This window comes from Balaenoptera physalus (assembly GCF_965194825.1).
Source record: "Balaenoptera physalus genome assembly, contig: HAP1_SCAFFOLD_1339, whole genome shotgun sequence".
Classification (NCBI taxonomy): domain Eukaryota; kingdom Metazoa; phylum Chordata; class Mammalia; order Artiodactyla; family Balaenopteridae; genus Balaenoptera; species Balaenoptera physalus.
Window position 1 is genome coordinate 1 of NW_028125457.1, and position 143,503 is coordinate 143,503.

Sequence of the window (143,503 nt, forward strand, 5' to 3'; positions counted from 1 at the left end):
CCAATTCTGTGTGCAACCTTTTTACTATGTTGATGGTGTTTTGTTTTTTGGTGCACACAAGTTTTAAATTTTAATCAAGTCAAATTTATTTTTTATGAAAACTTCTTTAACCTATCTGATCACCAAGTCATGAATAAAATGACACCTCTTTAGTCAAAAAGACAAGAAACACAATTGTTTTTTCTTTTCATGCCTTTCATTCCAAAATTAACTTTTGGCATTTTTTTTTCCACCTTGTAACTAAATTTGCTGTTTAGATGAGTGTTGTGTCAAACTGACTTCAAAGTTCACCACTGATCACTTTCAGCATTGCTTCATTTCTCTGTAATGACTTCTTCATTTTGATTCATCTCTTCAGCTGGGTGAGTCTTCAAGTGAATTTTTCAAGAAGGTACAGAGGTTGAATATACTTTCTAGCTGCTGTGTACTTGTGAAAATGTCTTTTCATTGTCATAGTGCTTAATGAAAATGCACTGGGTCCATAAATCCTTGAATTATATAATTTTCCCAATAAATACAGATTTGGTTCCATTATTTTTACATTTAGTATTTTAAATAAGCCTGATATCAGACTAAATTTTCTTCTCTTAACTTTTTTTTTTTAATTGTATATTTATGGGATTTTCTTCTATTTATTTTAACTCAAAAATCTTTTTCTGATATGTGTCTCAGTCTCTGATTTTTCCCTGGATTTTTATGGCAACTTTCAATCTGCATACAGTGTTCCCCTTTTCAGGAGGAGGATGTTTTATTCAATTAAGTGTTTGAATATTACTTTCTTCCTCAGCTACAGATATAATTCTTGGTTTGGTTTACTTAGCTATGTTTCTTATGTCTCTCATCATCTTTCACAGCATTTTCATTTTCTTCTTCTTTTTCCTCTGTAATTTTGCAGACTCTCAGATTTGTCCTCATCACTAATTTAACTTCCTTCATGTTAATTCCACCCTTTTTGCCTGCAAAATGTATTTTAAATCTGTTACCAAATCTTTACAGTTTTAGGCAGTCTTTTCCTTCATATGTTCATTCCTGCCCACACCCCCCCCAACACACACACTTTTTTTTCTAAATTGAGACAAAACATGAAATTCACCAATTAAGGGTTCCGCCGCGGAGACACGTGAAGGTCGGTGAGTTGGTGCGGAGTTTGTCTCGGCACGCGTGGCCGCGCTGGGATGGCGTCCTCCTCGTCTTCCTCCGCAGCGGGTTTGGGCTCGGTCGACCCGCAGCTGCAGCATTTCATCGAGGTAGAGACTCAGAAGAAGTGCTTCCAGCAGCTGGTGCACCAGATGACGGAACTTTGTTGGGAAATGTGCATGGACAAGCCTGGGCCAAAGTTGGACAGTCGGGCTGAGGCCTGTTTTGTGAACTGCGTTGAGCGCTTCATTGATACAAGCCAATTCATCTTGAATCGACTGGAACAGACCCAGAAATCCAAGCCAGTCTTCTCAGAAAGCCTTTCTGACTGACCTGATTATTACCTCTCTGGAAAAGGAAGGTAGTTCAAGAAATGAAGAGCAGTTGATGGGATGGTTGAAGAAAAGGCTGTGGGGGGATCGGCTCCCACCTTTGTCACTCTTGGGACATCCTGTCATCTGAGAATGAACAAAGACCAATTTTTGTGTGTGGGGGTGGTTTGAGGGTCAAATGTGTTTGGGGTTGTGTTTTTTAATGCTAATCTTGGGAAAACAATTGACAGATGAATGGAAAACTCTACTAGGTGTATGTTACTGTATGTGGGACGATGCTTTCCTCATAGTCCCATTAACTGCTTCCTATAATTTTAATAGTGGAACTGCTCTATAATTTGATATGTGGGACCACATAGGTAATAATCTGTTATTTGTGTGGATTCCTTTCAGATTTCTGGAGAGATCGATATACATCTTTGTGTCTCTCAGAAAGGGCAGCAGTGGGGGAAAGAGTAATTTGGTACTTGACTGTAGGCCTCCTTATCTAGTGTTTGATTATCTGTGCTAGAAAAAAAATGTATGGAGTATTCATACAGTACATTTCACCTTTCTAGATTATCTCCCTCCCTTATACTGTGATTCACTTAAATATCTATATATAAAGTACAGTCTTGAGCTAGTACAGGTAGCCTGAGAGTCTAGAGGCCTTTAGTTAAAGGAATCTAGCCAGCGAACATAATTCTCATACTAAACTGCCACAAGGAAGAAGTTAACTTACCCTGTATGTCAGGGTCCAAAAAAATTTAAAGATGTGCCTAAATGAAAAAATAAGTTATAAAGATTTAGGCCAGTCAAAAACTAACAGCAGGGCTTCCCTGGTGGCGCAGTGGTTGGGGGTCTGCCTGCCAGTGCGGGGGACGCGGGTTCGGGCCCTGGTCTGGGAGGATCCCACGTGCCGCGGAGCAGCTGGGCCCGTGGGCCACAGCTACTGAGTCTGCGCGTCTGGAGCCTGTGCTCCGCAGCAAGAGGGGCCGCGATGGTGAGAGGCCCGCGCACCGTGGTGAAGATTGGCCCCCGCTTGCCGCAAATGGAGAAAGCCCTCGCACAGAAACGAGGACCCAACACAGCCATAAATAAATAAATAAATAAATTTAAAAAAAGAAAAACAAAAAAAAACTAACAGCAGTTTCAGGTAGAGGTGCATGCCTAATGTAAACCAGCATACTTTCCATTTACTGCGTTCTTTTAATCACTGAAATAAAAACTTCTACAAGATTCAAAAAAAAAAAAATTCACCAATTAAAGTAAGTGTACAATTCACTAGTTCTTAGTATTTTCACCACCAATATTGTTATCTAATTCCAGAACATTTTTGTCACGCCCCCCACAAAGAAATCTTGTATATGTTAGCTGTTACTCCCTATTTTCCCCTCCCCAACATCCCCTGGCATCCACTAATCTACTTTCTGTCTATACGGATTTGCTCATTCTGGACATTTCATATACATGGAATTATACAATATATGACCTTTTGCTATTGGCTTGAAATATTTCTCCCTTTAATAGTGTCAGTTTTTCGGACTTCCCTGGTGGTACAGTGGTTAAGAATCCGCCTGCCAGTGCAGGGGACACGGGCTCGAGCCCTGGTCTGGGAAGATCCCACATGCCACGAAGCAACTAAGCCCGCGTGCCAAAACTACTGAGCCTGCGCTCTAGAGCCCAAGAGCCACAACTACTGAAGCCCATGCACTTAGAGCCCGTGCTCCTCAACAAGAGAAGCCACCGCAACGAGAAGCCCGCGCACCACAACAAAGAGTAGCCCCTGCTCGCCACAGCTAGAGAAAACCCGCGCGCAGCAACGAAGACCCAACGCAGCCAAAAATAAAAATACAAATAAATAAATAAATAAATTTATTTATTTAAAAATATAGTGTCAGGTTTTATCATTTTAATTCTGTTAGTTTTTTTTGTGTGTATTTGGGACTTGCTTATACTGCATTTGTCTTTTAAGTCATATAGGAGAAAAACTGAATTACAAACAAAAATACATTTATACTGTCTTTTGTATTTCCTTATGTAGTTACCTTTAGTACTTTTTTCATGTGGATTTAAGTTACTGTCTGGTGTTCACCATTCCATCTTGAAAAAAATCTCTTTAGTATTTTCTGTGGGTCAGTTTGCTAGCAGTGGAGTCTTTCAACTGTTGTTTATCTGAGAATGTCTTAATCTCTCCTTCATTTCTGAAGGGTAGTTTTGCTAGGTACAGAATACTTGGTAGGCAGGTTTTTTTCCTCAGCTCTTTGCATATCTCATTGCAATGCCTTCTGGCCTCTATGGTTTCTGATGAAAAATCAGCAATTAGTCTTATTGAAGATTCTTTGTACATGATAACTCCGCTCTTGCTGCTTTAACACTGTCTTTGTCATTTGATGGTTTATGATGTATGTAGATGTGGCTCTCTTTGACTGTATCATGCTTGGACTTCCTTGAGCTTTTGGGATGTGCAGATTAACAGCAGTCATCAAATTTGTGAAATTTTAGGCCATTATTTCTCCAAATACTCCTTCAGTCTCTTTTTCTGTCTCTTCATCTGGAACTCCCATTATGTGTATAATAGGATGCTTGAAGGTGTCCCATAGGACTCTGAGATTCTGTTAATTTCTCTTCGTTCTTTTTTCTTTCTGTTTCTCACACTGGATAATCTCAATTGGCCTATCTTCATGTTCACTGACTCATACTTCTGCCTGTTCAAGTCTGATACTGAGCTTTCTCCAGTCAATTTTTTATTTTAGTTATTGTACTTTTCAACTACAGATCTTCTATTTGGTTCTTTTTTGTAATTTCTCTTTATTGATATTCTCTATTTGGTAAGACACTGTTCTTATACTTCTTTCGACATGGTTTCATTTAGTTCTTTGAACATATTTTAAATAGCTATTTTAACATCTTCATTTAGTAAGTCCAATGTCTGAGATTCCTCACAGACAGTTTCTAAACTGCTATTTTTCTTTTGTATGGTCCATATATATATTTTTTTACTTTGAATTTCCATATCTTGTAACTTTTTGTTGAAAACTGGACATCTTAAAAAATATAATGTGACAACCCTGGAAATCAGAGTCTACTACCTCCCTAGGGTTTCCTGCTGTTGCTTTACGCTGTTTTTTTTTTTTAAGTAACTTTTCTGAACAAATTCTATAAAGTCTACTGAAGCTGCCACTCAACTAGCTTAGTGGTCAGCTAATGCCTAGATGGAGATATCCTTAAACATCTAGAAACAATAAATCTCCCAGTCTTTGCCGAGGGACTACGTGCACATAGCCATCAACGCTGAGGGCAGGGAGTTATCAATTCGGCCTTAGCCTTCCCTTTCTTCTTGCCCAGAGCCTCAAGGGCAGCCAAAGGTAAAGGGTAGGCCCCTCTCAGATCTTTCCTGAGCATGCACTCAGGCCTGTGCACACTTGTGGTCTTCTAGAGTCCTAGGAATATATCAGTGCTTTTCAACATATCTATGGACATCTCATCCTCAGTTTTTCCGATAAAGCTTTTGGTTAGTCTATTGTTTGTCTCAAGTGTTATCCACTGCCTCATGCATTGTGACATTAAAACAGTTGCTTGGGGACTTCCCTGGTGGTCTAGGGGGTAAGACTCCGAGCTCCCAATGCAGGGGCCCTGGGATCGATCCCTGGTCAGGGAACTAGGTCCTGCAACTAAGGAGTCCGCATGCCGCAACGAAGATCCTGAGTGGTGCAACTAAGACCCGGCACAGCCAAAATAAATAAATTAAATAAATAAATATTTAAGAAACTAAAATAAAACACTTGCCTGTAAGTGTTTTTTGACAAACACCTCACACATAGACACAGAGGCTCATACGCACTGGATAGCTCTGAGTAAGGTCGAATAAAGATAAGCCTTTTGAGTGGAGTCTTCCAGAGAGCCATCAGACAGGTCAAATACTGACAATTCTTTGGGAATGAAATTGTGAAAGAGGTCCAGCTCTGTTCTGCTCCCTCCAGTCCTGGGAATGCAGGCTGATATTTTTCAAGGTTATCAATCACTGAGCTGAGTATGGCAATGAGAATAGGGCAAGGTAAAATGCCACAAGCTTATTACTATTCTTATCAAGGTTCAGCCATTTTTCTTGAATAAATGCTTACTACAAAAGCTACAAGCCTTTGGTTAATTTCCAGAGTTTTGGAAAAGTTTTCCATAAAGTTTTGCCAAAATTCTGTTGCTTTTATCACAGGGCAAAATGTTGGAGGTCTTTACTCCACCATTTTTTTCTGCTATTAACTCCTCACTTTGTTTTAAAACTCCCAGCCAGTTCTCTCCCCATGGCTTTTTGCTCCTATTGACAGTACTAGTACATAAAGTATTTAAATGTCTTTAAATGAATATCAAAATAACATCTATATTATATATTGGTATGAGGTATAAAATGGCTTACAAAAAAAAAGGCATAGTACCTATCTTCACAGAACTTACTGTCAGATATAAATGAAATCCTGTTACTACTTCAGAGTGTTACTTGACCTAATGAGTAAATCTCTAACATCTATCTCTTTCTTTGCGAGGTTACCTTTGCCTTGTTTTTTTGTTTTTGTTTTGTTTTTAATTTATTTATTTTTATTTTTGCCTGTGTAGGGTCTTCGGTGCTGTGCACGGGCTTTCTCTAGTTGCGGCGAGCGGGGGCTACTCTTCGTTGCAGTGCGCGGGCTTCTCATTGCGGTGGCTTCTCTTGTTGCGGAGCATGGGTTCTAGGCATGCGGGCTTCAGTAGTCATGGCTCGCAGGCTCTAAAGCGCAGGCTCAGTAGTTGTGGCGCACAGGCTTAGTTGCTCTGTGGCATGTGGGATCTTCCCGGACCAGGGCTGGAACCCGTGTCCTCTGCATTGGCAGGCGGATTCTTAACCACTGCGCCACGAGGGAAGTCCCTTTGTTTTTGTCTTTAAAAGAATTTTATGAGTTCAATTGTTTACTCATTCTCAACTGAGGAGAAATTATTTGGTCCAAATATCTGCAACGGTTTATGACTTGCCCTTGGCCCCAAACTCTAGTTGGATCTTTCTAGTATCTATAGAATCACAACACACTAATAGACACTATCTATCAGAACAATTCCTAGGCTTTCAGCTAGATCAGCTCTACTGGTCTAAGAAACTATTATTTTCTTCTGTCAACTCCCTCACTCTCAGAATAGATGCAGAACATGATAAATGACAACCTCAAGTATATATAGCCAACAGATCTCTTCTTGTCTAATTGATGCATTCAGTACTTTATTTATACGGACAGTATTTCTCAGGATACAGTGTACCATCCCTGAGTAGTCATTTCCTCTTCCCACTACTGTCCAATTTTTCTCAAAGTTAATGTCTCCAAAGGGAAGAGTTAGGATGTAAATGAATAGAAGTACACAGGAGGCCTCAAAAAATACTGGAACACCTGATTACACTTCTATTGGTACATTCTGTCTTCTGAACTAGGGGGCTGAAAGTGAGACTGAGATAAAAGATTTTCCTACCTACAATCAATTAAGTAAGCTTGTTTTATGTCTCGTAGCCACTAAGTGAGTTTTTAAAATCATAGCCATGCAGGTAGTGAAAATTTCTTCCAGTTCCTGGTTATAGGCTTCATAATCAATCCTAACATATGAGCATTTTGTGGTTCTTTTTTTCAGTGGCATCACAGTGGGAAATCAGGAGCAATTATATCAGGGGCTTTAACTCAGTTACCATTAGATACTAGTTGGGTCCTCTTAAAATTAACAGAAAATCTGCATAAGACCAGGGACAACTACTTTCTTTTTAATTTCTACACCTATAAAGATGTCTATTGACAAATCATGAACAATTTATATCTACACGGAACCAAGTCAACTCCTGTGGACCAATCAATATGTTATCCCAACAATCAAAACCCCGCACCATACCAACTCCGTATCCTTATAATTTTCCACAGAAAATATTTATTCAGTTCCTCCACAGGATGCTATTCATTTTCTAAATCTGCAGTTCTATTGTGGTGATCTCACAGGGATGTTGTGGGATATTTTAAAACTCTAGAGAAACAGTGATATGTAATATCTGGTGTACAGGACAAAAACTAATAGCTAAAGATAGTTTAAAGTTTCAACATTAGATACTGCTACATTCCTTTCAATGCTGCTGTCTGTATCTCTGCAGAGTTGGATTTTTGACAGTTTCTGTAACAAAAGCAATAAATGAGGGTGGTTGTGTCCAATCTCATCTCAAGGTGTGAGAAACTGTGCCCTAATAGCCACACATATCTCGTTAGCAAGTAATTATGCATATTTCTGAACAAAGTAAAATGTTTTCTTTCAAACACAAAACCAAAAATATTTTTGCTTATTAAGCTGTAAGATCAAAACGGTAAGTATTTTTATACCCTAATAACATAATAGCTTAGTATCTGAAAAAATACTTCATGTATTTATATGCTGCTGATGATTTATATCCCCACGATGATGAGAAAAGAAATCACCCAAACACTAAGGTGACTGTGAACAGAGAAAACTTGGAAACCTTTGTCCTAGATGGAGTCCACTAACCCAAACAAGTAACTGTTCATACAATTTTCTTCAAATATTTATCAAATGTTTGAGTGTACACAATACATCTGACCAAATAACTCACCTATCTGAACCAGAGACTGTGTCATGAAAATCTCCATGTTTCACTTAAAGATTAAATAGCACTGAGCTTTCATATGTCATCCAGAATTAAACAGCCAATCCACAAATAAAATTTCAAAAAGTAAAATTTTGAATAATTTCTGCATAATACCTGAGTGTGAGCTCTCAATGGTGGTGTCTGACTTGGAATCCAGAGATGAAGGAATTTGTCTTAATTGGGGAACATAGTACATCTTTGTACTACCAGAAGGCTTATATGGCAACAGTAAAGGCTGGCCTAAGGACATAAAGATCAGAATAATTAATAAGAAAACATTTATTAATTAACTGAACAAATATTAAGTACCTTTAATGTGCCAAGCAGTGGTCAAGATTCTTGGAATGTATCAGTAAACTAGCATTCTAGAAGAGGGAGATAGACAGTAAACAATTAGCATACTAAATAAGTAAATCATCTAGTGTTTTTATAAATTATTAGTGACATAAAAAATTAGAAAATACTGGGACTTCCCTGGTGGTGCAGTGGGTTAAGAATCTGCCTGCCAATGCAGGGGACAGGGGTTCGATACCTGGTCTGGGAAGATCTCACATGCTGTGGAGCAACTAAGCCTGTGCACCACAACTACTGAGCCTGCGTGCCACAACTACCAAAGCCCGCCCGCCCTAGAGCCCGAGCGCCACAACTACTGAGCCCATGTGCCGCAACTACTGAAGCCCACGTGCTCTAGGGCCCTTGTGCTGCGAGTACTGAGCCCTCGTGCTGCAACTACTGAAACCTGTGCGCCTAGAGCCCGCACTCTGCAACAGGAGAAGCCACCACAATAAGAAACCCATGCAGCACAATGAAGAGTAGCCCCTACTCACCACAGCTAGGGAAAGCCCGTGTGCAGCAACAAAGACCCAAAACAGCCACTCCCCCCCCAAAAAAATTAGAAAATGCTGAGGAAGATTAGAAGTATTTGGGAAATTGCAGCAGGATGCAGTTTAAATAGAGTGGTAAGGGTAGGATTCATTGAGAAGACGACTTCTTAGCAATCTATTCCATATTTAGATGGCTCTAACTAAGAAACACTTTATCTTATATTGAACCCAAACCTGGTCGTTGTTAACCCCTACTACTGATCTTTGAAGATTCTCCCTCCAGAGTCATAGAAAGTAAATCTAATTCTCTTCTATGTGGCAGATTTTCAAAATAAGTTTTCCATTATAAAAGTATAAATTCTCAATATTAAAAAAATACACAGAAATAAAAAAGACAAAGTCTTACCACTCAAAGATAACTATTATTAATATTTTAATGTATTTCTACAGGTCTTTCCTCTGTATTGCTTATTTGTTTACATAGTTGTGTATAGTATGTATAATGTGGAATTCAGTTTTTCTACTTTACATTGATAATAAAATATTCATTTTATTTCCTATCTTCACATTTTTTATCATTCTACTACACATTAAGTGTTTTTAACCCTTCTCATAATGTTAAAAATTTAGGCTGGATTAAATTTTCAATAATAAAGAATTCTGTAATAAAGACTTCCTGTTCATAGCATACCCATTCTCCCCTGCTGCCCCATTTCACATAAGTTTCCTGATTTCAGAGTGAAAAATTATGTCATTTATAAAGTTTCGTTTTTTTAAATACTAACTGCTAAAATTCTTTCTAAAATGTCTGTGACATGGTAGTAATTTGATTATTATAGAAGATGAAATCTTTTTCTTCTTCTTATTTTTTTGCTTCATTGGGTCTTCATTGCTGCACGCGGGCTTTCTCTAGTTGCGGTGTGGGGGGCTACTCTTCGTTGTGGTGCGCGAGCTTCTCACTCTTCTCACTGCAGTGGCTTCTCTTGTTGTGGAGCACAGGCTCTAGGCATGCAGGCTTCAGTAGTTGTGGAGCATGGGCTCAGTAGTTGTGGCTCGCGGGCTCTAGAGCACAGGCTCAGTAGTTGTGGAGCACGGGCTTAGTTGCTCTGCGGCATGTGGGATCTTCCCGGACCAGGGCTCGAACCCGTGTCCCCTGCACTGGCAGGTGGATTCTTAACCACTGCGCCACCAGGGCAGTCCCTGAAATCTTTTTCTATACACTTGTTTTTCTTTCATGATGTGGTAGAAACTCTGTCTCTGTAACAGCATTTTGATATTTAGCTGGGTACATACTGCTCATCTGTACACTGTATTTCCCAATCTCCCTTGCAGACATGTATGGACATATGACTGAGTCTGGGCCCATAGGTCAAGGGTGAGAATAATGTCTGCAACTTCCAGGCATCCCATGAAAACACTCCACTGGCTGCTGCTAAAATTTATCCTCCCCATTACTCTTCTTTTCCAGTATTTTCTTTATTATTCTTCCTGAAAAAACTTAAGATCAATTAAACAAGTTCAAAAGAACAATTCCATTAGAATTTTGAGTAGAATTACATTAGAGTTTAAATTCATTTGGGAATAAATGACATCTTTAAATATTGAATTTTCCCATTCAGAAATATCCCATCCCTCCTTTTAGTCTACTGTCCTTTTCTATGCCTACACAAAGGATTAGTATTGCCATCACATGAGCCCTATAAAATTCTTGTTTAGGTTACTCCTCAGTATTCATGGGGTTGTACTGCTCATTCAAATAGAATTTTGTAGATAGCTACCACTTCTCCTGATTAAACACAACAGCTTCTTCAGTTTATCCTTATGGACCATGGTCTTCTCTTGCATCCTGTAATCACCTCTAGATGGACTCCTAGTTGCCCATGTCTAGTTTATAAAAATCAAAATACTCTAGACAGAGTCTGATAGTCCCAGAGTAGAATGAGATCTCCTTCATTCTGGATGCAATAACAACTTATAAACTACTTAGAATTGTGTTACCATCCTTGGCCACTCCATGATTCTGATGATTTGACATGGAATCCATATTACTAGTACCCTGCTTCCAACCAAGGAACTGACTTCATAGTGAAGGAAATGAGACAAAAGGCTGACGCCTAAAGGGAGTCACTGTTCTCCTCACAAGCCTGATCACCCACAGCTATGGTAAACTCAAGAACAAAAAAGCGAGTGAACAATTTACTGATAACTGTCATGGCACAAGCTGGGAGGCATCACTTTCTGAGGCTGGAATGCTAGCTTACTGAATACGGCATGTGCTCAGAACCACATGTGGCACTTGCCTATCCCACAGACAGAATGCATGTATTTAGGAACAAAGGCAGAAGCCTTTAAAATCTTTTGCTTTCTATCTCTGTGACTCTGCTTTGTTTGATGGAAGATCTTAGAAATAAGGGAGGGGCACTTCTACCGGGAGACAGGAGCCATCTAGTCATTTTACATTCTTTATGTCACTGAAACAATACAGGGAATAGGATGCCATAGTGTTGACTAAAACTACAATTGACCTTAACTATCAGGGAGAAATAAGGTTACCTTAAAAGAAGAAAGTCAGTAGGAGTATGGCTTACACCTAGGGGACCACTTTACCAAGCCTGGTCATAGAAATTAACAAAAAATTACCTTAAACCTATGCAGGGCTAGCAAAGCCTTAGACTACTTAGGAACACTTGTACCAACCTATCAGGCAAAACCCCAGCCAATGAGAACCTGGCTGAATTCAAGGAGAATGAAGAAATGTATAGAGGCTGGAAGAATTTAAATAACAGGAAAAATAGGTTGTAGCCTCTACTTCTCTTTGGACGTTGCTGTAGTCATTATTGTTAGGATATTGACTTAGTAGTTTTCTTCCTCCACCAGTGTATATAAAGCTTGGTGGTGATGGTTAAATTTACCATTTAGTTCAAAGTTTGCAGAAAATGGACAACAACAATTGGGCAGAATTACAATGGACCCAGAGCAAGAATGGTTACCATGTGGAGATGGAGAATTCAGAGGCAAGATAAGTGGCTTTTTGAAATTCTCAACAACTTTATGTTTGGATGCAGAAGTCTTAAAGTTACTTTGGACTGCCTATCTCTGGGGGAAGAAGCGACTATTCAGCAAATAATGGTTGTTCCTGGGAGAGAAAGAAAGGACTGGAGAAGGGTAAAGAAGAAAGTCCAACCATAAAATTTATTTCTTCAAAAAACTTGCAAATGGAACTAAATATAAACATATAGCATATTACTCTTAATTTGTTAATTCAGAGCAGTGGACACATAGTCATAAATTCAACATGCTATTCTGTATACTTTTTTTTTTTTTTAAAGCAATTCCTTTATTTTTATTATTTATTTATTTATTTTTGGCTGTGTTGGGTCTTCGTTTCTGTGCAAGGGCTTTCTCTAGTTGCGGCAAGCGGGGGCCACTCTTCATCGCGGTGCGCGGGCCTCTCGCTATCGCGGCCTCTCCTGTTGCAGAGCACAAGCTCCAGACACGCAGGCTCAGTATTTGTGGCTCACGGGCCTAGTTGCTCTGCGGCATGTGGGATCTTCCCAGACCAGGGCTCGAACCCGTGTCCCCTGCATTGGCAGGCGGATTCTCAAGCACTGCGCCACCAGGGAAGCCCTATTCTGTATACTTTTAAAATATTTTTTAAAATTTTACTTCTGAATCCACAGAGTTAAAAATATTTTATTATTAAACCAAATAATATTTCTCTTTTAAAGGAGTCCTTTCTACCAAGTACCTGTATGTAAAGGTAAGACCATGAACTGTGGGCTCTCTATAGACTGATCCATTTGATGTCAGAAGAGGTATAAAATACACTTTCACAGTTGGATTTCCTCTCCTGTGCTCTTCCACCAACATGAAAACAGCATAGCCCAGAGTAGCCTGGGTTTCAGTACAAGGCATGTGGAACAGACCCAAACCGTTTTTGCATCCTGATGCCAAACTCCAACGGACTCATAAGCCCATGAGTGAGGAAAGCAAATGTCTGTTGTTATAAAGCACTGAGATTTTCGAGGTTCTTATACAGTATCACGCTGGCAATAGGTAACTGACACATTAAAGGTGTTCTGTGTGATATTGATTAGACTATACATTTGGGGGGCATAATTTTATTTCACAATAAAAGTGTATAAGAAATATAACCATCTCGGGCTGCCCTGATAGCTCAGTGGTTAAGAATCCGCCTGCCAATGCAGGGGACACGGGTGCCAGCCCTGGTCCGGGAAGATCCCACATGCCGCGGAGCAACTAAGCCCATGTGCCACAACTACTGAGCCTGCGCTCTAGAGCCCGCGAGCCACAACTACTGAGCCCATGCACCACAACTACCGAAGCCCACGTGCCTAGAGCCCGTGCTCCACCACAAGAGAAGCCACCGCAATGAGAAGCCCGTGCACCGCAATGAAGAGTAGCCCCCGCTCGCCGCAACTAGAGAAAGGCTGCACGCAGCGATGAAGACCCGACACAGCCAAAATAAAATAAATAAAATAAAAAAAAAAGAAAAGAAATATAACCATTTCAACATATAAATGTATTTATTCAAATTAAATTCAGTGCAATTTAAATGTGGAACTAAGCAATTTTCTTTATACATTTAGGCATATTCCATTTATACCTACAGACAGATAAACTTTTTGCACAAGTAGGAACACTTAAAATCTATTTTGAATAGATTTGTACAAACTGTTGAATACTTTAAAATTAGTAATTGAAAGTTCCCACCCTCATTTGGAGGTAGAATGGGAACTTAACTTTCCAGTTACTGGTCTGAAAAAGAAAATAACTTGCTATAATTTTGAATGTTATATAGTGTAAGCACTATAAAAATATCACTGTCATGATAGCATAGGAACACTCTAAATGTTGTAGACCTTATGGTAGAAATTGCTAGCTGTTCACCAAAACTCATTTCTTTTTCATCCTGGAAAGCACAGCTAAACTATTCCTAGTCAGTGGAAAGTGATGTGGGCCACACCTAGGCCTAGACCATAAAAGCCTCCCAACATGTGCTCCTCCATGCTTTTCGTCCCTTCCAGTTGACTATGATGATGAATCCAAGGTTCCATGTTTTAAAGAAAGCAGAGTCACAGTCAACCTGGGTCCCTGCTCAACGTTTCTTGAGCAAGAAATAGACTGGTATTGTGTTTGCTATCTGTTCACTGTCTCATGCAAAACAATAGTAAAAGAAACAATGCCAAATAATTATCTACCTCCCTAAAATTGAACCTCTATAGTTTTTATGTTTTCATGAACTACTTGCATTCTTATGACAAGTATTATGAGTTGAAAATACGTCAGCCACAAGTAGCATGAGTTTCACATAGGTTGTTAACTTCACTAGAAATTGAAGTAAAAACATAATAAATTATATTCTCTTCATAGCTATGTAAATAAAAGATGTTATCATCATGTACAACCTAATGCTTAAAATTAAAATTAGGTTTTCTAACTAGAAAGACCCAATCAAGAAATTTATTGGTTAATGACACACAAAAGTTGGTAATGTGACCTAAAATTCTCTTACCATCTGTGCCATGAAGAACAGTAATCTGTTGGACTGAAGATGATGAAGCAAACTTGACAGGAACTTTGCCCAACTTCTGTGTACTGAGCTCTGGAATATCATGTCCACGATCTTCAGCATTACCAAAAATCTCAGATGAAAACATGGCTTTTCCTGGACTCTCTGTTGTTATCTGAGTGACTGCATCAGATGATAATTTTCCAGAGACGGGAGAAAACGGGGTCTTAATCTCCTTTGGTGATCTGAACAAAAAAGGGAAAGCACACAGCAGGTCATATCCTTGGCTTATCAAATACTGTAATTTCTTTCCAAATGTGGCTTCAATATTTTTTGGAGACACATCCAACTCCAATGGTTAAGTTATTTCTGCAGTACCCTTTGCTTTTTTACATACTTATTACAGGGTGATCATGCATGAGTTTACTTTTACTTATTTTAAAATCTACTTTTATTTTGGATTTAGAATGCTATTATATAAGGAAAGGGTACTTTTCAGTTGAAGTGGAAAGATATCCATTACAAAATAATTACTGGAAGTCCACTATAAATTAGGGGACTATGCTAAACGCATAGAGTGTACAAAAATAAAAAAGAAACAGAGCCTTTCCTCAAAGAGTTTATATGTCAGTGGGGGAACCAGAGGTTTTTAAGGTTGTAATTATGTATATAGATGATAAAGAATCCATATTAAAACATAATGGAGTAAATAAATGAGTGTATAAATAAATAAATAATAGGAGGGAGGGAGAAGACAAATCTTGCCAACAGAAGAATTCCATATGTAGGTAACCTCCCCCCCGCCACCCCCCCCCCCCCCCCCGCCGGCATCCATCTCCTCCCCAAGGAGGTGGAGGTGAAGCTTAATCTTCCCCTTAAGTCCAGTCCTGGGCTGGCCTTAATGATTGAATTCCAAAGAGAGTATAAAATGGGAGAAAAAGTAACTTTACAGTGGAGAAACCAAGCAAACACCATGTTATGCAAGTGATGATGTTTCACATCACCAGTGATGTCACGGAGACACTACATACTCTCTGTTATGATGTGATGAGACGGTTACTTCGCTTCTGTGGTATTCTTTGTCAAAACCTATAACTCCAGTCTAATCATGAGAAAAACATCAGCCAAACCCAGACTGAGGACAATTCTACAAAATATCAGACAAATATTCCTCAAGACTGTCAAAATCATAAAAAACAAGGAAGGAATGAGGAACTGTCATAGACCAGAGAAGACTAAGGAGACATGACAACTAACTAAGTGGAATGTGATATACTGGATTGGGTCCTAGAACAGAAAAAGGTCATTAACAGGAAAACTGGTGAAATCCAAAAAAAGTCTTAAGTTTAGTTAATAGTAATGTATAAATGTTGGCTTTTTAATTTTGAAAAATATAGTATGGTAGTATAAGATGTTAGCAATAGGAAAAACTGGGAGAGAGGTAAAGGGAACTCTGTTTGTATCTTTTCTGCAGATTTGAAACTATTTGAAAATAAAAAAGGTCATTTTTAAAAAATGGAGTAATACTGTATTGTATTATATCACAGAAGAAGAAGACCTTTTAAAAGGTCTTTTAAATCTCTACCCTCTATATACTATTCACTAATTAAAAGGACAATTATGAGAAAAGAAAATAGGCCCATCTCCTTTATGTATACAGAAGCAAAAATCATACACAAAATGTTAGACAATCAAATGTAGAGTGTGTGAGTGAGTGAATGTGTGTGTGTGTGTGTGAATTCCTACCAAGTTGTTTTACTCCAGAAATGCAAGGTGAGTTAACATTCAAATATCAATAAATGTCATGCACCACATGAATAAAATAAAGGAGAAAATGTATATGATCATATCAGTATAGTCAGATAAAGCATTTGATAAAATTCAATAATTATGTATGATTAAAAACTCATAGCAAAGGGAAACTACAAAAAACTTTAGAGCCACCATCCTATTTATAGTGAAATGTGGAGAATGTCCACTGTAAGATTAGGAACAAAATAAGAATGCCAACTCTTACCTTTTCTATTCAACCTGTTAGTAAAAGTATTAAATGGCATTAGCAGTAAGGCAGGAAAAAGAAATCAGAAATATAAGGCTAAGAAAGGAAGAAATAATACTGTCACTTTCCATATTTGATATAATTAAGGATACAGAAAATCCAAAACCATCTACAGATAACTTGTTAGAATATCAGTTAGTTTTTAGAAGAGTTGCCAGATAAGAGACCAAACATTAAAAAATTCCACTAACATTTTTCTGTGTCTGAAAAGTTATAAAATTAAAAACTAAAAAATATGCCATCTACATTATCATCAAAACATCATATACCTAATAATAAGTGTAATAAAAAATGTAAGAACCCTGAACAGAAAACTATTAATATATCATAGAGAGAAATTAAAGGTGATCTAAATAGGATTTCTACTTTGAGGCAGGATATATAGGCATACCTCACTTTATTGCACTTCACTTTATTGTACCTTGCAGATAATGCTTTTTTTTTTTTTTTTTTTTTTTTTTTTGTAACAAATTGAAGGTTTGTGGCAACCCTGTGTCAAGCAGCTCTACTGGTGGTGCCATTTTTTCCAACAGCATTTGCTCACTTCGTGTCTCTATGTCATGTTTTGGTAAGTCTCACAATATTTCAAACTTTTTCACTATTATACTTGTTACATGATCTGTGATCAGTGATCTTTGATGTTACTATTGCAAAAAGATTACAGCTTGCTGAAGGCTCAGATGATGGGTAGCATTCTTAAAGTCTGCTTTCAAATTAAGATATGTACTTTTTTTAGACATAATGCTATTGCACACTTAATAGACTACAGTATAGCATAAACATAACTTTTACATGCACTGGGAAACCAAACAACTCGTGTGACTTGCTTTCTTATGATATTCTCCTTATTGTGGTGTCTGGGACCAAAGCCATATCTCCATAATAATATGCCTGCACTAGGTAGGCACAGGCCATCACTCCTGCTGCAACGAGCAAACAAACTTGAATAAAGGATCATCGAGCTAAGGAAGCAATCAAGAAACAATATCAACTAGTATGCTAGAGAGGGACATTTAGAGATTTGGAGCAGGGGTTTGGTGTAGGGAGACATACTCCACTGGAAAAGAGAAATCACCATACCTTTTGATGAACTCATTTGCTGGCATGATGGAGTGAAATCTAGCAGAATGTCAAGCCGATTTCCCCCACAGGACATTTCCTTAGTGTCAGGGTGGTACAGGATGATGGGGGACTGAGCCAAGAAAGCAGAGTGAAATTTCCTGCACAGTCATGGCACGAACAAACCAAATCCCGCTAGATAAAGGGGCCTGTGACAATCATTAGGTCTCCTCTTCAAGACATTTGCCAGTTTTTGAACCTATAGAAAGCAGGAAGCTTAAATACCTAATGCCTGAGGGAGAGAACTTTCCAAAGTGAGGAATCAGAGACCTACCAGACTCACAGTAAAAACCCAGAAGTGCCATCCCCAAGAAGGGGGCTGAGTCAGAAAAAGTGAAATCATCTGCAATGTTTCAGTGTTTATGAGACAAATTTTCATTGAGAAAGTGTAACGGTAACAAATACATAGCTGGTCTCTCCTTACATTTGCCATACTCTGAAGCTGTGAGAACTGAGAGCCTAAAGAGCTGAATTCAAACATCTGAAAGACTGAAGTCAATAACTGACTGTATTTATTGAAGAATCAAAGACCTGTCAGGCTCACAGCAAAAATCCAGGGAGGCCACAAATCAGGAAAAATCATAGGTAGGATGAGACAAGTAAAGCTCCAACCCAGTTCTGACCTAGTAAAATTCCTGAAATGACTGAAATGATCAGCCACTCTGATTAACAGAGAAAGGGGTAAATCTTCTCTGGTTCAAAGTAATAGCATCTTCAGTCTCTATGAATTTTTTATTCACCATGTCCAGCACACAATCAAAAATTATGAAATTCCTGAAGCAGGAAAAAGTGACTAAAAATTAAGACAAAAAAAAAAAAAAACAAAACAAAACAAGAAAAATTGATTTAGAGGGAATTCAGATTCTGGAGTTAGCACAGAACTTTAAAATGACTATATTGAGAGTAAAAGATGGGGATTAATAGATTAAAATATGGAGAATCTCAACAGAAAATTGGAATCAATTTTAAAAAATCAAATACAGATAAATGAAAAATAAGAAAACTGATCCCCAGCAGACCTTAGGGAATACTAGAAGAAATTTTTTTAGGCTGAAGTAAAATGGCCCAACATAGAACAGAGCTGGCCTCTCCGTCCCATATTGAACTCGAGTTGGAAGAGGCGAGTCCGGTCTCAAAACGGAGGTAAAACCGCCGCCCGGTCGCCCCCAGCCCGACTCCGGCCGTCGCCGCCACCGCCGCCGCCGGGGGTGGGGTGGGGAGGAGGGCCATGATCCAAAGGAACCAGAACAGTTGAGAAAACTGTTTATTGGTGGTCTGAGCTTTGAAACTACAGACGATAGCTTAAGAGAACATTTTGAGGAATGGGGCACACTTACAGATTGTGTGGTGATAAGAGACCCCCAAACAAAACGTTCCAGGGGCTTTGGTTTTGTGACTTACTCTTGGGTTGAAGAGGTGGATGCAGCAATGTGTGCTCGACCACACAAGGTTGATGGGCGTGTAGTGGAACCAAAGAGAGCTGGTTCTAGAGAGGATCTGTAAAGCCTGGTGCCCATCTAACAGTGAAGAAAATTTTTGTTGGTGGTATTAAAGAAGATACAGAAGAATGTAATTTGAGAGACTACTTTGAAAAGCATGGCGAGATTGAAACCATAGAAGTTATGGAAGACAGGCAGAGTGGAAAAAAGAGAGGATTTGCTTTTGTAACTTTTGATGATCATGATACAGTTGATAAAATTGTTGTTCAGAAATACCACACTATTAATGGGCATAATTGTGAAGTGAAAAAGGCCCTTCCTAAAGAAGAAACGCAATCTGCTGGATCACAAAGAGGTCGTGGAGGTGGATCTGGCAACTTTATGGGTCGTGGAGGAAACTTTGGAGGTGGTGGAGGTAACTTTGGCCGTGGTGGAAACTTGGTGGAAGAGGAGGCTATGGTGGTGGAGGTGGTGGCAGCAGAGGTAGTTATGGAGGAGGTGATGGTGGATAGAACGGATTTGGAGGCGACGGTGGTAACTATGGCGGTGGTCCTGGTTACAGTAGTAGAGGAGGCTATGGTGGTGGTGGACCAGGATATGGAAACCAAGATGGGGGATATGGTGGCGGTGGTGGAGGATATGATGGTTACAATGAAGGAGGAAATTTTGGAGGTAACTATGGTGGTGGTGGGAGCTATAATGATTTTGGAAATTATAGTGGACAACAGCAATCAAATGATGGACCCATGAAGGGAGGCAGTTTTGGTGGAAGAAGCTCGGGAAGTCCCTATGGTGGTGGTTATGGATCTGGTGGTGGAAGTGGTGGATATGGTAGCAGAAGGTTCTCAAAACTCACAAGAAAAGGGCTACAGTTCTTGGCAGGAGAGAGAGCGAGGAGGTGTCAGGAAAGCTGCAGGTTACTTTGAGACAGTCGTCCCGAATGCATTAGAGGAACTGTAAAAATCTGCCACAGAAGGAACGATGATCCATAGTCAGAGAAGTTACTGCAGCTTAAACAGGAAACCCTTCTTGCTCAGGACTGTCCTAGCCACAGTTTGCAAAAAGTGCAGCTATTGATTAATGCAATGGAGTGTCAATTAGATGTACATTCCTGAGGTCTTTTATCTGTTGTAGCTTTGTCTTTTTCTTTTTCTTTTCATTACATCAGGTATATTGCCCTGTAAATTGTGGTAGTGGTACCAGGAATAAAAAATTAAGGAATTTTTAACTTTTCAATATTTGTGTAGTTCAGTTTTTCTACATTTTAGTACAGAAACTTTAACAAAATGCAGCTTTGAAGGTGTTTCCTTGTGAGTTAACAAGAAGATCATTGTTAATTAATATTTTGTATGAATTTTGCTGAAGTTAACTGTAAAGAAACACCTGCTGACTTGCAGTTTAAGGGGATCTATTCTCCCCATTTCCAAACCATGAAATGAATGGGCTCTGACATGTGGAGAGAATAGATATTTGTGTTTGCAATGTGTGTCTTAGATAATAGACTTGGGTATTTAAATTAGCATATTTGTGAATTTAATAGCATTAAGACTTACTTCAAATGAAAAATCTCAAAATTCAAAAAAAAAAAAAAAAAGAACAGAGCTGGGAGCTCGATTGGAGCTGCCTGTGGGGGAGGAGCGCCGCCGCCGCCGCCGAGAGCTGGGAGCTCGATTGGCGCTGCCTGCGGGGGAGGAGCGCCGCCGCGAGCTGGGAGCTCGATTGGCGCTGCCTGCGGGGGAGGAGCGTCGCCGCCGCCGCCGCCGCCGCCGCCGCCGCCGCCGCCGCCGCCGCCGCCGCCGCGAGCTGGGAGCTCAGTTGGCGCTGCCTGCTGGGGAGGAGCGCCGCCGCCGCCGCCGCCGCGAGCTGGGAGCTCGATTGGCGCTGCCTGCGGGGTGGAGCGCCGCCGCCGCGAGCTGGGAGCTCGATTGGCGCTGCCTGCGGGGGAGGAGCGCCGCCGCCGCCGCCGCCGCGAGCTGGGAGCTGGATTGGCGCTGCCTGCGGTGGAGGAGCGCCGCCCCCGCGAGCTGGGAGCTGGATTGGCGCTGCCTGCGGGTGAGGAGCGCCGCCGCCGCCGCCGCGAGCTGGGAGCTCGATTGGCGCTGCCTGCGGGGTAGGAGCGCCGCCGCCGCCGCCGCCGCGAGCTGGGAGCTCAGTTGGCGCTGCCTGCTGGGGAGGAGCGCCGCCGCCGCCGCCGCCGCGAGCTGGGAGCTCGATTGGCGCTGCCTGCGGGGTGGAGCGCCGCCGCCGCGAGCTGGGAGCTCGATTGGCGCTGCCTGCGGGGGAGGAGCGCCGCCGCCGCCGCCGCCGCGAGCTGGGAGCTCAGTTGGCGCTGCCTGCGGGGGAGGAGCGCCGCCGCCGCCGCCGCCGCGAGCTGGGAGCTCGATTGGCGCTGCCTGCGGGGGAGGAGCGCCGCCGCCGCCGCCGCCGCGAGCTGGGAGCTGGATTGGCGCTGCCTGCGGGGGAGGAGCGCCGCCGCCGCCGCCGCCGCGAGCTGGGAGCTGGATTGGCGCTGCCTGCGGGGGAGGAGCGCCGCCGCCGCCGCGAGCTGGGAGCTCAGTTGGCGCTGCCTGCTGGGGAGGAGCGCCGCCGCCGCCGCCGCCGCGAGCTGGGAGCTCGATTGGCGCTGCCTGCGGGGTGGAGCGCCGCCGCCGCGAGCTGGGAGCTCGATTGGCGCTGCCTGCGGGGGAGGAGCGCCGCCGCCGCCGCCGCCGCGAGCTGGGAGCTGGATTGGCGCTGCCTGCGGTGGAGGAGCGCTGCCCCCGCGAGCTGGGAGCTGGATTGGCGCTGCCTGCGGGTGAGGAGCGCCGCCGCCGCCGCCGCCGCCGCCGCCGTCGCCGTGAGTGAGGAAGCGCCTCGGTCAGGCCTGCTGAGGGCCCTCGCCGACGCCTGGGCTTACCCGCCGCCCCGCCAGCTCCGCTCGTTTCCCGTCCCCCGCGGCCCGGCGCGGGGCAGGCCTGCCGGGGCCATGGAGGACGAGGTGGTCCGCATTGCCCAGAAGATGGACAAGATGATGCAGAAGAACGCGGTAAGCGCGGCGGGCGGCGCGGGCCGGAGGGAGGCTGGGCGGCGGGCGGGGGTCATTCGGCCTGAGGGGTTTCCCGGCCCGCGGTGAGCGCGGAGGGTGCCGCGTGACGGCGGCGAGGCCCGCGCTCTGGGGAGGGGTTCCTGGGGAGGGGGGAGCTTCGTGTCCCGCGGCCGCGTCCCGGGCAGGGGTCCTGGGGGGCGTCCTGTCTCGCAGCCGCGTCCCGGGCAGGGGTTCTGGGGGGCGTCCTGTCCCGCAGCTGCGTCCCGGTCAGGGGTTCTGGGGGGCGTCCTGTCCCGCGGCCGCGTCCCGGGGAGGGGGTCCTGGGGGGGTCCCGGGGAGGGCGTCCGGTCCCGCGGCCACCGGCGCTGGGGCCCGCCCTGGGCGCCCGAGGCCCCTCGTGATTAGCGCAGCCCGGTAAACTCCATCGAGGCGTCCTCCTCATTATTTTAAACGTGACGGTGGTAAAGCCTCGCTGGTTTAGCTGAAGAGTGCAGAGAGCCCTCCCTGTTTGAAAGAATTCGTTGTCTTTCCCGGGCTCATTGGCCAGCAGCGAGAAAACAACATCAAACAGAGGTTTGTGATCAGTTTTAGACATGAAACTGTTCAAGCAAAACGTGAATTTCTTGGATCTTATTTTTGAGGAAGGCTGAACATTCCCTTGATTGTCTCAACTCTCCTGCATGTTTGCTTAGCAATTAAAAAAGGTGAACTATGCCAGTGTACTTGGCAAGTTGCTAAACTTTTTGGAAAAAGTGGATCTTGTTAGGCCGCGGAGTGCGGGGAGCTGTGTTTAAGGCACTGCCGCCGACGAGGCTGTGCTGCCGGCTGGATTTGGACACATGTCGTTACTGGTCCTCTCAGTGGTTTACGGTTGCTACCGGTGGCGTTTTCTGTTACTGATAACGTGTGCACGTGAACGTGTTCTCTTGTGGTTTGTATGAGGTGCTCCAGTTTTTGCATTTCTGTCCACCTGTGTGGGTCACTCTCAGTCCCTTGCTTCCGAGTCGTCTATATTTTCAGCTAAACTTCTGAAATTCCAAGTCAAACGAATGTGAAGGAGAGAAGGGCTGCTCTGATTTGCACAGCACTTTGGAGTTACAAAGCGTTTGTGCAGAATTCTTTGGCGACTCACGACAGCTGTGTTGCATTCATTTTACAGAATAAGAAACTGAGTCAGACCAAGCAGTTCACCTCCTTAAATGAAGTGTGCGTTGTGGATTAAGCCAGGACCCGAGTTTCCTGCTGGGCAGCATGCAGAAGTAATGTTAAACACCGAATTCTTAAGACTTCAGACTTGGTGTGCGCCTCTTTTCCTTTAACAGGTGCATTGCCCGGCGTGTAATTTCATACCCTGTTAATCTGTCTTTGCAATTTTGGCTTTTTAAAGTACCTCCTGTTTGTTTTCTGTTCCAGACGTTGCCTGTGCCATTTATTTTTTCTGTTGATACAGGCCTTTCATTCCTCACTGCAAGTGATGAGTTCTGTATATTTGATTGGCTGAACGTTTCTGTTATTCTGTTTAAACTGGCAAGTTTTTTTTCTTTGCCTAGAGAACCCTAGACTCCCCTAGTAGAAGCTGGCTCCTAGGGAAAAAGGCCGTTTCTTGGGTAATTTTTTTCTCGAACTCAGGCTATAAAATGTGTACCTTTTAATCATCTAGTGCACTAGGTGTTTTTGTTTGTTTCCTTTCCTTGAAATAGACGTTTCCTAGAAATGAGGAATTCCTTAGTGAGCAAGTATGGAGAAGACCAGTTTGTATTTATCTGCAGTTCTCAAATTATAAACACATAATGCGTCAGCAGGAGAATGAGGATAAGCTCCACAGATAATCCTCAAGTCTCATTTTTCTTTTCAAATCTTATATTTCTAGTAGTACAGAACTTTACCAATATAAAAACTTGCCCCCCCCCCCCCCCAAAAAAAAAGAACAGAACTGCAGGAAAGAGCAAAGAGCACTTAAAGTCTGTGTGTGTGTTTAATATATATATGTACATATACCCAGGTACATACACCTTTATATTTATATGTTGTTTTGTAAATAAATGACAATAATAATGTCTTGTGGAGATGTAGAACAGAAGTATACAACAAAAGCACAAACAGCAGGAGGGGGCAAATGGAGTTAAACTGTTAAACCTCCATGGGATGGTTCCATGGAGGAGGCAGAGAGGGGGATGGGATCCTCGAAGAGCTGCTGAAGACCTTGCATTTTTTGCAGATCTCTTTAGAATGCTACTTGTATATTATGCTCTCACTGAGTGCACCTGGCTGAGCTATGGCACATTAGCACGGTAAACATTTGTCAGATTTGCCCTAGTCAGAAAATTTTCTATACCTGCCATCCTGCTTGGCACTTAAAATAGTTTTTTTTTTTTAAGGTCTCTATGATATAGGGATGATGGGTGAAGAAGGTAGGCTGCAGGGTAATAATGTAGTATGTATGATCCCATTTTGATACAGTAAACAGAAAGTATTAAATGCATGCCTGTTTGTATGAGCAGTGAGTTTGCATGGTTATCTCAAGAGGGAGGGAATGGGACGGGTAGAGAAAGAGATTGACCACAGGCTATTGTTTTACTTGTTACAAGAGGCATGTGTTGCCTTCATTTCTGATTAAGATTTTTGTTTACAGATTATTGTAGGTTTACATGCAGTTGTAAGAAATAATAGTGAGATAGGTCCTGTGTGTCCTTTACCCAGTTTTCCCCAATGGTAACATCTTACAGAACCATAGTATACTGTCACAACCTGGGTATTGCCATTGACACAGTCAAGATACAGAACATTTCCATCCCACAGGATCTCTCCTGATGCCATTTTATAGCCACTGCTGCTCCCCCACTCCCCACCAAATCATAATGATCTGATAGTGCAGTGGATAAAGTTGCACTAAAGTTTTTGTGCAGATGATCAAGGGAAAATAGCCCCTGGGGAAGATGGCCCATCTCCCAGTCCCCCGGCCCTATCTGTCCCTGGCAACCTGTCATTTCAAGAATGTTATGTGGGACTTCCCTGGTGGCGCAGCGGTTAAGAATCTGCCTGCCATTGCAGGGGACATGGGTTTGATCCCTTGTCCGGGAAGATCCCACATGCCGCGGAGCAACTAAGCCCATGCGCCACAATGACTGAGCCTGCGCTCTAGAGCCCGGGAGCCACAACTACTGAGCCCACGTGCCACAACTACTGAAGCCCGCGTGCCTAGAGCCCGTGCTCTGCAACAAGAGAAGCCACCGCAGCGAGAAGCCCGCGCACTGCAACAAAGAGTAGCCCCCGCTCGCCGCAACTAGAGAAAGCCCACACGCAGCAACGAAGACCCAACGCAGCCAAAAATAAAATAAATTAACTAATTAATTAAAAAAAAAGAATGCTATGTGAATAAAATCATATAGTGTGTAACCTTTTTTTTTTTTCTTAATTAAAAAAAAGTTTGTTTTTGGCTGCGCTGCCGGTTATGCGATCTTAGTTCCCCGACCAAGGATTGAACCCAGCCCAGGTAGTGAAAGTGCTGAGTGCTAAACACTGGCCCGCCGGGGAATTCCCAGTATGTAACCTTTTGGATTGGCCTTTTTCAATCAATGTAATTCCCTGGAGAGTCATCCAAATTGCATGAATCAATAGTGCTCCTTTTTTTTAAAAAAAAATATATATATATATTTATTTATTTATTTATTTGGCTGTGCGGGTATTTAGTTGCAGCATGCGGGATCTAGTTCCCTGACCAGGGATGGAACCTGGGCCCCCTGCATTGAGAGTGCAAAGTCTTAACCGCTGGAACACCAGAGAGGTCCCAGTGCCGCTTTCTTTTTAATTGCTGAGTGGTATTCCATGGTTTGGCTATACTTCAGTTTGTTTAATCACTTGCCCATTGAAGAACATCTGAGTTTTTTCCCATTTCTTGACTATTACTGAGAGAGATGCTGTGGACATTTGTGTACCTTTTTTTGTGCGAACATGCGTTCTCTGGGGTAAATGCCGTATGGTATGTGTTGCTTTTTTTTTTTTTTTTTTTTGGCTACGCTGTGCCACATGTGGGATCTTGGTTCCCCAATCAGGGATCGAGCCCGTGCCCCCTGCATTGGGAGCTTGGAGTCTTAACCACTGGACTGCCAGGGAAATTCCTGTATTGCTCCCCCTGCCCCACTTGATTGATTGATTGATTGATTGGTTGATTGGCTGTATTGGGTCTTAGTTGCGGCACGCGGGACCTTCGTTAAGGCATGTGGGATCTTTTTTGTCATTGCGGCGCACGGGCTCTTCGTTGCAGCATGAGAGCTTCTCTCTAGTTGTGGCGTGCGGGTTTTCTCTCTCTAGTTGTGGCACGTGGGCTCTGTAGTTGTGGCGTGCAGGCTCCAGAGCGCGTGGGCTCTGTAGTTTGCTGCACGTGGGCTACCTCATTGAGGTGTGCGAGCTCAGTAGTTTGGCGCGAGGGCTTAGTTGCCCCGCGGCGTGTGGGATCTTAGTTCCCCGACCGGGAATCGAACCCACGTCCCCTGCATTGCAGGGCGGATTCTTTACCACTGAACCACCAGGGAAGTCCCTGTATTGCTTTTTTAAATTAAAAAAAAAAAAAAAAAAGGAAAAGCAATCAGAGGTAAAACAACTAATTATATGATTGCCTTTCAAAGTACATATTCAAACCCTACATTGTTGGTGTACATAACTTCTTTATGTTGATTTCTGGTGTTTAGCTCTAGTAACAAGACAATAATAATAACGCTGTAGTTTTCCTTGTTTCTTTCAACTGATGATCTGTGTATTTCTTACAAATAATAATTAACACTCACAAGCTACCAGGAGGCAAGTAATGGTTAGTGCTGGTGTGGTTAACTCCTTTATAGATAGGGAGGTTGAGGCATGGATATTGTGGAATTTGCCATGTTGAGGCATGGGTATTGTGGAATTTACCTAAGGTTATAACACTGTGTTCTGACTCAGATTCATTCAGATTTACTCCTTCTCTTTCTGTCTCCTGAATTAATAACTCTTTGTAATTTTGACCTAGGTGTGAGGACACGAAAAGGGTTTTTTCCTGTACCTGAGGTTTAGTGCTTGTTTTATAGAAGCAATATAGTATAGTGGTTAGAGTATGCACTTTAGCATCTGATTTTTTTTTCTTCTTAAGTCTTTAATGAATTTGTTACAATATTGCTTCTGTTTTATGTTTTGCACATGCCGGAAAGGTAATAGGCCTTGGCCCCTGGGCCTGGGCTTCGTCTCTTGTGCTGTCTCCTGTCCCTGTTGCCCCCGCGCGCTGGCCCGTCCGTGCTGTGCCAGGGGATATTGGTCGTCTCCCGGCTCAGTTCACAGTAGCTGAAAGGGACAGTGTGTAATGTTCTGATTTCTGCCCATCGTTTTCAAAGGGAGGCTCTGGCCATTGCTCCTCGGGTAAAATGCAGAGGGAGTGCTTTTTAAGATGGGACTGTCAGTGTTAGGGCCACTCCTTAATTACCAAAACGGAATCCCCTTCAGTTCCTCCAGCTGTGTTGTTTTGGCACAGAAAATGTGAGTAATAGGAATTTGGAACTAAGTTGGAGTGAAAAAACGCACCGGTCCCGCCGAATTTTCCATCGAAACAGTTGATTTGTGTTGTCTCTAGGAATTCTAAAGGGCGTACCGTTGCTTCCTAACCGGTGTCATTTGGGAGATCTACCTCTGTACGTTCAAATGATTAATTTTGAGACTTTGCTCATGTGTGCAGTAAACCCTTTAATTCCCTAAGACCTTCCTTTCCTCCATCTCATACCCCATTAAGCCCGCTTCAGTTTATCTCCTGAATTTCTTTGGAATCTGTCAGCTCTCCCTCAACATTCTAATACTGAACTTGCCTGTCTGTTGCGATTAGGTCCTAACTAGTGTCCATATATCTTGTTTCCTTCCAATCCATTCTTCACACAAGAAACCTTCAAAGCAAGTTGGAACATTGCTCATAAACATCGCTCACAAACATTGTTTTGAGAATAGAAAACACAGTGTTGGCCTTTAAGACTCTGCGTGGTCTAGAATCCTCTCTGCTTCTCTAGCCCCATCTTGTGCCACTTGTGCCCTCACTGTCTATGCTTCAGATACACTGAATTAACCTTAGTTCTCACTCATCTGACAGAAGTCAGTTGAGAAATTATTTTTCACTGTGATTCCTAGCATTAAGGAATTTGATGATCAGGTTTTGTATGAGGACTAAAACTAAACTGGGAAGTGGAAGAATTGAGTTTAAACTGTGTCAGTCAACACGCATGTATTAATGATACCTAAGTATTGAACACGGGACTAGGTTTCATGAGGGATACAGAAGTTCTGGCCATCTCTGGTTTTGGATATCCCTTATTTGTTGAGACCTTTGCGTTGTTTGGTTGCCTTTTGTCTGTTTTCCAGATGGGAAAACAGGAACAAGGGAAGTATAGGTTATTACTAAGTGGGGTTGAACAAGTGGAGCAGCAAACTGCAAAGCAGAAAGAAGAGGGACGTACTATAGAGGGATATGATTTCCATTTTCAAGGCGCCTGCGTCCTGTGCAGGGAGACAGCCTAACATAACATGTGCCTAACAAAAAATATATTGACTTCTTACTAAAATCTCCAGTTCATATAACCAAGGGGTTTATACCTTCTCCTTTAAAAGTGATATTCCTGGGGGGAGGGAGGGGCAAGATGGCAGAAGAGTAAGACGTGGAGATCACCTTCCTTCCCACAGATACAGTAGAAATACATCTACACGTGGAACTGCTCCTACAGAACACCCACTGAACGCTGGCAGAAGACGTCAGACCTCCCAAAAGCTTTATTTTATTTTATTTTATCATCTTTATATCTATATATAAAGTACAGTCTTGAGCTAGTACAGGTAGCCTGAGAGTCTTAGAGGCCTTTAGTTAAAGGAATCTAGCCAGCGAACATAATTCTCATACTAAACTGCCACAAGGAAGAAGTTAACTTACCCTGTATGTCAGGGTCCAAAAAAATTTAAAGATGTGCCTAATGCAAAAATAAGTTATAAAGATTTAGGCCAGTCAAAAACTAACAGCAGTTTCAGGTAGAGGTGCATGCCTAATGTAAACCAGCATAGTTTCCATTTACTGCGTTCTTGTAATCACTGAAATAAAAACTTCTACAAGATTAAAAAAAAAAAATTCACCGATTAAAGTAAGTGTACAATTCACTAGTTCTTAGTATTTTCACAACCAATATTGCTATCTAATTCCAGAACATTTTTGTCACGCCCCCCACAAAGAAATCTTGTATATGTTAGCTGTTACTCCCTATTTTCCCCTCCCCAACATCCCCTGGCATCCACTAATCTACTTTCTGTCTATATGGATTTGCTCATCCTGGACATTTCATAGACATGGAATTATACAATATATGACCTTTTGCTATTGGCTTGAAATATTTCTCCCTTTAATAGTGTCAGTTTTTCGGACTTCCCTGGTGGTACAGTGGTTAAGAATCCGCCTGCCAATGCAGGGGACACGGGCTCGAGCCCTGGTCTGGGAAGATCCCACATGCCGCGGAGCAACTAAGCCCGCACGCCAAAACTACTGAGCCTGCGCTCTAGAGCCCAAGAGCCACAACTACTGAAGCCCATGCACTTAGAGCCCGTGCTCCTCAACAAGAGAAGCCACCGCAACGAGAAGGCCACGCACCACAACAAAGAGTAGCCCCTGCTCGCCACAGCTAGAGAAAACCCGCGCGCAGCAACGAAGACCCAACGCAGCCAAAAATAAAAATACAAATAAATAAATAAATAAATTTATTTATTTATTTAAAAAATAGTGTCAGGCTTTATCATTTTAATTCTGTTAGTTTTTCTTTATGTATTTGGGACTTGCTTATACTGCATTTGTCTTTTAAGTCATATAGGAGAAAAACTGAATTACAAACAAAAATACATTTATACTGTCTTTTGTATTTCCTTATGTAGTGGACATACTCCACTGGAAAAGAGAAATCACCATACCTTTTGATGAACTCATTTGCTGGCATGATGGAGTGAAATCTAGCAGAATGTCAAGCCGATTTCCCCCACAGGACATTTCCTTAGTGTCAGGGTGGTACAGGATGATGGGGGACTGAGCCAAGAAAGCAGAGTGAAATTTCCTGCACAGTCATGGCACGAACAAACCAAATCCCGCTAGATAAAGGGGCCTGTGACAATCATTAGGTCTCCTCTTCAAGACATTTGCCAGTTTTTGAACCTATAGAAAGCAGGAAGCTTAAATACCTAATGCCTGAGGGAGAGAACTTTCCAAAGTGAGGAATCAGAGACCTACCAGACTCACAGTAAAAACCCAGAAGTGCCATCCCCAAGAAGGGGGCTGAGTCAGAAAAAGTGAAATCATCTGCAATGTTTCAGTGTTTATGAGACAAATTTTCATTGAGAAAGTGTAACGGTAACAAATACATAGCTGGTCTCTCCTTACATTTGCCATACTCTGAAGCTGTGAGAACTGAGAGCCTAAAGAGCTGAATTCAAACATCTGAAAGACTGAAGTCAATAACTGACTGTATTTATTGAAGAATCAAAGACCTGTCAGGCTCACAGCAAAAATCCAGGGAGGCCACAAATCAGGAAAAATCATAGGTAGCATGAGACAAGTAAAGCTCCAACCCAGTTCTGACCTAGTAAAATTCCTGAAATGACTGAAATGATCAGCCACTCTGATTAACAGAGAAAGGGGTAAATCTTCTCTGGTTCAAAGTAATAGCATCTTCAGTCTCTATGAATTTTTTATTCACCATGTCCAGCACACAATCAAAAATTATGAAATTCCTGAAGCAGGAAAAAGTGACTAAAAATTAAGACAAAAAAAAAAAAAAAAAAAACAAAACAAGAAAAATTGATTTAGAGGGAATTCAGATTCTGGAGTCAGCACAGAACTTTAAAATGACTATATTGAGAGTAAAAGATGGGGATTAATAGATTAAAATATGGAGAATCTCAACAGAAAATTGGAATCAATTTTAAAAAATCAAATACAGATAAATGAAAAATAAGAAAACTGATCCCCAGCAGACCTTAGGGAATACTAGAAGAAATTTTTTTAGGCTGAAGTAAAATGGCCCAACATAGAACAGAGCTGGCCTCTCCGTCCCATATTGAACTCGAGTTGGAAGAGGCGAGTCCGGTCTCAAAACGGAGGTAAAACCGCCGCCCGGTCGCCCCCAGCCCGACTCCGGCCGTCGCCGCCACCGCCGCCGCCGGGGGTGGGGTGGGGAGGAGGGCCATGATCCAAAGGAACCAGAACAGTTGAGAAAACTGTTTATTGGTGGTCTGAGCTTTGAAACTACAGACGATAGCTTAAGAGAACATTTTGAGGAATGGGGCACACTTACAGATTGTGTGGTGATAAGAGACCCCCAAACAAAACGTTCCAGGGGCTTTGGTTTTGTGACTTACTCTTGGGTTGAAGAGGTGGATGCAGCAATGTGTGCTCGACCACACAAGGTTGATGGGCGTGTAGTGGAACCAAAGAGAGCTGGTTCTAGAGAGGATCTGTAAAGCCTGGTGCCCATCTAACAGTGAAGAAAATTTTTGTTGGTGGTATTAAAGAAGATACAGAAGAATGTAATTTGAGAGACTACTTTGAAAAGCATGGCGAGATTGAAACCATAGAAGTTATGGAAGACAGGCAGAGTGGAAAAAAGAGAGGATTTGCTTTTGTAACTTTTGATGATCATGATACAGTTGATAAAATTGTTGTTCAGAAATACCACACTATTAATGGGCATAATTGTGAAGTGAAAAAGGCCCTTCCTAAAGAAGAAACGCAATCTGCTGGATCACAAAGAGGTCGTGGAGGTGGATCTGGCAACTTTATGGGTCGTGGAGGAAACTTTGGAGGTGGTGGAGGTAACTTTGGCCGTGGTGGAAACTTGGTGGAAGAGGAGGCTATGGTGGTGGAGGTGGTGGCAGCAGAGGTAGTTATGGAGGAGGTGATGGTGGATAGAACGGATTTGGAGGCGACGGTGGTAACTATGGCGGTGGTCCTGGTTACAGTAGTAGAGGAGGCTATGGTGGTGGTGGACCAGGATATGGAAACCAAGATGGGGGATATGGTGGCGGTGGTGGAGGATATGATGGTTACAATGAAGGAGGAAATTTTGGAGGTAACTATGGTGGTGGTGGGAGCTATAATGATTTTGGAAATTATAGTGGACAACAGCAATCAAATGATGGACCCATGAAGGGAGGCAGTTTTGGTGGAAGAAGCTCGGGAAGTCCCTATGGTGGTGGTTATGGATCTGGTGGTGGAAGTGGTGGATATGGTAGCAGAAGGTTCTCAAAACTCACAAGAAAAGGGCTACAGTTCTTGGCAGGAGAGAGAGCGAGGAGGTGTCAGGAAAGCTGCAGGTTACTTTGAGACAGTCGTCCCGAATGCATTAGAGGAACTGTAAAAATCTGCCACAGAAGGAACGATGATCCATAGTCAGAGAAGTTACTGCAGCTTAAACAGGAAACCCTTCTTGCTCAGGACTGTCCTAGCCACAGTTTGCAAAAAGTGCAGCTATTGATTAATGCAATGGAGTGTCAATTAGATGTACATTCCTGAGGTCTTTTATCTGTTGTAGCTTTGTCTTTTTCTTTTTCTTTTCATTACATCAGGTATATTGCCCTGTAAATTGTGGTAGTGGTACCAGGAATAAAAAATTAAGGAATTTTTAACTTTTCAATATTTGTGTAGTTCAGTTTTTCTACATTTTAGTACAGAAACTTTAACAAAATGCAGCTTTGAAGGTGTTTCCTTGTGAGTTAACAAGAAGATCATTGTTAATTAATATTTTGTATGAATTTTGCTGAAGTTAACTGTAAAGAAACACCTGCTGACTTGCAGTTTAAGGGGATCTATTCTCCCCATTTCCAAACCATGAAATGAATGGGCTCTGACATGTGGAGAGAATAGATATTTGTGTTTGCAATGTGTGTCTTAGATAATAGACTTGGGTATTTAAATTAGCATATTTGTGAATTTAATAGCATTAAGACTTACTTCAAATGAAAAATCTCAAAATTCAAAAAAAAAAAAAAAAAGAACAGAGCTGGGAGCTCGATTGGAGCTGCCTGTGGGGGAGGAGCGCCGCCGCCGCCGCCGAGAGCTGGGAGCTCGATTGGCGCTGCCTGCGGGGGAGGAGCGCCGCCGCGAGCTGGGAGCTCGATTGGCGCTGCCTGCGGGGGAGGAGCGTCGCCGCCGCCGCCGCCGCCGCCGCCGCCGCCGCCGCCGCCGCGAGCTGGGAGCTCAGTTGGCGCTGCCTGCTGGGGAGGAGCGCCGCCGCCGCCGCCGCCGCGAGCTGGGAGCTCGATTGGCGCTGCCTGCGGGGTGGAGCGCCGCCGCCGCGAGCTGGGAGCTCGATTGGCGCTGCCTGCGGGGGAGGAGCGCCGCCGCCGCCGCCGCCGCGAGCTGGGAGCTGGATTGGCGCTGCCTGCGGTGGAGGAGCGCCGCCCCCGCGAGCTGGGAGCTGGATTGGCGCTGCCTGCGGGTGAGGAGCGCCGCCGCCGCCGCCGCGAGCTGGGAGCTCGATTGGCGCTGCCTGCGGGGTAGGAGCGCCGCCGCCGCCGCCGCCGCGAGCTGGGAGCTCAGTTGGCGCTGCCTGCTGGGGAGGAGCGCCGCCGCCGCCGCCGCCGCGAGCTGGGAGCTCGATTGGCGCTGCCTGCGGGGGAGGAGCGCCGCCGCCGCCGCCGCGAGCTGGGAGCTCAGTTGGCGCTGCCTGCTGGGGAGGAGCGCCGCCGCCGCCGCCGCCGCGAGCTGGGAGCTCGATTGGCGCTGCCTGCGGGGTGGAGCGCCGCCGCCGCGAGCTGGGAGCTCGATTGGCGCTGCCTGCGGGGGAGGAGCGCCGCCGCCGCCGCCGCCGCGAGCTGGGAGCTCAGTTGGCGCTGCCTGCGGGGGAGGAGCGCCGCCGCCGCCGCCGCCGCGAGCTGGGAGCTCGATTGGCGCTGCCTGCGGGGGAGGAGCGCCGCCGCCGCCGCCGCCGCGAGCTGGGAGCTGGATTGGCGCTGCCTGCGGGGGAGGAGCGCCGCCGCCGCCGCCGCCGCGAGCTGGGAGCTGGATTGGCGCTGCCTGCGGGGGAGGAGCGCCGCCGCCGCCGCGAGCTGGGAGCTCAGTTGGCGCTGCCTGCTGGGGAGGAGCGCCGCCGCCGCCGCCGCCGCGAGCTGGGAGCTCGATTGGCGCTGCCTGCGGGGTGGAGCGCCGCCGCCGCGAGCTGGGAGCTCGATTGGCGCTGCCTGCGGGGGAGGAGCGCCGCCGCCGCCGCCGCCGCGAGCTGGGAGCTGGATTGGCGCTGCCTGCGGTGGAGGAGCGCCGCCCCCGCGAGCTGGGAGCTGGATTGGCGCTGCCTGCGGGTGAGGAGCGCCGCCGCCGCCGCCGCGAGCTGGGAGCTCGATTGGCGCTGCCTGCGGGGTAGGAGCGCCGCCGCCGCCGCCGCCGCGAGCTGGGAGCTCAGTTGGCGCTGCCTGCGGGGGAGGAGCGCCGCCGCCGCCGCCGCCGCGAGCTGGGAGCTCGATTGGCGCTGCCTGCGGGGGAGGAGCGCCGCCGCCGCCGCCGCGAGCTGGGAGCTCGATTGGCGCTGCCTGCGGGGGAGGAGCGCCGCCGCCGCCGCCGCGAGCTGGGAGCTGGATTGGCGCTGCCTGCGGGGGAGGAGCGCCGCCCCCGCGAGCTGTGAGCTGGATTGGCGCTGCCTGCGGGTGAGGAGCGCCGCCGCCGCCGCCGCCGCCGCCGCCGTCGCCGTCGCCGTGAGTGAGGAAGCGCCTCGGTCAGGCCTGCTGAGGGCCCTCGCCGACGCCTGGGCTTACCCGCCGCCCCGCCAGCTCCGCTCGTTTCCCGTCCCCCGCGGCCCGGCGCGGGGCAGGCCTGCCGGGGCCATGGAGGACGAGGTGGTCCGCATTGCCCAGAAGATGGACAAGATGATGCAGAAGAACGCGGTAAGCGCGGCGGGCGGCGCGGGCCGGAGGGAGGCTGGGCGGCGGGCGGGGGTCAGTCGGCCTGAGGGGTTTCCCGGCCCGCGGTGAGCGCGGAGGGTGCCGCGTGACGGCGGCGAGGCCCGCGCTCTGGGGAGGGGTTCCTGGGGAGGGGGGAGCTTCGTGTCCCGCGGCCGCGTCCCGGGCAGGGGTCCTGGGGGGCGTCCTGTCTCGCAGCCGCGTCCCGGGCAGGGGTTCTGGGGGGCGTCCTGTCCCGCAGCTGCGTCCCGGTCAGGGGTTCTGGGGGGCGTCCTGTCCCGCGGCCGCGTCCCGGGGAGGGGGTCCTGGGGGGGTCCCGGGGAGGGCGTCCGGTCCCGCGGCCACCGGCGCTGGGGCCCGCCCTGGGCGCCCGAGGCCCCTCGTGATTAGCGCAGCCCGGTAAACTCCATCGAGGCGTCCTCCTCATTATTTTAAACGTGACGGTGGTAAAGCCTCGCTGGTTTAGCTGAAGAGTGCAGAGAGCCCTCCCTGTTTGAAAGAATTCGTTGTCTTTCCCGGGCTCATTGGCCAGCAGCGAGAAAACAACATCAAACAGAGGTTTGTGATCAGTTTTAGACATGAAACTGTTCAAGCAAAACGTGAATTTCTTGGATCTTATTTTTGAGGAAGGCTGAACATTCCCTTGATTGTCTCAACTCTCCTGCATGTTTGCTTAGCAATTAAAAAAGGTGAACTATGCCAGTGTACTTGGCAAGTTGCTAAACTTTTTGGAAAAAGTGGATCTTGTTAGGCCGCGGAGTGCGGGGAGCTGTGTTTAAGGCACTGCCGCCGACGAGGCTGTGCTGCCGGCTGGATTTGGACACATGTCGTTACTGGTCCTCTCAGTGGTTTACGGTTGCTACCGGTGGCGTTTTCTGTTACTGATAACGTGTGCACGTGAACGTGTTCTCTTGTGGTTTGTATGAGGTGCTCCAGTTTTTGCATTTCTGTCCACCTGTGTGGGTCACTCTCAGTCCCTTGCTTCCGAGTCGTCTATATTTTCAGCTAAACTTCTGAAATTCCAAGTCAAACGAATGTGAAGGAGAGAAGGGCTGCTCTGATTTGCACAGCACTTTGGAGTTACAAAGCGTTTGTGCAGAATTCTTTGGCGACTCACGACAGCTGTGTTGCATTCATTTTACAGAATAAGAAACTGAGTCAGACCAAGCAGTTCACCTCCTTAAATGAAGTGTGCGTTGTGGATTAAGCCAGGACCCGAGTTTCCTGCTGGGCAGCATGCAGAAGTAATGTTAAACACCGAATTCTGAAGACTTCAGACTTGGTGTGCGCCTCTTTTCCTTTAACAGGTGCATTGCCCGGCGTGTAATTTCATACCCTGTTAATCTGTCTTTGCAATTTTGGCTTTTTAAAGTACCTCCTGTTTGTTTTCTGTTCCAGACGTTGCCTGTGCCATTTATTTTTTCTGTTGATACAGGCCTTTCATTCCTCACTGCAAGTGATGAGTTCTGTATATTTGATTGGCTGAACGTTTCTGTTATTCTGTTTAAACTGGCAAGTTTTTTTTCTTTGCCTAGAGAACCCTAGACTCCCCTAGTAGAAGCTGGCTCCTAGGGAAAAAGGCCGTTTCTTGGGTAATTTTTTTCTCGAACTCAGGCTATAAAATGTGTACCTTTTAATCATCTAGTGCACTAGGTGTTTTTGTTTGTTTCCTTTCCTTGAAATAGACGTTTCCTAGAAATGAGGAATTCCTTAGTGAGCAAGTATGGAGAAGACCAGTTTGTATTTATCTGCAGTTCTCAAATTATAAACACATAATGCGTCAGCAGGAGAATGAGGATAAGCTCCACAGATAATCCTCAAGTCTCATTTTTCTTTTCAAATCTTATATTTCTAGTAGTACAGAACTTTACCAATATAAAAACTTGCCCCCCCCCCCCAAAAAAAAAGAACAGAACTGCAGGAAAGAGCAAAGAGCACTTAAAGTCTGTGTGTGTGTTTAATATATATATGTACATATACCCAGGTACATACACCTTTATCTTTATATGTTGTTTTGTAAATAAATGACAATAATAATGTCTTGTGGAGATGTAGAACAGAAGTATACAACAAAAGCACAAACAGCAGGAGGGGGCAAATGGAGTTAAACTGTTAAACCTCCATGGGATGGTTCCATGGAGGAGGCAGAGAGGGGGATGGGATCCTCGAAGAGCTGCTGAAGACCTTGCATTTTTTGCAGATCTCTTTAGAATGCTACTTGTATATTATGCTCTCACTGAGTGCACCTGGCTGAGCTATGGCACATTAGCACGGTAAACATTTGTCAGATTTGCCCTAGTCAGAAAATTTTCTATACCTGCCATCCTGCTTGGCACTTAAAATAGTTTTTTTTTTTTAAGGTCTCTATGATATAGGGATGATGGATGAAGAAGGTAGGCTGCAGGGTAATAATGTAGTATGTATGATCCCATTTTGATACAGTAAACAGAAAGTATTAAATGCATGCCTGTTTGTATGAGCAGTGAGTTTGCATGGTTATCTCAAGAGGGAGGGAATGGGACGGGTAGAGAAAGAGATTGACCACAGGCTATTGTTTTACTTGTTACAAGAGGCATGTGTTGCCTTCATTTCTGATTAAGCTTTTTGTTTACAGATTATTGTAGGTTTACATGCAGTTGTAAGAAATAATAGTGAGATAGGTCCTGTGTGTCCTTTACCCAGTTTTCCCCAATGGTAACATCTTACAGAACCATAGTATACTGTCACAACCTGGGTATTGCCATTGACACAGTCAAGATACAGAACATTTCCATCCCACAGGATCTCTCCTGATGCCATTTTATAGCCACTGCTGCTCCCCCACTCCCCACCAAATCATAATGATCTGATAGTGCAGTGGATAAAGTTGCACTAAAGTTTTTGTGCAGATGATCAAGGGAAAATAGCCCCTGGGGAAGATGGCCCATCTCCCAGTCCCCCGGCCCTATCTGTCCCTGGCAACCTGTCATTTCAAGAATGTTATGTGGGACTTCCCTGGTGGCGCAGCGGTTAAGAATCTGCCTGCCATTGCAGGGGACATGGGTTTGATCCCTTGTCCGGGAAGATCCCACATGCCGCGGAGCAACTAAGCCCATGCGCCACAATGACTGAGCCTGCGCTCTAGAGCCCGGGAGCCACAACTACTGAGCCCACGTGCCACAACTACTGAAGCCCGCGTGCCTAGAGCCCGTGCTCTGCAACAAGAGAAGCCACCGCAGCGAGAAGCCCGCGCACTGCAACAAAGAGTAGCCCCCGCTCGCCGCAACTAGAGAAAGCCCACACGCAGCAACGAAGACCCAACGCAGCCAAAAATAAAATAAATTAACTAATTAATTAAAAAAAAAGAATGCTATGTGAATAAAATCATATAGTGTGTAACCTTTTTTTTTTTTCTTAATTAAAAAAAAGTTTGTTTTTGGCTGCGCTGCCGGTTATGCGATCTTAGTTCCCCGACCAAGGATTGAACCCAGCCCAGGTAGTGAAAGTGCTGAGTGCTAAACACTGGCCCGCCGGGGAATTCCCAGTATGTAACCTTTTGGATTGGCCTTTTTCAATCAATGTAATTCCCTGGAGAGTCATCCAAATTGCATGAATCAATAGTGCTCCTTTTTTTTAAAAAAAAATATATATATATATTTATTTATTTATTTATTTGGCTGTGCGGGTATTTAGTTGCAGCATGCGGGATCTAGTTCCCTGACCAGGGATGGAACCTGGGCCCCCTGCATTGAGAGTGCAAAGTCTTAACCGCTGGAACACCAGAGAGGTCCCAGTGCCGCTTTCTTTTTAATTGCTGAGTGGTATTCCATGGTTTGGCTATACTTCAGTTTGTTTAATCACTTGCCCATTGAAGAACATCTGAGTTTTTTCCCATTTCTTGACTATTACTGAGAGAGATGCTGTGGACATTTGTGTACCTTTTTTTGTGCGAACATGCGTTCTCTGGGGTAAATGCCGTATGGTATGTGTTGCTTTTTTTTTTTTTTTTTTTTGGCTACGCTGTGCCACATGTGGGATCTTGGTTCCCCAATCAGGGATCGAGCCCGTGCCCCCTGCATTGGGAGCTTGGAGTCTTAACCACTGGACTGCCAGGGAAATTCCTGTATTGCTCCCCCTGCCCCACTTGATTGATTGATTGATTGATTGGTTGATTGGCTGTATTGGGTCTTAGTTGCGGCACGCGGGACCTTCGTTAAGGCATGTGGGATCTTTTTTGTCATTGCGGCGCACGGGCTCTTCGTTGCAGCATGAGAGCTTCTCTCTAGTTGTGGCGTGCGGGTTTTCTCTCTCTAGTTGTGGCACGTGGGCTCTGTAGTTGTGGCGTGCAGGCTCCAGAGCGCGTGGGCTCTGTAGTTTGCTGCACGTGGGCTACCTCATTGAGGTGTGCGAGCTCAGTAGTTTGGCGCGAGGGCTTAGTTGCCCCGCGGCGTGTGGGATCTTAGTTCCCCGACCGGGAATCGAACCCACGTCCCCTGCATTGCAGGGCGGATTCTTTACCACTGAACCACCAGGGAAGTCCCTGTATTGCTTTTTTAAATTAAAAAAAAAAAAAAAAAAGGAAAAGCAATCAGAGGTAAAACAACTAATTATATGATTGCCTTTCAAAGTACATATTCAAACCCTACATTGTTGGTGTACATAACTTCTTTATGTTGATTTCTGGTGTTTAGCTCTAGTAACAAGACAATAATAATAACGCTGTAGTTTTCCTTGTTTCTTTCAACTGATGATCTGTGTATTTCTTACAAATAATAATTAACACTCACAAGCTACCAGGAGGCAAGTAATGGTTAGTGCTGGTGTGGTTAACTCCTTTATAGATAGGGAGGTTGAGGCATGGATATTGTGGAATTTGCCATGTTGAGGCATGGGTATTGTGGAATTTACCTAAGGTTATAACACTGTGTTCTGACTCAGATTCATTCAGATTTACTCCTTCTCTTTCTGTCTCCTGAATTAATAACTCTTTGTAATTTTGACCTAGGTGTGAGGACACGAAAAGGGTTTTTTCCTGTACCTGAGGTTTAGTGCTTGTTTTATAGAAGCAATATAGTATAGTGGTTAGAGTATGCACTTTAGCATCTGATTTTTTTTTCTTCTTAAGTCTTTAATGAATTTGTTACAATATTGCTTCTGTTTTATGTTTTGCACATGCCGGAAAGGTAATAGGCCTTGGCCCCTGGGCCTGGGCTTCGTCTCTTGTGCTGTCTCCTGTCCCTGTTGCCCCCGCGCGCTGGCCCGTCCGTGCTGTGCCAGGGGATATTGGTCGTCTCCCGGCTCAGTTCACAGTAGCTGAAAGGGACAGTGTGTAATGTTCTGATTTCTGCCCATCGTTTTCAAAGGGAGGCTCTGGCCATTGCTCCTCGGGTAAAATGCAGAGGGAGTGCTTTTTAAGATGGGACTGTCAGTGTTAGGGCCACTCCTTAATTACCAAAACGGAATCCCCTTCAGTTCCTCCAGCTGTGTTGTTTTGGCACAGAAAATGTGAGTAATAGGAATTTGGAACTAAGTTGGAGTGAAAAAACGCACCGGTCCCGCCGAATTTTCCATCGAAACAGTTGATTTGTGTTGTCTCTAGGAATTCTAAAGGGCGTACCGTTGCTTCCTAACCGGTGTCATTTGGGAGATCTACCTCTGTACGTTCAAATGATTAATTTTGAGACTTTGCTCATGTGTGCAGTAAACCCTTTAATTCCCTAAGACCTTCCTTTCCTCCATCTCATACCCCATTAAGCCCGCTTCAGTTTATCTCCTGAATTTCTTTGGAATCTGTCAGCTCTCCCTCAACATTCTAATACTGAACTTGCCTGTCTGTTGCGATTAGGTCCTAACTAGTGTCCATATATCTTGTTTCCTTCCAATCCATTCTTCACACAAGAAACCTTCAAAGCAAGTTGGAACATTGCTCATAAACATCGCTCACAAACATTGTTTTGAGAATAGAAAACACAGTGTTGGCCTTTAAGACTCTGCGTGGTCTAGAATCCTCTCTGCTTCTCTAGCCCCATCTTGTGCCACTTGTGCCCTCACTGTCTATGCTTCAGATACACTGAATTAACCTTAGTTCTCACTCATCTGACAGAAGTCAGTTGAGAAATTATTTTTCACTGTGATTCCTAGCATTAAGGAATTTGATGATCAGGTTTTGTATGAGGACTAAAACTAAACTGGGAAGTGGAAGAATTGAGTTTAAACTGTGTCAGTCAACACGCATGTATTAATGATACCTAAGTATTGAACACGGGACTAGGTTTCATGAGGGATACAGAAGTTCTGGCCATCTCTGGTTTTGGATATCCCTTATTTGTTGAGACCTTTGCGTTGTTTGGTTGCCTTTTGTCTGTTTTCCAGATGGGAAAACAGGAACAAGGGAAGTATAGGTTATTACTAAGTGGGGTTGAACAAGTGGAGCAGCAAACTGCAAAGCAGAAAGAAGAGGGACGTACTATAGAGGGATATGATTTCCATTTTCAAGGCGCCTGCGTCCTGTGCAGGGAGACAGCCTAACATAACATGTGCCTAACAAAAAATATATTGACTTCTTACTAAAATCTCCAGTTCATATAACCAAGGGGTTTATACCTTCTCCTTTAAAAGTGATATTCCTGGGGGGAGGGAGGGGCAAGATGGCAGAAGAGTAAGACGTGGAGATCACCTTCCTTCCCACAGATACAGTAGAAATACATCTACACGTGGAACTGCTCCTACAGAACACCCACTGAACGCTGGCAGAAGACGTCAGACCTCCCAAAAGCTTTATTTTATTTTATTTTATCATCTTTATATCTATATATAAAGTACAGTCTTGAGCTAGTACAGGTAGCCTGAGAGTCTTAGAGGCCTTTAGTTAAAGGAATCTAGCCAGCGAACATAATTCTCATACTAAACTGCCACAAGGAAGAAGTTAACTTACCCTGTATGTCAGGGTCCAAAAAAATTTAAAGATGTGCCTAATGCAAAAATAAGTTATAAAGATTTAGGCCAGTCAAAAACTAACAGCAGTTTCAGGTAGAGGTGCATGCCTAATGTAAACCAGCATAGTTTCCATTTACTGCGTTCTTGTAATCACTGAAATAAAAACTTCTACAAGATTAAAAAAAAAAAATTCACCGATTAAAGTAAGTGTACAATTCACTAGTTCTTAGTATTTTCACAACCAATATTGCTATCTAATTCCAGAACATTTTTGTCACGCCCCCCACAAAGAAATCTTGTATATGTTAGCTGTTACTCCCTATTTTCCCCTCCCCAACATCCCCTGGCATCCACTAATCTACTTTCTGTCTATATGGATTTGCTCATCCTGGACATTTCATAGACATGGAATTATACAATATATGACCTTTTGCTATTGGCTTGAAATATTTCTCCCTTTAATAGTGTCAGTTTTTCGGACTTCCCTGGTGGTACAGTGGTTAAGAATCCGCCTGCCAATGCAGGGGACACGGGCTCGAGCCCTGGTCTGGGAAGATCCCACATGCCGCGGAGCAACTAAGCCCGCACGCCAAAACTACTGAGCCTGCGCTCTAGAGCCCAAGAGCCACAACTACTGAAGCCCATGCACTTAGAGCCCGTGCTCCTCAACAAGAGAAGCCACCGCAACGAGAAGGCCACGCACCACAACAAAGAGTAGCCCCTGCTCGCCACAGCTAGAGAAAACCCGCGCGCAGCAACGAAGACCCAACGCAGCCAAAAATAAAAATACAAATAAATAAATAAATAAATTTATTTATTTATTTAAAAAATAGTGTCAGGCTTTATCATTTTAATTCTGTTAGTTTTTCTTTATGTATTTGGGACTTGCTTATACTGCATTTGTCTTTTAAGTCATATAGGAGAAAAACTGAATTACAAACAAAAATACATTTATACTGTCTTTTGTATTTCCTTATGTAGTGGACATACTCCACTGGAAAAGAGAAATCACCATACCTTTTGATGAACTCATTTGCTGGCATGATGGAGTGAAATCTAGCAGAATGTCAAGCCGATTTCCCCCACAGGACATTTCCTTAGTGTCAGGGTGGTACAGGATGATGGGGGACTGAGCCAAGAAAGCAGAGTGAAATTTCCTGCACAGTCATGGCACGAACAAACCAAATCCCGCTAGATAAAGGGGCCTGTGACAATCATTAGGTCTCCTCTTCAAGACATTTGCCAGTTTTTGAACCTATAGAAAGCAGGAAGCTTAAATACCTAATGCCTGAGGGAGAGAACTTTCCAAAGTGAGGAATCAGAGACCTACCAGACTCACAGTAAAAACCCAGAAGTGCCATCCCCAAGAAGGGGGCTGAGTCAGAAAAAGTGAAATCATCTGCAATGTTTCAGTGTTTATGAGACAAATTTTCATTGAGAAAGTGTAACGGTAACAAATACATAGCTGGTCTCTCCTTACATTTGCCATACTCTGAAGCTGTGAGAACTGAGAGCCTAAAGAGCTGAATTCAAACATCTGAAAGACTGAAGTCAATAACTGACTGTATTTATTGAAGAATCAAAGACCTGTCAGGCTCACAGCAAAAATCCAGGGAGGCCACAAATCAGGAAAAATCATAGGTAGCATGAGACAAGTAAAGCTCCAACCCAGTTCTGACCTAGTAAAATTCCTGAAATGACTGAAATGATCAGCCACTCTGATTAACAGAGAAAGGGGTAAATCTTCTCTGGTTCAAAGTAATAGCATCTTCAGTCTCTATGAATTTTTTATTCACCATGTCCAGCACACAATCAAAAATTATGAAATTCCTGAAGCAGGAAAAAGTGACTAAAAATTAAGACAAAAAAAAAAAAAAAAAAAACAAAACAAGAAAAATTGATTTAGAGGGAATTCAGATTCTGGAGTCAGCACAGAACTTTAAAATGACTATATTGAGAGTAAAAGATGGGGATTAATAGATTAAAATATGGAGAATCTCAACAGAAAATTGGAATCAATTTTAAAAAATCAAATACAGATAAATGAAAAATAAGAAAACTGATCCCCAGCAGACCTTAGGGAATACTAGAAGAAATTTTTTTAGGCTGAAGTAAAATGGCCCAACATAGAACAGAGCTGGCCTCTCCGTCCCATATTGAACTCGAGTTGGAAGAGGCGAGTCCGGTCTCAAAACGGAGGTAAAACCGCCGCCCGGTCGCCCCCAGCCCGACTCCGGCCGTCGCCGCCACCGCCGCCGCCGGGGGTGGGGTGGGGAGGAGGGCCATGATCCAAAGGAACCAGAACAGTTGAGAAAACTGTTTATTGGTGGTCTGAGCTTTGAAACTACAGACGATAGCTTAAGAGAACATTTTGAGGAATGGGGCACACTTACAGATTGTGTGGTGATAAGAGACCCCCAAACAAAACGTTCCAGGGGCTTTGGTTTTGTGACTTACTCTTGGGTTGAAGAGGTGGATGCAGCAATGTGTGCTCGACCACACAAGGTTGATGGGCGTGTAGTGGAACCAAAGAGAGCTGGTTCTAGAGAGGATCTGTAAAGCCTGGTGCCCATCTAACAGTGAAGAAAATTTTTGTTGGTGGTATTAAAGAAGATACAGAAGAATGTAATTTGAGAGACTACTTTGAAAAGCATGGCGAGATTGAAACCATAGAAGTTATGGAAGACAGGCAGAGTGGAAAAAAGAGAGGATTTGCTTTTGTAACTTTTGATGATCATGATACAGTTGATAAAATTGTTGTTCAGAAATACCACACTATTAATGGGCATAATTGTGAAGTGAAAAAGGCCCTTCCTAAAGAAGAAACGCAATCTGCTGGATCACAAAGAGGTCGTGGAGGTGGATCTGGCAACTTTATGGGTCGTGGAGGAAACTTTGGAGGTGGTGGAGGTAACTTTGGCCGTGGTGGAAACTTGGTGGAAGAGGAGGCTATGGTGGTGGAGGTGGTGGCAGCAGAGGTAGTTATGGAGGAGGTGATGGTGGATAGAACGGATTTGGAGGCGACGGTGGTAACTATGGCGGTGGTCCTGGTTACAGTAGTAGAGGAGGCTATGGTGGTGGTGGACCAGGATATGGAAACCAAGATGGGGGATATGGTGGCGGTGGTGGAGGATATGATGGTTACAATGAAGGAGGAAATTTTGGAGGTAACTATGGTGGTGGTGGGAGCTATAATGATTTTGGAAATTATAGTGGACAACAGCAATCAAATGATGGACCCATGAAGGGAGGCAGTTTTGGTGGAAGAAGCTCGGGAAGTCCCTATGGTGGTGGTTATGGATCTGGTGGTGGAAGTGGTGGATATGGTAGCAGAAGGTTCTCAAAACTCACAAGAAAAGGGCTACAGTTCTTGGCAGGAGAGAGAGCGAGGAGGTGTCAGGAAAGCTGCAGGTTACTTTGAGACAGTCGTCCCGAATGCATTAGAGGAACTGTAAAAATCTGCCACAGAAGGAACGATGATCCATAGTCAGAGAAGTTACTGCAGCTTAAACAGGAAACCCTTCTTGCTCAGGACTGTCCTAGCCACAGTTTGCAAAAAGTGCAGCTATTGATTAATGCAATGGAGTGTCAATTAGATGTACATTCCTGAGGTCTTTTATCTGTTGTAGCTTTGTCTTTTTCTTTTTCTTTTCATTACATCAGGTATATTGCCCTGTAAATTGTGGTAGTGGTACCAGGAATAAAAAATTAAGGAATTTTTAACTTTTCAATATTTGTGTAGTTCAGTTTTTCTACATTTTAGTACAGAAACTTTAACAAAATGCAGCTTTGAAGGTGTTTCCTTGTGAGTTAACAAGAAGATCATTGTTAATTAATATTTTGTATGAATTTTGCTGAAGTTAACTGTAAAGAAACACCTGCTGACTTGCAGTTTAAGGGGATCTATTCTCCCCATTTCCAAACCATGAAATGAATGGGCTCTGACATGTGGAGAGAATAGATATTTGTGTTTGCAATGTGTGTCTTAGATAATAGACTTGGGTATTTAAATTAGCATATTTGTGAATTTAATAGCATTAAGACTTACTTCAAATGAAAAATCTCAAAATTCAAAAAAAAAAAAAAAAAAGAACAGAGCTGGGAGCTCGATTGGAGTTGCCTGTGGGGGAGGAGCGCCGCCGCCGCCGCCGAGAGCTGGGAGCTCGATTGGCGCTGCCTGCGGGGGAGGAGCGCCGCCGCGAGCTGGGAGCTCGATTGGCGCTGCCTGCGGGGGAGGAGCGTCGCCGCCGCCGCCGCCGCTGCCGCCGCCGCCGCCGCCGCGAGCTGGGAGCTCGATTGGCGCTGCCTGCGGGGGAGGAGCGCCGCCGCCGCCGCCGCGAGCTGGGAGCTTGATTGGCGCTGCCTGCGGGGGAGGAGCGCCGCCGCCGCCGCCGCCGCCGCCGCCGCCGCCGCCGCCGCCGCCGCCGCGAGCTGGGAGCTGGATTTGCGCTGCCTGCGGGGGAGGAGCGCCGCCGCCGCCGCCGCCAGCTGGGAGCTTGATTGGCGCTGCCTGCGGGGGAGGAGCGCCGCCGCCGCCGCGAGCTGGGAGCTCAGTTGGCGCTGCCTGCTGGGGAGGAGCGCCGCCGCCGCCGCGAGCTGGGAGCTCGATTGGCGCTGCCTGCGGGGTGGAGCGCCGCCGCCGCGAGCTGGGAGCTGGATTGGCGCTGCCTGCGGGGGAGGAGCGCCGCCGCCGCCGCGAGCTGGGAGCTGGATTGGCGCTGCCTGCGGTGGAGGAGCGCCGCCCCCGCGAGCTGGGAGCTGGATTGGCGCTGCCTGCGGGTGAGGAGCGCCGCCGCCGCCGCCGCGAGCTGGGAGCTCGATTGGCGCTGCCTGCGGGGTAGGAGCGCCGCCGCCGCCGCGAGCTGGGAGCTCAGTTGGCGCTGCCTGCTGGGGAGGAGCGTCGCCGCCGCCGCCGCCGCGAGCTGGGAGCTCGATTGGCGCTGCCTGCGGGGGAGGAGCGCCGCCGCCGCCGCGAGCTGGGAGCTGGATTGGCGCTGCCTGCTGGGGAGGAGCACCGCCGCCGCCGCCGCCGCGAGCTGGGAGCTCGATTGGCGCTGCCTGCGGGGTGGAGCGCCGCCGCCGCGAGCTGGGAGCTGGATTGGCGCTGCCTGCGGGGGAGGAGCGCCGCCGCCGCCGCCGCCGCGAGCTGGGAGCTGGATTGGCGCTGCCTGCGGTGGAGGAGCGCCGCCCCCGCGAGCTGGGAGCTGGATTGGCGCTGCCTGCGGGTGAGGAGCGCCGCCGCCGCCGCCGCGAGCTGGGAGCTCGATTGGCGCTGCCTGCGGGGTAGGAGCGCCGCCGCCGCCGCCGCCGCGAGCTGGGAGCTCGATTGGCGCTGCCTGCGGGGGAGGAGCGCCGTCGCCGCCGCCGCGAGCTGGGAGCTCGATTGGCGCTGCCTGCGGGGGAGGAGCGCCGCCGCCGCTGCCGCCGCGAGCTGGGAGCTGGATTGGCGCTGCCTGCGGGGGAGGAGCGCCGCCCCCGCGAGCTGGGAGCTGGATTGGCGCTGCCTGCGGGTGAGGAGCGCCGCCGCCGCCGCCGCCGCCGCCGCCGCCGCCGCCGCCGCCGTCGCCGTGAGTGAGGAAGCGCCTCGGTCAGGCCTGCTGAGGGCCCTCGCCGACGCCTGGGCTTACCCGCCGCCCCGCCAGCTCCGCTCGTTTCCCGTCCCCCGCGGCCCGGCGCGGGGCAGGCCTGCCGGGGCCATGGAGGACGAGGTGGTCCGCATTGCCCAGAAGATGGACAAGATGATGCAGAAGAACGCGGTAAGCGCGGCGGGCGGCGCGGGCCGGAGGGAGGCTGGGCGGCGGGCGGGGGTCAGTCGGCCTGAGGGGTTTCCCGGCCCGCGGTGAGCGCGGAGGGTGCCGCGTGACGGCGGCGAGGCCCGCGCTCTGGGGAGGGGTTCCTGGGGAGGGGGGAGCTTCGTGTCCCGCGGCCGCGTCCCGGGCAGGGGTCCTGGGGGGCGTCCTGTCTCGCAGCCGCGTCCCGGGCAGGGGTTCTGGGGGGCGTCCTGTCCCGCAGCTGCGTCCCGGTCAGGGGTTCTGGGGGGCGTCCTGTCCCGCGGCCGCGTCCCGGGGAGGGGGTCCTGGGGGGGTCCCGGGGAGGGCGTCCGGTCCCGCGGCCACCGGCGCTGGGGCCCGCCCTGGGCGCCCGAGGCCCCTCGTGATTAGCGCAGCCCGGTAAACTCCATCGAGGCGTCCTCCTCATTATTTTAAACGTGACGGTGGTAAAGCCTCGCTGGTTTAGCTGAAGAGTGCAGAGAGCCCTCCCTGTTTGAAAGAATTCGTTGTCTTTCCCGGGCTCATTGGCCAGCAGCGAGAAAACAACATCAAACAGAGGTTTGTGATCAGTTTTAGACATGAAACTGTTCAAGCAAAACGTGAATTTCCTGGATCTTATTTTTGAGGAAGGCTGAACATTCCCTTGATTGTCTCAACTCTCCTGCATGTTTGCTTAGCAATTAAAAAAGGTGAACTATGCCAGTGTACTTGGCAAGTTGCTAAACTTTTTGGAAAAAGTGGATCTTGTTAGGCCGCGGAGTGCGGGGAGCTGTGTTTAAGGCACTGCCGCCGACGAGGCTGTGCTGCCGGCTGGATTTGGACACATGTCGTTGCTGGTCCTCTCAGTGGTTTACGGTTGCTACCGGTGGCGTTTTCTGTTACTGATAACGTGTGCACGTGAACGTGTTCTCTTGTGGTTTGTATGAGGTGCTCCAGTTTTTGCATTTCTGTCCACCTGTGTGGGTCACTCTCAGTCCCTTGCTTCCGAGTCGTCTATATTTTCAGCTAAACTTCTGAAATTCCAAGTCAAACGAATGTGAAGGAGAGAAGGGCTGCTCTGATTTGCACAGCACTTTGGAGTTACAAAGCGTTTGTGCAGAATTCTTTGGCGACTCACGACAGCTGTGTTGCATTCATTTTACAGAATAAGAAACTGAGTCAGACCAAGCAGTTCACCTCCTTAAATGAAGTGTGCGTTGTGGATTAAGCCAGGACCCGAGTTTCCTGCTGGGCAGCATGCAGAAGTAATGTTAAACACCGAATTCTTAAGACTTCAGACTTGGTGTGCGCCTCTTTTCCTTTAACAGGTGCATTGCCCGGCGTGTAATTTCATACCCTGTTAATCTGTCTTTGCAATTTTGGCTTTTTAAAGTACCTCCTGTTTGTTTTCTGTTCCAGACGTTGCCTGTGCCATTTATTTTTTCTGTTGATACAGGCCTTTCATTCCTCACTGCAAGTGATGAGTTCTGTATATTTGATTGGCTGAACGTTTCTGTTATTCTGTTTAAACTGGCAAGTTTTTTTTCTTTGCCTAGAGAACCCTAGACTCCCCTAGTAGAAGCTGGCTCCTAGGGAAAAAGGCCGTTTCTTGGGTAATTTTTTTCTCGAACTCAGGCTATAAAATGTGTACCTTTTAATCATCTAGTGCACTAGGTGTTTTTGTTTGTTTCCTTTCCTTGAAATAGACGTTTCCTAGAAATGAGGAATTCCTTAGTGAGCAAGTATGGAGAAGACCAGTTTGTATTTATCTGCAGTTCTCAAATTATAAACACATAATGCGTCAGCAGGAGAATGAGGATAAGCTCCACAGATAATCCTCAAGTCTCATTTTTCTTTTCAAATCTTATATTTCTAGTAGTACAGAACTTTACCAATATAAAAACTTGCCCCCCCCCCCCCAAAAAAAAAGAACAGAACTGCAGGAAAGAGCAAAGAGCACTTAAAGTCTGTGTGTGTGTTTAATATATATATGTACATATACCCAGGTACATACACCTTTATATTTATATGTTGTTTTGTAAATAAATGACAATAATAATGTCTTGTGGAGATGTAGAACAGAAGTATACAACAAAAGCACAAACAGCAGGAGGGGGCAAATGGAGTTAAACTGTTAAACCTCCATGGGATGGTTCCATGGAGGAGGCAGAGAGGGGGATGGGATCCTCGAAGAGCTGCTGAAGACCTTGCATTTTTTGCAGATCTCTTTAGAATGCTACTTGTATATTATGCTCTCACTGAGTGCACCTGGCTGAGCTATGGCACATTAGCACGGTAAACATTTGTCAGATTTGCCCTAGTCAGAAAATTTTCTATACCTGCCATCCTGCTTGGCACTTAAAATAGTTTTTTTTTTTTAAGGTCTCTATGATATAGGGATGATGGGTGAAGAAGGTAGGCTGCAGGGTAATAATGTAGTATGTATGATCCCATTTTGATACAGTAAACAGAAAGTATTAAATGCATGCCTGTTTGTATGGGCAGTGAGTTTGCATGGTTATCTCAAGAGGGAGGGAATGGGACGGGTAGAGAAAGAGATTGACCACAGGCTATTGTTTTACTTGTTACAAGAGGCATGTGTTGCCTTCATTTCTGATTAAGCTTTTTGTTTACAGATTATTGTAGGTTTACATGCAGTTGTAAGAAATAATAGTGAGATAGGTCCTGTGTGTCCTTTACCCAGTTTTCCCCAATGGTAACATCTTACAGAACCATAGTATACTGTCACAACCTGGGTATTGCCATTGACACAGTCAAGATACAGAACATTTCCATCCCACAGGATCTCTCCTGATGCCATTTTATAGCCACTGCTGCTCCCCCACTCCCCACCAAATCATAATGATCTGATAGTGCAGTGGATAAAGTTGCACTAAAGTTTTTGTGCAGATGATCAAGGGAAAATAGCCCCTGGGGAAGATGGCCCATCTCCCAGTCCCCCGGCCCTATCTGTCCCTGGCAACCTGTCATTTCAAGAATGTTATGTGGGACTTCCCTGGTGGCGCAGCGGTTAAGAATCTGCCTGCCATTGCAGGGGACATGGGTTTGATCCCTTGTCCGGGAAGATCCCACATGCCGCGGAGCAACTAAGCCCATGCGCCACAATGACTGAGCCTGCGCTCTAGAGCCCGGGAGCCACAACTACTGAGCCCACGTGCCACAACTACTGAAGCCCGCGTGCCTAGAGCCCGTGCTCTGCAACAAGAGAAGCCACCGCAGCGAGAAGCCCGCGCACTGCAACAAAGAGTAGCCCCCGCTCGCCGCAACTAGAGAAAGCCCACACGCAGCAACGAAGACCCAACGCAGCCAAAAATAAAATAAATTAACTAATTAATTAAAAAAAAAGAATGCTATGTGAATAAAATCATATAGTGTGTAACCTTTTTTTTTTTTCTTAATTAAAAAAAAGTTTGTTTTTGGCTGCGCTGCCGGTTATGCGATCTTAGTTCCCCGACCAAGGATTGAACCCAGCCCAGGTAGTGAAAGTGCTGAGTGCTAAACACTGGCCCGCCGGGGAATTCCCAGTATGTAACCTTTTGGATTGGCCTTTTTCAATCAATGTAATTCCCTGGAGAGTCATCCAAATTGCATGAATCAATAGTGCTCCTTTTTTTTAAAAAAAAATATATATATATATTTATTTATTTATTTATTTGGCTGTGCGGGTATTTAGTTGCAGCATGCGGGATCTAGTTCCCTGACCAGGGATGGAACCTGGGCCCCCTGCATTGAGAGTGCAAAGTCTTAACCGCTGGAACACCAGAGAGGTCCCAGTGCCGCTTTCTTTTTAATTGCTGAGTGGTATTCCATGGTTTGGCTATACTTCAGTTTGTTTAATCACTTGCCCATTGAAGAACATCTGAGTTTTTTCCCATTTCTTGACTATTACTGAGAGAGATGCTGTGGACATTTGTGTACCTTTTTTTGTGCGAACATGCGTTCTCTGGGGTAAATGCCGTATGGTATGTGTTGCTTTTTTTTTTTTTTTTTTTTGGCTACGCTGTGCCACATGTGGGATCTTGGTTCCCCAATCAGGGATCGAGCCCGTGCCCCCTGCATTGGGAGCTTGGAGTCTTAACCACTGGACTGCCAGGGAAATTCCTGTATTGCTCCCCCTGCCCCACTTGATTGATTGATTGATTGATTGGTTGATTGGCTGTATTGGGTCTTAGTTGCGGCACGCGGGACCTTCGTTAAGGCATGTGGGATCTTTTTTGTCATTGCGGCGCACGGGCTCTTCGTTGCAGCATGAGAGCTTCTCTCTAGTTGTGGCGTGCGGGTTTTCTCTCTCTAGTTGTGGCACGTGGGCTCTGTAGTTGTGGCGTGCAGGCTCCAGAGCGCGTGGGCTCTGTAGTTTGCTGCACGTGGGCTACCTCATTGAGGTGTGCGAGCTCAGTAGTTTGGCGCGAGGGCTTAGTTGCCCCGCGGCGTGTGGGATCTTAGTTCCCCGACCGGGAATCGAACCCACGTCCCCTGCATTGCAGGGCGGATTCTTTACCACTGAACCACCAGGGAAGTCCCTGTATTGCTTTTTTAAATTAAAAAAGAAAAAAAAAAAGGAAAAGCAATCAGAGGTAAAACAACTAATTATATGATTGCCTTTCAAAGTACATATTCAAACCCTACATTGTTGGTGTACATAACTTCTTTATGGTGATTTCTGGTGTTTAGCTCTAGTAACAAGACAATAATAATAACGCTGTAGTTTTCCTTGTTTCTTTCAACTGATGATCTGTGTATTTCTTACAAATAATAATTAACACTCACAAGCTACCAGGAGGCAAGTAATGGTTAGTGCTGGTGTGGTTAACTCCTTTATAGATAGGGAGGTTGAGGCATGGATATTGTGGAATTTGCCATGTTGAGGCATGGGTATTGTGGAATTTACCTAAGGTTATAACACTGTGTTCTGACTCAGATTCATTCAGATTTACTCCTTCTCTTTCTGTCTCCTGAATTAATAACTCTTTGTAATTTTGACCTAGGTGTGAGGACACGAAAAGGGTTTTTTCCTGTACCTGAGGTTTAGTGCTTGTTTTATAGAAGCAATATAGTATAGTGGTTAGAGTATGCACTTTAGCATCTGATTTTTTTTTCTTCTTAAGTCTTTAATGAATTTGTTACAATATTGCTTCTGTTTTATGTTTTGCACATGCCGGAAAGGTAATAGGCCTTGGCCCCTGGGCCTGGGCTTCGTCTCTTGTGCTGTCTCCTGTCCCTGTTGCCCCCGCGCGCTGGCCCGTCCGTGCTGTGCCAGGGGATATTGGTCGTCTCCCGGCTCAGTTCACAGTAGCTGAAAGGGACAGTGTGTAATGTTCTGATTTCTGCCCATCGTTTTCAAAGGGAGGCTCTGGCCATTGCTCCTCGGGTAAAATGCAGAGGGAGTGCTTTTTAAGATGGGACTGTCAGTGTTAGGGCCACTCCTTAATTACCAAAACGGAATCCCCTTCAGTTCCTCCAGCTGTGTTGTTTTGGCACAGAAAATGTGAGTAATAGGAATTTGGAACTAAGTTGGAGTGAAAAAACGCACCGGTCCCGCCGAATTTTCCATCGAAACAGTTGATTTGTGTTGTCTCTAGGAATTCTAAAGGGCGTACCGTTGCTTCCTAACCGGTGTCATTTGGGAGATCTACCTCTGTACGTTCAAATGATTAATTTTGAGACTTTGCTCATGTGTGCAGTAAACCCTTTAATTCCCTAAGACCTTCCTTTCCTCCATCTCATACCCCATTAAGCCCGCTTCAGTTTATCTCCTGAATTTCTTTGGAATCTGTCAGCTCTCCCTCAACATTCTAATACTGAACTTGCCTGTCTGTTGCGATTAGGTCCTAACTAGTGTCCATATATCTTGTTTCCTTCCAATCCATTCTTCACACAAGAAACCTTCAAAGCAAGTTGGAACATTGCTCATAAACATCGCTCACAAACATTGTTTTGAGAATAGAAAACACAGTGTTGGCCTTTAAGACTCTGCGTGGTCTAGAATCCTCTCTGCTTCTCTAGCCCCATCTTGTGCCACTTGTGCCCTCACTGTCTATGCTTCAGATACACTGAATTAACCTTAGTTCTCACTCATCTGACAGAAGTCAGTTGAGAAATTATTTTTCACTGTGATTCCTAGCATTAAGGAATTTGATGATCAGGTTTTGTATGAGGACTAAAACTAAACTGGGAAGTGGAAGAATTGAGTTTAAACTGTGTCAGTCAACACGCATGTATTAATGATACCTAAGTATTGAACACGGGACTAGGTTTCATGAGGGATACAGAAGTTCTGGCCATCTCTGGTTTTGGATATCCCTTATTTGTTGAGACCTTTGCGTTGTTTGGTTGCCTTTTGTCTGTTTTCCAGATGGGAAAACAGGAACAAGGGAAGTATAGGTTATTACTAAGTGGGGTTGAACAAGTGGAGCAGCAAACTGCAAAGCAGAAAGAAGAGGGACGTACTATAGAGGGATATGATTTCCATTTTCAAGGCGCCTGCGTCCTGTGCAGGGAGACAGCCTAACATAACATGTGCCTAACAAAAAATATATTGACTTCTTACTAAAATCTCCAGTTCATATAACCAAGGGGTTTATACCTTCTCCTTTAAAAGTGATATTCCTGGGGGGAGGGAGGGGCAAGATGGCAGAAGAGTAAGACGTGGAGATCACCTTCCTTCCCACAGATACAGTAGAAATACATCTACACGTGGAACTGCTCCTACAGAACACCCACTGAACGCTGGCAGAAGACGTCAGACCTCCCAAAAGCTTTATTTTATTTTATTTTATCATCTTTATATCTATATATAAAGTACAGTCTTGAGCTAGTACAGGTAGCCTGAGAGTCTTAGAGGCCTTTAGTTAAAGGAATCTAGCCAGCGAACATAATTCTCATACTAAACTGCCACAAGGAAGAAGTTAACTTACCCTGTATGTCAGGGTCCAAAAAAATTTAAAGATGTGCCTAATGCAAAAATAAGTTATAAAGATTTAGGCCAGTCAAAAACTAACAGCAGTTTCAGGTAGAGGTGCATGCCTAATGTAAACCAGCATAGTTTCCATTTACTGCGTTCTTGTAATCACTGAAATAAAAACTTCTACAAGATTAAAAAAAAAAAATTCACCGATTAAAGTAAGTGTACAATTCACTAGTTCTTAGTATTTTCACAACCAATATTGCTATCTAATTCCAGAACATTTTTGTCACGCCCCCCACAAAGAAATCTTGTATATGTTAGCTGTTACTCCCTATTTTCCCCTCCCCAACATCCCCTGGCATCCACTAATCTACTTTCTGTCTATATGGATTTGCTCATCCTGGACATTTCATAGACATGGAATTATACAATATATGACCTTTTGCTATTGGCTTGAAATATTTCTCCCTTTAATAGTGTCAGTTTTTCGGACTTCCCTGGTGGTACAGTGGTTAAGAATCCGCCTGCCAATGCAGGGGACACGGGCTCGAGCCCTGGTCTGGGAAGATCCCACATGCCGCGGAGCAACTAAGCCCGCACGCCAAAACTACTGAGCCTGCGCTCTAGAGCCCAAGAGCCACAACTACTGAAGCCCATGCACTTAGAGCCCGTGCTCCTCAACAAGAGAAGCCACCGCAACGAGAAGGCCACGCACCACAACAAAGAGTAGCCCCTGCTCGCCACAGCTAGAGAAAACCCGCGCGCAGCAACGAAGACCCAACGCAGCCAAAAATAAAAATACAAATAAATAAATAAATAAATTTATTTATTTATTTAAAAAATAGTGTCAGGCTTTATCATTTTAATTCTGTTAGTTTTTCTTTATGTATTTGGGACTTGCTTATACTGCATTTGTCTTTTAAGTCATATAGGAGAAAAACTGAATTACAAACAAAAATACATTTATACTGTCTTTTGTATTTCCTTATGTAGTGGACATACTCCACTGGAAAAGAGAAATCACCATACCTTTTGATGAACTCATTTGCTGGCATGATGGAGTGAAATCTAGCAGAATGTCAAGCCGATTTCCCCCACAGGACATTTCCTTAGTGTCAGGGTGGTACAGGATGATGGGGGACTGAGCCAAGAAAGCAGAGTGAAATTTCCTGCACAGTCATGGCACGAACAAACCAAATCCCGCTAGATAAAGGGGCCTGTGACAATCATTAGGTCTCCTCTTCAAGACATTTGCCAGTTTTTGAACCTATAGAAAGCAGGAAGCTTAAATACCTAATGCCTGAGGGAGAGAACTTTCCAAAGTGAGGAATCAGAGACCTACCAGACTCACAGTAAAAACCCAGAAGTGCCATCCCCAAGAAGGGGGCTGAGTCAGAAAAAGTGAAATCATCTGCAATGTTTCAGTGTTTATGAGACAAATTTTCATTGAGAAAGTGTAACGGTAACAAATACATAGCTGGTCTCTCCTTACATTTGCCATACTCTGAAGCTGTGAGAACTGAGAGCCTAAAGAGCTGAATTCAAACATCTGAAAGACTGAAGTCAATAACTGACTGTATTTATTGAAGAATCAAAGACCTGTCAGGCTCACAGCAAAAATCCAGGGAGGCCACAAATCAGGAAAAATCATAGGTAGCATGAGACAAGTAAAGCTCCAACCCAGTTCTGACCTAGTAAAATTCCTGAAATGACTGAAATGATCAGCCACTCTGATTAACAGAGAAAGGGGTAAATCTTCTCTGGTTCAAAGTAATAGCATCTTCAGTCTCTATGAATTTTTTATTCACCATGTCCAGCACACAATCAAAAATTATGAAATTCCTGAAGCAGGAAAAAGTGACTAAAAATTAAGACAAAAAAAAAAAAAAACAAAACAAAACAAGAAAAATTGATTTAGAGGGAATTCAGATTCTGGAGTCAGCACAGAACTTTAAAATGACTATATTGAGAGTAAAAGATGGGGATTAATAGATTAAAATATGGAGAATCTCAACAGAAAATTGGAATCAATTTTAAAAAATCAAATACAGATAAATGAAAAATAAGAAAACTGATCCCCAGCAGACCTTAGGGAATACTAGAAGAAATTTTTTTAGGCTGAAGTAAAATGGCCCAACATAGAACAGAGCTGGCCTCTCCGTCCCATATTGAACTCGAGTTGGAAGAGGCGAGTCCGGTCTCAAAACGGAGGTAAAACCGCCGCCCGGTCGCCCCCAGCCCGACTCCGGCCGTCGCCGCCACCGCCGCCGCCGGGGGTGGGGTGGGGAGGAGGGCCATGATCCAAAGGAACCAGAACAGTTGAGAAAACTGTTTATTGGTGGTCTGAGCTTTGAAACTACAGACGATAGCTTAAGAGAACATTTTGAGGAATGGGGCACACTTACAGATTGTGTGGTGATAAGAGACCCCCAAACAAAACGTTCCAGGGGCTTTGGTTTTGTGACTTACTCTTGGGTTGAAGAGGTGGATGCAGCAATGTGTGCTCGACCACACAAGGTTGATGGGCGTGTAGTGGAACCAAAGAGAGCTGGTTCTAGAGAGGATCTGTAAAGCCTGGTGCCCATCTAACAGTGAAGAAAATTTTTGTTGGTGGTATTAAAGAAGATACAGAAGAATGTAATTTGAGAGACTACTTTGAAAAGCATGGCGAGATTGAAACCATAGAAGTTATGGAAGACAGGCAGAGTGGAAAAAAGAGAGGATTTGCTTTTGTAACTTTTGATGATCATGATACAGTTGATAAAATTGTTGTTCAGAAATACCACACTATTAATGGGCATAATTGTGAAGTGAAAAAGGCCCTTCCTAAAGAAGAAACGCAATCTGCTGGATCACAAAGAGGTCGTGGAGGTGGATCTGGCAACTTTATGGGTCGTGGAGGAAACTTTGGAGGTGGTGGAGGTAACTTTGGCCGTGGTGGAAACTTGGTGGAAGAGGAGGCTATGGTGGTGGAGGTGGTGGCAGCAGAGGTAGTTATGGAGGAGGTGATGGTGGATAGAACGGATTTGGAGGCGACGGTGGTAACTATGGCGGTGGTCCTGGTTACAGTAGTAGAGGAGGCTATGGTGGTGGTGGACCAGGATATGGAAACCAAGATGGGGGATATGGTGGCGGTGGTGGAGGATATGATGGTTACAATGAAGGAGGAAATTTTGGAGGTAACTATGGTGGTGGTGGGAGCTATAATGATTTTGGAAATTATAGTGGACAACAGCAATCAAATGATGGACCCATGAAGGGAGGCAGTTTTGGTGGAAGAAGCTCGGGAAGTCCCTATGGTGGTGGTTATGGATCTGGTGGTGGAAGTGGTGGATATGGTAGCAGAAGGTTCTCAAAACTCACAAGAAAAGGGCTACAGTTCTTGGCAGGAGAGAGAGCGAGGAGGTGTCAGGAAAGCTGCAGGTTACTTTGAGACAGTCGTCCCGAATGCATTAGAGGAACTGTAAAAATCTGCCACAGAAGGAACGATGATCCATAGTCAGAGAAGTTACTGCAGCTTAAACAGGAAACCCTTCTTGCTCAGGACTGTCCTAGCCACAGTTTGCAAAAAGTGCAGCTATTGATTAATGCAATGGAGTGTCAATTAGATGTACATTCCTGAGGTCTTTTATCTGTTGTAGCTTTGTCTTTTTCTTTTTCTTTTCATTACATCAGGTATATTGCCCTGTAAATTGTGGTAGTGGTACCAGGAATAAAAAATTAAGGAATTTTTAACTTTTCAATATTTGTGTAGTTCAGTTTTTCTACATTTTAGTACAGAAACTTTAACAAAATGCAGCTTTGAAGGTGTTTCCTTGTGAGTTAACAAGAAGATCATTGTTAATTAATATTTTGTATGAATTTTGCTGAAGTTAACTGTAAAGAAACACCTGCTGACTTGCAGTTTAAGGGGATCTATTCTCCCCATTTCCAAACCATGAAATGAATGGGCTCTGACATGTGGAGAGAATAGATATTTGTGTTTGCAATGTGTGTCTTAGATAATAGACTTGGGTATTTAAATTAGCATATTTGTGAATTTAATAGCATTAAGACTTACTTCAAATGAAAAATCTCAAAATTCAAAAAAAAAAAAAAAAAGAACAGAGCTGGGAGCTCGATTGGAGCTGCCTGTGGGGGAGGAGCGCCGCCGCCGCCGCCGAGAGCTGGGAGCTCGATTGGCGCTGCCTGCGGGGGAGGAGCGCCGCCGCGAGCTGGGAGCTCGATTGGCGCTGCCTGCGGGGGAGGAGCGTCGCCGCCGCCGCCGCCGCCGCCGCCGCCGCCGCCGCGAGCTGGGAGCTCAGTTGGCGCTGCCTGCTGGGGAGGAGCGCCGCCGCCGCCGCCGCCGCGAGCTGGGAGCTCGATTGGCGCTGCCTGCGGGGTGGAGCGCCGCCGCCGCGAGCTGGGAGCTCGATTGGCGCTGCCTGCGGGGGAGGAGCGCCGCCGCCGCCGCCGCCGCGAGCTGGGAGCTGGATTGGCGCTGCCTGCGGTGGAGGAGCGCCGCCCCCGCGAGCTGGGAGCTGGATTGGCGCTGCCTGCGGGTGAGGAGCGCCGCCGCCGCCGCCGCGAGCTGGGAGCTCGATTGGCGCTGCCTGCGGGGTAGGAGCGCCGCCGCCGCCGCCGCCGCGAGCTGGGAGCTCAGTTGGCGCTGCCTGCTGGGGAGGAGCGCCGCCGCCGCCGCCGCCGCGAGCTGGGAGCTCGATTGGCGCTGCCTGCGGGGGAGGAGCGCCGCCGCCGCCGCCGCGAGCTGGGAGCTCAGTTGGCGCTGCCTGCTGGGGAGGAGCGCCGCCGCCGCCGCCGCCGCGAGCTGGGAGCTCGATTGGCGCTGCCTGCGGGGTGGAGCGCCGCCGCCGCGAGCTGGGAGCTGGATTGGCGCTGCCTGCGGGGGAGGAGCGCCGCCGCCGCCGCCGCCGCGAGCTGGGAGCTCAGTTGGCGCTGCCTGCGGGGGAGGAGCGCCGCCGCCGCCGCCGCCGCGAGCTGGGAGCTCGATTGGCGCTGCCTGCGGGGGAGGAGCGCCGCCGCCGCCGCCGCCGCGAGCTGGGAGCTGGATTGGCGCTGCCTGCGGGGGAGGAGCGCCGCCGCCGCCGCCGCCGCGAGCTGGGAGCTGGATTGGCGCTGCCTGCGGGGGAGGAGCGCCGCCGCCGCCGCGAGCTGGGAGCTCAGTTGGCGCTGCCTGCTGGGGAGGAGCGCCGCCGCCGCCGCCGCCGCGAGCTGGGAGCTCGATTGGCGCTGCCTGCGGGGTGGAGCGCCGCCGCCGCGAGCTGGGAGCTCGATTGGCGCTGCCTGCGGGGGAGGAGCGCCGCCGCCGCCGCCGCCGCGAGCTGGGAGCTGGATTGGCGCTGCCTGCGGTGGAGGAGCGCCGCCCCCGCGAGCTGGGAGCTGGATTGGCGCTGCCTGCGGGTGAGGAGCGCCGCCGCCGCCGCCGCGAGCTGGGAGCTCGATTGGCGCTGCCTGCGGGGGAGGAGCGCCGCCCCCGCGAGCTGTGAGCTGGATTGGCGCTGCCTGCGGGTGAGGAGCGCCGCCGCCGCCGCCGCCGCCGCCGCCGCCGCCGTCGCCGTGAGTGAGGAAGCGCCTCGGTCAGGCCTGCTGAGGGCCCTCGCCGACGCCTGGGCTTACCCGCCGCCCCGCCAGCTCCGCTCGTTTCCCGTCCCCCGCGGCCCGGCGCGGGGCAGGCCTGCCGGGGCCATGGAGGACGAGGTGGTCCGCATTGCCCAGAAGATGGACAAGATGATGCAGAAGAACGCGGTAAGCGCGGCGGGCGGCGCGGGCCGGAGGGAGGCTGGGCGGCGGGCGGGGGTCAGTCGGCCTGAGGGGTTTCCCGGCCCGCGGTGAGCGCGGAGGGTGCCGCGTGACGGCGGCGAGGCCCGCGCTCTGGGGAGGGGTTCCTGGGGAGGGGGGAGCTTCGTGTCCCGCGGCCGCGTCCCGGGCAGGGGTCCTGGGGGGCGTCCTGTCTCGCAGCCGCGTCCCGGGCAGGGGTTCTGGGGGGCGTCCTGTCCCGCAGCTGCGTCCCGGTCAGGGGTTCTGGGGGGCGTCCTGTCCCGCGGCCGCGTCCCGGGGAGGGGGTCCTGGGGGGGTCCCGGGGAGGGCGTCCGGTCCCGCGGCCACCGGCGCTGGGGCCCGCCCTGGGCGCCCGAGGCCCCTCGTGATTAGCGCAGCCCGGTAAACTCCATCGAGGCGTCCTCCTCATTATTTTAAACGTGACGGTGGTAAAGCCTCGCTGGTTTAGCTGAAGAGTGCAGAGAGCCCTCCCTGTTTGAAAGAATTCGTTGTCTTTCCCGGGCTCATTGGCCAGCAGCGAGAAAACAACATCAAACAGAGGTTTGTGATCAGTTTTAGACATGAAACTGTTCAAGCAAAACGTGAATTTCTTGGATCTTATTTTTGAGGAAGGCTGAACATTCCCTTGATTGTCTCAACTCTCCTGCATGTTTGCTTAGCAATTAAAAAAGGTGAACTATGCCAGTGTACTTGGCAAGTTGCTAAACTTTTTGGAAAAAGTGGATCTTGTTAGGCCGCGGAGTGCGGGGAGCTGTGTTTAAGGCACTGCCGCCGACGAGGCTGTGCTGCCGGCTGGATTTGGACACATGTCGTTGCTGGTCCTCTCAGTGGTTTACGGTTGCTACCGGTGGCGTTTTCTGTTACTGATAACGTGTGCACGTGAACGTGTTCTCTTGTGGTTTGTATGAGGTGCTCCAGTTTTTGCATTTCTGTCCACCTGTGTGGGTCACTCTCAGTCCCTTGCTTCCGAGTCGTCTATATTTTCAGCTAAACTTCTGAAATTCCAAGTCAAACGAATGTGAAGGAGAGAAGGGCTGCTCTGATTTGCACAGCACTTTGGAGTTACAAAGCGTTTGTGCAGAATTCTTTGGCGACTCACGACAGCTGTGTTGCATTCATTTTACAGAATAAGAAACTGAGTCAGACCAAGCAGTTCACCTCCTTAAATGAAGTGTGCGTTGTGGATTAAGCCAGGACCCGAGTTTCCTGCTGGGCAGCATGCAGAAGTAATGTTAAACACCGAATTCTTAAGACTTCAGACTTGGTGTGCGCCTCTTTTCCTTTAACAGGTGCATTGCCCGGCGTGTAATTTCATACCCTGTTAATCTGTCTTTGCAATTTTGGCTTTTTAAAGTACCTCCTGTTTGTTTTCTGTTCCAGACGTTGCCTGTGCCATTTATTTTTTCTGTTGATACAGGCCTTTCATTCCTCACTGCAAGTGATGAGTTCTGTATATTTGATTGGCTGAACGTTTCTGTTATTCTGTTTAAACTGGCAAGTTTTTTTTCTTTGCCTAGAGAACCCTAGACTCCCCTAGTAGAAGCTGGCTCCTAGGGAAAAAGGCCGTTTCTTGGGTAATTTTTTTCTCGAACTCAGGCTATAAAATGTGTACCTTTTAATCATCTAGTGCACTAGGTGTTTTTGTTTGTTTCCTTTCCTTGAAATAGACGTTTCCTAGAAATGAGGAATTCCTTAGTGAGCAAGTATGGAGAAGACCAGTTTGTATTTATCTGCAGTTCTCAAATTATAAACACATAATGCGTCAGCAGGAGAATGAGGATAAGCTCCACAGATAATCCTCAAGTCTCATTTTTCTTTTCAAATCTTATATTTCTAGTAGTACAGAACTTTACCAATATAAAAACTTGCCCCCCCCCCCCCCAAAAAAAAAGAACAGAACTGCAGGAAAGAGCAAAGAGCACTTAAAGTCTGTGTGTGTGTTTAATATATATATGTACATATACCCAGGTACATACACCTTTATATTTATATGTTGTTTTGTAAATAAATGACAATAATAATGTCTTGTGGAGATGTAGAACAGAAGTATACAACAAAAGCACAAACAGCAGGAGGGGGCAAATGGAGTTAAACTGTTAAACCTCCATGGGATGGTTCCATGGAGGAGGCAGAGAGGGGGATGGGATCCTCGAAGAGCTGCTGAAGACCTTGCATTTTTTGCAGATCTCTTTAGAATGCTACTTGTATATTATGCTCTCACTGAGTGCACCTGGCTGAGCTATGGCACATTAGCACGGTAAACATTTGTCAGATTTGCCCTAGTCAGAAAATTTTCTATACCTGCCATCCTGCTTGGCACTTAAAATAGTTTTTTTTTTTTAAGGTCTCTATGATATAGGGATGATGGGTGAAGAAGGTAGGCTGCAGGGTAATAATGTAGTATGTATGATCCCATTTTGATACAGTAAACAGAAAGTATTAAATGCATGCCTGTTTGTATGAGCAGTGAGTTTGCATGGTTATCTCAAGAGGGAGGGAATGGGACGGGTAGAGAAAGAGATTGACCACAGGCTATTGTTTTACTTGTTACAAGAGGCATGTGTTGCCTTCATTTCTGATTAAGCTTTTTGTTTACAGATTATTGTAGGTTTACATGCAGTTGTAAGAAATAATAGTGAGATAGGTCCTGTGTGTCCTTTACCCAGTTTTCCCCAATGGTAACATCTTACAGAACCATAGTATACTGTCACAACCTGGGTATTGCCATTGACACAGTCAAGATACAGAACATTTCCATCCCACAGGATCTCTCCTGATGCCATTTTATAGCCACTGCTGCTCCCCCACTCCCCACCAAATCATAATGATCTGATAGTGCAGTGGATAAAGTTGCACTAAAGTTTTTGTGCAGATGATCAAGGGAAAATAGCCCCTGGGGAAGATGGCCCATCTCCCAGTCCCCCGGCCCTATCTGTCCCTGGCAACCTGTCATTTCAAGAATGTTATGTGGGACTTCCCTGGTGGCGCAGCGGTTAAGAATCTGCCTGCCATTGCAGGGGACATGGGTTTGATCCCTTGTCCGGGAAGATCCCACATGCCGCGGAGCAACTAAGCCCATGCGCCACAATGACTGAGCCTGCGCTCTAGAGCCCGGGAGCCACAACTACTGAGCCCACGTGCCACAACTACTGAAGCCCGCGTGCCTAGAGCCCGTGCTCTGCAACAAGAGAAGCCACCGCAGCGAGAAGCCCGCGCACTGCAACAAAGAGTAGCCCCCGCTCGCCGCAACTAGAGAAAGCCCACACGCAGCAACGAAGACCCAACGCAGCCAAAAATAAAATAAATTAACTAATTAATTAAAAAAAAAGAATGCTATGTGAATAAAATCATATAGTGTGTAACCTTTTTTTTTTTTCTTAATTAAAAAAAAGTTTGTTTTTGGCTGCGCTGCCGGTTATGCGATCTTAGTTCCCCGACCAAGGATTGAACCCAGCCCAGGTAGTGAAAGTGCTGAGTGCTAAACACTGGCCCGCCGGGGAATTCCCAGTATGTAACCTTTTGGATTGGCCTTTTTCAATCAATGTAATTCCCTGGAGAGTCATCCAAATTGCATGAATCAATAGTGCTCCTTTTTTTTAAAAAAAAATATATATATATATTTATTTATTTATTTATTTGGCTGTGCGGGTATTTAGTTGCAGCATGCGGGATCTAGTTCCCTGACCAGGGATGGAACCTGGGCCCCCTGCATTGAGAGTGCAAAGTCTTAACCGCTGGAACACCAGAGAGGTCCCAGTGCCGCTTTCTTTTTAATTGCTGAGTAGTATTCCATGGTTTGGCTATACTTCAGTTTGTTTAATCACTTGCCCATTGAAGAACATCTGAGTTTTTTCCCATTTCTTGACTATTACTGAGAGAGATGCTGTGGACATTTGTGTACCTTTTTTTGTGCGAACATGCGTTCTCTGGGGTAAATGCCGTATGGTAAGTGTTGCTTTTTTTTTTTTTTTTTTTTTTTTGGCTACGCTGTGCCACATGTGGGATCTTGGTTCCCCAATCAGGGATCGAGCCCGTGCCCCCTGCATTGGGAGCTTGGAGTCTTAACCACTGGACTGCCAGGGAAATTCCTGTATTGCTCCCCCTGCCCCACTTGATTGATTGATTGATTGATTGGTTGATTGGCTGTATTGGGTCTTAGTTGCGGCACGCGGGACCTTCGTTAAGGCATGTGGGATCTTTTTTGTCATTGCGGCGCACGGGCTCTTCGTTGCAGCATGAGAGCTTCTCTCTAGTTGTGGCGTGCGGGTTTTCTCTCTCTAGTTGTGGCACGTGGGCTCTGTAGTTGTGGCGTGCAGGCTCCAGAGCGCGTGGGCTCTGTAGTTTGCTGCACGTGGGCTACCTCATTGAGGTGTGCGAGCTCAGTAGTTTGGCGCGAGGGCTTAGTTGCCCCGCGGCGTGTGGGATCTTAGTTCCCCGACCGGGAATCGAACCCACGTCCCCTGCATTGCAGGGCGGATTCTTTACCACTGAACCACCAGGGAAGTCCCTGTATTGCTTTTTTAAATTAAAAAAAAAAAAAAAAAAGGAAAAGCAATCAGAGGTAAAACAACTAATTATATGATTGCCTTTCAAAGTACATATTCAAACCCTACATTGTTGGTGTACATAACTTCTTTATGTTGATTTCTGGTGTTTAGCTCTAGTAACAAGACAATAATAATAACGCTGTAGTTTTCCTTGTTTCTTTCAACTGATGATCTGTGTATTTCTTACAAATAATAATTAACACTCACAAGCTACCAGGAGGCAAGTAATGGTTAGTGCTGGTGTGGTTAACTCCTTTATAGATAGGGAGGTTGAGGCATGGATATTGTGGAATTTGCCATGTTGAGGCATGGGTATTGTGGAATTTACCTAAGGTTATAACACTGTGTTCTGACTCAGATTCATTCAGATTTACTCCTTCTCTTTCTGTCTCCTGAATTAATAACTCTTTGTAATTTTGACCTAGGTGTGAGGACACGAAAAGGGTTTTTTCCTGTACCTGAGGTTTAGTGCTTGTTTTATAGAAGCAATATAGTATAGTGGTTAGAGTATGCACTTTAGCATCTGATTTTTTTTTCTTCTTAAGTCTTTAATGAATTTGTTACAATATTGCTTCTGTTTTATGTTTTGCACATGCCGGAAAGGTAATAGGCCTTGGCCCCTGGGCCTGGGCTTCGTCTCTTGTGCTGTCTCCTGTCCCTGTTGCCCCCGCGCGCTGGCCCGTCCGTGCTGTGCCAGGGGATATTGGTCGTCTCCCGGCTCAGTTCACAGTAGCTGAAAGGGACAGTGTGTAATGTTCTGATTTCTGCCCATCGTTTTCAAAGGGAGGCTCTGGCCATTGCTCCTCGGGTAAAATGCAGAGGGAGTGCTTTTTAAGATGGGACTGTCAGTGTTAGGGCCACTCCTTAATTACCAAAACGGAATCCCCTTCAGTTCCTCCAGCTGTGTTGTTTTGGCACAGAAAATGTGAGTAATAGGAATTTGGAACTAAGTTGGAGTGAAAAAACGCACCGGTCCCGCCGAATTTTCCATCGAAACAGTTGATTTGTGTTGTCTCTAGGAATTCTAAAGGGCGTACCGTTGCTTCCTAACCGGTGTCATTTGGGAGATCTACCTCTGTACGTTCAAATGATTAATTTTGAGACTTTGCTCATGTGTGCAGTAAACCCTTTAATTCCCTAAGACCTTCCTTTCCTCCATCTCATACCCCATTAAGCCCGCTTCAGTTTATCTCCTGAATTTCTTTGGAATCTGTCAGCTCTCCCTCAACATTCTAATACTGAACTTGCCTGTCTGTTGCGATTAGGTCCTAACTAGTGTCCATATATCTTGTTTCCTTCCAATCCATTCTTCACACAAGAAACCTTCAAAGCAAGTTGGAACATTGCTCATAAACATCGCTCACAAACATTGTTTTGAGAATAGAAAACACAGTGTTGGCCTTTAAGACTCTGCGTGGTCTAGAATCCTCTCTGCTTCTCTAGCCCCATCTTGTGCCACTTGTGCCCTCACTGTCTATGCTTCAGATACACTGAATTAACCTTAGTTCTCACTCATCTGACAGAAGTCAGTTGAGAAATTATTTTTCACTGTGATTCCTAGCATTAAGGAATTTGATGATCAGGTTTTGTATGAGGACTAAAACTAAACTGGGAAGTGGAAGAATTGAGTTTAAACTGTGTCAGTCAACACGCATGTATTAATGATACCTAAGTATTGAACACGGGACTAGGTTTCATGAGGGATACAGAAGTTCTGGCCATCTCTGGTTTTGGATATCCCTTATTTGTTGAGACCTTTGCGTTGTTTGGTTGCCTTTTGTCTGTTTTCCAGATGGGAAAACAGGAACAAGGGAAGTATAGGTTATTACTAAGTGGGGTTGAACAAGTGGAGCAGCAAACTGCAAAGCAGAAAGAAGAGGGACGTACTATAGAGGGATATGATTTCCATTTTCAAGGCGCCTGCGTCCTGTGCAGGGAGACAGCCTAACATAACATGTGCCTAACAAAAAATATATTGACTTCTTACTAAAATCTCCAGTTCATATAACCAAGGGGTTTATACCTTCTCCTTTAAAAGTGATATTCCTGGGGGGAGGGAGGGGCAAGATGGCAGAAGAGTAAGACGTGGAGATCACCTTCCTTCCCACAGATACAGTAGAAATACATCTACACGTGGAACTGCTCCTACAGAACACCCACTGAACGCTGGCAGAAGACGTCAGACCTCCCAAAAGCTTTATTTTATTTTATTTTATCATCTTTATATCTATATATAAAGTACAGTCTTGAGCTAGTACAGGTAGCCTGAGAGTCTTAGAGGCCTTTAGTTAAAGGAATCTAGCCAGCGAACATAATTCTCATACTAAACTGCCACAAGGAAGAAGTTAACTTACCCTGTATGTCAGGGTCCAAAAAAATTTAAAGATGTGCCTAATGCAAAAATAAGTTATAAAGATTTAGGCCAGTCAAAAACTAACAGCAGTTTCAGGTAGAGGTGCATGCCTAATGTAAACCAGCATAGTTTCCATTTACTGCGTTCTTGTAATCACTGAAATAAAAACTTCTACAAGATTAAAAAAAAAAAATTCACCGATTAAAGTAAGTGTACAATTCACTAGTTCTTAGTATTTTCACAACCAATATTGCTATCTAATTCCAGAACATTTTTGTCACGCCCCCCACAAAGAAATCTTGTATATGTTAGCTGTTACTCCCTATTTTCCCCTCCCCAACATCCCCTGGCATCCACTAATCTACTTTCTGTCTATATGGATTTGCTCATCCTGGACATTTCATAGACATGGAATTATACAATATATGACCTTTTGCTATTGGCTTGAAATATTTCTCCCTTTAATAGTGTCAGTTTTTCGGACTTCCCTGGTGGTACAGTGGTTAAGAATCCGCCTGCCAATGCAGGGGACACGGGCTCGAGCCCTGGTCTGGGAAGATCCCACATGCCGCGGAGCAACTAAGCCCGCACGCCAAAACTACTGAGCCTGCGCTCTAGAGCCCAAGAGCCACAACTACTGAAGCCCATGCACTTAGAGCCCGTGCTCCTCAACAAGAGAAGCCACCGCAACGAGAAGGCCACGCACCACAACAAAGAGTAGCCCCTGCTCGCCACAGCTAGAGAAAACCCGCGCGCAGCAACGAAGACCCAACGCAGCCAAAAATAAAAATACAAATAAATAAATAAATAAATTTATTTATTTATTTAAAAAATAGTGTCAGGCTTTATCATTTTAATTCTGTTAGTTTTTCTTTATGTATTTGGGACTTGCTTATACTGCATTTGTCTTTTAAGTCATATAGGAGAAAAACTGAATTACAAACAAAAATACATTTATACTGTCTTTTGTATTTCCTTATGTAGTGGACATACTCCACTGGAAAAGAGAAATCACCATACCTTTTGATGAACTCATTTGCTGGCATGATGGAGTGAAATCTAGCAGAATGTCAAGCCGATTTCCCCCACAGGACATTTCCTTAGTGTCAGGGTGGTACAGGATGATGGGGGACTGAGCCAAGAAAGCAGAGTGAAATTTCCTGCACAGTCATGGCACGAACAAACCAAATCCCGCTAGATAAAGGGGCCTGTGACAATCATTAGGTCTCCTCTTCAAGACATTTGCCAGTTTTTGAACCTATAGAAAGCAGGAAGCTTAAATACCTAATGCCTGAGGGAGAGAACTTTCCAAAGTGAGGAATCAGAGACCTACCAGACTCACAGTAAAAACCCAGAAGTGCCATCCCCAAGAAGGGGGCTGAGTCAGAAAAAGTGAAATCATCTGCAATGTTTCAGTGTTTATGAGACAAATTTTCATTGAGAAAGTGTAACGGTAACAAATACATAGCTGGTCTCTCCTTACATTTGCCATACTCTGAAGCTGTGAGAACTGAGAGCCTAAAGAGCTGAATTCAAACATCTGAAAGACTGAAGTCAATAACTGACTGTATTTATTGAAGAATCAAAGACCTGTCAGGCTCACAGCAAAAATCCAGGGAGGCCACAAATCAGGAAAAATCATAGGTAGCATGAGACAAGTAAAGCTCCAACCCAGTTCTGACCTAGTAAAATTCCTGAAATGACTGAAATGATCAGCCACTCTGATTAACAGAGAAAGGGGTAAATCTTCTCTGGTTCAAAGTAATAGCATCTTCAGTCTCTATGAATTTTTTATTCACCATGTCCAGCACACAATCAAAAATTATGAAATTCCTGAAGCAGGAAAAAGTGACTAAAAATTAAGACAAAAAAAAAAAAAAAAAAACAAAACAAGAAAAATTGATTTAGAGGGAATTCAGATTCTGGAGTCAGCACAGAACTTTAAAATGACTATATTGAGAGTAAAAGATGGGGATTAATAGATTAAAATATGGAGAATCTCAACAGAAAATTGGAATCAATTTTAAAAAATCAAATACAGATAAATGAAAAATAAGAAAACTGATCCCCAGCAGACCTTAGGGAATACTAGAAGAAATTTTTTTAGGCTGAAGTAAAATGGCCCAACATAGAACAGAGCTGGCCTCTCCGTCCCATATTGAACTCGAGTTGGAAGAGGCGAGTCCGGTCTCAAAACGGAGGTAAAACCGCCGCCTGGTCGCCCCCAGCCCGACTCCGGCCGTCGCCGCCACCGCCGCCGCCGGGGGTGGGGTGGGGAGGAGGGCCATGATCCAAAGGAACCAGAACAGTTGAGAAAACTGTTTATTGGTGGTCTGAGCTTTGAAACTACAGACGATAGCTTAAGAGAACATTTTGAGGAATGGGGCACACTTACAGATTGTGTGGTGATAAGAGACCCCCAAACAAAACGTTCCAGGGGCTTTGGTTTTGTGACTTACTCTTGGGTTGAAGAGGTGGATGCAGCAATGTGTGCTCGACCACACAAGGTTGATGGGCGTGTAGTGGAACCAAAGAGAGCTGGTTCTAGAGAGGATCTGTAAAGCCTGGTGCCCATCTAACAGTGAAGAAAATTTTTGTTGGTGGTATTAAAGAAGATACAGAAGAATGTAATTTGAGAGACTACTTTGAAAAGCATGGCGAGATTGAAACCATAGAAGTTATGGAAGACAGGCAGAGTGGAAAAAAGAGAGGATTTGCTTTTGTAACTTTTGATGATCATGATACAGTTGATAAAATTGTTGTTCAGAAATACCACACTATTAATGGGCATAATTGTGAAGTGAAAAAGGCCCTTCCTAAAGAAGAAACGCAATCTGCTGGATCACAAAGAGGTCGTGGAGGTGGATCTGGCAACTTTATGGGTCGTGGAGGAAACTTTGGAGGTGGTGGAGGTAACTTTGGCCGTGGTGGAAACTTGGTGGAAGAGGAGGCTATGGTGGTGGAGGTGGTGGCAGCAGAGGTAGTTATGGAGGAGGTGATGGTGGATAGAACGGATTTGGAGGCGACGGTGGTAACTATGGCGGTGGTCCTGGTTACAGTAGTAGAGGAGGCTATGGTGGTGGTGGACCAGGATATGGAAACCAAGATGGGGGATATGGTGGCGGTGGTGGAGGATATGATGGTTACAATGAAGGAGGAAATTTTGGAGGTAACTATGGTGGTGGTGGGAGCTATAATGATTTTGGAAATTATAGTGGACAACAGCAATCAAATGATGGACCCATGAAGGGAGGCAGTTTTGGTGGAAGAAGCTCGGGAAGTCCCTATGGTGGTGGTTATGGATCTGGTGGTGGAAGTGGTGGATATGGTAGCAGAAGGTTCTCAAAACTCACAAGAAAAGGGCTACAGTTCTTGGCAGGAGAGAGAGCGAGGAGGTGTCAGGAAAGCTGCAGGTTACTTTGAGACAGTCGTCCCGAATGCATTAGAGGAACTGTAAAAATCTGCCACAGAAGGAACGATGATCCATAGTCAGAGAAGTTACTGCAGCTTAAACAGGAAACCCTTCTTGCTCAGGACTGTCCTAGCCACAGTTTGCAAAAAGTGCAGCTATTGATTAATGCAATGGAGTGTCAATTAGATGTACATTCCTGAGGTCTTTTATCTGTTGTAGCTTTGTCTTTTTCTTTTTCTTTTCATTACATCAGGTATATTGCCCTGTAAATTGTGGTAGTGGTACCAGGAATAAAAAATTAAGGAATTTTTAACTTTTCAATATTTGTGTAGTTCAGTTTTTCTACATTTTAGTACAGAAACTTTAACAAAATGCAGCTTTGAAGGTGTTTCCTTGTGAGTTAACAAGAAGATCATTGTTAATTAATATTTTGTATGAATTTTGCTGAAGTTAACTGTAAAGAAACACCTGCTGACTTGCAGTTTAAGGGGATCTATTCTCCCCATTTCCAAACCATGAAATGAATGGGCTCTGACATGTGGAGAGAATAGATATTTGTGTTTGCAATGTGTGTCTTAGATAATAGACTTGGGTATTTAAATTAGCATATTTGTGAATTTAATAGCATTAAGACTTACTTCAAATGAAAAATCTCAAAATTCAAAAAAAAAAAAAAAAAAGAACAGAGCTGGGAGCTCGATTGGAGTTGCCTGTGGGGGAGGAGCGCCGCCGCCGCCGCCGAGAGCTGGGAGCTCGATTGGCGCTGCCTGCGGGGGAGGAGCGCCGCCGCGAGCTGGGAGCTCGATTGGCGCTGCCTGCGGGGGAGGAGCGTCGCCGCTGCCGCCGCCGCCGCCGCCGCGAGCTGGGAGCTCGATTGGCGCTGCCTGCGGGGGAGGAGCGCCGCCGCCGCCGCCGCCGCGAGCTGGGAGCTTGATTGGCGCTGCCTGCGGGGGAGGAGCGCCGCCGCCGCCGCCGCCGCCGCCGCCGCCGCCGCCGCCGCGAGCTGGGAGCTGGATTTGCGCTGCCTGCGGGGGAGGAGCGCCGCCGCCGCCGCCAGCTGGGAGCTTGATTGGCGCTGCCTGCGGGGGAGGAGCGCCGCCGCCGCCGCGAGCTGGGAGCTCAGTTGGCGCTGCCTGCTGGGGAGGAGCGCCGCCGCCGCCGCGAGCTGGGAGCTCGATTGGCGCTGCCTGCGGGGTGGAGCGCCGCCGCCGCGAGCTGGGAGCTGGATTGGCGCTGCCTGCGGGGGAGGAGCGCCGCCGCCGCCGCCGCCGCGAGCTGGGAGCTGGATTGGCGCCGCCTGCGGTGGAGGAGCGCCGCCCCCGCGAGCTGGGAGCTGGATTGGCGCTGCCTGCGGGTGAGGAGCGCCGCCGCCGCCGCCGCGAGCTGGGAGCTCGATTGGCGCTGCCTGCGGGGTAGGAGCGCCGCCGCCGCCGCGAGCTGGGAGCTCAGTTGGCGCTGCCTGCTGGGGAGGAGCGCCGCCGCCGCCGCCGCCGCGAGCTGGGAGCTCGATTGGCGCTGCCTGCGGGGGAGGAGCGCCGCCGCCGCCGCGAGCTGGGAGCTGGATTGGCGCTGCCTGCTGGGGAGGAGCACCGCCGCCGCCGCCGCGAGCTGGGAGCTCGATTGGCGCTGCCTGCGGGGTGGAGCGCCGCCGCCGCGAGCTGGGAGCTGGATTGGCGCTGCCTGCGGGGGAGGAGCGCCGCCGCCGCCGCCGCCGCGAGCTGGGAGCTGGATTGGCGCTGCCTGCGGTGGAGGAGCGCCGCCCCCGCGAGCTGGGAGCTGGATTGGCGCTGCCTGCGGGTGAGGAGCGCCGCCGCCGCCGCCGCGAGCTGGGAGCTCGATTGGCGCTGCCTGCGGGGTAGGAGCGCCGCCGCCGCCGCCGCCGCGAGCTGGGAGCTCGATTGGCGCTGCCTGCGGGGGAGGAGCGCCGTCGCCGCCGCCGCGAGCTGGGAGCTCGATTGGCGCTGCCTGCGGGGGAGGAGCGCCGCCGCCGCTGCCGCCGCGAGCTGGGAGCTGGATTGGCGCTGCCTGCGGGGGAGGAGCGCCGCCCCCGCGAGCTGGGAGCTGGATTGGCGCTGCCTGCGGGTGAGGAGCGCCGCCGCCGCCGCCGCCGCCGCCGCCGCCGCCGCCGCCGTCGCCGTGAGTGAGGAAGCGCCTCGGTCAGGCCTGCTGAGGGCCCTCGCCGACGCCTGGGCTTACCCGCCGCCCCGCCAGCTCCGCTCGTTTCCCGTCCCCCGCGGCCCGGCGCGGGGCAGGCCTGCCGGGGCCATGGAGGACGAGGTGGTCCGCATTGCCCAGAAGATGGACAAGATGATGCAGAAGAACGCGGTAAGCGCGGCGGGCGGCGCGGGCCGGAGGGAGGCTGGGCGGCGGGCGGGGGTCAGTCGGCCTGAGGGGTTTCCCGGCCCGCGGTGAGCGCGGAGGGTGCCGCGTGACGGCGGCGAGGCCCGCGCTCTGGGGAGGGGTTCCTGGGGAGGGGGGAGCTTCGTGTCCCGCGGCCGCGTCCCGGGCAGGGGTCCTGGGGGGCGTCCTGTCTCGCAGCCGCGTCCCGGGCAGGGGTTCTGGGGGGCGTCCTGTCCCGCAGCTGCGTCCCGGTCAGGGGTTCTGGGGGGCGTCCTGTCCCGCGGCCGCGTCCCGGGGAGGGGGTCCTGGGGGGGTCCCGGGGAGGGCGTCCGGTCCCGCGGCCACCGGCGCTGGGGCCCGCCCTGGGCGCCCGAGGCCCCTCGTGATTAGCGCAGCCCGGTAAACTCCATCGAGGCGTCCTCCTCATTATTTTAAACGTGACGGTGGTAAAGCCTCGCTGGTTTAGCTGAAGAGTGCAGAGAGCCCTCCCTGTTTGAAAGAATTCGTTGTCTTTCCCGGGCTCATTGGCCAGCAGCGAGAAAACAACATCAAACAGAGGTTTGTGATCAGTTTTAGACATGAAACTGTTCAAGCAAAACGTGAATTTCCTGGATCTTATTTTTGAGGAAGGCTGAACATTCCCTTGATTGTCTCAACTCTCCTGCATGTTTGCTTAGCAATTAAAAAAGGTGAACTATGCCAGTGTACTTGGCAAGTTGCTAAACTTTTTGGAAAAAGTGGATCTTGTTAGGCCGCGGAGTGCGGGGAGCTGTGTTTAAGGCACTGCCGCCGACGAGGCTGTGCTGCCGGCTGGATTTGGACACATGTCGTTGCTGGTCCTCTCAGTGGTTTACGGTTGCTACCGGTGGCGTTTTCTGTTACTGATAACGTGTGCACGTGAACGTGTTCTCTTGTGGTTTGTATGAGGTGCTCCAGTTTTTGCATTTCTGTCCACCTGTGTGGGTCACTCTCAGTCCCTTGCTTCCGAGTCGTCTATATTTTCAGCTAAACTTCTGAAATTCCAAGTCAAACGAATGTGAAGGAGAGAAGGGCTGCTCTGATTTGCACAGCACTTTGGAGTTACAAAGCGTTTGTGCAGAATTCTTTGGCGACTCACGACAGCTGTGTTGCATTCATTTTACAGAATAAGAAACTGAGTCAGACCAAGCAGTTCACCTCCTTAAATGAAGTGTGCGTTGTGGATTAAGCCAGGACCCGAGTTTCCTGCTGGGCAGCATGCAGAAGTAATGTTAAACACCGAATTCTTAAGACTTCAGACTTGGTGTGCACCTCTTTTCCTTTAACAGGTGCATTGCCCGGCGTGTAATTTCATACCCTGTTAATCTGTCTTTGCAATTTTGGCTTTTTAAAGTACCTCCTGTTTGTTTTCTGTTCCAGACGTTGCCTGTGCCATTTATTTTTTCTGTTGATACAGGCCTTTCATTCCTCACTGCAAGTGATGAGTTCTGTATATTTGATTGGCTGAACGTTTCTGTTATTCTGTTTAAACTGGCAAGTTTTTTTTCTTTGCCTAGAGAACCCTAGACTCCCCTAGTAGAAGCTGGCTCCTAGGGAAAAAGGCCGTTTCTTGGGTAATTTTTTTCTCGAACTCAGGCTATAAAATGTGTACCTTTTAATCATCTAGTGCACTAGGTGTTTTTGTTTGTTTCCTTTCCTTGAAATAGACGTTTCCTAGAAATGAGGAATTCCTTAGTGAGCAAGTATGGAGAAGACCAGTTTGTATTTATCTGCAGTTCTCAAATTATAAACACATAATGCGTCAGCAGGAGAATGAGGATAAGCTCCACAGATAATCCTCAAGTCTCATTTTTCTTTTCAAATCTTATATTTCTAGTAGTACAGAACTTTACCAATATAAAAACTTGCCCCCCCCCCCCCAAAAAAAAAGAACAGAACTGCAGGAAAGAGCAAAGAGCACTTAAAGTCTGTGTGTGTGTTTAATATATATATGTACATATACCCAGGTACATACACCTTTATATTTATATGTTGTTTTGTAAATAAATGACAATAATAATGTCTTGTGGAGATGTAGAACAGAAGTATACAACAAAAGCACAAACAGCAGGAGGGGGCAAATGGAGTTAAACTGTTAAACCTCCATGGGATGGTTCCATGGAGGAGGCAGAGAGGGGGATGGGATCCTCGAAGAGCTGCTGAAGACCTTGCATTTTTTGCAGATCTCTTTAGAATGCTACTTGTATATTATGCTCTCACTGAGTGCACCTGGCTGAGCTATGGCACATTAGCACGGTAAACATTTGTCAGATTTGCCCTAGTCAGAAAATTTTCTATACCTGCCATCCTGCTTGGCACTTAAAATAGTTTTTTTTTTTTAAGGTCTCTATGATATAGGGATGATGGGTGAAGAAGGTAGGCTGCAGGGTAATAATGTAGTATGTATGATCCCATTTTGATACAGTAAACAGAAAGTATTAAATGCATGCCTGTTTGTATGGGCAGTGAGTTTGCATGGTTATCTCAAGAGGGAGGGAATGGGACGGGTAGAGAAAGAGATTGACCACAGGCTATTGTTTTACTTGTTACAAGAGGCATGTGTTGCCTTCATTTCTGATTAAGCTTTTTGTTTACAGATTATTGTAGGTTTACATGCAGTTGTAAGAAATAATAGTGAGATAGGTCCTGTGTGTCCTTTACCCAGTTTTCCCCAATGGTAACATCTTACAGAACCATAGTATACTGTCACAACCTGGGTATTGCCATTGACACAGTCAAGATACAGAACATTTCCATCCCACAGGATCTCTCCTGATGCCATTTTATAGCCACTGCTGCTCCCCCACTCCCCACCAAATCATAATGATCTGATAGTGCAGTGGATAAAGTTGCACTAAAGTTTTTGTGCAGATGATCAAGGGAAAATAGCCCCTGGGGAAGATGGCCCATCTCCCAGTCCCCCGGCCCTATCTGTCCCTGGCAACCTGTCATTTCAAGAATGTTATGTGGGACTTCCCTGGTGGCGCAGCGGTTAAGAATCTGCCTGCCATTGCAGGGGACATGGGTTTGATCCCTTGTCCGGGAAGATCCCACATGCCGCGGAGCAACTAAGCCCATGCGCCACAATGACTGAGCCTGCGCTCTAGAGCCCGGGAGCCACAACTACTGAGCCCACGTGCCACAACTACTGAAGCCCGCGTGCCTAGAGCCCGTGCTCTGCAACAAGAGAAGCCACCGCAGCGAGAAGCCCGCGCACTGCAACAAAGAGTAGCCCCCGCTCGCCGCAACTAGAGAAAGCCCACACGCAGCAACGAAGACCCAACGCAGCCAAAAATAAAATAAATTAACTAATTAATTAAAAAAAAAGAATGCTATGTGAATAAAATCATATAGTGTGTAACCTTTTTTTTTTTTCTTAATTAAAAAAAAGTTTGTTTTTGGCTGCGCTGCCGGTTATGCGATCTTAGTTCCCCGACCAAGGATTGAACCCAGCCCAGGTAGTGAAAGTGCTGAGTGCTAAACACTGGCCCGCCGGGGAATTCCCAGTATGTAACCTTTTGGATTGGCCTTTTTCAATCAATGTAATTCCCTGGAGAGTCATCCAAATTGCATGAATCAATAGTGCTCCTTTTTTTTAAAAAAAAATATATATATATATTTATTTATTTATTTATTTGGCTGTGCGGGTATTTAGTTGCAGCATGCGGGATCTAGTTCCCTGACCAGGGATGGAACCTGGGCCCCCTGCATTGAGAGTGCAAAGTCTTAACCGCTGGAACACCAGAGAGGTCCCAGTGCCGCTTTCTTTTTAATTGCTGAGTGGTATTCCATGGTTTGGCTATACTTCAGTTTGTTTAATCACTTGCCCATTGAAGAACATCTGAGTTTTTTCCCATTTCTTGACTATTACTGAGAGAGATGCTGTGGACATTTGTGTACCTTTTTTTGTGCGAACATGCGTTCTCTGGGGTAAATGCCGTATGGTATGTGTTGCTTTTTTTTTTTTTTTTTTTTGGCTACGCTGTGCCACATGTGGGATCTTGGTTCCCCAATCAGGGATCGAGCCCGTGCCCCCTGCATTGGGAGCTTGGAGTCTTAACCACTGGACTGCCAGGGAAATTCCTGTATTGCTCCCCCTGCCCCACTTGATTGATTGATTGATTGATTGGTTGATTGGCTGTATTGGGTCTTAGTTGCGGCACGCGGGACCTTCGTTAAGGCATGTGGGATCTTTTTTGTCATTGCGGCGCACGGGCTCTTCGTTGCAGCATGAGAGCTTCTCTCTAGTTGTGGCGTGCGGGTTTTCTCTCTCTAGTTGTGGCACGTGGGCTCTGTAGTTGTGGCGTGCAGGCTCCAGAGCGCGTGGGCTCTGTAGTTTGCTGCACGTGGGCTACCTCATTGAGGTGTGCGAGCTCAGTAGTTTGGCGCGAGGGCTTAGTTGCCCCGCGGCGTGTGGGATCTTAGTTCCCCGACCGGGAATCGAACCCACGTCCCCTGCATTGCAGGGCGGATTCTTTACCACTGAACCACCAGGGAAGTCCCTGTATTGCTTTTTTAAATTAAAAAAGAAAAAAAAAAAGGAAAAGCAATCAGAGGTAAAACAACTAATTATATGATTGCCTTTCAAAGTACATATTCAAACCCTACATTGTTGGTGTACATAACTTCTTTATGGTGATTTCTGGTGTTTAGCTCTAGTAACAAGACAATAATAATAACGCTGTAGTTTTCCTTGTTTCTTTCAACTGATGATCTGTGTATTTCTTACAAATAATAATTAACACTCACAAGCTACCAGGAGGCAAGTAATGGTTAGTGCTGGTGTGGTTAACTCCTTTATAGATAGGGAGGTTGAGGCATGGATATTGTGGAATTTGCCATGTTGAGGCATGGGTATTGTGGAATTTACCTAAGGTTATAACACTGTGTTCTGACTCAGATTCATTCAGATTTACTCCTTCTCTTTCTGTCTCCTGAATTAATAACTCTTTGTAATTTTGACCTAGGTGTGAGGACACGAAAAGGGTTTTTTCCTGTACCTGAGGTTTAGTGCTTGTTTTATAGAAGCAATATAGTATAGTGGTTAGAGTATGCACTTTAGCATCTGATTTTTTTTTCTTCTTAAGTCTTTAATGAATTTGTTACAATATTGCTTCTGTTTTATGTTTTGCACATGCCGGAAAGGTAATAGGCCTTGGCCCCTGGGCCTGGGCTTCGTCTCTTGTGCTGTCTCCTGTCCCTGTTGCCCCCGCGCGCTGGCCCGTCCGTGCTGTGCCAGGGGATATTGGTCGTCTCCCGGCTCAGTTCACAGTAGCTGAAAGGGACAGTGTGTAATGTTCTGATTTCTGCCCATCGTTTTCAAAGGGAGGCTCTGGCCATTGCTCCTCGGGTAAAATGCAGAGGGAGTGCTTTTTAAGATGGGACTGTCAGTGTTAGGGCCACTCCTTAATTACCAAAACGGAATCCCCTTCAGTTCCTCCAGCTGTGTTGTTTTGGCACAGAAAATGTGAGTAATAGGAATTTGGAACTAAGTTGGAGTGAAAAAACGCACCGGTCCCGCCGAATTTTCCATCGAAACAGTTGATTTGTGTTGTCTCTAGGAATTCTAAAGGGCGTACCGTTGCTTCCTAACCGGTGTCATTTGGGAGATCTACCTCTGTACGTTCAAATGATTAATTTTGAGACTTTGCTCATGTGTGCAGTAAACCCTTTAATTCCCTAAGACCTTCCTTTCCTCCATCTCATACCCCATTAAGCCCGCTTCAGTTTATCTCCTGAATTTCTTTGGAATCTGTCAGCTCTCCCTCAACATTCTAATACTGAACTTGCCTGTCTGTTGCGATTAGGTCCTAACTAGTGTCCATATATCTTGTTTCCTTCCAATCCATTCTTCACACAAGAAACCTTCAAAGCAAGTTGGAACATTGCTCATAAACATCGCTCACAAACATTGTTTTGAGAATAGAAAACACAGTGTTGGCCTTTAAGACTCTGCGTGGTCTAGAATCCTCTCTGCTTCTCTAGCCCCATCTTGTGCCACTTGTGCCCTCACTGTCTATGCTTCAGATACACTGAATTAACCTTAGTTCTCACTCATCTGACAGAAGTCAGTTGAGAAATTATTTTTCACTGTGATTCCTAGCATTAAGGAATTTGATGATCAGGTTTTGTATGAGGACTAAAACTAAACTGGGAAGTGGAAGAATTGAGTTTAAACTGTGTCAGTCAACACGCATGTATTAATGATACCTAAGTATTGAACACGGGACTAGGTTTCATGAGGGATACAGAAGTTCTGGCCATCTCTGGTTTTGGATATCCCTTATTTGTTGAGACCTTTGCGTTGTTTGGTTGCCTTTTGTCTGTTTTCCAGATGGGAAAACAGGAACAAGGGAAGTATAGGTTATTACTAAGTGGGGTTGAACAAGTGGAGCAGCAAACTGCAAAGCAGAAAGAAGAGGGACGTACTATAGAGGGATATGATTTCCATTTTCAAGGCGCCTGCGTCCTGTGCAGGGAGACAGCCTAACATAACATGTGCCTAACAAAAAATATATTGACTTCTTACTAAAATCTCCAGTTCATATAACCAAGGGGTTTATACCTTCTCCTTTAAAAGTGATATTCCTGGGGGGAGGGAGGGGCAAGATGGCAGAAGAGTAAGACGTGGAGATCACCTTCCTTCCCACAGATACAGTAGAAATACATCTACACGTGGAACTGCTCCTACAGAACACCCACTGAACGCTGGCAGAAGACGTCAGACCTCCCAAAAGCTTTATTTTATTTTATTTTATCATCTTTATATCTATATATAAAGTACAGTCTTGAGCTAGTACAGGTAGCCTGAGAGTCTTAGAGGCCTTTAGTTAAAGGAATCTAGCCAGCGAACATAATTCTCATACTAAACTGCCACAAGGAAGAAGTTAACTTACCCTGTATGTCAGGGTCCAAAAAAATTTAAAGATGTGCCTAATGCAAAAATAAGTTATAAAGATTTAGGCCAGTCAAAAACTAACAGCAGTTTCAGGTAGAGGTGCATGCCTAATGTAAACCAGCATAGTTTCCATTTACTGCGTTCTTGTAATCACTGAAATAAAAACTTCTACAAGATTAAAAAAAAAAAATTCACCGATTAAAGTAAGTGTACAATTCACTAGTTCTTAGTATTTTCACAACCAATATTGCTATCTAATTCCAGAACATTTTTGTCACGCCCCCCACAAAGAAATCTTGTATATGTTAGCTGTTACTCCCTATTTTCCCCTCCCCAACATCCCCTGGCATCCACTAATCTACTTTCTGTCTATATGGATTTGCTCATCCTGGACATTTCATAGACATGGAATTATACAATATATGACCTTTTGCTATTGGCTTGAAATATTTCTCCCTTTAATAGTGTCAGTTTTTCGGACTTCCCTGGTGGTACAGTGGTTAAGAATCCGCCTGCCAATGCAGGGGACACGGGCTCGAGCCCTGGTCTGGGAAGATCCCACATGCCGCGGAGCAACTAAGCCCGCACGCCAAAACTACTGAGCCTGCGCTCTAGAGCCCAAGAGCCACAACTACTGAAGCCCATGCACTTAGAGCCCGTGCTCCTCAACAAGAGAAGCCACCGCAACGAGAAGGCCACGCACCACAACAAAGAGTAGCCCCTGCTCGCCACAGCTAGAGAAAACCCGCGCGCAGCAACGAAGACCCAACGCAGCCAAAAATAAAAATACAAATAAATAAATAAATAAATTTATTTATTTATTTAAAAAATAGTGTCAGGCTTTATCATTTTAATTCTGTTAGTTTTTCTTTATGTATTTGGGACTTGCTTATACTGCATTTGTCTTTTAAGTCATATAGGAGAAAAACTGAATTACAAACAAAAATACATTTATACTGTCTTTTGTATTTCCTTATGTAGTGGACATACTCCACTGGAAAAGAGAAATCACCATACCTTTTGATGAACTCATTTGCTGGCATGATGGAGTGAAATCTAGCAGAATGTCAAGCCGATTTCCCCCACAGGACATTTCCTTAGTGTCAGGGTGGTACAGGATGATGGGGGACTGAGCCAAGAAAGCAGAGTGAAATTTCCTGCACAGTCATGGCACGAACAAACCAAATCCCGCTAGATAAAGGGGCCTGTGACAATCATTAGGTCTCCTCTTCAAGACATTTGCCAGTTTTTGAACCTATAGAAAGCAGGAAGCTTAAATACCTAATGCCTGAGGGAGAGAACTTTCCAAAGTGAGGAATCAGAGACCTACCAGACTCACAGTAAAAACCCAGAAGTGCCATCCCCAAGAAGGGGGCTGAGTCAGAAAAAGTGAAATCATCTGCAATGTTTCAGTGTTTATGAGACAAATTTTCATTGAGAAAGTGTAACGGTAACAAATACATAGCTGGTCTCTCCTTACATTTGCCATACTCTGAAGCTGTGAGAACTGAGAGCCTAAAGAGCTGAATTCAAACATCTGAAAGACTGAAGTCAATAACTGACTGTATTTATTGAAGAATCAAAGACCTGTCAGGCTCACAGCAAAAATCCAGGGAGGCCACAAATCAGGAAAAATCATAGGTAGCATGAGACAAGTAAAGCTCCAACCCAGTTCTGACCTAGTAAAATTCCTGAAATGACTGAAATGATCAGCCACTCTGATTAACAGAGAAAGGGGTAAATCTTCTCTGGTTCAAAGTAATAGCATCTTCAGTCTCTATGAATTTTTTATTCACCATGTCCAGCACACAATCAAAAATTATGAAATTCCTGAAGCAGGAAAAAGTGACTAAAAATTAAGACAAAAAAAAAAAAAAAAAAAACAAAACAAGAAAAATTGATTTAGAGGGAATTCAGATTCTGGAGTCAGCACAGAACTTTAAAATGACTATATTGAGAGTAAAAGATGGGGATTAATAGATTAAAATATGGAGAATCTCAACAGAAAATTGGAATCAATTTTAAAAAATCAAATACAGATAAATGAAAAATAAGAAAACTGATCCCCAGCAGACCTTAGGGAATACTAGAAGAAATTTTTTTAGGCTGAAGTAAAATGGCCCAACATAGAACAGAGCTGGCCTCTCCGTCCCATATTGAACTCGAGTTGGAAGAGGCGAGTCCGGTCTCAAAACGGAGGTAAAACCGCCGCCCGGTCGCCCCCAGCCCGACTCCGGCCGTCGCCGCCACCGCCGCCGCCGGGGGTGGGGTGGGGAGGAGGGCCATGATCCAAAGGAACCAGAACAGTTGAGAAAACTGTTTATTGGTGGTCTGAGCTTTGAAACTACAGACGATAGCTTAAGAGAACATTTTGAGGAATGGGGCACACTTACAGATTGTGTGGTGATAAGAGACCCCCAAACAAAACGTTCCAGGGGCTTTGGTTTTGTGACTTACTCTTGGGTTGAAGAGGTGGATGCAGCAATGTGTGCTCGACCACACAAGGTTGATGGGCGTGTAGTGGAACCAAAGAGAGCTGGTTCTAGAGAGGATCTGTAAAGCCTGGTGCCCATCTAACAGTGAAGAAAATTTTTGTTGGTGGTATTAAAGAAGATACAGAAGAATGTAATTTGAGAGACTACTTTGAAAAGCATGGCGAGATTGAAACCATAGAAGTTATGGAAGACAGGCAGAGTGGAAAAAAGAGAGGATTTGCTTTTGTAACTTTTGATGATCATGATACAGTTGATAAAATTGTTGTTCAGAAATACCACACTATTAATGGGCATAATTGTGAAGTGAAAAAGGCCCTTCCTAAAGAAGAAACGCAATCTGCTGGATCACAAAGAGGTCGTGGAGGTGGATCTGGCAACTTTATGGGTCGTGGAGGAAACTTTGGAGGTGGTGGAGGTAACTTTGGCCGTGGTGGAAACTTGGTGGAAGAGGAGGCTATGGTGGTGGAGGTGGTGGCAGCAGAGGTAGTTATGGAGGAGGTGATGGTGGATAGAACGGATTTGGAGGCGACGGTGGTAACTATGGCGGTGGTCCTGGTTACAGTAGTAGAGGAGGCTATGGTGGTGGTGGACCAGGATATGGAAACCAAGATGGGGGATATGGTGGCGGTGGTGGAGGATATGATGGTTACAATGAAGGAGGAAATTTTGGAGGTAACTATGGTGGTGGTGGGAGCTATAATGATTTTGGAAATTATAGTGGACAACAGCAATCAAATGATGGACCCATGAAGGGAGGCAGTTTTGGTGGAAGAAGCTCGGGAAGTCCCTATGGTGGTGGTTATGGATCTGGTGGTGGAAGTGGTGGATATGGTAGCAGAAGGTTCTCAAAACTCACAAGAAAAGGGCTACAGTTCTTGGCAGGAGAGAGAGCGAGGAGGTGTCAGGAAAGCTGCAGGTTACTTTGAGACAGTCGTCCCGAATGCATTAGAGGAACTGTAAAAATCTGCCACAGAAGGAACGATGATCCATAGTCAGAGAAGTTACTGCAGCTTAAACAGGAAACCCTTCTTGCTCAGGACTGTCCTAGCCACAGTTTGCAAAAAGTGCAGCTATTGATTAATGCAATGGAGTGTCAATTAGATGTACATTCCTGAGGTCTTTTATCTGTTGTAGCTTTGTCTTTTTCTTTTTCTTTTCATTACATCAGGTATATTGCCCTGTAAATTGTGGTAGTGGTACCAGGAATAAAAAATTAAGGAATTTTTAACTTTTCAATATTTGTGTAGTTCAGTTTTTCTACATTTTAGTACAGAAACTTTAACAAAATGCAGCTTTGAAGGTGTTTCCTTGTGAGTTAACAAGAAGATCATTGTTAATTAATATTTTGTATGAATTTTGCTGAAGTTAACTGTAAAGAAACACCTGCTGACTTGCAGTTTAAGGGGATCTATTCTCCCCATTTCCAAACCATGAAATGAATGGGCTCTGACATGTGGAGAGAATAGATATTTGTGTTTGCAATGTGTGTCTTAGATAATAGACTTGGGTATTTAAATTAGCATATTTGTGAATTTAATAGCATTAAGACTTACTTCAAATGAAAAATCTCAAAATTCAAAAAAAAAAAAAAAAAGAACAGAGCTGGGAGCTCGATTGGAGCTGCCTGTGGGGGAGGAGCGCCGCCGCCGCCGCCGAGAGCTGGGAGCTCGATTGGCGCTGCCTGCGGGGGAGGAGCGCCGCCGCGAGCTGGGAGCTCGATTGGCGCTGCCTGCGGGGGAGGAGCGTCGCCGCCGCCGCCGCCGCCGCCGCCGCCGCCGCCGCCGCCGCCGCCGCGAGCTGGGAGCTCAGTTGGCGCTGCCTGCTGGGGAGGAGCGCCGCCGCCGCCGCCGCCGCGAGCTGGGAGCTCGATTGGCGCTGCCTGCGGGGTGGAGCGCCGCCGCCGCGAGCTGGGAGCTCGATTGGCGCTGCCTGCGGGGGAGGAGCGCCGCCGCCGCCGCCGCCGCGAGCTGGGAGCTGGATTGGCGCTGCCTGCGGTGGAGGAGCGCCGCCCCCGCGAGCTGGGAGCTGGATTGGCGCTGCCTGCGGGTGAGGAGCGCCGCCGCCGCCGCCGCGAGCTGGGAGCTCGATTGGCGCTGCCTGCGGGGTAGGAGCGCCGCCGCCGCCGCCGCGAGCTGGGAGCTCAGTTGGCGCTGCCTGCTGGGGAGGAGCGCCGCCGCCGCCGCCGCCGCGAGCTGGGAGCTCGATTGGCGCTGCCTGCGGGGGAGGAGCGCCGCCGCCGCCGCCGCGAGCTGGGAGCTCAGTTGGCGCTGCCTGCTGGGGAGGAGCGCCGCCGCCGCCGCCGCCGCGAGCTGGGAGCTCGATTGGCGCTGCCTGCGGGGTGGAGCGCCGCCGCCGCGAGCTGGGAGCTCGATTGGCGCTGCCTGCGGGGGAGGAGCGCCGCCGCCGCCGCCGCCGCGAGCTGGGAGCTCAGTTGGCGCTGCCTGCGGGGGAGGAGCGCCGCCGCCGCCGCCGCCGCGAGCTGGGAGCTCGATTGGCGCTGCCTGCGGGGGAGGAGCGCCGCCGCCGCCGCCGCCGCGAGCTGGGAGCTGGATTGGCGCTGCCTGCGGGGGAGGAGCGCCGCCGCCGCCGCCGCCGCGAGCTGGGAGCTGGATTGGCGCTGCCTGCGGGGGAGGAGCGCCGCCGCCGCCGCGAGCTGGGAGCTCAGTTGGCGCTGCCTGCTGGGGAGGAGCGCCGCCGCCGCCGCCGCCGCGAGCTGGGAGCTCGATTGGCGCTGCCTGCGGGGTGGAGCGCCGCCGCCGCGAGCTGGGAGCTCGATTGGCGCTGCCTGCGGGGGAGGAGCGCCGCCGCCGCCGCCGCCGCGAGCTGGGAGCTGGATTGGCGCTGCCTGCGGTGGAGGAGCGCCGCCCCCGCGAGCTGGGAGCTGGATTGGCGCTGCCTGCGGGTGAGGAGCGCCGCCGCCGCCGCCGCGAGCTGGGAGCTCGATTGGCGCTGCCTGCGGGGGAGGAGCGCCGCCCCCGCGAGCTGTGAGCTGGATTGGCGCTGCCTGCGGGTGAGGAGCGCCGCCGCCGCCGCCGCGAGCTGGGAGCTGGATTGGCGCTGCCTGCGGGTGAGGAGCGCCGCCGCCGCCGCCGCGAGCTGGGAGCTCGATTGGCGCTGCCTGCGGGGGAGGAGCGCCGCCCCCGCGAGCTGTGAGCTGGATTGGCGCTGCCTGCGGGTGAGGAGCGCCGTCGCCGCCGCCGCGAGCTGGGAGCTCGATTGGCGCTGCCTGCGGGGGAGGAGCGCCGCCGCCGCTGCCGCCGCGAGCTGGGAGCTGGATTGGCGCTGCCTGCGGGGGAGGAGCGCCGCCCCCGCGAGCTGGGAGCTGGATTGGCGCTGCCTGCGGGTGAGGAGCGCCGCCGCCGCCGCCGCCGCCGTCGCCGTGAGTGAGGAAGCGCCTCGGTCAGGCCTGCTGAGGGCCCTCGCCGACGCCTGGGCTTACCCGCCGCCCCGCCAGCTCCGCTCGTTTCCCGTCCCCCGCGGCCCGGCGCGGGGCAGGCCTGCCGGGGCCATGGAGGACGAGGTGGTCCGCATTGCCCAGAAGATGGACAAGATGATGCAGAAGAACGCGGTAAGCGCGGCGGGCGGCGCGGGCCGGAGGGAGGCTGGGCGGCGGGCGGGGGTCAGTCGGCCTGAGGGGTTTCCCGGCCCGCGGTGAGCGCGGAGGGTGCCGCGTGACGGCGGCGAGGCCCGCGCTCTGGGGAGGGGTTCCTGGGGAGGGGGGAGCTTCGTGTCCCGCGGCCGCGTCCCGGGCAGGGGTCCTGGGGGGCGTCCTGTCTCGCAGCCGCGTCCCGGGCAGGGGTTCTGGGGGGCGTCCTGTCCCGCAGCTGCGTCCCGGTCAGGGGTTCTGGGGGGCGTCCTGTCCCGCGGCCGCGTCCCGGGGAGGGGGTCCTGGGGGGGTCCCGGGGAGGGCGTCCGGTCCCGCGGCCACCGGCGCTGGGGCCCGCCCTGGGCGCCCGAGGCCCCTCGTGATTAGCGCAGCCCGGTAAACTCCATCGAGGCGTCCTCCTCATTATTTTAAACGTGACGGTGGTAAAGCCTCGCTGGTTTAGCTGAAGAGTGCAGAGAGCCCTCCCTGTTTGAAAGAATTCGTTGTCTTTCCCGGGCTCATTGGCCAGCAGCGAGAAAACAACATCAAACAGAGGTTTGTGATCAGTTTTAGACATGAAACTGTTCAAGCAAAACGTGAATTTCTTGGATCTTATTTTTGAGGAAGGCTGAACATTCCCTTGATTGTCTCAACTCTCCTGCATGTTTGCTTAGCAATTAAAAAAGGTGAACTATGCCAGTGTACTTGGCAAGTTGCTAAACTTTTTGGAAAAAGTGGATCTTGTTAGGCCGCGGAGTGCGGGGAGCTGTGTTTAAGGCACTGCCGCCGACGAGGCTGTGCTGCCGGCTGGATTTGGACACATGTCGTTGCTGGTCCTCTCAGTGGTTTACGGTTGCTACCGGTGGCGTTTTCTGTTACTGATAACGTGTGCACGTGAACGTGTTCTCTTGTGGTTTGTATGAGGTGCTCCAGTTTTTGCATTTCTGTCCACCTGTGTGGGTCACTCTCAGTCCCTTGCTTCCGAGTCGTCTATATTTTCAGCTAAACTTCTGAAATTCCAAGTCAAACGAATGTGAAGGAGAGAAGGGCTGCTCTGATTTGCACAGCACTTTGGAGTTACAAAGCGTTTGTGCAGAATTCTTTGGCGACTCACGACAGCTGTGTTGCATTCATTTTACAGAATAAGAAACTGAGTCAGACCAAGCAGTTCACCTCCTTAAATGAAGTGTGCGTTGTGGATTAAGCCAGGACCCGAGTTTCCTGCTGGGCAGCATGCAGAAGTAATGTTAAACACCGAATTCTTAAGACTTCAGACTTGGTGTGCGCCTCTTTTCCTTTAACAGGTGCATTGCCCGGCGTGTAATTTCATACCCTGTTAATCTGTCTTTGCAATTTTGGCTTTTTAAAGTACCTCCTGTTTGTTTTCTGTTCCAGACGTTGCCTGTGCCATTTATTTTTTCTGTTGATACAGGCCTTTCATTCCTCACTGCAAGTGATGAGTTCTGTATATTTGATTGGCTGAACGTTTCTGTTATTCTGTTTAAACTGGCAAGTTTTTTTTCTTTGCCTAGAGAACCCTAGACTCCCCTAGTAGAAGCTGGCTCCTAGGGAAAAAGGCCGTTTCTTGGGTAATTTTTTTCTCGAACTCAGGCTATAAAATGTGTACCTTTTAATCATCTAGTGCACTAGGTGTTTTTGTTTGTTTCCTTTCCTTGAAATAGACGTTTCCTAGAAATGAGGAATTCCTTAGTGAGCAAGTATGGAGAAGACCAGTTTGTATTTATCTGCAGTTCTCAAATTATAAACACATAATGCGTCAGCAGGAGAATGAGGATAAGCTCCACAGATAATCCTCAAGTCTCATTTTTCTTTTCAAATCTTATATTTCTAGTAGTACAGAACTTTACCAATATAAAAACTTGCCCCCCCCCCCCCAAAAAAAAAGAACAGAACTGCAGGAAAGAGCAAAGAGCACTTAAAGTCTGTGTGTGTGTTTAATATATATATGTACATATACCCAGGTACATACACCTTTATATTTATATGTTGTTTTGTAAATAAATGACAATAATAATGTCTTGTGGAGATGTAGAACAGAAGTATACAACAAAAGCACAAACAGCAGGAGGGGGCAAATGGAGTTAAACTGTTAAACCTCCATGGGATGGTTCCATGGAGGAGGCAGAGAGGGGGATGGGATCCTCGAAGAGCTGCTGAAGACCTTGCATTTTTTGCAGATCTCTTTAGAATGCTACTTGTATATTATGCTCTCACTGAGTGCACCTGGCTGAGCTATGGCACATTAGCACGGTAAACATTTGTCAGATTTGCCCTAGTCAGAAAATTTTCTATACCTGCCATCCTGCTTGGCACTTAAAATAGTTTTTTTTTTTTAAGGTCTCTATGATATAGGGATGATGGGTGAAGAAGGTAGGCTGCAGGGTAATAATGTAGTATGTATGATCCCATTTTGATACAGTAAACAGAAAGTATTAAATGCATGCCTGTTTGTATGGGCAGTGAGTTTGCATGGTTATCTCAAGAGGGAGGGAATGGGACGGGTAGAGAAAGAGATTGACCACAGGCTATTGTTTTACTTGTTACAAGAGGCATGTGTTGCCTTCATTTCTGATTAAGCTTTTTGTTTACAGATTATTGTAGGTTTACATGCAGTTGTAAGAAATAATAGTGAGATAGGTCCTGTGTGTCCTTTACCCAGTTTTCCCCAATGGTAACATCTTACAGAACCATAGTATACTGTCACAACCTGGGTATTGCCATTGACACAGTCAAGATACAGAACATTTCCATCCCACAGGATCTCTCCTGATGCCATTTTATAGCCACTGCTGCTCCCCCACTCCCCACCAAATCATAATGATCTGATAGTGCAGTGGATAAAGTTGCACTAAAGTTTTTGTGCAGATGATCAAGGGAAAATAGCCCCTGGGGAAGATGGCCCATCTCCCAGTCCCCCGGCCCTATCTGTCCCTGGCAACCTGTCATTTCAAGAATGTTATGTGGGACTTCCCTGGTGGCGCAGCGGTTAAGAATCTGCCTGCCATTGCAGGGGACATGGGTTTGATCCCTTGTCCGGGAAGATCCCACATGCCGCGGAGCAACTAAGCCCATGCGCCACAATGACTGAGCCTGCGCTCTAGAGCCCGGGAGCCACAACTACTGAGCCCACGTGCCACAACTACTGAAGCCCGCGTGCCTAGAGCCCGTGCTCTGCAACAAGAGAAGCCACCGCAGCGAGAAGCCCGCGCACTGCAACAAAGAGTAGCCCCCGCTCGCCGCAACTAGAGAAAGCCCACACGCAGCAACGAAGACCCAACGCAGCCAAAAATAAAATAAATTAACTAATTAATTAAAAAAAAAGAATGCTATGTGAATAAAATCATATAGTGTGTAACCTTTTTTTTTTTTCTTAATTAAAAAAAAGTTTGTTTTTGGCTGCGCTGCCGGTTATGCGATCTTAGTTCCCCGACCAAGGATTGAACCCAGCCCAGGTAGTGAAAGTGCTGAGTGCTAAACACTGGCCCGCCGGGGAATTCCCAGTATGTAACCTTTTGGATTGGCCTTTTTCAATCAATGTAATTCCCTGGAGAGTCATCCAAATTGCATGAATCAATAGTGCTCCTTTTTTTTAAAAAAAAATATATATATATATTTATTTATTTATTTATTTGGCTGTGCGGGTATTTAGTTGCAGCATGCGGGATCTAGTTCCCTGACCAGGGATGGAACCTGGGCCCCCTGCATTGAGAGTGCAAAGTCTTAACCGCTGGAACACCAGAGAGGTCCCAGTGCCGCTTTCTTTTTAATTGCTGAGTGGTATTCCATGGTTTGGCTATACTTCAGTTTGTTTAATCACTTGCCCATTGAAGAACATCTGAGTTTTTTCCCATTTCTTGACTATTACTGAGAGAGATGCTGTGGACATTTGTGTACCTTTTTTTGTGCGAACATGCGTTCTCTGGGGTAAATGCCGTATGGTAAGTGTTGCTTTTTTTTTTTTTTTTTTTTTTTGGCTACGCTGTGCCACATGTGGGATCTTGGTTCCCCAATCAGGGATCGAGCCCGTGCCCCCTGCATTGGGAGCTTGGAGTCTTAACCACTGGACTGCCAGGGAAATTCCTGTATTGCTCCCCCTGCCCCACTTGATTGATTGATTGATTGATTGGTTGATTGGCTGTATTGGGTCTTAGTTGCGGCACGCGGGACCTTCGTTAAGGCATGTGGGATCTTTTTTGTCATTGCGGCGCACGGGCTCTTCGTTGCAGCATGAGAGCTTCTCTCTAGTTGTGGCGTGCGGGTTTTCTCTCTCTAGTTGTGGCACGTGGGCTCTGTAGTTGTGGCGTGCAGGCTCCAGAGCGCGTGGGCTCTGTAGTTTGCTGCACGTGGGCTACCTCATTGAGGTGTGCGAGCTCAGTAGTTTGGCGCGAGGGCTTAGTTGCCCCGCGGCGTGTGGGATCTTAGTTCCCCGACCGGGAATCGAACCCACGTCCCCTGCATTGCAGGGCGGATTCTTTACCACTGAACCACCAGGGAAGTCCCTGTATTGCTTTTTTAAATTAAAAAAAAAAAAAAAAAAGGAAAAGCAATCAGAGGTAAAACAACTAATTATATGATTGCCTTTCAAAGTACATATTCAAACCCTACATTGTTGGTGTACATAACTTCTTTATGGTGATTTCTGGTGTTTAGCTCTAGTAACAAGACAATAATAATAACGCTGTAGTTTTCCTTGTTTCTTTCAACTGATGATCTGTGTATTTCTTACAAATAATAATTAACACTCACAAGCTACCAGGAGGCAAGTAATGGTTAGTGCTGGTGTGGTTAACTCCTTTATAGATAGGGAGGTTGAGGCATGGATATTGTGGAATTTGCCATGTTGAGGCATGGGTATTGTGGAATTTACCTAAGGTTATAACACTGTGTTCTGACTCAGATTCATTCAGATTTACTCCTTCTCTTTCTGTCTCCTGAATTAATAACTCTTTGTAATTTTGACCTAGGTGTGAGGACACGAAAAGGGTTTTTTCCTGTACCTGAGGTTTAGTGCTTGTTTTATAGAAGCAATATAGTATAGTGGTTAGAGTATGCACTTTAGCATCTGATTTTTTTTTCTTCTTAAGTCTTTAATGAATTTGTTACAATATTGCTTCTGTTTTATGTTTTGCACATGCCGGAAAGGTAATAGGCCTTGGCCCCTGGGCCTGGGCTTCGTCTCTTGTGCTGTCTCCTGTCCCTGTTGCCCCCGCGCGCTGGCCCGTCCGTGCTGTGCCAGGGGATATTGGTCGTCTCCCGGCTCAGTTCACAGTAGCTGAAAGGGACAGTGTGTAATGTTCTGATTTCTGCCCATCGTTTTCAAAGGGAGGCTCTGGCCATTGCTCCTCGGGTAAAATGCAGAGGGAGTGCTTTTTAAGATGGGACTGTCAGTGTTAGGGCCACTCCTTAATTACCAAAACGGAATCCCCTTCAGTTCCTCCAGCTGTGTTGTTTTGGCACAGAAAATGTGAGTAATAGGAATTTGGAACTAAGTTGGAGTGAAAAAACGCACCGGTCCCGCCGAATTTTCCATCGAAACAGTTGATTTGTGTTGTCTCTAGGAATTCTAAAGGGCGTACCGTTGCTTCCTAACCGGTGTCATTTGGGAGATCTACCTCTGTACGTTCAAATGATTAATTTTGAGACTTTGCTCATGTGTGCAGTAAACCCTTTAATTCCCTAAGACCTTCCTTTCCTCCATCTCATACCCCATTAAGCCCGCTTCAGTTTATCTCCTGAATTTCTTTGGAATCTGTCAGCTCTCCCTCAACATTCTAATACTGAACTTGCCTGTCTGTTGCGATTAGGTCCTAACTAGTGTCCATATATCTTGTTTCCTTCCAATCCATTCTTCACACAAGAAACCTTCAAAGCAAGTTGGAACATTGCTCATAAACATCGCTCACAAACATTGTTTTGAGAATAGAAAACACAGTGTTGGCCTTTAAGACTCTGCGTGGTCTAGAATCCTCTCTGCTTCTCTAGCCCCATCTTGTGCCACTTGTGCCCTCACTGTCTATGCTTCAGATACACTGAATTAACCTTAGTTCTCACTCATCTGACAGAAGTCAGTTGAGAAATTATTTTTCACTGTGATTCCTAGCATTAAGGAATTTGATGATCAGGTTTTGTATGAGGACTAAAACTAAACTGGGAAGTGGAAGAATTGAGTTTAAACTGTGTCAGTCAACACGCATGTATTAATGATACCTAAGTATTGAACACGGGACTAGGTTTCATGAGGGATACAGAAGTTCTGGCCATCTCTGGTTTTGGATATCCCTTATTTGTTGAGACCTTTGCGTTGTTTGGTTGCCTTTTGTCTGTTTTCCAGATGGGAAAACAGGAACAAGGGAAGTATAGGTTATTACTAAGTGGGGTTGAACAAGTGGAGCAGCAAACTGCAAAGCAGAAAGAAGAGGGACGTACTATAGAGGGATATGATTTCCATTTTCAAGGCGCCTGCGTCCTGTGCAGGGAGACAGCCTAACATAACATGTGCCTAACAAAAAATATATTGACTTCTTACTAAAATCTCCAGTTCATATAACCAAGGGGTTTATACCTTCTCCTTTAAAAGTGATATTCCTGGGGGGAGGGAGGGGCAAGATGGCAGAAGAGTAAGACGTGGAGATCACCTTCCTTCCCACAGATACAGTAGAAATACATCTACACGTGGAACTGCTCCTACAGAACACCCACTGAACGCTGGCAGAAGACGTCAGACCTCCCAAAAGCTTTATTTTATTTTATTTTATCATCTTTATATCTATATATAAAGTACAGTCTTGAGCTAGTACAGGTAGCCTGAGAGTCTTAGAGGCCTTTAGTTAAAGGAATCTAGCCAGCGAACATAATTCTCATACTAAACTGCCACAAGGAAGAAGTTAACTTACCCTGTATGTCAGGGTCCAAAAAAATTTAAAGATGTGCCTAATGCAAAAATAAGTTATAAAGATTTAGGCCAGTCAAAAACTAACAGCAGTTTCAGGTAGAGGTGCATGCCTAATGTAAACCAGCATAGTTTCCATTTACTGCGTTCTTGTAATCACTGAAATAAAAACTTCTACAAGATTAAAAAAAAAAAATTCACCGATTAAAGTAAGTGTACAATTCACTAGTTCTTAGTATTTTCACAACCAATATTGCTATCTAATTCCAGAACATTTTTGTCACGCCCCCCACAAAGAAATCTTGTATATGTTAGCTGTTACTCCCTATTTTCCCCTCCCCAACATCCCCTGGCATCCACTAATCTACTTTCTGTCTATATGGATTTGCTCATCCTGGACATTTCATAGACATGGAATTATACAATATATGACCTTTTGCTATTGGCTTGAAATATTTCTCCCTTTAATAGTGTCAGTTTTTCGGACTTCCCTGGTGGTACAGTGGTTAAGAATCCGCCTGCCAATGCAGGGGACACGGGCTCGAGCCCTGGTCTGGGAAGATCCCACATGCCGCGGAGCAACTAAGCCCGCACGCCAAAACTACTGAGCCTGCGCTCTAGAGCCCAAGAGCCACAACTACTGAAGCCCATGCACTTAGAGCCCGTGCTCCTCAACAAGAGAAGCCACCGCAACGAGAAGGCCACGCACCACAACAAAGAGTAGCCCCTGCTCGCCACAGCTAGAGAAAACCCGCGCGCAGCAACGAAGACCCAACGCAGCCAAAAATAAAAATACAAATAAATAAATAAATAAATTTATTTATTTATTTAAAAAATAGTGTCAGGCTTTATCATTTTAATTCTGTTAGTTTTTCTTTATGTATTTGGGACTTGCTTATACTGCATTTGTCTTTTAAGTCATATAGGAGAAAAACTGAATTACAAACAAAAATACATTTATACTGTCTTTTGTATTTCCTTATGTAGTGGACATACTCCACTGGAAAAGAGAAATCACCATACCTTTTGATGAACTCATTTGCTGGCATGATGGAGTGAAATCTAGCAGAATGTCAAGCCGATTTCCCCCACAGGACATTTCCTTAGTGTCAGGGTGGTACAGGATGATGGGGGACTGAGCCAAGAAAGCAGAGTGAAATTTCCTGCACAGTCATGGCACGAACAAACCAAATCCCGCTAGATAAAGGGGCCTGTGACAATCATTAGGTCTCCTCTTCAAGACATTTGCCAGTTTTTGAACCTATAGAAAGCAGGAAGCTTAAATACCTAATGCCTGAGGGAGAGAACTTTCCAAAGTGAGGAATCAGAGACCTACCAGACTCACAGTAAAAACCCAGAAGTGCCATCCCCAAGAAGGGGGCTGAGTCAGAAAAAGTGAAATCATCTGCAATGTTTCAGTGTTTATGAGACAAATTTTCATTGAGAAAGTGTAACGGTAACAAATACATAGCTGGTCTCTCCTTACATTTGCCATACTCTGAAGCTGTGAGAACTGAGAGCCTAAAGAGCTGAATTCAAACATCTGAAAGACTGAAGTCAATAACTGACTGTATTTATTGAAGAATCAAAGACCTGTCAGGCTCACAGCAAAAATCCAGGGAGGCCACAAATCAGGAAAAATCATAGGTAGCATGAGACAAGTAAAGCTCCAACCCAGTTCTGACCTAGTAAAATTCCTGAAATGACTGAAATGATCAGCCACTCTGATTAACAGAGAAAGGGGTAAATCTTCTCTGGTTCAAAGTAATAGCATCTTCAGTCTCTATGAATTTTTTATTCACCATGTCCAGCACACAATCAAAAATTATGAAATTCCTGAAGCAGGAAAAAGTGACTAAAAATTAAGACAAAAAAAAAAAAAAAAAAAACAAAACAAGAAAAATTGATTTAGAGGGAATTCAGATTCTGGAGTCAGCACAGAACTTTAAAATGACTATATTGAGAGTAAAAGATGGGGATTAATAGATTAAAATATGGAGAATCTCAACAGAAAATTGGAATCAATTTTAAAAAATCAAATACAGATAAATGAAAAATAAGAAAACTGATCCCCAGCAGACCTTAGGGAATACTAGAAGAAATTTTTTTAGGCTGAAGTAAAATGGCCCAACATAGAACAGAGCTGGCCTCTCCGTCCCATATTGAACTCGAGTTGGAAGAGGCGAGTCCGGTCTCAAAACGGAGGTAAAACCGCCGCCCGGTCGCCCCCAGCCCGACTCCGGCCGTCGCCGCCACCGCCGCCGCCGGGGGTGGGGTGGGGAGGAGGGCCATGATCCAAAGGAACCAGAACAGTTGAGAAAACTGTTTATTGGTGGTCTGAGCTTTGAAACTACAGACGATAGCTTAAGAGAACATTTTGAGGAATGGGGCACACTTACAGATTGTGTGGTGATAAGAGACCCCCAAACAAAACGTTCCAGGGGCTTTGGTTTTGTGACTTACTCTTGGGTTGAAGAGGTGGATGCAGCAATGTGTGCTCGACCACACAAGGTTGATGGGCGTGTAGTGGAACCAAAGAGAGCTGGTTCTAGAGAGGATCTGTAAAGCCTGGTGCCCATCTAACAGTGAAGAAAATTTTTGTTGGTGGTATTAAAGAAGATACAGAAGAATGTAATTTGAGAGACTACTTTGAAAAGCATGGCGAGATTGAAACCATAGAAGTTATGGAAGACAGGCAGAGTGGAAAAAAGAGAGGATTTGCTTTTGTAACTTTTGATGATCATGATACAGTTGATAAAATTGTTGTTCAGAAATACCACACTATTAATGGGCATAATTGTGAAGTGAAAAAGGCCCTTCCTAAAGAAGAAACGCAATCTGCTGGATCACAAAGAGGTCGTGGAGGTGGATCTGGCAACTTTATGGGTCGTGGAGGAAACTTTGGAGGTGGTGGAGGTAACTTTGGCCGTGGTGGAAACTTGGTGGAAGAGGAGGCTATGGTGGTGGAGGTGGTGGCAGCAGAGGTAGTTATGGAGGAGGTGATGGTGGATAGAACGGATTTGGAGGCGACGGTGGTAACTATGGCGGTGGTCCTGGTTACAGTAGTAGAGGAGGCTATGGTGGTGGTGGACCAGGATATGGAAACCAAGATGGGGGATATGGTGGCGGTGGTGGAGGATATGATGGTTACAATGAAGGAGGAAATTTTGGAGGTAACTATGGTGGTGGTGGGAGCTATAATGATTTTGGAAATTATAGTGGACAACAGCAATCAAATGATGGACCCATGAAGGGAGGCAGTTTTGGTGGAAGAAGCTCGGGAAGTCCCTATGGTGGTGGTTATGGATCTGGTGGTGGAAGTGGTGGATATGGTAGCAGAAGGTTCTCAAAACTCACAAGAAAAGGGCTACAGTTCTTGGCAGGAGAGAGAGCGAGGAGGTGTCAGGAAAGCTGCAGGTTACTTTGAGACAGTCGTCCCGAATGCATTAGAGGAACTGTAAAAATCTGCCACAGAAGGAACGATGATCCATAGTCAGAGAAGTTACTGCAGCTTAAACAGGAAACCCTTCTTGCTCAGGACTGTCCTAGCCACAGTTTGCAAAAAGTGCAGCTATTGATTAATGCAATGGAGTGTCAATTAGATGTACATTCCTGAGGTCTTTTATCTGTTGTAGCTTTGTCTTTTTCTTTTTCTTTTCATTACATCAGGTATATTGCCCTGTAAATTGTGGTAGTGGTACCAGGAATAAAAAATTAAGGAATTTTTAACTTTTCAATATTTGTGTAGTTCAGTTTTTCTACATTTTAGTACAGAAACTTTAACAAAATGCAGCTTTGAAGGTGTTTCCTTGTGAGTTAACAAGAAGATCATTGTTAATTAATATTTTGTATGAATTTTGCTGAAGTTAACTGTAAAGAAACACCTGCTGACTTGCAGTTTAAGGGGATCTATTCTCCCCATTTCCAAACCATGAAATGAATGGGCTCTGACATGTGGAGAGAATAGATATTTGTGTTTGCAATGTGTGTCTTAGATAATAGACTTGGGTATTTAAATTAGCATATTTGTGAATTTAATAGCATTAAGACTTACTTCAAATGAAAAATCTCAAAATTCAAAAAAAAAAAAAAAAAGAACAGAGCTGGGAGCTCGATTGGAGCTGCCTGTGGGGGAGGAGCGCCGCCGCCGCCGCCGAGAGCTGGGAGCTCGATTGGCGCTGCCTGCGGGGGAGGAGCGCCGCCGCGAGCTGGGAGCTCGATTGGCGCTGCCTGCGGGGGAGGAGCGTCGCCGCCGCCGCCGCCGCCGCCGCCGCCGCCGCCGCGAGCTGGGAGCTCAGTTGGCGCTGCCTGCTGGGGAGGAGCGCCGCCGCCGCCGCCGCCGCGAGCTGGGAGCTCGATTGGCGCTGCCTGCGGGGTGGAGCGCCGCCGCCGCGAGCTGGGAGCTCGATTGGCGCTGCCTGCGGGGGAGGAGCGCCGCCGCCGCCGCCGCCGCGAGCTGGGAGCTGGATTGGCGCTGCCTGCGGTGGAGGAGCGCCGCCCCCGCGAGCTGGGAGCTGGATTGGCGCTGCCTGCGGGTGAGGAGCGCCGCCGCCGCCGCCGCGAGCTGGGAGCTCGATTGGCGCTGCCTGCGGGGTAGGAGCGCCGCCGCCGCCGCCGCCGCGAGCTGGGAGCTCAGTTGGCGCTGCCTGCTGGGGAGGAGCGCCGCCGCCGCCGCCGCCGCGAGCTGGGAGCTCGATTGGCGCTGCCTGCGGGGGAGGAGCGCCGCCGCCGCCGCCGCGAGCTGGGAGCTCAGTTGGCGCTGCCTGCTGGGGAGGAGCGCCGCCGCCGCCGCCGCCGCGAGCTGGGAGCTCGATTGGCGCTGCCTGCGGGGTGGAGCGCCGCCGCCGCGAGCTGGGAGCTGGATTGGCGCTGCCTGCGGGTGAGGAGCGCCGCCGCCGCCGCCGCGAGCTGGGAGCTCGATTGGCGCTGCCTGCGGGGTAGGAGCGCCGCCGCCGCCGCCGCCGCGAGCTGGGAGCTCAGTTGGCGCTGCCTGCGGGGGAGGAGCGCCGCCGCCGCCGCGAGCTGGGAGCTCGATTGGCGCTGCCTGCGGGGGAGGAGCGCCGCCGCCGCCGCCGCGAGCTGGGAGCTCGATTGGCGCTGCCTGCGGGGGAGGAGCGCCGCCGCCGCCGCCGCGAGCTGGGAGCTGGATTGGCGCTGCCTGCGGGGGAGGAGCGCCGCCCCCGCGAGCTGTGAGCTGGATTGGCGCTGCCTGCGGGTGAGGAGCGCCGCCGCCGCCGCCGCCGCCGCCGCCGCCGCCGCCGCCGCCGCCGTCGCCGTCGCCGTGAGTGAGGAAGCGCCTCGGTCAGGCCTGCTGAGGGCCCTCGCCGACGCCTGGGCTTACCCGCCGCCCCGCCAGCTCCGCTCGTTTCCCGTCCCCCGCGGCCCGGCGCGGGGCAGGCCTGCCGGGGCCATGGAGGACGAGGTGGTCCGCATTGCCCAGAAGATGGACAAGATGATGCAGAAGAACGCGGTAAGCGCGGCGGGCGGCGCGGGCCGGAGGGAGGCTGGGCGGCGGGCGGGGGTCAGTCGGCCTGAGGGGTTTCCCGGCCCGCGGTGAGCGCGGAGGGTGCCGCGTGACGGCGGCGAGGCCCGCGCTCTGGGGAGGGGTTCCTGGGGAGGGGGGAGCTTCGTGTCCCGCGGCCGCGTCCCGGGCAGGGGTCCTGGGGGGCGTCCTGTCTCGCAGCCGCGTCCCGGGCAGGGGTTCTGGGGGGCGTCCTGTCCCGCAGCTGCGTCCCGGTCAGGGGTTCTGGGGGGCGTCCTGTCCCGCGGCCGCGTCCCGGGGAGGGGGTCCTGGGGGGGTCCCGGGGAGGGCGTCCGGTCCCGCGGCCACCGGCGCTGGGGCCCGCCCTGGGCGCCCGAGGCCCCTCGTGATTAGCGCAGCCCGGTAAACTCCATCGAGGCGTCCTCCTCATTATTTTAAACGTGACGGTGGTAAAGCCTCGCTGGTTTAGCTGAAGAGTGCAGAGAGCCCTCCCTGTTTGAAAGAATTCGTTGTCTTTCCCGGGCTCATTGGCCAGCAGCGAGAAAACAACATCAAACAGAGGTTTGTGATCAGTTTTAGACATGAAACTGTTCAAGCAAAACGTGAATTTCTTGGATCTTATTTTTGAGGAAGGCTGAACATTCCCTTGATTGTCTCAACTCTCCTGCATGTTTGCTTAGCAATTAAAAAAGGTGAACTATGCCAGTGTACTTGGCAAGTTGCTAAACTTTTTGGAAAAAGTGGATCTTGTTAGGCCGCGGAGTGCGGGGAGCTGTGTTTAAGGCACTGCCGCCGACGAGGCTGTGCTGCCGGCTGGATTTGGACACATGTCGTTACTGGTCCTCTCAGTGGTTTACGGTTGCTACCGGTGGCGTTTTCTGTTACTGATAACGTGTGCACGTGAACGTGTTCTCTTGTGGTTTGTATGAGGTGCTCCAGTTTTTGCATTTCTGTCCACCTGTGTGGGTCACTCTCAGTCCCTTGCTTCCGAGTCGTCTATATTTTCAGCTAAACTTCTGAAATTCCAAGTCAAACGAATGTGAAGGAGAGAAGGGCTGCTCTGATTTGCACAGCACTTTGGAGTTACAAAGCGTTTGTGCAGAATTCTTTGGCGACTCACGACAGCTGTGTTGCATTCATTTTACAGAATAAGAAACTGAGTCAGACCAAGCAGTTCACCTCCTTAAATGAAGTGTGCGTTGTGGATTAAGCCAGGACCCGAGTTTCCTGCTGGGCAGCATGCAGAAGTAATGTTAAACACCGAATTCTTAAGACTTCAGACTTGGTGTGCGCCTCTTTTCCTTTAACAGGTGCATTGCCCGGCGTGTAATTTCATACCCTGTTAATCTGTCTTTGCAATTTTGGCTTTTTAAAGTACCTCCTGTTTGTTTTCTGTTCCAGACGTTGCCTGTGCCATTTATTTTTTCTGTTGATACAGGCCTTTCATTCCTCACTGCAAGTGATGAGTTCTGTATATTTGATTGGCTGAACGTTTCTGTTATTCTGTTTAAACTGGCAAGTTTTTTTTCTTTGCCTAGAGAACCCTAGACTCCCCTAGTAGAAGCTGGCTCCTAGGGAAAAAGGCCGTTTCTTGGGTAATTTTTTTCTCGAACTCAGGCTATAAAATGTGTACCTTTTAATCATCTAGTGCACTAGGTGTTTTTGTTTGTTTCCTTTCCTTGAAATAGACGTTTCCTAGAAATGAGGAATTCCTTAGTGAGCAAGTATGGAGAAGACCAGTTTGTATTTATCTGCAGTTCTCAAATTATAAACACATAATGCGTCAGCAGGAGAATGAGGATAAGCTCCACAGATAATCCTCAAGTCTCATTTTTCTTTTCAAATCTTATATTTCTAGTAGTACAGAACTTTACCAATATAAAAACTTGCCCCCCCCCCCCCAAAAAAAAAGAACAGAACTGCAGGAAAGAGCAAAGAGCACTTAAAGTCTGTGTGTGTGTTTAATATATATATGTACATATACCCAGGTACATACACCTTTATATTTATATGTTGTTTTGTAAATAAATGACAATAATAATGTCTTGTGGAGATGTAGAACAGAAGTATACAACAAAAGCACAAACAGCAGGAGGGGGCAAATGGAGTTAAACTGTTAAACCTCCATGGGATGGTTCCATGGAGGAGGCAGAGAGGGGGATGGGATCCTCGAAGAGCTGCTGAAGACCTTGCATTTTTTGCAGATCTCTTTAGAATGCTACTTGTATATTATGCTCTCACTGAGTGCACCTGGCTGAGCTATGGCACATTAGCACGGTAAACATTTGTCAGATTTGCCCTAGTCAGAAAATTTTCTATACCTGCCATCCTGCTTGGCACTTAAAATAGTTTTTTTTTTTTAAGGTCTCTATGATATAGGGATGATGGGTGAAGAAGGTAGGCTGCAGGGTAATAATGTAGTATGTATGATCCCATTTTGATACAGTAAACAGAAAGTATTAAATGCATGCCTGTTTGTATGAGCAGTGAGTTTGCATGGTTATCTCAAGAGGGAGGGAATGGGACGGGTAGAGAAAGAGATTGACCACAGGCTATTGTTTTACTTGTTACAAGAGGCATGTGTTGCCTTCATTTCTGATTAAGCTTTTTGTTTACAGATTATTGTAGGTTTACATGCAGTTGTAAGAAATAATAGTGAGATAGGTCCTGTGTGTCCTTTACCCAGTTTTCCCCAATGGTAACATCTTACAGAACCATAGTATACTGTCACAACCTGGGTATTGCCATTGACACAGTCAAGATACAGAACATTTCCATCCCACAGGATCTCTCCTGATGCCATTTTATAGCCACTGCTGCTCCCCCACTCCCCACCAAATCATAATGATCTGATAGTGCAGTGGATAAAGTTGCACTAAAGTTTTTGTGCAGATGATCAAGGGAAAATAGCCCCTGGGGAAGATGGCCCATCTCCCAGTCCCCCGGCCCTATCTGTCCCTGGCAACCTGTCATTTCAAGAATGTTATGTGGGACTTCCCTGGTGGCGCAGCGGTTAAGAATCTGCCTGCCATTGCAGGGGACATGGGTTTGATCCCTTGTCCGGGAAGATCCCACATGCCGCGGAGCAACTAAGCCCATGCGCCACAATGACTGAGCCTGCGCTCTAGAGCCCGGGAGCCACAACTACTGAGCCCACGTGCCACAACTACTGAAGCCCGCGTGCCTAGAGCCCGTGCTCTGCAACAAGAGAAGCCACCGCAGCGAGAAGCCCGCGCACTGCAACAAAGAGTAGCCCCCGCTCGCCGCAACTAGAGAAAGCCCACACGCAGCAACGAAGACCCAACGCAGCCAAAAATAAAATAAATTAACTAATTAATTAAAAAAAAAGAATGCTATGTGAATAAAATCATATAGTGTGTAACCTTTTTTTTTTTCTTAATTAAAAAAAAGTTTGTTTTTGGCTGCGCTGCCGGTTATGCGATCTTAGTTCCCCGACCAAGGATTGAACCCAGCCCAGGTAGTGAAAGTGCTGAGTGCTAAACACTGGCCCGCCGGGGAATTCCCAGTATGTAACCTTTTGGATTGGCCTTTTTCAATCAATGTAATTCCCTGGAGAGTCATCCAAATTGCATGAATCAATAGTGCTCCTTTTTTTTTAAAAAAAAATATATATATATTTATTTATTTATTTATTTGGCTGTGCGGGTATTTAGTTGCAGCATGCGGGATCTAGTTCCCTGACCAGGGATGGAACCTGGGCCCCCTGCATTGAGAGTGCAAAGTCTTAACCGCTGGAACACCAGAGAGGTCCCAGTGCCGCTTTCTTTTTAATTGCTGAGTGGTATTCCATGGTTTGGCTATACTTCAGTTTGTTTAATCACTTGCCCATTGAAGAACATCTGAGTTTTTTCCCATTTCTTGACTATTACTGAGAGAGATGCTGTGGACATTTGTGTACCTTTTTTTGTGCGAACATGCGTTCTCTGGGGTAAATGCCGTATGGTATGTGTTGCTTTTTTTTTTTTTTTTTTTTGGCTACGCTGTGCCACATGTGGGATCTTGGTTCCCCAATCAGGGATCGAGCCCGTGCCCCCTGCATTGGGAGCTTGGAGTCTTAACCACTGGACTGCCAGGGAAATTCCTGTATTGCTCCCCCTGCCCCACTTGATTGATTGATTGATTGATTGGTTGATTGGCTGTATTGGGTCTTAGTTGCGGCACGCGGGACCTTCGTTAAGGCATGTGGGATCTTTTTTGTCATTGCGGCGCACGGGCTCTTCGTTGCAGCATGAGAGCTTCTCTCTAGTTGTGGCGTGCGGGTTTTCTCTCTCTAGTTGTGGCGTGCAGTCTCCAGAGCGCGTGGGCTCTGTAGTTTGCTGCACGTGGGCTACCTCATTGAGGTGTGCGAGCTCAGTAGTTTGGCGCGAGGGCTTAGTTGCCCCGCGGCGTGTGGGATCTTAGTTCCCCGACCGGGAATCGAACCCGCGTCCCCTGCATTGCAGGGCGGATTCTTTACCACTGAACCACCAGGGAAGTCCCTGTATTGCTTTTTTAAATTAAAAAAAAAAAAAAAAGGAGAAGCAATTAGAGGTACAACAACTAATTATAAGATTGCCTCTCAAAGTACATATTCAAACCCTACATTCTTGGTGTACATAACTTCTTTATGTTGATTTCTGGTGTTTAGCTCTAGTAACAAGGCAATAATAATAACGCTGTAGTTTTCCTTGTTTCTTTCAACTGATGATCTGTGTATTTATTACAAAATAATTTTTTTTTTTTTTTTACAAGTAATATTAACACTCACAAGCTACCAGGAGGCAAGTAATGGTTAGCGCTGGTGTGGTTAACTCCTTTATAGATAGGGAGGTTGAGGCATGGGTATTGTGGAATTTGCCATGTTTAGGCATGGGTATTGTGGAATGTGCCTAAGGTTATACTATAGCACTGTGTTCTGACTCAGATTCATTCAGATTTATTCCTTCTCTTTCTGTCTCCTGAATTAACTCTTTGTAATTTTGACCTAGGTGTGAGGACACGAAAAGGGTTTTTTCTGTATCTGACGTTTAGTGCTTGTTTTATAGAAGCAATATAGTATAGTTTTTAGAGTATGCACTTTAGCATGTGATTTTTTTTTTTTTCTTAAGTCTTTAATGAATTTGTTACAATATTGCTTCTGTTTTATGTTTTGCACATGCCGGAAAGGTAATAGGCCTTGGCCCCTGGGCCTGGACTTCGTCTCTTGTGCTGTCTCCTGTCCCTGTTGCCGCCGCGCGCTGGCCCGTCCGCGCTGTGTCAGGGCGTATTGGTCGTCTCGCGGCTCAGTTCACAGTAGCTGAAAGGGACAGTGTGTTGTGTTCTGATTTCTCCCCATCGTTTTCAAAGGGAGGCTCTGGCCATTGCTCCTCGGGTAAAATGCAGAGGGAGTGCTTTTTAAGATGGGACTGTCAGTGTTGGGGACACTCCTCAATTACCAAAACGGAATCCCCTTCAGTTCCTCCAGCTGTGTTGTTTTGGCACAGAAAATGTGAGTAATAGGAATTTGGAACTAAGTTGGAGTGAAAAAACGCACCGGTCCCGCCGAATTTTCCATCGAAACAGTTGATTTGTGTTGTCTCTAGGAATTCTAAAGGGCGTACCGTTGCTTCCTAACCGGTGTCATGTGGGAGATCTACCTCTGTACGTTCAAATGATTAATGTTGAGACTCTGCTCATGTGTGCAGTAAACCCTTTAATTCCCTAAGACCTTCCTTTCCTCCATCTCATACCCCATTAAGCCCGCTTCAGTTTATCTCCTGAATTTCTCTGGAATCTGTCAGCTCTTCCTCAACATCCTAATACTGAACTTGCCTGTCTGTTGCGATTAGGTCCTAACTAGTGTCCATATATCTTGTTTCCCTCCAATCCATTCTTCACACAAGAAACCTTCAAAGCAAGTTGGAACATTGCTCATAAACATCGCTCACAAACATTGTTTTGAGAATAGAAAACACACACTGGTGGCCTTTAAGACTCTGCGTGCTCTAGAATCCTCTCTGCTTCTCTAGCCCCATCTTGTGCCACGTTTGCCCTCACTTTCTATGCTTCAGATACACTGAATTAACCTTAGTTCTCACTCATCTGACAGAAGTCAGTTGAGAAATTATTTTTCACTGTGATTCCTAGCATTAAGGAATTTGATGATCAGGTTTTGTATGAGGACTAAAACTAAACTGGGAAGTGGAAGAATTGCGTTTCAACTGTTTCAGTCAACACGCATGTATTAATGATACCTAAGTATTGAACACCGGGCTAGGTTTCATGAGGGATACAGAAGTTCTGGCCATCTCTGGTTTTGGGTATCCCTTATTTGTTGAGACCTTTGCGTTGTTTGGTTGCCTTTTGTCTGTTTTCCAGATGGGAAAACAGGAACAAGGGAAGTATAGGTTATTACTAGGTGGGGTTGAACAAGTGGAGCAGCAAACTGCAAAGCAGAAAGAAGAGGGACGTACTATAGAGGGATGTGATTTCCATTTTCAAGGCGCCTGCGTCCTGTGCAGGGAGACAGCCTAACATAAAATGTGCCTAACAAAAGATCTATTGACTTCTTACTAAAAATCTCCAGTTCATATAACCCAGGGGTTTATACCTTCTCCTTTAAAAGTTCTATTCCTGGGACTTCCCTGGTGGTCCAGTGGTGAAGACTCTGCGCTTCCAATGCAGCAGGCGTGGGTTCAATCCCTGGTTGGGGAGCTAAGATCCCACATGCTGCGCAGCCAAAGAAATTTTTTTCAGAAGTTATACTCCTGTGTTGTTGAATTTAGTGGTTTAGATTTTGTTTGAATGTTAAGAAGATTTCAGTTTATTTACCAGGAACAAACAAAACATAATGTAAAAATAGTTTCCCAGAAACGATTTCCATCGTTCTCTTCTTCCCTTTCTCCCGCAGACTGACTGGTGTTTCATCTTGACAAGTTCTCTGAAGTTCTCTGTCATTCCATAGGAAAGCGGTCTGGCTTGGAGGTTGCAATCCCAGGGAATTTTTCATCAGCGGGGAAGTCTCCATCACTACAGAGGAATCAAGGTTGAAGTCAGTCCCGGGTAAGTGAGATGCTCCCCCTAAACACCAACACAGCAGTCGTGTACCTTTCAAGGGGTTCAGGGGCAAGATGGGCAAGGCATTTCTACTAACTCTTCTTAAGGATCATGGACAGTGTGCCCTATGCTACGAGGTAAGCGGTGACTGTTGTAATTCTTACTGGTGATCATTTCATGTCACTGATCCTTGGCTCTCTTTGTATCTCATAGGACTGTTGTAAGTCCAATACAAAATGAGTCTTCTTTTTAAAAAACTGAAATGTTTTACAAAGCCTAGCATTCTCATAGAGAGTCCTTTGAATTCTCCCCACTTTCCCGAGAGGCTAAGAACACTTCACACCATGAACTAGGAGAGGGGGTAGAGCCCTTTCTGATGAAATATAGAAACAAAGACAGAGTCTTAGCCTGCTTGCTCTCTGGACAGGATCTCGGACCACAAGGTCTTAAATCCTGGTATAAATGACGGAAGTGAGGACAGTTCAACTGGCACTCTCATAACAAGAGTTCTGAAACACCTTCCAAAGAGACTGTAGCAGTAGACGAGGGAAGGGAGTGCTACAGTGTGGTAGTACAGGGGGAATGCTCGGCTACAGCAGTGAAAAATGTGGTACCTATTGGTGTGCTCTCGGGGTTCTTGTACATGTAGCATAGATGACCTTTACAGTGTCCCTCCCACCTTCCCACCTGCATTAGGTGTTCTTTTTGTATTTTTTTTTTTAATTTACGTTTATTTATTGATTGATTGTTTGAACTTATTTATTCTACGTATTTATTTTTTTGGCTGCACAGGGTCTTCATTGCTGTGCACGGGCTTTCTCTAGTTGCGGCTAGCGGGGTCTACTCTTGGTTGCGGTGTGCGGGCTTCTCTTGTTGCGGAGCATGCGCTCTAGGCGCGTGGGCTTCGGTAGTTGCGGCTCACGGGCTCTAGAATGCAGGCTCAGTCGTTGTGGCACATGGGCTTAGTTGCTCCACGGCATGTGGGATCTTCCCAGACCAGGGCTCGAACCCGTGTCCCCCGCATTGCATTGGCAGGCGGATTCTTAACCACGGCGCCACCAGGGAAGCCCTAGGTGTTCTTACATAGAGTCTAAAAACAGAGGGCACTGAGCGAAGGTAGTGGTTACTAAAGGCTCAGGATCAAAATTCTACCTGTCTCTACACCCCTTCCCAGCTGTCGATTTGACCCCATTTGTGAATGCCGACCTCATTCTTCAACTTTCTCTGCCGTTTGTATACTCACCTTGAAAACTTGTTTCTGTGATGCGTTGAGCAGACACAGGGTGGCAGATTGCAGAGGTGGAAGCTGGTGGTCGGATATTTGTGGGCTGAATCTCCTTCAGTCCCATTCCCATTTCTGGTTGCGCAGAGGCCCTACTTCCTGTGTATGACGCGGAGCCATAGGATTGCGGGCAGGAGCCAAGTTCTCCATACAGTGAAGACCCCAGTGTGCCTTGGTTATAGTAATATACCTGGCTTCCTTCCTGGTAGGGAAGTGACAGGCGGCTATGCCCCTGATTTGGAATCTGAGATGGTGCTCCCTGAGCAAGCCTGGCAGAAAGTGATGGATATAGAGGGACCATGTTATTGGCGTCTGAAGTTTTATCATACTGGGCTGCCATAAACATGGAGGAAGCAGCTGGGTGCCGGTCAGTGAGTGCCAGAGTAAAGTCTCCGAGTGAAGAGGAATTCTTTTCAGTGCTTCCTGTGATGTCCCACTCAAGAACACCTGGATAGGAAGGAGCTGAAGTGGAGATCTGGCTGTGGTCAGTAACTCCAGATAACATAGTCGTGCTGGAATGTTGGTAAAGGTAGGCACTACCCATGAGTGTCTGGAAAGAGGTACCGGTAGCCGATGCCGAACTGACGGCAGGGGCAGAGACTCTGGAGAAGTTGCAGACACTTCGTGTTAGGGAAGTTGCATTGCTCACCACAGGAAGAGAATGCTGCAGAGAATTTAGAGTTCCAAGTAGAGATGGATTTTGGAAATTTTCTGTAAGAACAAGAGGGTCATGAAAAACTCAGGGAGGTTGAGAAATTCTCACTACGTTTGAGGAACAGCATTATCTTAAGGTTCTTGCTCTCAGGACACCTCTACTATCGACCCTTCCTGAGAAACCCAAAATCAGACAGTTAATGATGGCTGTAAGGACTGAGCAGTTTTCCACTCTTCTGTATTAACTGCCTGTGCTCCCATCTTGGGCACAGATGGGCAGAAGAGCCAAGTGGTATGGTTCAGACATTGTTCTCTAGGCTGGAAGCAACCTTCTCCCTGCCCTGTCTTTCCCTTCAGCCTGCACTCGTATTGACTTCTATGCTATTTCCTAGACTGGAAGCATTTTAGAACTAGGAGGCCCTTAGAGAACTTTCTCTTTTTTCAGTCTCATTTCACGAGTAAGGAAACTGAGGCTCAGAGAGGTCGGGTTGACTTGTTCAAGTTCTCTCATTATGTTAGTGTCATTACCAGGTTTCAGAACCTAAGTATCCTGACTTCCTTGCCAGGACTCCACTCTGAGCATGATAGTGCCAGAAAGCAGGAGAAATAGAACTTATAATATAAGCATTTTTTTTGTCCATTAGAAAACAGTACGGCCATTACCATTGTCATCTTCAGTGTCTCCCTTTGCTTGTGCAGTTCCCACGCTATTACCTAGAGTTGACGTATAGCTCAGTCCAACTGGTGAACTGAAAGAGTCATTTTTGCCCTCTTCAAGCCTGGTTTCTCATCCTACCTCAAAATGATTACCCGAAAGTGGATTTCTTAAGTGCTTTTGGAAAGAGAAAAGTTATCTGATTACTTCAGATTACTCATCTATAAAGTGGTTATAACACCACCACCAATAATAATAGCAGTAATAATTAATAGATGAATAAGCTGATCTATTGCGTATGATTTATATGGAGGAAGATACAATAAGTTCTAGAAAGACAAAGAAAAATCATGAAAAACATGTTACGTAACGAAAAAGAAATCCATAGATATTAATGAAAACTGGGGTATGTGGGCAAGTATCAAAGCCTAATGAATTTACTAACAAATGACATTCTGTACCATACATGCAATATTATGAAAGTGAATTTTGCCCACTCTATTTTAGTGAATACTATTAACCAAAAAACACGATGGAGGTGATAGAGGTGAATGAATTCCTAGCCAATGCATACAGACAGAGACGATAAATCAGTAAAAAATGCACAACAAGCAACAGAATGCAACAAATGTGAATGTATAGGTAGCCACAACATATATAGACAAGTATTTCAATGAAAACCGGTACAAAGCAGACAGCAAAATAGTAAGTGTAAAAGAGTTTCATTATTGTGCTCATTCATATTTTTACCCAGCAAGTAACAGGTATTAAGCCTAGGAGAAATATATCTGTCCATGAATATAACTCATATAATAAGCAGAAAGGAAGCTTAAAAAGTATCAAGAAGGTTTTTGTATTTATCCTAGAACTTAGAATCATCTTCCACATCCAAGAAGATGACATCCCAAGACCTCAAAAAACCATCATCCCTAGAATCCAATTAAAAAAGATTTTCAAATGTAAGAAAATCCAAAGGACTCCACAACATTGTTTTAGATAAATGTGGATGTTTGTGTTTTCTTTTTTTCTTTTGCCGCGCCGCGTGGCCCTGGCCGTGAAAGCACCGAGTCCTAAGCGCTGGACCGCCAGGGAATTCCCTAAATGGGGAATTAGAGATGTGGGGCTTGACTTTTTCTTTTTCTTCTCCGGTAGCTAAGATCTACAAGCGAACGATGGCTGTTGATCAATGTGCTCTCTGTGTTAGGAAGGAAATAACTGTAAAAATTGAAAAGCAACCTTGCCTTAGAAGGTACATATCACACAAAGGAAATAGTCCTTCTGATTCAATGTAGAAGATATCATTTAAAATGTTTAATTGGTCAAATGTCTACCTAGTTTAAAAATTAGAAAGAATAGAACACTGAAAAGCAGCCCCCTAGATAACCACTTTGGTTTCTGGTTTCTAGGAAGCATCATTTCTAAAACATACTTCTAAAATGTTTCTATTCCAAACTGTCAAGTGCCAGCTGTATTCAGAGAGGCAATAAAAGAAAGAAAACGGAGTATGACTTTTCTGATAGGCTGCCTTTCCTGGTGATCCCCTGTTCTGGCCTTACTTTCCTTCTTAGTCTGTTAATGTAAGGATTTGCTACCATCAGCTTTGTTTTGCCCTGCTCTGAGCAGATTTCCCTCTGTGCTGTTTCTGCTTTAATTTAAAATCTTTGGCTCCCATCAACATTCCATGGCAAACTGCCTCTTTCTTGAGAGCTCCTCTATGCTTTCCCTCTTCATTCTTATATTTTTTTCCCATCTCTTGGTTCCTGTTGGCCTGTGCTAATGAAAACAATCCTAAACTTGCTTACGTTTGACTCTGTGCCTCCCTATATAGCCCAGTACTCTCCATCCTCTCTCCCTATTCTCTCTTTTCAACTAGTCGAAATACTAGTGGAGGGAGACCATTGGAGATGAAACATCTTGGTATATATCGCTAGTTTTCTGTGTCACCTGGCTTTTCTATGTTTCTGTTGAAACACTCTTTTGAGAAGTCTCTGATTTCATTTTCTACATGGGTACCCTTTAAGGCTCAATATTGGAAAAGAAGGGGATCAGAGTGATCAACCCAATGTGGTATCCTAACGTAACAGATAAGGAAAGCAGCAGGCTTTGTGAGGCAGTCAGTGATTTGTCCAAAGTCACACAGACAGTAAACGTCAAAGTCAAAACTGAAATTAGGTCTCCAGACTTGTAGTTCAATACTTTCCCTCATTATTCCACGCTATTTTGAATCTCCTCCTCAATTTAGGGGCACAAGAAATCGAACGCAAAACTTTCCAAAGTTTCTTTTCTTACCTGACATGGTCAGAGAAGAGGAGACATCAACTGCAGGTACAAGGGATGAGGAGACAACACTAGAGGATGTCTGAGTGGCTGCAGCTGAACGGCGCACGTGTCCAGTACAAAGGTCACTGGTTACTGGTCCAAACGGCTCCACGGAAACCCCAAGACCTCTACCAAGTGGTAGTAGGTTTGGTAGGAGAGTGATGTCACAAAGCAGGCAGTTGAAAGGTATGAGCTAGCCAATAGGGAGGTCCGATCCCCAACAGGAGGGCGGGCTTGGGTGAAGAGAGCGTAGGAGAGCTAAAACAACCCCTCAATTTCTGAGCTCTGGGGAGGAAATCCTAGAAGACAGATTTACCTCCCCCAGGCTCTTCCATTAGGGAAATCATTGCAACATTTCTTACAGACGTTCATTAATATAATTAACTAACAGTTACTTATATTCTACAGAGTATTCTATTTTATGTATCATATACTTAGAGCTATATAGATCTTATTTAACTAGTATCCTTAGGAAGGAAAGAGCCATGTAGTTTGAACTATTACAGTTGTAACTTGGTTAAAGAGCAGGGTGAAGTTTGTTGAGTGTACCCTGTGGAGAATGTTGTGGTCCAAGGCTCTTCTCTTTTAGTTTCTTCTCCTTGACTCCTACCTTCCTTGGGCTGGGCTAGGCTGGGGGCCAGGTTGGACTTGCGACTTAACATTTCTCTTCCGCTTTCTTTTTTTTTTTTTTTCTTCCATTATGGGCATTGCTTCTAGGACAAGCCTTGATCTTGCATTGGATGTTCCTTCCTGTCAACTTCCAGCAGCAGGAGTCTTCTTTTCAGTGCTTGATGCTTCACGAAATAGACTCTGCCCATTGGCAGCAAATACCAGAGAGCCAGGAGACAGAGCTGGTTGCAGACCTTTCCTCTTCCAGCCTTTGGTTGCAATTGTTTTGCCCATGATTTGCTAGCTCTAGTTCCTTGGGCCACACAGGTATCCTGCCATCCAGCTCTTTTTATATGTGAGAGACATTCTGAACACTGTCCCTCTTTCTTTGCACAGAAGTATATACAGTGTGGCAGTTACCGTAATCTCCTCCCCCTTGCAAACAGCCCCTCTAGAATCTCGGACCTCTAGGACTCTCTGTCTTGCATGCTTGGGTGCAAGGCCAAGCACAATGAAGAGGAGAATAATTAGAGAAAGAGGAGGACATTGGTGGAGAACTGGGAGCAGGTAAGGTGAAAGGGCACCGGAGAAAAGAGATGCATGTAGGTTTTTTGGTTTCTGTGGGAAACAAGTTGACACACTTGGGCCTCATTTTGTATTAACAGAACAGAGAGTTGTAGATATAAGTAGCTAGATCGTGCAGCAACTGCCATGAAGTCTGTACACTGAAGAGAACAGTCTCACATCTAGTTTTCATTTTGTTTTATGTCATATTACCTTATTTATAGCATTCACTGGTATGTTTGTAGAACGCAGATGTTTTCAAATGCTCTGGTTTTGTCTACATGGTTATTTCCTTGTCCTATTTGTAAGGAATCCAACATTGTAAGACATATTGCATGTTTTTCTCTTGACGATTGTTTACCTTGAAGCGTCATGAACTAACTTGAGCTGTTGGATTTTGTGGAGAAACTTTAAAAAGGGTCTGTGAAAAAGGCATTGTGGTGAGTCGCATTATGCACCCGAGCGTAAGGAGCAGATATCTGCCACCAGCCCAGCTTGGCCTGGATTGCCTCTGTGTTAGTTCCCCTGGTTAGTGCTTTTCTCCCTAACCACTCTTGTGACTGTGATAATGTGAGTTAAGGGCTGAGTTGCTAGTGATTTATGTGTGAGGTAGGCTGGTTTGAGGGAGGAAATCTATGGACCTAGTCATTTTCCTTGGTGGTAAGCTTTCAGGGGTGCAAAGATCGATCTTCCTGGGGACTTTTCTGGTACCAGGAAGATATCGCATAGATGGGACCTCCAAAGACACACATTTAATTTTTAGGCCTGTTGTTCCTATTATGGGATGTGAGTTTCTTCACTGATGGGGATGCTGCTTATCTGAGAAGAAACTGTGAAAGGTGGTGTAGTATAGAGGTGTGGCTTAAGCTTTTAAGTTTTCTTCAAGGTTTTTCCCCTAAGCTTCATACTTCAGACGGCCTACTTACATGAGACTAGTATGTGATGTCAGGCTAACAACTTCCTAAATACCTGCAAGCCAGATCAGTGTCTCTTTTCTCTATATTCCCATGGAAATCAAGGGTCCCGCCGAATTTTCCATCGAAACAGTTGATTTGTGCTGTCTCTAGGAATTCTACAGGGCGTACCGTTGCTTCCTAACCGGTGTCATTTGGGAGATCCACCTCTGTACGTTCAAATGATTAATTTTGAGACTCTGCTCATGTGTGCAGTAAACCCTTTAATTCCCTAAGACCTTCCTTTCCTCCATCTCATACCCCATGAAGCCCGCTTCAGTTTATCTCCTGAATTTCTTTGGAATCTGTCAGCTCTCCCTCAACATCCTAATACTGAACTTGCCTGTCTGTTGCGATTAGGTCCTAACTAGTGTCCATATATCTTGTTTCCCTCCAATCCATTCTTCACACAAGAAAGCTTCAAAGCAAGTTGGAACATTGCTCATAAACATCGCTCACAAACATTGTTTTGAGAATAGAAAACACACTGGTGGCCTTTAAGACTCTGCGTGCTCTAGAATCCTCTCTGCTTCTCTAGCCCCATCTTGTGCCACGTTTGCCCTCACTTTCTATGCTTCAGATACACTGAATTAACCTTAGTTCTCACTCATCTGACAGAAGTCAGTTGAGAAATTATTTTTCACTGTGATTCCTAGCATTAAGGAATTTGATGATCAGGTTTTGTATGAGGACTAAAACTAAACTGGGAAGTGGAAGAATTGCGTTTCAACTGTTTCAGTCAACACGCATGTATTAATGATACCTAAGTATTGAACACCGGGCTAGGTTTCATGAGGGATACAGAAGTTCTGGCCATCTCTGGTTTTGGGTATCCCTTATTTGTTGAGACCTTTGCGTTGTTTGGTTGCCTTTTGTCTGTTTTCCAGATGGGAAAACAGGAACAAGGGAAGTATAGGTTATTACTAGGTGGGGTTGAACAAGTGGAGCAGCAAACTGCAAAGCAGAAAGAAGAGGGACGTACTATAGAGGGATGTGATTTCCATTTTCAAGGCGCCTGCGTCCTGTGCAGGGAGACAGCCTAACATAAAATGTGCCTAACAAAAGATCTATTGACTTCTTACTAAAAATCTCCAGTTCATATAACCCAGGGGTTTATACCTTCTCCTTTAAAAGTTCTATTCCTGGGACTTCCCTGGTGGTCCAGTGGTGAAGACTCTGCGCTTCCAATGCAGCAGGCGTGGGTTCAATCCCTGGTTGGGGAGCTAAGATCCCACATGCTGCGCAGCCAAAGAAATTTTTTTCAAAAGTTATACTCCTGTGTTGTTGAATTTAGTGGTTTAGATTTTGTTTGAATGTTAAGAAGATTTCAGTTTATTTACCAGGAACAAACAAAACATAATGTAAAAATAGTTTCCCAGAAACGATTTCCATCGTTCTCTTCTTCCCTTTCTCCCGCAGACTGACTGGTGTTTCATCTTGACAAGTTCTCTGAAGTTCTCTGTCATTCCATAGGAAAGCGGTCTGGCTTGGAGGTTGCAATCCCAGGGAATTTTTCATCAGCGGGGAAGTCTCCATCACTACAGAGGAATCAAGGTTGAAGTCAGTCCCGGGTAAGTGAGATGCTCCCCCTAAACACCAACACAGCAGTCATGTACCTTTCAAGGGGTTCAGGGGCAAGATGGGCAAGGCATTTCTACTAACTCTTCTTAAGGATCATGGACAGTGTGCCCTATGCTACGAGGTAAGCGGTGACTGTTGTAATTCTTACTGGTGATCATTTCATGTCACTGATCCTTGGCTCTCTTTGTATCTCATAGGACTGTTGTTAAGTCCAATACAAAATGAGTCTTCTTTTTAAAAAACTGAAATGTTTTACAAAGCCTAGCATTCTCATAGAGAGTCCTTTGAATTCTCCCCACTTTCCCGAGAGGCTAAGAACACTTCACACCATGAACTAGGAGAGGGGGTAGAGCCCTTTCTGATGAAATATAGAAACAAAGACAGAGTCTTAGCCTGCTTGCTCTCTGGACAGGATCTCGGACCACAAGGTCTTAAATCCTGGTATAAATGACGGAAGTGAGGACAGTTCAACTGGCACTCTCATAACAAGAGTTCTGAAACACCTTCCAAAGAGACTGTAGCGGTAGACGAGGGAAGGGAGTGCTACAGTGTGGTAGTACAGGGGGAATGCTCGGCTACAGCAGTGAAAAATGTGGTACCTATTGGTGTGCTCTCGGGGTTCTTGTACATGTAGCATAGATGACCTTTACAGTGTCCCTCCCACCTTCCCACCTGCATTAGGTGTTCTGTTTTTTTGTTTGTTTGTTTGTTTTTAATTTACGTTTATTGATTGATTGATTGATTGAACTTATTTATTCTACGTATTTATTTTTTTGGCTGCACTGGGTCCTCATTGGTGTGCACGGGCTTTCTCTAGTTGCGGCTAGCGGGGTCTACTCTTGGTTGCGGTGTGCGGGCTTCTCATCGCGGTGGCCTCTCTTGTTGCGGAGCATGGGCTGTAGGCGCGTGGGCTTCGGTAGTTGCGGCTCACGGGCTCTGGAATGCAGGCTCAGTCGTTGTGGCACATGCGCTTAGTTGCAGCACGGCATGTGGGATCTTCGCAGACCGGGGCTCGAAGCCGTGTCCCCTGCATTGGCAGGCGCCACCAGGGAAGCCCTAGCTGTTCTTACATAGAGTCTAAAAACAGAGAGCACTGAGAGAAGGTAGTGATTATTAAAGGCTCAGGATCTAAATTCTACCTGTCTCTACACCCCTTCCCAGCTGTCGATTTGACCCCGTTTGTGAATGCCGACCTCATTCTTCAACTTGCTCTGCCGTTTGTATACTCACCTTGAAAACTTGTTTCTGTGATGCGTTGAGCAGACACAGGGTGGCAGATTGCAGAGGTGGAAGCTGGTGGTCGGATATTTGCGGGCTGAATCTCCTTCAGTCCCATTCCCATTTCTGGTTGCGCAGAGGCCCTACTTCCTGTGTATGACGCGGAGCCATAGGATTGCGGGCAGGAGCCAAGTTCTCCATACAGTGAAGACCCCAGTGTGCCTTGGTTATAGTAATATACCTGGCTTCCTTCCTGGTAGGGAAGTGACAGGCGGCTATGCCCCTGATTTGTTCGTGGGCCTCCTGATGCAGCAGTTCCCTTGGCTCTGGCCCTGTCGTCAGCTGCCCCTAGGAGGACTCTGAGCCCTAGCTACTTCTCTGGTAGATTTGCCTATTCCCCCACTATAATCACACCTGAATAAGGCAACTCAAACCTTTCAGAGATGTGTCGTGAACCTCTTGTTTTCTGAAATACCTATCTGGTGGTTGTGAGACTTAAGGCCAACCTCCCCGAGAGACTTTGTTTCTATTTCTCCTAGTAAACCTAGACTCATCTCCTGTCACCTTCAACTCTACTCCAATTGTGTTCTTTCAACCCAGACCCCTGACCCTGCTTTTTACTTCTGCCATTTCATCCTCACTCCTGCTTCCTTTCCTAAATCCATACGTCTCTTTTGGCCTTCCTAGCCCTGGGCCAAGTTCCTTCCTCTTTCCTCAGTTTTTACCCCTTTCCTTCATTCTCCCATCCAACTTTCAGGCCTTCCTTTCTCACGCTCCAGTTAGCAGCATCTCAAAATTCGAAAGGTTTATTACTCATCTATTAATTCTATTCCATTTACTTATTCGGTTCTATACCTATCTTACCTATGTATGGAAGAACCGCTGGTAGCCAAGGTGGCAGCAAGAATCCTAGCAGCTGTCACCTGACGTATCCGTAGTAGTCAGCAATTTCCATTTCTTTGTCCCTCTGGGTGAAAAATTGCAGCTTCCCCGAAGAGGTGTATCTGGCAGCATTCTCCCGTTGTTGTTGAGCCCGCCTCTTCATGGCCTCTCGCTCTGGCCTCTGCTCTTGTTCGATGGGCTTTGACATGACTGGCTCAGGCACGTTGGGTTCCCTCCATGGAACTCGTTGCTTGCTGAAGTCTTGGAGTAGAAGTTGGGTTTGGAGCTTGGGTGGGGACTGGCGCTTAGTCACAGCAGGGGGAACAGGCTCGCGCTGGAGAGAAGCGCCAGATGAAGTTTTGTAGGGTGCAGGCCTAGGAGCAGCAGGCTGAGGGACACGAGGCTGGGTATGGTTGGTCCAAGCCGGTTGGGTTGGGTTGGCCACAGTTGGCTGAGCTGGTTTGGCGGGACCTGGCAAAGAGGCAGGAGCTGGCTGGGATGAATTGACTGCAGCAGGTTGAGCTGAGTCAGTAGAACCAGGCTGGGCACGGTAAGCCACAGCAGGCCGATGTGAGGCCAGAGACTGTGGCCTCCGAGGAGCGGGTCGAGCTTGAGGCTTGTCCCAGGCAGAAAAAGGCAGAGGTATCAACTTGACCTTCCCAGGAGGAGGCCGCTCACACTGGGATGGAGATGGACACTCTGTTTCAGCACTGCTGTCTGGTTTCTGGGCTTGGACTTGCGTTTTCTCAGGCCTCTTACCCTCACGTGGGGTATGCCGCCGTGGCTGGATCGCTGGGGGTGGCTGGGGGTCTTTGGGGTTGCTTGAATTTCCCAAGAGCCGACAGGAAGAGAGCCCAGTTTTCGTCTCATTCTTCTTCCCCAGCGCATGAAGAACCTTCACAGACTCCAGCATGCGCACGCCAAGGGAGGTTCGAGGCTTTTGAAAGCTCTCTTGGCGAAGCTCAGTTTGGTGTTCCTTTCGCTTCGTGTTGGGGATTGCTGGCTTGTCTTCTGCCTTGACTTTGTTCCCTGACTGCTTGTTCTCTTCAGCCTTGTTTCTTCCTCTGGTCCTTTTGGTCTTTTCCTGCCCATGGCTCTCAGTTTTGCTGATCTTTCCGGATGCAGCTTTCTGAGGTTTGCCTTGAGAGTGCTTGGCCGTGTTCGCAGGAGCCCTGTCACTGACTGCAGCAGTGCATATAACCGCTTCTCCCCCTAACAGGCACTCTGGATCCTTTGGCTGGATTTTGGCCTTGGGAGCACCACCGATAGGCTCAGAGGCTTTCTGTTTGTTCTTCCTGGGTTGATCAGAGGGAACCTTTACGACACTTGGCTTTTCCTGCACCTGATTCACCTTAATGGCTCTGGTGTCTTCAGCTTTGATCACGTTGGGACCTTGGAATCGATCAAGATCTTTCCAAGAATTAAAGAGCTGGGGAAGGTGAATATCCTCCGCCAGTGTAGTAATGTCTGCAAGACCACTGCTAGGTTCAGTCCCATTTTCAAGTGTCCCTAGGTCCTGACGACTCAGGCTGTTCTCTCCCAGATCAGCATTTTCAGAACCAGGCTGCTCCTCTTGGCTGAGGGGATCGGTGCAGGCCAGCGGCTGGGGAATATCAGGGATTCCCAAAGGGAGTAGTGGAGGATCTTGGTTTTCTATTGGGATCTGGTAGGCCTCCAGAGGCTTTGACAGCTTGGTTTTGATATCCTCCACGTTCTTACTCTCTGTTTGTCCCTGGCTTGGAGCTGGAGGCAGGGCCAGGAGACGCCTGGCACTCTGGACTGGAGCTGTCACTGAAATGTCCCCAAGTTCAGATGGTGGGTTACTCTCAAGTATGTGACTGTTTCTGCTACTGCAGGACTTGGGGAGTTCTTGAGTTTGTGTCACACAAAACGTCTGGCTTGGAGGTTGCAATCCCAGGGAATTTTTCATCACCAGGGAAGGCTCCATCACTACAAAGGGATCAAGGGAGAAGTCAGTCCCTGGTAAATGAGATGCTCCCCCTAAACACCAACACAGCAGTCGTGTACCTTTCAAGGGGTTCAGGGGCAAGATGGGCAAGGCATTTCTACTAACTCTTCTTAAGGATCATGGACAGTGCCCTATGCTACGAGGTAAGCGGTGACTGTTGTAATGCTTAACTGGTGATCATTTCATGTCACTGATCCTTGGCTCTCTTTGTATCTCATAGGACTGTTGTAAGTCCAATACAAAATGAGTCTTCTTTTTAAACAACTGAAATGTTTTACAAAGCCTAGCATTCTCATATAGAGTCCTTTCAATTCTCCCCACTTTCCCGAGAGGCTAAGAACACTTCACACCATGAACTAGGAGAGGGGGTAGAGCCCTTTCTGATGAAATACAGAAACAAAGACAGAGTCTTAGCCTGCTTGCTCTCTGGACAGGATCTCGGACCACAAGGTCTTAAATCCTGGTATAAATGACGGAAGTGAGGACACTTCAACTGGCACTCTCATAACAAGAGTTCTGAGACACCTTCCAAAGAGACTGTAGCAGTAGACGAGGGAAGGGAGTGCTACAGTGTGGTAGTACAGGGGGAATGCTCGGCTACAGCAGTGAAAAATGTGGTACCTATTGGTGTGCTCTCGGGGTTCTTGTACATGTAGCATAGATGACCTTTACAGTGTCCCTGCCACCTTCCCACCTGCATTAGGTGTTCTTTTTGTTTTTTTGTTTTTTTGTTTTTTTTTAATTTACGTTTATTTATTGATTGATTGTTTGAACTTATTTATTCTACGTATTTATTTTTTTGGCTGCACAGGGTCTTCATTGCTGTGCACGGGCTTTCTCTAGTTGCGGCTAGCGGGGTCTACTCTTGGTTGCGCTGTGCGGGCTTCTCTTGTTGCGGAGCATGCGCTCTAGGCGCGTGGGCTTCGGTAGTTGCGGCTCACGGGCTCTAGAATGCAGGCTCAGTTGTTGTGGCACATGGGCTTAGTTGCTCCACGGCATGTGGGATCTTCCCAGACCAGGGCTCGAACCCGTGTCCCCCGCATTGCATTGGCAGGTGGATTCTTAACCACGGCGCCACCAGGGAAGCCCTAGGTGTTCTTACATAGAGTCTAAAAACAGAGGGCACTGAGCGAAGGTAGTGGTTACTAAAGGCTCAGGATCTAAATTCTACCTGTCTCTACACCCCTTCCCAGCTGTCGATTTGACCCCATTTGTGAATGCCGACCTCATTCTTCAGCTTTCTCTGCCGTTTGTATACTCACCTTGAAAACTTGTTTCTGTGATGCGTTGAGCAGACACAGGGTGGCAGATTGCAGAGGTGGAAGCTGGTGGTCGGATATTTGTGGGCTGAATCTCCTTCAGTCCCATTCCCATTTCTGGTTGCGCAGAGGCCCTACTTCCTGTGTATGACGCGGAGCCATAGGATTGCGGGCAGGAGCCAAGTTCTCCATACAGTGAAGACCCCAGTGTGCCTTGGTTATAGTAATATACCTGGCTTCCTTCCTGGTAGGGAAGTGACAGGCGGCTATGCCCCTGATTTGGAATCTGAGATGGTGCTCCCTGAGCAAGCCTGGCAGAAAGTGATGGATATAGAGGGACCATGTTATTGGCGTCTGAAGTTTTATCATACTGGGCTGCCATAAACATGGAGGAAGCAGCTGGGTGCCGGTCAGTGAGTGCCAGAGTAAAGTCTCCGAGTGAAGAGGAATTCTTTTCAGTGCTTCCTGTGATGTCCCACTCAAGAACACCTGGATAGGAAGGAGCTGAAGTGGAGATCTGGCTGTGGTCAGTAACTCCAGATAACATAGTCGTGCTGGAATGTTGGTAAAGGTAGGCACTACCCATGAGTGTCTGGAAAGAGGTACCGGTAGCCGATGCCGAACTGACGGCAGGGGCAGAGACTCTGGAGAAGTTGCAGACACTTCGTGTTAGGGAAGTTGCATTGCTCACCACAGGAAGAGAATGCTGCAGAGAATTTAGAGTTCCAAGTAGAGATGGATTTTGGAAATTTTCTGTAAGAACAAGAGGGTCATGAAAAACTCAGGGAGGTTGAGAAATTCTCACTACGTTTGAGGAACAGCATTATCTTAAGGTTCTTGCTCTCAGGACACCTCTACTATCGACCCTTCCTGAGAAACCCAAAATCAGACAGTTAATGATGGCTGTAAGGACTGAGCAGTTTTCCACTCTTCTGTATTAACTGCCTGTGCTCCCATCTTGGGCACAGATGGGCAGAAGAGCCAAGTGGTATGGTTCAGACATTGTTCTCTAGGCTGGAAGCAACCTTCTCCCTGCCCTGTCTTTCCCTTCAGCCTGCACTCGTATTGACTTCTATGCTATTTCCTAGACTGGAAGCATTTTAGAACTAGGAGGCCCTTAGAGAACTTTCTCTTTTTTCAGTCTCATTTCACGAGTAAGGAAACTGAGGCTCAGAGAGGTCGGGTTGACTTGTTCAGGTTCTCTCATTATGTTAGTGTCATTACCAGGTTTCAGAACCTAAGTATCCTGACTTCCTTGCCAGGACTCCACTCTGAGCATGATAGTGCCAGAAAGCAGGAGAAATAGAACTTATAATATAAGCATTTTTTTTGTCCATTAGAAAACAGTACGGCCATTACCATTGTCATCTTCAGTGTCTCCCTTTGCTTGTGCAGTTCCCACGCTATTACCTAGAGTTGACGTATAGCTCAGTCCAACTGGTGAACTGAAAGAGTCATGTTTGCCCTCTTCAAGCCTGGTTTCTCATCCTACCTCAAAATGATTACCCGAAAGTGGATTTCTTAAGTGCTTTTGGAAAGAGAAAAGTTATCTGATTACTTCAGATTACTCATCTATAAAGTGGTTATAACACCACCACCAATAATAATAGCAGTAATAATTAATAGATGAATAAGCTGATCTATTGCGTATGATTTATATGGAGGAAGATACAATAAGTTCTAGAAAGACAAAGAAAAATCATGAAAAACATGTTACGTAACGAAAAAGAAATCCATAGATATTAATGAAAACTGGGGTATGTGGGCAAGTATCAAAGCCTAATGAATTTACTAACAAATGACATTCTGTACCATACATGCAATATTATGAAAGTGAATTTTGCCCACTCTATTTTAGTGAATACTATTAACCAAAAAACACGATGGAGGTGATAGAGGTGAATGAATTCCTAGCCAATGCATACAGACAGAGACGATAAATCAGTAAAAAATGCACAACAAGCAACAGAATGCAACAAATGTGAATGTATAGGTAGCCACAACATATATAGACAAGTATTTCAATGAAAACCGGTACAAAGCAGACAGCAAAATAGTAAGTGTAAAAGAGTTTCATTATTGTGCTCATTCATATTTTTACCCAGCAAGTAACAGGTATTAAGCCTAGGAGAAATATATCTGTCCATGAATATAACTCATATAATAAGCAGAAAGGAAGCTTAAAAAGTATCAAGAAGGTTTTTGTATTTATCCTAGAACTTAGAATCATCTTCCACATCCAAGAAGATGACATCCCAAGACCTCAAAAAACCATCATCCCTAGAATCCAATTAAAAAAGATTTTCAAATGTAAGAAAATCCAAAGGACTCCACAACATTGTTTTAGATAAACGTGGATGTTTGTGTTTTCTTTTTTTCTTTTGCCGCGCCGCGTGGCCCTGGCCGTGAAAGCACCGAGTCCTAAGCGCTGGACCGCCAGGGAATTCCCTAAATGGGGAATTAGAGATGTGGGGCTTGACTTTTTCTTTTTCTTCTCCGGTAGCTAAGATCTACAAGCGAACGATGGCTGTTGATCAATGTGCTCTCTGTGTTAGGAAGGAAATAACTGTAAAAATTGAAAAGCAACCTTGCCTTAGAAGCTACATATCACACAAAGGAAATAGTCCTTCTGATTCAATGTAGAAGATATCATTTAAAATGTTTAATTGGTCAAATGTCTACCTAGTTTAAAAATTAGAAAGAATAGAACACTGAAAAGCAGCCCCCTAGATAACCACTTTGGTTTCTGGTTTCTAGGAAGCATCATTTCTAAAACATACTTCTAAAATGTTTCTATTCCAAACTGTCAAGTGCCAGCTGTATTCAGAGAGGCAATAAAAGAAAGAAAACGGAGTATGACTTTTCTGATAGGCTGCCCTTCCTGGTGATCCCCTGTTCTGGCCTTACTTTCCTTCTTAGTCTGTTAATGTAAGGATTTGCTACCATCAGCTTTGTTTTGCCCTGCTCTGAGCAGATTTCCCTCTGTGCTGTTTCTGCTTTAATTTAAAATCTTTGGCTCCCATCAACATTCCATGGCAAACTGCCTCTTTCTTGAGAGCTCCTCTATGCTTTCCCTCTTCATTCTTATATTTTTTTCCCATCTCTTGGTTCCTGTTGGCCTGTGCTAATGAAAACAATCCTAAACTTGCTTACGTTTGACTCTGTGCCTCCCTATATAGCCCAGTACTCTCCATCCTCTCTCCCTATTCTCTCTTTTCAACTAGTCGAAATACTAGTGGAGGGAGACCATTGGAGATGAAACATCTTGGTATATATCGCTAGTTTTCTGTGTCACCTGGCTTTTCTATGTTTCTGTTGAAACACTCTTTTGAGAAGTCTCTGATTTCATTTTCTACATGGGTACCCTTTAAGGCTCAATATTGGAAAAGAAGGGGATCAGAGTGATCAACCCAATGTGGTATCCTAACGTAACAGATAAGGAAAGCAGCAGGCTTTGTGAGGCAGTCAGTGATTTGTCCAAAGTCACACAGACAGTAAACGTCAAAGTCAAAACTGAAATTAGGTCTCCAGACTTGTAGTTCAATACTTTCCCTCATTATTCCACGCTATTTTGAATCTCCTCCTCAATTTAGGGGCACAAGAAATCGAACGCAAAACTTTCCAAAGTTTCTTTTCTTACCTGACATGGTCAGAGAAGAGGAGACATCAACTGCAGGTACAAGGGATGAGGAGACAACACTAGAGGATGTCTGAGTGGCTGCAGCTGAACGGCGCACGTGTCCAGTACAAAGGTCACTGGTTACTGGTCCAAACGGCTCCACGGAAACCCCAAGACCTCTACCAAGTGGTAGTAGGTTTGGTAGGAGAGTGATGTCACAAAGCAGGCAGTTGAAAGGTATGAGCTAGCCAATAGGGAGGTCCGATCCCCAACAGGAGGGCGGGCTTGGGTGAAGAGAGCGTAGGAGAGCTAAAACAACCCCTCAATTTCTGAGCTCTGCGGAGGAAATCCTAGAAGACAGATTTACCTCCCCCAGGCTCTTCCATTAGGGAAATCATTGCAACATTTCTTACAGACGTTCATTAATATAATTAACTAACAGTTACTTATATTCTACAGAGTATTCTATTTTATGTATCATATACTTAGAGCTATATAGATCTTATTTAACTAGTATCCTTAGGAAGGAAAGAGCCATGTAGTTTGAACTATTACAGTTGTAACTTGGTTAAAGAGCAGGGTGAAGTTTGTTGAGTGTACCCTGTGGAGAATGTTGTGGTCCAAGGCTCTTCTCTTTTAGTTTCTTCTCCTTGACTCCTACCTTCCTTGGGCTGGGCTAGGCTGGGGGCCAGGTTGGACTTGCGACTTAACATTTCTCTTCCGCTTTCTTTTTTTTTTTTTTTCTTCCATTATGGGCATTGCTTCTAGGACAAGCCTTGGTCTTGCATTGGATGTTCCTTCCTGTCAACTTCCAGCAGCAGGAGTCTTCTTTTCAGTGCTTGATGCTTCACGAAATAGACTCTGCCCATTGGCAGCAAATACCAGAGAGCTAGGAGACAGAGCTGGTTGCAGACCTTTCCTCTTCCAGCCTTTGGTTGCAGTTGTTTTGCCCATGATTTGCTAGCTCTAGTTCCTTGGGCCACACAGGTATCCTGCCATCCAGCTCTTTTTATATGTGAGAGACATTCTGAACACTGTCCCTCTTTCTTTGCACAGAAGTATATACAGTGTGGCAGTTACCGTAATCTCCTCCCCCTTGCAAACAGCCCCTCTAGAATCTCGGACCTCTAGGACTCTCTGTCTTGCATGCTTGGGTGCAAGGCCAAGCACAATGAAGAGGAGAATAATTAGAGAAAGAGGAGGACATTGGTGGAGAACTGGGAGCAGGTAAGGTGAAAGGGCACCGGAGAAAAGAGATGCATGTAGGTTTTTTGGTTTCTGTGGGAAACAAGTTGACACACTTGGGCCTCATTTTGTATTAACAGAACAGAGAGTTGTAGATATAAGTAGCTAGATCGTGCAGCAACTGCCATGAAGTCTGTACACTGAAGAGAACAGTCTCACATCTAGTTTTCATTTTGTTTTATGTCATATTACCTTATTTATAGCATTCACTGGTATGTTTGTAGAACGCAGATGTTTTCAAATGCTCTGGTTTTGTCTACATGGTTATTTCCTTGTCCTATTTGTAAGGAATCCAACATTGTAAGACATATTGCATGTTTTTCTCTTGACGATTGTTTACCTTGAAGCGTCATGAGCTAACTTGAGCTGTTGGATTTTGTGGAGAAACTTTAAAAAGGGTCTGTGAAAAAGGCATTGTGGTGAGTCGCATTATGCACCCGAGCGTAAGGAGCAGATATCTGCCACCAGCCCAGCTTGGCCTGGATTGCCTCTGTGTTAGTTCCCCTGGTTAGTGCTTTTCTCCCTAACCACTCTTGTGACTGTGATAATGTGAGTTAAGGGCTGAGTTGCTAGTGATTTATGTGTGAGGTAGGCTGGTTTGAGGGAGGAAATCTATGGACCTAGTCATTTTCCTTGGTGGTAAGCTTTCAGGGGTGCAAAGATCGATCTTCCTGGGGACTTTTCTGGTACCAGGAAGATATCGCATAGATGGGACCTCCAAAGACACACATTTAATTTTTAGGCCTGTTGTTCCTATTATGGGATGTGAGTTTCTTCACTGATGGGGATGCTGCTTATCTGAGAAGAAACTGTGAAAGGTGGTGTAGTATAGAGGTGTGGCTTAAGCTTTTAAGTTTTCTTCAAGGTTTTTCCCCTAAGCTTCATACTTCAGACGGCCTACTTACATGAGACTAGTATGTGATGTCAGGCTAACAACTTCCTAAATACCTGCAAGCCAGATCAGTGTCTCTTTTCTCTATATTCCCATGGAAATCAAGGGTCCCGCCGAATTTTCCATCGAAACAGTTGATTTGTGCTGTCTCTAGGAATTCTACAGGGCGTACCGTTGCTTCCTAACCGGTGTCATTTGGGAGATCGATCCCCCTCTGTACGTTCAAATGATTAATTTTGAGACTCTGCTCATGTGTGCAGTAAACCCTTTAATTCCCTAAGACCTTCCTTTCCTCCATCTCATACCCCATGAAGCCCGCTTCAGTTTATCTCCTGAATTTCTTTGGAATCTGTCAGCTCTCCCTCAACATCCTAATACTGAACTTGCCTGTCTGTTGCGATTAGGTCCTAACTAGTGTCCATATATCTTGTTTCCCTCCAATCCATTCTTCACACAAGAAAGCTTCAAAGCAAGTTGGAACATTGCTCATAAACATCGCTCACAAACATTGTTTTGAGAATAGAAAACACACTGGTGGCCTTTAAGACTCTGCGTGCTCTAGAATCCTCTCTGCTTCTCTAGCCCCATCTTGTGCCACGTTTGCCCTCACTTTCTATGCTTCAGATACACTGAATTAACCTTAGTTCTCACTCATCTGACAGAAGTCAGTTGAGAAATTATTTTTCACTGTGATTCCTAGCATTAAGGAATTTGATGATCAGGTTTTGTATGAGGACTAAAACTAAACTGGGAAGTGGAAGAATTGCGTTTCAACTGTTTCAGTCAACACGCATGTATTAATGATACCTAAGTATTGAACACCGGGCTAGGTTTCATGAGGGATACAGAAGTTCTGGCCATCTCTGGTTTTGGGTATCCCTTATTTGTTGAGACCTTTGCGTTGTTTGGTTGCCTTTTGTCTGTTTTCCAGATGGGAAAACAGGAACAAGGGAAGTATAGGTTATTACTAGGTGGGGTTGAACAAGTGGAGCAGCAAACTGCAAAGCAGAAAGAAGAGGGACGTACTATAGAGGGATGTGATTTCCATTTTCAAGGCGCCTGCGTCCTGTGCAGGGAGACAGCCTAACATAAAATGTGCCTAACAAAAGATCTATTGACTTCTTACTAAAAATCTCCAGTTCATATAACCCAGGGGTTTATACCTTCTCCTTTAAAAGTTCTATTCCTGGGACTTCCCTGGTGGTCCAGTGGTGAAGACTCTGCGCCTCCAATGCAGCAGGCGTGGGTTCAATCCCTGGTTGGGGAGCTAAGATCCCACATGCTGCGCAGCCAAAGAAATTTTTTTCAAAAGTTATACTCCTGTGTTGTTGAATTTAGTGGTTTAGATTTTGTTTGAATGTTAAGAAGATTTCAGTTTATTTACCAGGAACAAACAAAACATAATGTAAAAATAGTTTCCCAGAAACGATTTCCATCGTTCTCTTCTTCCCTTTCTCCCGCAGACTGACTGGTGTTTCATCTTGACAAGTTCTCTGAAGTTCTCTGTCATTCCATAGGAAAGCGGTCTGGCTTGGAGGTTGCAATCCCAGGGAATTTTTCATCAGCGGGGAAGTCTCCATCACTACAGAGGAATCAAGGTTGAAGTCAGTCCCGGGTAAGTGAGATGCTCCCCCTAAACACCAACACAGCAGTCGTGTACCTTTCAAGGGGTTCAGGGGCAAGATGGGCAAGGCATTTCTACTAACTCTTCTTAAGGATCATGGACAGTGTGCCCTATGCTACGAGGTAAGCGGTGACTGTTGTAATTCTTACTGGTGATCATTTCATGTCACTGATCCTTGGCTCTCTTTGTATCTCATAGGACTGTTGTTAAGTCCAATACAAAATGAGTCTTCTTTTTAAAAAACTGAAATGTTTTACAAAGCCTAGCATTCTCATAGAGAGTCCTTTGAATTCTCCCCACTTTCCCGAGAGGCTAAGAACACTTCACACCATGAACTAGGAGAGGGGGTAGAGCCCTTTCTGATGAAATATAGAAACAAAGACAGAGTCTTAGCCTGCTTGCTCTCTGGACAGGATCTCGGACCACAAGGTCTTAAATCCTGGTATAAATGACGGAAGTGAGGACACTTCAACTGGCACTCTCATAACAAGAGTGCTGAAACACCTTCCAAAGAGACTGTAGCAGTAGACGAGGGAAGGGAGTGCTACAGTGTGGTAGTACAGGGGGAATGCTCGGCTACAGCAGTGAAAAATGTGGTACCTATTGGTGTGCTCTCGGGGTTCTTGTACATGTAGCATAGATGACCTTTACAGTGTCCCTCCCACCTTCCCACCTGCATTAGGTGTTCTGTTTTTTTGTTTGTTTGTTTGTTTTTAATTTACGTTTATTGATTGATTGATTGATTGAACTTATTTATTCTACGTATTTATTTTTTTGGCTGCACTGGGTCCTCATTGCTGTGCACGGGCTTTCTCTAGTTGCGGCTAGCGGGGTCTACTCTTGGTTGCGGTGTGCGGGCTTCTCATCGCGGTGGCCTCTCTTGTTGCGGAGCATGGGCTGTAGGCGCGTGGGCTTCGGTAGTTGCGGCTCACGGGCTCTGGAATGCAGGCTCAGTCGTTGTGGCACATGCGCTTAGTTGCAGCACGGCATGTGGGATCTTCGCAGACCGGGGCTCGAAGCCGTGTCCCCTGCATTGGCAGGCGCCACCAGGGAAGCCCTAGCTGTTCTTACATAGAGTCTAAAAACAGAGAGCACTGAGAGAAGGTAGTGGTTATTAAAGGCTCAGGATCTAAATTCTACCTGTCTCTACACCCCTTCCCAGCTGTCGATTTGACCCCGTTTGTGAATGCCGACCTCATTCTTCAACTTTCTCTGCCGTTTGTATACTCACCTTGAAAACTTGTTTCTGTGATGCGTTGAGCAGACATAGGGTGGCAGATTGCAGAGGTGGAAGCTGGTGGTCGGATATTTGTGGGCTGAATCTCCTTCAGTCCCATTCCCATTTCTGGTTGCGCAGAGGCCCTACTTCCTGTGTATGACGCGGAGCCATAGGATTGCGGGCAGGAGCCAAGTTCTCCATACAGTGAAGACCCCAGTGTGCCTTGGTTATAGTAATATACCTGGCTTCCTTCCTGGTAGGGAAGTGACAGGCGGCTATGCCCCTGATTTGTTCGTGGGCCTCCTGATGCAGCAGTTCCCTTGGCTCTGCCCCTGTCGTCAGCTGCCCCTAGGAGGACTCTGAGCCCTAGCCACTTCTCTGGTAGATTTGCCTATTCCCCCACTATAATCACACCTGAATAAGGCAACTCAAACCTTTCAGAGATGTGTCGTGAACCTCTTGTTTTCTGAAATACCTATCTGGTGGTTGTGAGACTTAAGGCCAACCTCCCCGAGAGACTTTGTTTCTATTTCTCCTAGTAAACCTAGACTCATCTCCTGTCACCTTCAACTCTACTCCAATTGTGTTCTTTCAACCCAGACCCCTGACCCTGCTTTTTACTTCTGCCATTTCATCCTCACTCCTGCTTCCTTTCCTAAATCCATACGTCTCTTTTGGCCTTCCTAGCCCTGGGCCAAGTTCCTTCCTCTTTCCTCAGTTTTTACCCCTTTCCTTCATTCTCCCATCCAACTTTCAGGCCTTCCTTTCTCACGCCCCAGTTAGCAGCATCTCAAAATTCGAAAGGTTTATTACTCATCTATTAATTCTATTCCATTTACTTATTCCGTTCTATACCTATCTTACCTATGTATGGAAGAACCGCTGGTAGCCAAGGTGGCAGCAAGAATCCTAGCAGCTGTCACCTGACGTATCCGTAGTAGTCAGCAATTTCCATTTCTTTGTCCCTCTGGGTGAAAAATTGCAGCTTCCCCGAAGAGGTGTATCTGGCAGCATTCTCCCGTTGTTGTTGAGCCCGCCTCTTCATGGCCTCTCGCTCTGGCCTCTGCTCTTGTTCGATGGGCTTTGACATGACTGGCTCAGGCACGTTGGGTTCCCTCCATGGAACTCGTTGCTTGCTGAAGTCTTGGAGTAGAAGTTGGGTTTGGAGCTTGGGTGGGGACTGGCGCTTAGTCACAGCAGGGGGAACAGGCTCGCGCTGGAGAGAAGCGCCAGATGAAGTTTTGTAGGGTGCAGGCCTAGGAGCAGCAGGCTGAGGGACACGAGGCTGGGTATGGTTGGTCCAAGCCGGTTGGGTTGGGTTGGCCACAGTTGGCTGAGCTGGTTTGGCGGGACCTGGCAAAGAGGCAGGAGCTGGCTGGGATGAATTGACTGCAGCAGGTTGAGCTGAGTCAGTAGAACCAGGCTGGGCACGGTAAGCCACAGCAGGCCGATGTGAGGCCAGAGACTGTGGCCTCCGAGGAGCGGGTCGAGCTTGAGGCTTGTCCCAGGCAGAAAAAGGCAGAGGTATCAACTTGACCTTCCCAGGAGGAGGCCGCTCACACTGGGATGGAGATGGACACTCTGTTTCAGCACTGCTGTCTGGTTTCTGGGCTTGGACTTGCGTTTTCTCAGGCCTCTTACCCTCACGTGGGGTATGCCGCCGTGGCTGGATCGCTGGGGGTGGCTGGGGGTCTTTGGGGTTGCTTGAATTTCCCAAGAGCCGACAGGAAGAGAGCCCAGTTTTCGTCTCATTCTTCTTCCCCAGCGCATGAAGAACCTTCACAGACTCCAGCATGCGCACGCCAAGGGAGGTTCGAGGCTTTTGAAAGCTCTCTTGGCGAAGCTCAGTTTGGTGTTCCTTTCGCTTCGTGTTGGGGATTGCTGGCTTGTCTTCTGCCTTGACTTTGTTCCCTGACTGCTTGTTCTCTTCAGCCTTGTTTCTTCCTCTGGTCCTTTTGGTCTTTTCCTGCCCATGGCTCTCAGTTTTGCTGATCTTTCCGGATGCAGCTTTCTGAGGTTTGCCTTGAGAGTGCTTGGCCGTGTTCGCAGGAGCCCTGTCACTGACTGCAGCAGTGCATATAACCGCTTCTCCCCCTAACAGGCACTCTGGATCCTTTGGCTGGATTTTGGCCTTGGGAGCACCACCGATAGGCTCAGAGGCTTTCTGTTTGTTCTTCCTGGGTTGATCAGAGGGAACCTTTACGACACTTGGCTTTTCCTGCACCTGATTCACCTTAATGGCTCTGGTGTCTTCAGCTTTGATCACGTTGGGACCTTGGGATCGATCAAGATCTTTCCAAGAATTAAAGAGCTGGGGAAGGTGAATATCCTCCGCCAGTGTAGTAATGTCTGCAAGACCACTGCTAGGTTCAGTCCCATTTTCAAGTGTCCCTAGGTCCTGACGACTCAGGCTGTTCTCTCCCAGATCAGCATTTTCAGAACCAGGCTGCTCCTCTTGGCTGAGGGGATCGGTGCAGGCCAGCGGCTGGGGAATATCAGGGATTCCTAAAGGGAGTAGTGGAGGATCTTGGTTTTCTATTGGGATCTGGTAGGCCTCCAGAGGCTTTGACAGCTTGGTTTTGATATCCTCCACGTTCTTACTCTCTGTTTGTCCCTGGCTTGGAGCTGGAGGCAGGGCCAGGAGACGCCTGGCACTCTGGACTGGAGCTGTCACTGAAATGTCCCCAAGTTCAGATGGTGGGTTACTCTCAAGTATGTGACTGTTTCTGCTACTGCAGGACTTGGGGAGTTCTTGAGTTTGTGTCACACAAAACGTCTGGCTTGGAGGTTGCAATCCCAGGGAATTTTTCATCACCAGGGAAGTCTCCATCACTACAAAGGGATCAAGGGAGAAGTCAGTCCCTGGTAAATGAGATGCTCCCCCTAAACACCAACACAGCAGTCATGTACCTTTCAAGGGGTTCAGGGGCAAGATGGGCAAGGCATTTCTACTAACTCTTCTTAAGGATCATGGACAGTGCCCTATGCTACGAGGTAAGCGGTGACTGTTGTAATGCTTAACTGGTGATCATTTCATGTCACTGATCCTTGGCTCTCTTTGTATCTCATAGGACTGTTGTAAGTCCAATACAAAATGAGTCTTCTTTTTAAACAACTGAAATGTTTTACAAAGCCTAGCATTCTCATATAGAGTCCTTTCAATTCTCCCCACTTTCCCGAGAGGCTAAGAACACTTCACACCATGAACTAGGAGAGGGGGTAGAGCCCTTTCTGATGAAATACAGAAACAAAGACAGAGTCTTAGCCTGCTTGCTCTCTGGACAGGATCTCGGACCACAAGGTCTTAAATCCTGGTATAAATGACGGAAGTGAGGACACTTCAACTGGCACTCTCATAACAAGAGTTCTGAGACACCTTCCAAAGAGACTGTAGCAGTAGACGAGGGAAGGGAGTGCTACAGTGTGGTAGTACAGGGGGAATGCTCGGCTACAGCAGTGAAAAATGTGGTACCTATTGGTGTGCTCTCGGGGTTCTTGTACATGTAGCATAGATGACCTTTACAGTGTCCCTGCCACCTTCCCACCTGCATTAGGTGTTCTTTTTGTTTTTTTGTTTTTTTGTTTTTTTTTAATTTACGTTTATTTATTGATTGATTGTTTGAACTTATTTATTCTACGTATTTATTTTTTTGGCTGCACAGGGTCTTCATTGCTGTGCACGGGCTTTCTCTAGTTGCGGCTAGCGGGGTCTACTCTTGGTTGCGCTGTGCGGGCTTCTCTAGTTGCGGAGCATGCGCTCTAGTCGCGTGGGCTTCGGTAGTTGCGGCTCACGGGCTCTAGAATGCAGGCTCAGTCGTTGTGGCACATGGGCTTAGTTGCTCCACGGCATGTGGGATCTTCCCAGACCAGGGCTCGAACCCGTGTCCCCCGCATTGCATTGGCAGGCGGATTCTTAACCACGGCGCCACCAGGGAAGCCCTAGGTGTTCTTACATAGAGTCTAAAAACAGAGGGCACTGAGCGAAGGTAGTGGTTACTAAAGGCTCAGGATCTAAATTCTACCTGTCTCTACACCCCTTCCCAGCTGTCGATTTGACCCCATTTGTGAATGCCGACCTCATTCTTCAGCTTTCTCTGCCGTTTGTATACTCACCTTGAAAACTTGTTTCTGTGATGCGTTGAGCAGACACAGGGTGGCAGATTGCAGAGGTGGAAGCTGGTGGTCGGATATTTGTGGGCTGAATCTCCTTCAGTCCCATTCCCATTTCTGGTTGCGCAGAGGCCCTACTTCCTGTGTATGACGCGGAGCCATAGGATTGCGGGCAGGAGCCAAGTTCTCCATACAGTGAAGACCCCAGTGTGCCTTGGTTATAGTAATATACCTGGCTTCCTTCCTGGTAGGGAAGTGACAGGCGGCTATGCCCCTGATTTGGAATCTGAGATGGTGCTCCCTGAGCAAGCCTGGCAGAAAGTGATGGATATAGAGGGACCATGTTATTGGCGTCTGAAGTTTTATCATACTGGGCTGCCATAAACATGGAGGAAGCAGCTGGGTGCCGGTCAGTGAGTGCCAGAGTAAAGTCTCCGAGTGAAGAGGAATTCTTTTCAGTGCTTCCTGTGATGTCCCACTCAAGAACACCTGGATAGGAAGGAGCTGAAGTGGAGATCTGGCTGTGGTCAGTAACTCCAGATAACATAGTCGTGCTGGAATGTTGGTAAAGGTAGGCACTACCCATGAGTGTCTGGAAAGAGGTACCGGTAGCCGATGCCGAACTGACGGCAGGGGCAGAGACTCTGGAGAAGTTGCAGACACTTCGTGTTAGGGAAGTTGCATTGCTCACCACAGGAAGAGAATGCTGCAGAGAATTTAGAGTTCCAAGTAGAGATGGATTTTGGAAATTTTCTGTAAGAACAAGAGGGTCATGAAAAACTCAGGGAGGTTGAGAAATTCTCACTACGTTTGAGGAACAGCATTATCTTAAGGTTCTTGCTCTCAGGACACCTCTACTATCGACCCTTCCTGAGAAACCCAAAATCAGACAGTTAATGATGGCTGTAAGGACTGAGCAGTTTTCCACTCTTCTGTATTAACTGCCTGTGCTCCCATCTTGGGCACAGATGGGCAGAAGAGCCAAGTGGTATGGTTCAGACATTGTTCTCTAGGCTGGAAGCAACCTTCTCCCTGCCCTGTCTTTCCCTTCAGCCTGCACTCGTATTGACTTCTATGCTATTTCCTAGACTGGAAGCATTTTAGAACTAGGAGGCCCTTAGAGAACTTTCTCTTTTTTCAGTCTCATTTCACGAGTAAGGAAACTGAGGCTCAGAGAGGTCGGGTTGACTTGTTCAAGTTCTCTCATTATGTTAGTGTCATTACCAGGTTTCAGAACCTAAGTATCCTGACTTCCTTGCCAGGACTCCACTCTGAGCATGATAGTGCCAGAAAGCAGGAGAAATAGAACTTATAATATAAGCATTTTTTTTGTCCATTAGAAAACAGTACGGCCATTACCATTGTCATCTTCAGTGTCTCCCTTTGCTTGTGCAGTTCCCACGCTATTACCTAGAGTTGACGTATAGCTCAGTCCAACTGGTGAACTGAAAGAGTCATTTTTGCCCTCTTCAAGCCTGGTTTCTCATCCTACCTCAAAATGATTACCCGAAAGTGGATTTCTTAAGTGCTTTTGGAAAGAGAAAAGTTATCTGATTACTTCAGATTACTCATCTATAAAGTGGTTATAACACCACCACCAATAATAATAGCAGTAATAATTAATAGATGAATAAGCTGATCTATTGCGTATGATTTATATGGAGGAAGATACAATAAGTTCTAGAAAGACAAAGAAAAATCATGAAAAACATGTTACGTAACGAAAAAGAAATCCATAGATATTAATGAAAACTGGGGTATGTGGGCAAGTATCAAAGCCTAATGAATTTACTAACAAATGACATTCTGTACCATACATGCAATATTATGAAAGTGAATTTTGCCCACTCTATTTTAGTGAATACTATTAACCAAAAAACACGATGGAGGTGATAGAGGTGAATGAATTCCTAGCCAATGCATACAGACAGAGACGATAAATCAGTAAAAAATGCACAACAAGCAACAGAATGCAACAAATGTGAATGTATAGGTAGCCACAACATATATAGACAAGTATTTCAATGAAAACCGGTACAAAGCAGACAGCAAAATAGTAAGTGTAAAAGAGTTTCATTATTGTGCTCATTCATATTTTTACCCAGCAAGTAACAGGTATTAAGCCTAGGAGAAATATATCTTTCCATGAATATAACTCATATAATAAGCAGAAAGGAAGCTTAAAAAGTATCAAGAAGGTTTTTGTATTTATCCTAGAACTTAGAATCATCTTCCACATCCAAGAAGATGACATCCCAAGACCTCAAAAAACCATCATCCCTAGAATCCAATTAAAAAAGATTTTCAAATGTAAGAAAATCCAAAGGACTCCACAACATTGTTTTAGATAAATGTGGATGTTTGTGTTTTCTTTTTTTCTTTTGCCGCGCCGCGTGGCCCTGGCCGTGAAAGCACCGAGTCCTAAGCGCTGGACCGCCAGGGAATTCCCTAAATGGGGAATTAGAGATGTGGGGCTTGACTTTTTCTTTTTCTTCTCCGGTAGCTAAGATCTACAAGCGAACGATGGCTGTTGATCAATGTGCTCTCTGTGTTAGGAAGGAAATAACTGTAAAAATTGAAAAGCAACCTTGCCTTAGAAGCTACATATCACACAAAGGAAATAGTCCTTCTGATTCAATGTAGAAGATATCATTTAAAATGTTTAATTGGTCAAATGTCTACCTAGTTTAAAAATTAGAAAGAATAGAACACTGAAAAGCAGCCCCCTAGATAACCACTTTGGTTTCTGGTTTCTAGGAAGCATCATTTCTAAAACATACTTCTAAAATGTTTCTATTCCAAACTGTCAAGTGCCAGCTGTATTCAGAGAGGCAATAAAAGAAAGAAAACGGAGTATGACTTTTCTGATAGGCTGCCCTTCCTGGTGATCCCCTGTTCTGGCCTTACTTTCCTTCTTAGTCTGTTAATGTAAGGATTTGCTACCATCAGCTTTGTTTTGCCCTGCTCTGAGCAGATTTCCCTCTGTGCTGTTTCTGCTTTAATTTAAAATCTTTGGCTCCCATCAACATTCCATGGCAAACTGCCTCTTTCTTGAGAGCTCCTCTATGCTTTCCCTCTTCATTCTTATATTTTTTTCCCATCTCTTGGTTCCTGTTGGCCTGTGCTAATGAAAACAATCCTAAACTTGCTTACGTTTGACTCTGTGCCTCCCTATATAGCCCAGTACTCTCCATCCTCTCTCCCTATTCTCTCTTTTCAACTAGTCGAAATACTAGTGGAGGGAGACCATTGGAGATGAAACATCTTGGTATATATCGCTAGTTTTCTGTGTCACCTGGCTTTTCTATGTTTCTGTTGAAACACTCTTTTGAGAAGTCTCTGATTTCATTTTCTACATGGGTACCCTTTAAGGCTCAATATTGGAAAAGAAGGGGATCAGAGTGATCAACCCAATGTGGTATCCTAACGTAACAGATAAGGAAAGCAGCAGGCTTTGTGAGGCAGTCAGTGATTTGTCCAAAGTCACACAGACAGTAAACGTCAAAGTCAAAACTGAAATTAGGTCTCCAGACTTGTAGTTCAATACTTTCCCTCATTATTCCACGCTATTTTGAATCTCCTCCTCAATTTAGGGGCACAAGAAATCGAACGCAAAACTTTCCAAAGTTTCTTTTCTTACCTGACATGGTCAGAGAAGAGGAGACATCAACTGCAGGTACAAGGGATGAGGAGACAACACTAGAGGATGTCTGAGTGGCTGCAGCTGAACGGCGCACGTGTCCAGTACAAAGGTCACTGGTTACTGGTCCAAACGGCTCCACGGAAACCCCAAGACCTCTACCAAGTGGTAGTAGGTTTGGTAGGAGAGTGATGTCACAAAGCAGGCAGTTGAAAGGTATGAGCTAGCCAATAGGGAGGTCCGATCCCCAACAGGAGGGTGGGCTTGGGTGAAGAGAGCGTAGGAGAGCTAAAACAACCCCTCAATTTCTGAGCTCTGGGGAGGAAATCCTAGAAGACAGATTTACCTCCCCCAGGCTCTTCCATTAGGGAAATCATTGCAACATTTCTTACAGACGTTCATTAATATAATTAACTAACAGTTACTTATATTCTACAGAGTATTCTATTTTATGTATCATATACTTAGAGCTATATAGATCTTATTTAACTAGTATCCTTAGGAAGGAAAGAGCCATGTAGTTTGAACTATTACAGTTGTAACTTGGTTAAAGAGCAGGGTGAAGTTTGTTGAGTGTACCCTGTGGAGAATGTTGTGGTCCAAGGCTCTTCTCTTTTAGTTTCTTCTCCTTGACTCCTACCTTCCTTGGGCTGGGCTAGGCTGGGGGCCAGGTTGGACTTGCGACTTAACATTTCTCTTCCGCTTTCTTTTTTTTTTTTTTTTTTTTTTTTCTTCCATTATGGGCATTGCTTCTAGGACAAGCCTTGATCTTGCATTGGATGTTCCTTCCTGTCAACTTCCAGCAGCAGGAGTCTTCTTTTCAGTGCTTGATGCTTCACGAAATAGACTCTGCCCATTGGCAGCAAATACCAGAGAGCCAGGAGACAGAGCTGGTTGCAGACCTTTCCTCTTCCAGCCTTTGGTTGCAATTGTTTTGCCCATGATTTGCTAGCTCTAGTTCCTTGGGCCACACAGGTATCCTGCCATCCAGCTCTTTTTATATGTGAGAGACATTCTGAACACTGTCCCTCTTTCTTTGCACAGAAGTATATACAGTGTGGCAGTTACCGTAATCTCCTCCCCCTTGCAAACAGCCCCTCTAGAATCTCGGACCTCTAGGACTCTCTGTCTTGCATGCTTGGGTGCAAGGCCAAGCACAATGAAGAGGAGAATAATTAGAGAAAGAGGAGGACATTGGTGGAGAACTGGGAGCAGGTAAGGTGAAAGGGCACCGGAGAAAAGAGATGCATGTAGGTTTTTTGGTTTCTGTGGGAAACAAGTTGACACACTTGGGCCTCATTTTGTATTAACAGAACAGAGAGTTGTAGATATAAGTAGCTAGATCGTGCAGCAACTGCCATGAAGTCTGTACACTGAAGAGAACAGTCTCACATCTAGTTTTCATTTTGTTTTATGTCATATTACCTTATTTATAGCATTCACTGGTATGTTTGTAGAACGCAGATGTTTTCAAATGCTCTGGTTTTGTCTACATGGTTATTTCCTTGTCCTATTTGTAAGGAATCCAACATTGTAAGACATATTGCATGTTTTTCTCTTGACGATTGTTTACCTTGAAGCGTCATGAACTAACTTGAGCTGTTGGATTTTGTGGAGAAACTTTAAAAAGGGTCTGTGAAAAAGGCATTGTGGTGAGTCGCATTATGCACCCGAGCGTAAGGAGCAGATATCTGCCACCAGCCCAGCTTGGCCTGGATTGCCTCTGTGTTAGTTCCCCTGGTTAGTGCTTTTCTCCCTAACCACTCTTGTGACTGTGATAATGTGAGTTAAGGGCTGAGTTGCTAGTGATTTATGTGTGAGGTAGGCTGGTTTGAGGGAGGAAATCTATGGACCTAGTCATTTTCCTTGGTGGTAAGCTTTCAGGGGTGCAAAGATCGATCTTCCTGGGGACTTTTCTGGTACCAGGAAGATATCGCATAGATGGGACCTCCAAAGACACACATTTAATTTTTAGGCCTGTTGTTCCTATTATGAGATGTGAGTTTCTTCACTGATGGGGATGCTGCTTATCTGAGAAGAAACTGTGAAAGGTGGTGTAGTATAGAGGTGTGGCTTAAGCTTTTAAGTTTTCTTCAAGGTTTTTCCCCTAAGCTTCATACTTCAGACGGCCTACTTACATGAGACTAGTATGTGATGTCAGGCTAACAACTTCCTAAATACCTGCAAGCCAGATCAGTGTCTCTTTTCTCTATATTCCCATGGAAATCAAGGGTCCCGCCGAATTTTCCATCGAAACAGTTGATTTGTGCTGTCTCTAGGAATTCTAAAGGGCGTACCGTTGCTTCCTAACCGGTGTCATTTGGGAGATCCACCTCTGTACGTTCAAATGATTAATTTTGAGACTCTGCTCATGTGTGCAGTAAACCCTTTAATTCCCTAAGACCTTCCTTTCCTCCATCTCATACCCCATTAAGCCCGCTTCAGTTTATCTCCTGAATTTCTTTGGAATCTGTCAGCTCTCCCTCAACATCCTAATACTGAACTTGCCTGTCTGTTGCGATTAGGTCCTAACTAGTGTCCATATATCTTGTTTCCCTCCAATCCATTCTTCACACAAGAAACCTTCAAAGCAAGTTGGAACATTGCTCATAAACATCGCTCACAAACATTGTTTTGAGAATAGAAAACACACTGGTGGCCTTTAAGACTCTGCGTGCTCTAGAATCCTCTCTGCTTCTCTAGCCCCATCTTGTGCCACGTTTGCCCTCACTTTCTATGCTTCAGATACACTGAATTAACCTTAGTTCTCACTCATCTGACAGAAGTCAGTTGAGAAATTATTTTTCACTGTGATTCCTAGCATTAAGGAATTTGATGATCAGGTTTTGTATGAGGACTAAAACTAAACTGGGAAGTGGAAGAATTGCGTTTCAACTGTTTCAGTCAACACGCATGTATTAATGATACCTAAGTATTGAACACCGGGCTAGGTTTCATGAGGGATACAGAAGTTCTGGCCATCTCTGGTTTTGGGTATCCCTTATTTGTTGAGACCTTTGCGTTGTTTGGTTGCCTTTTGTCTGTTTTCCAGATGGGAAAACAGGAACAAGGGAAGTATAGGTTATTACTAGGTGGGGTTGAACAAGTGGAGCAGCAAACTGCAAAGCAGAAAGAAGAGGGACGTACTATAGAGGGATGTGATTTCCATTTTCAAGGCGCCTGCGTCCTGTGCAGGGAGACAGCCTAACATAAAATGTGCCTAACAAAAGATCTATTGACTTCTTACTAAAAATCTCCAGTTCATATAACCCAGGGGTTTATACCTTCTCCTTTAAAAGTTCTATTCCTGGGACTTCCCTGGTGGTCCAGTGGTGAAGACTCTGCGCTTCCAATGCAGCAGGCGTGGGTTCAATCCCTGGTTGGGGAGCTAAGATCCCACATGCTGCGCAGCCAAAGAAATTTTTTTCAAAAGTTATACTCCTGTGTTGTTGAATTTAGTGGTTTAGATTTTGTTTGAATGTTAAGAAGATTTCAGTTTATTTACCAGGAACAAACAAAACATAATGTAAAAATAGTTTCCCAGAAACGATTTCCATCGTTCTCTTCTTCCCTTTCTCCCGCAGACTGACTGGTGTTTCATCTTGACAAGTTCTCTGAAGTTCTCTGTCATTCCATAGGAAAGCGGTCTGGCTTGGAGGTTGCAATCCCAGGGAATTTTTCATCAGCGGGGAAGTCTCCATCACTACAGAGGAATCAAGGTTGAAGTCAGTCCCGGGTAAGTGAGATGCTCCCCCTAAACACCAACACAGCAGTCGTGTACCTTTCAAGGGGTTCAGGGGCAAGATGGGCAAGGCATTTCTACTAACTCTTCTTAAGGATCATGGACAGTGCCCTATGCTACGAGGTAAGCGGTGACTGTTGTAATTCTTACTGGTGATCATTTCATGTCACTGATCCTTGGCTCTCTTTGTATCTCATAGGACTGTTGTAAGTCCAATACAAAATGAGTCTTCTTTTTAAACAACTGAAATGTTTTACAAAGCCTAGCATTCTCATAGAGAGTCCTTTGAATTCTCCCCACTTTCCCGAGAGGCTAAGAACACTTCACACCATGAACTAGGAGAGGGGGTAGAGCCCTTTCTGATGAAATATAGAAACAAAGACAGAGTCTTAGCCTGCTTGCTCTCTGGACAGGATCTCGGACCACAAGGTCTTAAATCCTGGTATAAATGACGGAAGTGAGGACAGTTCAACTGGCACTCTCATAACAAGAGTTCTGAAACACCTTCCAAAGAGACTGTAGCAGTAGACGAGGGAAGGGAGTGCTACAGTGTGGTAGTACAGGGGGAATGCTCGGCTACAGCAGTGAAAAATGTGGTACCTATTGGTGTGCTCTCGGGGTTCTTGTACATGTAGCATAGATGACCTTTACAGTGTCCCTCCCACCTTCCCACCTGCATTAGGTGTTCTGTTTTTTTGTTTTTTTTTTTTTAATTTACGTTTATTGATTGATTGATTGGTTGAACTTATTTATTCTACGTATTTATTTTTTTGGCTGCACTGGGTCCTCATTGGTGTGCACGGGCTTTCTCTAGTTGCGGCTAGCGGGGTCTACTCTTGGTTGCGGTGTGCGGGCTTCTCATCGCGGTGGCCTCTCTTGTTGCGGAGCATGGGCTGTAGGCGCGTGGGCTTCGGTAGTTGCGGCTCACGGGCTCTGGAATGCAGGCTCAGTCGTTGTGGCACATGCGCTTAGTTGCTGCACGGCATGTGGGATCTTCGCAGACCGGGGCTCGAAGCCGTGTCCCCTGCATTGGCAGGCGCCACCAGGGAAGCCCTAGCTGTTCTTACATAGAGTCTAAAAACAGAGAGCACTGAGAGAAGGTAGTGGTTATTAAAGGCTCAGGATCTAAATTCTACCTGTCTCTACACCCCTTCCCAGCTGTCGATTTGACCCCGTTTGTGAATGCCGACCTCATTCTTCAACTTTCTCTGCCGTTTGTATACTCACCTTGAAAACTTGTTTCTGTGATGCGTTGAGCAGACACAGGGTGGCAGATTGCAGAGGTGGAAGCTGGTGGTCGGATATTTGTGGGCTGAATCTCCTTCAGTCCCATTCCCATTTCTGGTTGCGCAGAGGCCCTACTTCCTGTGTATGACGCGGAGCCATAGGATTGCGGGCAGGAGCCACGTTCTCCATACAGTGAAGACCCCAGTGTGCCTTGGTTATAGTAATATACCTGGCTTCCTTCCTGGTAGGGAAGTGACAGGCGGCTATGCCCCTGATTTGTTCGTGGGCCTCCTGATACAGCAGTTCCCTTGGCTCTGGCCCTGTCGTCAGCTGCCCCTAGGAGGACTCTGAGCCCTAGCCACTTCTCTGGTAGATTTGCCTATTCCCCCACTATAATCACACCTGAATAAGGCAACTCAAACCTTTCAGAGATGTGTCGTGAACCTCTTGTTTTCTGAAATACCTATCTGGTGGTTGTGAGACTTAAGGCCAACCTCCCCGAGAGACTTTGTTTCTATTTCTCCTAGTAAACCTAGACTCATCTCCTGTCACCTTCAACTCTACTCCAATTGTGTTCTTTCAACCCAGACCCCTGACCCTGCTTTTTACTTCTGCCATTTCATCCTCACTCCTGCTTCCTTTCCTAAATCCATACGTCTCTTTTGGCCTTCCTAGCCCTGGGCCAAGTTCCTTCCTCTTTCCTCAGTTTTTACCCCTTTCCTTCATTCTCCCATCCAACTTTCAGGCCTTCCTTTCTCACGCTCCAGTTAGCAGCATCTCAAAATTCGAAAGGTTTATTACTCATCTATTAATTCTATTCCATTTACTTATTCGGTTCTATACCTATCTTACCTATGTATGGAAGAACCGCTGGTAGCCAAGGTGGCAGCAAGAATCCTAGCAGCTGTCACCTGACGTATCCGTAGTAGTCAGCAATTTCCATTTCTTTGTCCCTCTGGGTGAAAAATTGCAGCTTCCCCGAAGAGGTGTATCTGGCAGCATTCTCCCGTTGTTGTTGAGCCCGCCTCTTCATGGCCTCTCGCTCTGGCCTCTGCTCTTGTTCGATGGGCTTTGACATGACTGGCTCAGGCACGTTGGGTTCCCTCCATGGAACTCGTTGCTTGCTGAAGTCTTGGAGTAGAAGTTGGGTTTGGAGCTTGGGTGGGGACTGGCGCTTAGTCACAGCAGGGGGAACAGGCTCGCGCTGGAGAGAAGCGCCAGATGAAGTTTTGTAGGGTGCAGGCCTAGGAGCAGCAGGCTGAGGGACACGAGGCTGGGTATGGTTGGTCCAAGCCGGTTGGGTTGGGTTGGCCACAGTTGGCTGAGCTGGTTTGGCGGGACCTGGCAAAGAGGCAGGAGCTGGCTGGGATGAATTGACTGCAGCAGGTTGAGCTGAGTCAGTAGAACCAGGCTGGGCACGGTAAGCCACAGCAGGCCGATGTGAGGCCAGAGACTGTGGCCTCCGAGGAGCGGGTCGAGCTTGAGGCTTGTCCCAGGCAGAAAAAGGCAGAGGTATCAACTTGACCTTCCCAGGAGGAGGCCGCTCACACTGGGATGGAGATGGACACTCTGTTTCAGCACTGCTGTCTGGTTTCTGGGCTTGGACTTGCGTTTTCTCAGGCCTCTTACCCTCACGTGGGGTATGCCGCCGTGGCTGGATCGCTGGGGGTGGCTGGGGGTCTTTGGGGTTGCTTGAATTTCCCAAGAGCCGACAGGAAGAGAGCCCAGTTTTCGTCTCATTCTTCTTCCCCAGCGCATGAAGAACCTTCACAGACTCCAGCATGCGCACGCCAAGGGAGGTTCGAGGCTTTTGAAAGCTCTCTTGGCGAAGCTCAGTTTGGTGTTCCTTTCGCTTCGTGTTGGGGATTGCTGGCTTGTCTTCTGCCTTGACTTTGTTCCCTGACTGCTTGTTCTCTTTAGCCTTGTTTCTTCCTCTGGTCCTTTTGGTCTTTTCCTGCCCATGGCTCTCAGTTTTGCTGATCTTTCCGGATGCAGCTTTCTGAGGTTTGCCTTGAGAGTGCTTGGCCGTGTTCGCAGGAGCCCTGTCACTGACTGCAGCAGTGCATATAACCGCTTCTCCCCCTAACAGGCACTCTGGATCCTTTGGCTGGATTTTGGCCTTGGGAGCACCACCGATAGGCTCAGAGGCTTTCTGTTTGTTCTTCCTGGGTTGATCAGAGGGAACCTTTACGACACTTGGCTTTTCCTGCACCTGATTCACCTTAATGGCTCTGGTGTCTTCAGCTTTGATCACGTTGGGACCTTGGAATCGATCAAGATCTTTCCAAGAATTAAAGAGCTGGGGAAGGTGAATATCCTCCGCCAGTGTAGTAATGTCTGCAAGACCACTGCTAGGTTCAGTCCCATTTTCAAGTGTCCCTAGGTCCTGACGACTCAGGCTGTTCTCTCCCAGATCAGCATTTTCAGAACCAGGCTGCTCCTCTTGGCTGAGGGGATCGGTGCAGGCCAGCGGCTGGGGAATATCAGGGATTCCCAAAGGGAGTAGTGGAGGATCTTGGTTTTCTATTGGGATCTGGTAGGCCTCCAGAGGCTTTGACAGCTTGGTTTTGATATCCTCCACGTTCTTACTCTCTGTTTGTCCCTGGCTTGGAGCTGGAGGCAGGGCCAGGAGACGCCTGGCACTCTGGACTGGAGCTGTCACTGAAATGTCCCCAAGTTCAGATGGTGGGTTACTCTCAAGTATGTGACTGTTTCTGCTACTGCAGGACTTGGGGAGTTCTTGAGTTTGTGTCACACAAAACGTCTGGCT

The 143,503-nt window shown here is 46.5% G+C and overlaps 1 long non-coding RNA gene and 2 pseudogenes across 3 annotated transcripts; 2 read left to right on the forward strand and 1 right to left on the reverse strand.

Annotated features, from left to right (window-relative positions):
* Positions 1 to 6: 6 nt before the first annotated feature.
* Positions 7 to 2,448, forward strand: LOC309653859 (mitochondrial import inner membrane translocase subunit Tim8 A pseudogene; annotated as a pseudogene). The gene has a single exon. The product of its transcript is annotated as a mitochondrial import inner membrane translocase subunit Tim8 A pseudogene (transcript).
* Positions 2,449 to 5,243: 2,795 nt separating this feature from the next.
* LOC309653862 lies at positions 5,244 to 16,638 on the reverse strand. Its single transcript, XR_014259573.1, has 2 exons — positions 14,467 to 16,638; positions 5,244 to 8,346 (listed from the first exon to the last, which is right to left on the reverse strand). It is a non-coding gene; the product is annotated as an uncharacterized lncRNA (long non-coding RNA).
* Positions 16,639 to 18,745: 2,107 nt separating this feature from the next.
* On the forward strand, positions 18,746 to 103,328 carry LOC309653861 (annotated as a pseudogene). Its single transcript has 9 exons — positions 18,746 to 19,444; positions 31,206 to 32,001; positions 32,128 to 32,364; positions 44,109 to 45,277; positions 56,803 to 57,964; positions 69,471 to 70,463; positions 82,130 to 82,821; positions 95,127 to 95,818; positions 103,303 to 103,328. The product of its transcript is annotated as an uncharacterized misc_RNA (transcript).
* Positions 103,329 to 143,503: the final 40,175 nt, after the last annotated feature.